The sequence below is a fragment of the Selaginella moellendorffii genome, unplaced genomic scaffold, assembly GCF_000143415.4.
Source record: "Selaginella moellendorffii unplaced genomic scaffold, v1.0 SELMOscaffold_1, whole genome shotgun sequence".
NCBI lineage: Eukaryota > Viridiplantae > Streptophyta > Lycopodiopsida > Selaginellales > Selaginellaceae > Selaginella > Selaginella moellendorffii.
In genome coordinates this window covers 5,376,601-5,504,312 of record NW_003314262.1, presented here as the reverse complement: position 1 = coordinate 5,504,312, position 127,712 = coordinate 5,376,601, and the positions used below count along the sequence as shown (strand labels likewise).

At 45.3% G+C, this 127,712-nt stretch overlaps 24 protein-coding genes, 3 long non-coding RNA genes and 3 other non-coding genes across 47 annotated transcripts; 18 read left to right on the top strand and 12 right to left on the bottom strand.

Annotated features, from left to right (window-relative positions):
• Positions 1–3: 3 nt before the first annotated feature.
• Positions 4–2,439, bottom strand: LOC9663268 (FK506-binding protein 15). 2 transcript variants are annotated; one of them, XM_024683713.1, is made up of 16 exons: positions 2,376–2,439; positions 2,250–2,307; positions 2,102–2,179; positions 1,993–2,041; positions 1,859–1,947; positions 1,724–1,801; positions 1,587–1,651; positions 1,426–1,507; positions 1,322–1,372; positions 1,176–1,257; positions 1,087–1,128; positions 959–1,032; positions 498–899; positions 228–435; positions 81–173; positions 4–32 (listed from the first exon to the last, which is right to left on the bottom strand). In XM_024683713.1, coding segments are annotated over exons 1-16 (1,473 nt in total). In that variant the 5' UTR covers positions 2,396–2,439; the 3' UTR covers positions 4–30. The 2 variants fall into 2 exon arrangements, with proteins under 2 accessions (XP_024539481.1, XP_024539485.1); XM_024683717.1 differs by having other exon boundaries at positions 1,859–1,926.
• A 3,811-nt stretch (positions 2,440–6,250) lies between these two features.
• Positions 6,251–7,994, bottom strand: LOC112349852. Its single transcript, XR_002993537.1, has 6 exons — positions 6,861–7,994; positions 6,767–6,812; positions 6,592–6,718; positions 6,484–6,541; positions 6,343–6,410; positions 6,251–6,290 (listed from the first exon to the last, which is right to left on the bottom strand). It is a non-coding gene; the product is annotated as an uncharacterized LOC112349852 (long non-coding RNA).
• A 1,665-nt stretch (positions 7,995–9,659) lies between these two features.
• Positions 9,660–10,463, bottom strand: LOC112348593. The gene is made up of 2 exons (XM_024681427.1): positions 10,331–10,463; positions 9,660–10,278 (listed from the first exon to the last, which is right to left on the bottom strand). Exon 2 carries the CDS (start codon positions 10,023–10,025, stop codon positions 9,660–9,662), a length of 366 nt encoding a protein of 121 aa, XP_024537195.1. The 5' UTR covers positions 10,026–10,278; positions 10,331–10,463.
• A 3,451-nt stretch (positions 10,464–13,914) lies between these two features.
• Positions 13,915–15,196, top strand: LOC9663266. Its single transcript, XM_024687813.1, has 2 exons — positions 13,915–14,648; positions 14,710–15,196. The coding sequence occupies exons 1-2, from the start codon at positions 13,938–13,940 to the stop codon at positions 15,121–15,123; spliced, it is 1,125 nt and encodes a 374-aa protein (XP_024543581.1). The 5' UTR covers positions 13,915–13,937; the 3' UTR covers positions 15,124–15,196.
• A 17,250-nt stretch (positions 15,197–32,446) lies between these two features.
• On the top strand, positions 32,447–35,442 carry LOC9663265. 3 transcript variants are annotated; one of them, XM_024686238.1, is made up of 9 exons: positions 32,447–32,630; positions 32,890–32,952; positions 33,013–33,747; positions 33,797–33,919; positions 33,969–34,052; positions 34,114–34,173; positions 34,223–34,309; positions 34,361–34,997; positions 35,062–35,442. In XM_024686238.1, the coding sequence occupies exons 1-9, from the start codon at positions 32,451–32,453 to the stop codon at positions 35,070–35,072; spliced, it is 1,980 nt and encodes a 659-aa protein (XP_024542006.1). In that variant the 5' UTR covers positions 32,447–32,450; the 3' UTR covers positions 35,073–35,442. The 3 variants fall into 3 exon arrangements, with proteins under 3 accessions (XP_024542006.1, XP_024541997.1, XP_024541990.1); XM_024686229.1 differs by having other exon boundaries at positions 35,059–35,442; XM_024686222.1 differs by having other exon boundaries at positions 34,361–35,442.
• A 3,622-nt stretch (positions 35,443–39,064) lies between these two features.
• LOC112348588 (pentatricopeptide repeat-containing protein At5g04780, mitochondrial-like) lies at positions 39,065–41,413 on the top strand. Its single transcript, XM_024681415.1, has 7 exons — positions 39,065–39,508; positions 39,628–39,703; positions 40,027–40,235; positions 40,413–40,539; positions 40,688–40,797; positions 41,041–41,139; positions 41,327–41,413. Exons 1-7 carry the CDS (start codon positions 39,065–39,067, stop codon positions 41,411–41,413), a joined length of 1,152 nt encoding a protein of 383 aa, XP_024537183.1.
• Positions 41,414–59,955: 18,542 nt separating this feature from the next.
• On the bottom strand, positions 59,956–62,539 carry LOC9646916 (pyruvate kinase 1, cytosolic). The gene is made up of 15 exons (XM_002961711.2): positions 62,369–62,539; positions 62,209–62,308; positions 62,056–62,153; positions 61,826–61,984; positions 61,696–61,773; positions 61,512–61,643; positions 61,379–61,459; positions 61,256–61,327; positions 61,111–61,200; positions 60,910–61,054; positions 60,768–60,856; positions 60,536–60,699; positions 60,381–60,480; positions 60,269–60,328; positions 59,956–60,218 (listed from the first exon to the last, which is right to left on the bottom strand). The coding sequence occupies exons 1-15, from the start codon at positions 62,435–62,437 to the stop codon at positions 60,066–60,068; spliced, it is 1,590 nt and encodes a 529-aa protein (XP_002961757.1). The 5' UTR covers positions 62,438–62,539; the 3' UTR covers positions 59,956–60,065.
• A 133-nt stretch (positions 62,540–62,672) lies between these two features.
• Positions 62,673–64,642, top strand: LOC9646915. 3 transcript variants are annotated; one of them, XM_024682414.1, is made up of 3 exons: positions 62,968–63,100; positions 63,186–64,129; positions 64,191–64,642. In XM_024682414.1, the coding sequence occupies exons 1-3, from the start codon at positions 63,049–63,051 to the stop codon at positions 64,599–64,601; spliced, it is 1,407 nt and encodes a 468-aa protein (XP_024538182.1). In that variant the 5' UTR covers positions 62,968–63,048; the 3' UTR covers positions 64,602–64,642. The 3 variants fall into 3 exon arrangements, with proteins under 3 accessions (XP_002962260.2, XP_024538182.1, XP_024538176.1); XM_024682408.1 differs by having other exon boundaries at positions 63,159–64,129; XM_002962214.2 differs by having other exon boundaries at positions 62,673–64,129.
• LOC9646914 (pentatricopeptide repeat-containing protein At4g02750) lies at positions 64,591–66,860 on the top strand. Its single transcript, XM_024682396.1, has 2 exons — positions 64,591–64,648; positions 64,703–66,860. The coding sequence occupies exon 2, from the start codon at positions 64,722–64,724 to the stop codon at positions 66,516–66,518; it is 1,797 nt and encodes a 598-aa protein (XP_024538164.1). The 5' UTR covers positions 64,591–64,648; positions 64,703–64,721; the 3' UTR covers positions 66,519–66,860.
• A 143-nt stretch (positions 66,861–67,003) lies between these two features.
• LOC112348945 (BTB/POZ domain-containing protein At1g30440-like) lies at positions 67,004–70,477 on the top strand. 3 transcript variants are annotated; one of them, XR_002993227.1, is made up of 6 exons: positions 67,004–67,391; positions 67,580–67,649; positions 67,710–68,939; positions 69,036–69,637; positions 69,851–69,917; positions 70,344–70,477. XR_002993227.1 is itself a non-coding variant. In XM_024682380.1 (5 exons), the coding sequence occupies exons 1-4, from the start codon at positions 67,333–67,335 to the stop codon at positions 69,612–69,614; spliced, it is 1,938 nt and encodes a 645-aa protein (XP_024538148.1). In that variant the 5' UTR covers positions 67,004–67,332; the 3' UTR covers positions 69,615–69,637; positions 69,851–69,990. The 3 variants fall into 3 exon arrangements, 1 of the variants encoding a protein (XP_024538148.1); XR_002993226.1 differs by having other exon boundaries at positions 70,022–70,477; XM_024682380.1 differs by lacking the exon at positions 70,344–70,477 and having other exon boundaries at positions 69,851–69,990.
• Positions 70,427–70,497, bottom strand: TRNAG-GCC. The gene has a single exon. It is a non-coding gene; the product is annotated as a tRNA-Gly (tRNA).
• A 138-nt stretch (positions 70,498–70,635) lies between these two features.
• LOC9663263 (alkylated DNA repair protein ALKBH8 homolog) lies at positions 70,636–72,077 on the top strand. Of its 2 annotated transcripts, none has more exons than XR_002993424.1 (7): positions 70,636–70,862; positions 70,950–71,040; positions 71,109–71,245; positions 71,295–71,413; positions 71,494–71,659; positions 71,741–71,850; positions 71,907–71,918. XR_002993424.1 is itself a non-coding variant. In XM_024684144.1 (7 exons), exons 1-7 carry the CDS (start codon positions 70,746–70,748, stop codon positions 72,009–72,011), a joined length of 852 nt encoding a protein of 283 aa, XP_024539912.1. In that variant the 5' UTR covers positions 70,636–70,745; the 3' UTR covers positions 72,012–72,077. The 2 variants fall into 2 exon arrangements, 1 of the variants encoding a protein (XP_024539912.1); XM_024684144.1 differs by having other exon boundaries at positions 71,734–71,850; positions 71,907–72,077.
• A 649-nt stretch (positions 72,078–72,726) lies between these two features.
• LOC9663262 (GDP-mannose 3,5-epimerase 2) lies at positions 72,727–74,063 on the bottom strand. The gene is made up of 4 exons (XM_002961710.2): positions 73,663–74,063; positions 73,511–73,604; positions 73,315–73,444; positions 72,727–73,229 (listed from the first exon to the last, which is right to left on the bottom strand). The coding sequence occupies exons 1-4, from the start codon at positions 74,058–74,060 to the stop codon at positions 72,727–72,729; spliced, it is 1,125 nt and encodes a 374-aa protein (XP_002961756.1). The 5' UTR covers positions 74,061–74,063.
• A 113-nt stretch (positions 74,064–74,176) lies between these two features.
• Positions 74,177–75,134, bottom strand: LOC9646913 (vacuolar protein sorting-associated protein 25). Its single transcript, XM_002961709.2, has 6 exons — positions 75,064–75,134; positions 74,832–74,971; positions 74,709–74,762; positions 74,563–74,651; positions 74,437–74,512; positions 74,177–74,374 (listed from the first exon to the last, which is right to left on the bottom strand). The coding sequence occupies exons 1-6, from the start codon at positions 75,111–75,113 to the stop codon at positions 74,250–74,252; spliced, it is 534 nt and encodes a 177-aa protein (XP_002961755.1). The 5' UTR covers positions 75,114–75,134; the 3' UTR covers positions 74,177–74,249.
• A 138-nt stretch (positions 75,135–75,272) lies between these two features.
• On the top strand, positions 75,273–76,629 carry LOC9646912. Its single transcript, XM_002962211.2, has 6 exons — positions 75,273–75,560; positions 75,625–75,856; positions 75,937–75,999; positions 76,067–76,191; positions 76,278–76,414; positions 76,472–76,629. Exons 1-6 carry the CDS (start codon positions 75,351–75,353, stop codon positions 76,557–76,559), a joined length of 855 nt encoding a protein of 284 aa, XP_002962257.1. The 5' UTR covers positions 75,273–75,350; the 3' UTR covers positions 76,560–76,629.
• Positions 76,630–76,647: 18 nt separating this feature from the next.
• Positions 76,648–78,825, bottom strand: LOC112348587 (pentatricopeptide repeat-containing protein At4g02750-like). The gene has a single exon (XM_024681408.1). It carries the CDS (start codon positions 78,823–78,825, stop codon positions 76,648–76,650), a length of 2,178 nt encoding a protein of 725 aa, XP_024537176.1.
• Positions 78,826–78,886: 61 nt separating this feature from the next.
• LOC112348577 (pentatricopeptide repeat-containing protein At4g02750-like) lies at positions 78,887–80,593 on the bottom strand. Its single transcript, XM_024681402.1, has one exon. It carries the CDS (start codon positions 80,591–80,593, stop codon positions 78,887–78,889), a length of 1,707 nt encoding a protein of 568 aa, XP_024537170.1.
• A 53-nt stretch (positions 80,594–80,646) lies between these two features.
• LOC9646911 (SAC3 family protein C) lies at positions 80,647–84,358 on the top strand. 3 transcript variants are annotated; one of them, XM_024683302.1, is made up of 11 exons: positions 80,647–81,782; positions 81,839–81,939; positions 82,009–82,230; positions 82,286–82,489; positions 82,549–82,634; positions 82,687–82,780; positions 82,840–82,932; positions 82,991–83,230; positions 83,303–83,445; positions 83,501–83,867; positions 83,929–84,358. In XM_024683302.1, exons 1-8 carry the CDS (start codon positions 80,816–80,818, stop codon positions 83,189–83,191), a joined length of 1,968 nt encoding a protein of 655 aa, XP_024539070.1. In that variant the 5' UTR covers positions 80,647–80,815; the 3' UTR covers positions 83,192–83,230; positions 83,303–83,445; positions 83,501–83,867; positions 83,929–84,358. The 3 variants fall into 3 exon arrangements, with proteins under 3 accessions (XP_024539070.1, XP_024539067.1, XP_024539077.1); XM_024683299.1 differs by having other exon boundaries at positions 83,497–83,867; XM_024683309.1 differs by having other exon boundaries at positions 80,648–81,782; positions 83,000–83,230; positions 83,497–83,867.
• Positions 84,359–84,542: 184 nt separating this feature from the next.
• LOC112350568 lies at positions 84,543–86,952 on the top strand. Its single transcript, XR_002993811.1, has 2 exons — positions 84,543–86,739; positions 86,825–86,952. It is a non-coding gene; the product is annotated as an uncharacterized LOC112350568 (long non-coding RNA).
• A 128-nt stretch (positions 86,953–87,080) lies between these two features.
• LOC9646910 lies at positions 87,081–89,353 on the top strand. The gene is made up of 12 exons (XM_024683512.1): positions 87,081–87,194; positions 87,250–87,378; positions 87,446–87,616; positions 87,672–87,754; positions 87,823–88,021; positions 88,127–88,248; positions 88,298–88,364; positions 88,452–88,502; positions 88,550–88,602; positions 88,657–88,867; positions 88,923–89,093; positions 89,155–89,353. The coding sequence occupies exons 1-12, from the start codon at positions 87,108–87,110 to the stop codon at positions 89,245–89,247; spliced, it is 1,437 nt and encodes a 478-aa protein (XP_024539280.1). The 5' UTR covers positions 87,081–87,107; the 3' UTR covers positions 89,248–89,353.
• A 24-nt stretch (positions 89,354–89,377) lies between these two features.
• LOC9646909 (ATP-dependent DNA helicase At3g02060, chloroplastic) lies at positions 89,378–93,471 on the top strand. 5 transcript variants are annotated; one of them, XR_002993349.1, is made up of 17 exons: positions 89,378–90,038; positions 90,112–90,343; positions 90,397–90,642; positions 90,699–90,833; positions 90,891–91,015; positions 91,077–91,216; positions 91,278–91,348; positions 91,403–91,651; positions 91,702–91,875; positions 91,926–91,970; positions 92,020–92,181; positions 92,230–92,415; positions 92,472–92,864; positions 92,922–92,999; positions 93,054–93,104; positions 93,173–93,258; positions 93,328–93,471. XR_002993349.1 is itself a non-coding variant. In XM_024683507.1 (13 exons), exons 1-13 carry the CDS (start codon positions 89,398–89,400, stop codon positions 92,574–92,576), a joined length of 2,511 nt encoding a protein of 836 aa, XP_024539275.1. In that variant the 5' UTR covers positions 89,378–89,397; the 3' UTR covers positions 92,577–92,886. The 5 variants fall into 5 exon arrangements, 1 of the variants encoding a protein (XP_024539275.1); XR_002993354.1 differs by having other exon boundaries at positions 93,054–93,112; XR_002993346.1 differs by having other exon boundaries at positions 93,054–93,258.
• A 536-nt stretch (positions 93,472–94,007) lies between these two features.
• On the top strand, positions 94,008–96,054 carry LOC9663261 (transcriptional regulator STERILE APETALA). The gene is made up of 3 exons (XM_024683803.1): positions 94,008–94,440; positions 94,671–95,874; positions 95,932–96,054. The coding sequence occupies exons 1-2, from the start codon at positions 94,063–94,065 to the stop codon at positions 95,835–95,837; spliced, it is 1,545 nt and encodes a 514-aa protein (XP_024539571.1). The 5' UTR covers positions 94,008–94,062; the 3' UTR covers positions 95,838–95,874; positions 95,932–96,054.
• Positions 96,055–99,196: 3,142 nt separating this feature from the next.
• On the bottom strand, positions 99,197–99,270 carry TRNAV-AAC. The gene has a single exon. It is a non-coding gene; the product is annotated as a tRNA-Val (tRNA).
• Positions 99,271–99,696: 426 nt separating this feature from the next.
• Positions 99,697–99,770, bottom strand: TRNAV-AAC. Its single transcript has one exon. It is a non-coding gene; the product is annotated as a tRNA-Val (tRNA).
• Positions 99,771–100,470: 700 nt separating this feature from the next.
• LOC112348574 lies at positions 100,471–101,019 on the top strand. The gene has a single exon (XM_024681397.1). The coding sequence runs from the start codon at positions 100,471–100,473 to the stop codon at positions 101,017–101,019; it is 549 nt and encodes a 182-aa protein (XP_024537165.1).
• Positions 101,020–101,146: 127 nt separating this feature from the next.
• On the bottom strand, positions 101,147–102,293 carry LOC9646908 (UPF0678 fatty acid-binding protein-like protein At1g79260). Its single transcript, XM_002961708.2, has 4 exons — positions 102,114–102,293; positions 101,599–101,739; positions 101,451–101,519; positions 101,147–101,390 (listed from the first exon to the last, which is right to left on the bottom strand). Exons 1-4 carry the CDS (start codon positions 102,270–102,272, stop codon positions 101,259–101,261), a joined length of 501 nt encoding a protein of 166 aa, XP_002961754.1. The 5' UTR covers positions 102,273–102,293; the 3' UTR covers positions 101,147–101,258.
• A 602-nt stretch (positions 102,294–102,895) lies between these two features.
• Positions 102,896–103,282, top strand: LOC112350355. Its single transcript, XR_002993732.1, has 4 exons — positions 102,896–102,939; positions 102,982–103,046; positions 103,093–103,174; positions 103,225–103,282. It is a non-coding gene; the product is annotated as an uncharacterized LOC112350355 (long non-coding RNA).
• Positions 103,283–103,370: 88 nt separating this feature from the next.
• LOC9646907 (DNA (cytosine-5)-methyltransferase DRM2) lies at positions 103,371–104,719 on the top strand (the record flags this gene model as incomplete). Its single annotated transcript, XM_002962206.2, has 4 exons — positions 103,371–103,447; positions 103,506–103,631; positions 103,698–104,560; positions 104,622–104,719. Coding segments are annotated over 3 exons (1,044 nt in total), but the record flags the coding sequence as incomplete, so codon positions are not given.
• A 10-nt stretch (positions 104,720–104,729) lies between these two features.
• Positions 104,730–107,775, top strand: LOC9646906 (elongator complex protein 2). 4 transcript variants are annotated; one of them, XM_024686319.1, is made up of 10 exons: positions 104,730–104,886; positions 104,964–105,042; positions 105,115–105,194; positions 105,266–105,410; positions 105,472–105,635; positions 105,684–106,316; positions 106,374–106,680; positions 106,738–106,946; positions 106,997–107,171; positions 107,223–107,775. In XM_024686319.1, the coding sequence occupies exons 1-10, from the start codon at positions 104,755–104,757 to the stop codon at positions 107,660–107,662; spliced, it is 2,364 nt and encodes a 787-aa protein (XP_024542087.1). In that variant the 5' UTR covers positions 104,730–104,754; the 3' UTR covers positions 107,663–107,775. The 4 variants fall into 4 exon arrangements, with proteins under 4 accessions (XP_024542087.1, XP_024542082.1, XP_024542079.1 ...); XM_024686314.1 differs by having other exon boundaries at positions 107,202–107,775; XM_024686311.1 differs by having other exon boundaries at positions 106,374–106,946.
• Positions 107,776–107,811: 36 nt separating this feature from the next.
• Positions 107,812–109,145, top strand: LOC9663260 (GDP-mannose 3,5-epimerase 2). The gene is made up of 4 exons (XM_002962204.2): positions 107,812–108,209; positions 108,268–108,361; positions 108,426–108,555; positions 108,641–109,145. Exons 1-4 carry the CDS (start codon positions 107,812–107,814, stop codon positions 109,141–109,143), a joined length of 1,125 nt encoding a protein of 374 aa, XP_002962250.1. The 3' UTR covers positions 109,144–109,145.
• The last annotated feature ends 18,567 nt before the right edge of the window (positions 109,146–127,712 follow it).

The window sequence follows — 127,712 nt, the reverse complement described above, 5'->3', positions numbered from 1 at the left end:
GATGGCTGTTGGTCATTTCGATTTCCATGTCTCTGGAAGAAAAAAGAGTTTTTGGATGTGGAGTAGAAGAGATTTCTTACAGGGAAATCCGGTGTAGGATCTGCTCAACTTGGTCTTCCAGTCCCTGGAGTCTCCGTTGGATTCACGACTTGGCTGTTTGATCTTTCGTGGTCCTACATCGACACTGTTCAAGAACAAGAGAGAAGCAAGGTGAAAGACTAGACTACCTTTGGACGACTCCAAGCGTCTTTTGAGCTCTCTGTTTTCGGCGATCATTCTCGCAATCGACTCCACCAGATTGTCTTCTTCTGAGTTGCTTTCCTCGTCCACGAGCTCCGTCTCCGGAATCACTCGCCGCTCAAAGTCGCGTGATTTCGAGTTTACAAGCTGGTCGAGTCTCGAAGAAAATGACGCGAATGACTCGGACATGTTTGCCTACGTACAATACAAGAAGAAGAAAATGGTAAGCTCGCTCAAGTTTGATTCCAATTACGTACCTGTGAATGCTTGATTTCCCGTAAGAGCTCGAGGTGCTCGCAAGTCAGTATTGGACCGGACTGAACAAAAACTCGTGATTCATCGCCAGTGTCCCCAGTACGATTTGGAGCCAACTTGTCGGAATCAAGTTTCGGAGTTTCGTTCCCTTGTTTTGGAGCTGGAGCCGAAAAAAGATGGAGATTTACTGCTGCTCCAGCGCGAGTCATGCGAGCCAGACGGTCAGTCACAGTTTCCACTTTCCTTTCGCTCCCCTCATCTCCAAAGCTCTGTTGTATGTCATTGGCAGGAAGTTCTGGAATTATTTCCATTTCTTTCGAGCTTTCCATTTCACTCGGCTGCTTCAAGGTTTTCCTCTTGCGGACACGAGCTACCGTTATATCGTACAAAGCCGCCAGCGAGTCCTGAATGAAACGAGATAAGAAAAACCAATCGAAGTTCGATGAGCTCAATCAAAGTGAACCTCGTCGTCATGATCCTTGAACATCAGAAGCCTTCTCCCTCCTTTTAGCATTCCTCGGATTCCATCTTCCAGTCCTGGACAAAGAAACTTTCCATGGAAAAATTGACGAAGAAACAATCAATTCTTACCTGTGAAGTTTTTCGAACCGATCTCAAGTTTGATAGTTTTCTCTGGCACAAAAATCCCAGATTACACACGAGATTTTTTCAAAGCAAACCTGGAGTGTCTCCATAAAAAACTAGCCCAGTGGAACACTCATTCCACGGTTTTGCAAGGAACACTTTACAAAGCACTTGCACCTAGATCACAAGAATTCAAGCAGCTGGAGCAAAGTATAAAAGAGGAAAAAATAATGATACTCACCACATCGCCATCTTCGATCTCCCTGAAATTGTCTTTTGGACATACCACATCCTGAAACAAAATCCATCAATCATACAGACTTCGATTGAAAGTGAAAGCGATACCTGGAAGACTTGTGCCACAGAGTGTTGTACGTGATAGCGAGCGTAAACAAAAACCTTAGCAAACTCCATCCATGTATCTGTGCTGGAGTACAAAAGCTAAGTTACAGATTATCATGTTGTCGCATGGCTTCTACTGAGAAGAAATAGAGAAAGAGGCCGACCTGCGAAATGTCGCTTCCACAATATGTTGGCTGGTCTCAATGGCAATCCGGCAATTTGCGTCGGGCTGCAGTGGAAGAAACGAATGGAAAATCTCATGGAAAAAGAACGAACACGAGGAAAGGGGCTGTCTACAAACCACTATGTTTATAATTCCCGTGAAAGACACCTCCGCAACGACAACCTTAGCAGCGTTGGATACGACAATGCGTGAGTCCTGCAAAGGTAAAATGAAAAAGAGATGGCCAGAGGATTTAGAGTGTGGTTCTAAAACCTGTTGGTCGTGCGTCTCTGTTTTTATGATTTGAATGGTAGCATCGCCAACATTTTCTTGTCGACGACCTATTTGGACGCAATCAGTCACTGCATGGAACAAGAAGAGCTAGAAAAATTCGACATGATTCTCACCTGATGGAAGCATGAAAACAACGTTGGAAAGTTCTGTGGAGAAGAGGACCTGGAAAAGAAACACAAGCACAAATCAGTAGCTCAAAGTTCCCAGAAAAGAATCAAAGACCTGGCTAGAAAACGATGGTGCAAACGACAGACGGGGCTGCAGCTTTGGAGGCTGATATTGAAAACTTGGATTGCCAACCTGACACGAAGAACAAAAACAGAAAAAACCTGTTTTTCGTAACTTAAGAGCAAAAAAAAATATTCTTTACCTGAAGCTTCTGCTGCTCGGTCTCAAACAGCGCTTTGAGCTTCGATGCGCTGCAGCTCCTGCATTTTTCAAGTGCTTGGTTAGACTAAAACATAAAAATGACACTGGTGCTGCGAATCGCTTATACCCATCAGCTTCGTCCTCCATCACTTGCAAAAAACCCTAGCCTTGTTCATCCTGGTGTTTTCTATTGCCAAAAACTCTCAAATGCATGGATTTTTGTAAATCATTGTTTTCGTGTAAGTAAAGCCATCTCCTTTCTCAATGTTTATACTCTTGGTTAACCAGGTTTTGTTGGTTTGAAATTCAGAATATGTATATAATGTTTTTATATAAAATGAATTATAACTAAAAAGTGTTATATAAGATTATATTTTATTTATCAAGGAACTTTTAAACAAAAATATAAACTATGACTGCATGGAATATGGAAAGGGAATACAGAAAATGTGAATATCAATTAACCTAAACTAAACTTATATATAAGAGTGAATGGTCCAGATTTAAATCAATCTGATGTCAAATCCCACTACACTAATATTAGTATATGGCATTGTAACTGTACACTTAGCCCTCACATCATTCCCTCCTCTCAAAATAATGAAAAACCATTAGAGTTCTTTTGTAAATGGGCCGAGATCTGGAAGAATATCAAAAGGAGGCATTGATAAATCTGTAGGTGGTATTAACTGCTCTTGATCCCTTTGTATAATCATTTTAACTGTTGCATATGCACAATCTCTAGAGGATTAATTTGTTTGACATCATGTTGAACCTTATAAACTTGTGTCCAACTTGCCGCAACGCTCGATATAGTCCTTTCTATTGAACAAGGAACCCCTTAGACAAACCACATACCGTAAAATGGGGAAAACAGACTAACACAAAGTCATCCACTTTGTACTCCACAAGTGAACGATGATGGAAGTTGTAGTGTCATTGTTGTCCTACTTGTACACGACCTAAGTGTTCGGCAGACTCTACTCGGACAAGTGGAAGAATGCTTGTCAAATACAAATCCCACGACCTAGCATCGGCAATTTGTGGCAATCGCAAAGGTAAACCTAACTCCTTTAGTAATATTGGATCATAACCATATAAGAGTTTATATGATGAAACACTAACAGAACTCTACACTTTTGTGACATATGCATACCGAAGAGATGGCAAATAACCATCCCAATCAGAATGCTGAAAGTTCACATACTTCATGATCATCCTTTTGAACGTGAGAACGAGCCGTTCCACCAAACTTTCTGATTGTGGATGATAAACACTTGTGAAAATGTGGCGTATCCCCAACCGAGACATCAAAACATGAAATGCCTCAGCTATAAATATAGGACCATTATCCAAAAGAATCTATTCTGGACAAGAATGCTGAAACACCACTCGATTGAGGAGGAAGTATTCAATAGTAGTTGCAAAGGCGTTAGCAAGAGTAGCAACTTCCACTTAACGAGTCAAATAGTCAGAAGCAATAATAACATACTCATTCCCAACAGTTGATTGTGAAAAAGGTCTTATATGCCCACATAGAATAGGAGAATTATGATAGGTATGGAAAAACCGCGGAATAAAGACAGAAGGCACCACTAACTGTAAATAACTATTAGGATCCGTCCTCACAAAATAAAAAAGGTTGTCTTTAAGGCAATATTGAGAATGTAAATGCCGGAAAGGCAAGTCATTAGCAAGTGATATAGGATTCTCAAACCCATCTCGAAGCCTTCGAATCCACAGCTCAAATTTTTTAAAGAGAAGGTAAATCTTGCTCTGTGCCTTATGAACATTGAATGTCAAGTACAGCAACCACTAGCGGCACAGAATCCTCATCTAGAAAATCCATAGATGCTAAAATAACAAACTCGTCAGAAACATGAGAAGAGAGTGGAAAAGGAAAAGGAGCTCGAGAAAAGGCATCAGCATTAGCCATAGAACTCCCTAGGCGATAAACAACATCAAAATCATAGTTTACTGAGTGTAATGTGCTGTTGAGATGGTTGTTACAAGGCCAAAGACATTGTTCCCTAACAACCAACGGATAGAAATGTAGAAGACGAACAAGTAAACAATTTGAGAGATAGTAAGAACTCAAACGATTTCAACAAATGAACTACATGCAAACAAGCATCGATTGCTTTTATTAAAAAAATAAAAACAGGTTTCAAGGCTTTAAGTTTTTGAAACAATTATGCACCCTGACGTGCTTTTGTTTTTAAGTGACGTAGCCACTGTAGAGCTGACTTTGCGTGTTTGTTTTTTAAGTGTTGTATATATAATTTTTTATTTTAAATAGTAATTATTTTATTTTCTCATAAAATTATTACAGATTTACTAAACACAACTATATAATAAAGTTCTGTGAATAAATATAGACAAATGTAAGCCAGAAAAGATTTGATACTGAGAATCATGAGCTTTAACATTAATTGAGCAAAAAAATTAATTATAAAAAATATAATTCATCAAAATGAAAGACAAGGTAACACTAAGAAGAAAAATATTAAATACATTTTTAAGGTAATAGAAAAATAATATATTTCTTTTAAAGTTCTGAATCCTAGACTACAATTACAAACCTTATAAACAACTATTTCCCATAAAAACACCATTAAATAGTTTATTTCCTGTTGGAAGAAATAGAATATTCAAATTCAATTACTCAAATCCTACTATAAATTACCATGTAAAAGTTAGTAATTTAAATAGCTTTCCCTTATTATATCTGAGTACCAAGTTCTTCTTTAACTTCAAGAACCTATTCTTATTTACAAATATAATATGAAATATTCTAACAATAATAATAGGTGATTTCAATAAGTGAAGAGTGAAGAGTTAAGAAAACTTATGTAAAGAATTTGATATATCCAATAAATAAAATATGAAATATGAAATAACAATCATATATGGATAATAATTATTAATTGCACAAAAACAAAAACATAGACTATGAAGCAGTTTATATATATAGAGAGAAAATATAAAACATTAAAGAAACCAAATTATTCTTTATTCCATCTCGTTCTTAATTAGTGAAGTAAGAAAATTAGCATTAAATTTGATTACAAATGAATTAGAGAAGAGATTAACAAGAGGAAGCCACAACATGCTTGGATATTTTAAGTATATTCTTTACACCTTGTTTTCTAAAGCAAACAGAAGTTTTTCTACTGTTTTATTACATTTTTTAGCTATAATTTATTTGTTGTTCTTTTTCCATTTTATGAAACACAGTACTATAATAAAATAAATAAATATGTCAAAAAGAAGAATTATCATGTGATTATAGCTATAAATTTCCTTTTTATGCCTCTCCGGACCTCGCCATGCAGCCTTAGACGAGTAGAACGATCGAGCAGAGGCATGATGAGGTTTTTTCATTGCTAAGAGAAAACTTTGCTCTCAGACGAATGAGATGCTGTCTTTTAATTTCAAATCATCAATCAAACACCCCGTCTGGAGATCCGTTCTTCGAGCGTCGTTGCACACAGCTTGTGTAGCAGCCTGGCATCGTCCAAGAACCTGCGTGTTCTCCGGAGAAGTTTTGCGACTGTGCCTGGAGAGGCCTGGGCTAGTTGATGAGAGCGTTGAAGACCATAACTTGCGAGACGAGGCCGCTCTCGACTGCCAAACAGTGGATCATTCAGTGCCGGCGCGACTTTCGAGCAGTATGACCCTGTCCGGTAAGCCTGGAGCAGCATGACGCTCAGCGTAATTATGCTTCTCCTCAGACCCACAGCCTACAAGCAAAGCCACTGACTAAAGGAAAAATAAAAGAGAGATCTTACCACCAGCTTGGTTGAATCTGCCTCGTCACTATGGCTTTGGATGCCCCAGATTAGAGGCGCTCCCGCTGAGTTATGTTGCTCGATCGGCCTTGAAGGTAAGGGAGCTTCTTGAATTTTTCGTGTGAACAATCAGCTGGTGGAGATCCACAGAAGTAGACAATGAATGTACCAGAGACCACACCATTGCCGCAGACGTGATGGTGATCCAACCCGAGACTCTGGCTGCCATGACCCCAGAGGTGGAATCTTTTCTGCGAGCACAAGTAAGCCTCGAAAGGAAAAAGAAACAAGGATTATGATAACCTCTCGGCATCAGAAGTCAGAAGCAAAATGTCTCGGTTCAAAGCTTTTGCTTGCAACGGTGAAAGCTTCTGCGCAATTGAATCCCGTAATGAACAGGAAAGTTAGTTCCTACACATTCACTGCTAGCAATAACAGTCTCACCGTGGTTAAATCCTCCGTGATAAGACCGTGGAAATGTGATCACAAAGTTTCCAGACTCCTAAAAACAAACATGAATATAAAGATAAAGCACTGCCAACACAAACTTACCTGCAAAGTTGTGCAGACAGGCACACCTTTAGCCCGCAACACAGCTGGATTAAGCATCGTAACCAGTTGAAAGGGCAAGTCCGGCTGTGCATGAAATAAATCTGGGAATGTAGATCGCATAGCCTGTCTGAAAGAAAGAAGTTTTACACTGCCAGCTAAAAGAGAAACATTCTACCTCTTCAAATGCGTCGTAAGCACTGCCAGGCACACTATACCAGCATCTGCAGGAAAGAAATCAGTATTGAAAGCACACGAAACAAGTAGCATACCAGTGAAGATAATTCACAGAGTAGAAGCAATGATCTTCGTAATGCCAGCAAAACGAGGAGAAGAGCATATCCTGCTTAGCCCACTTTGGAACTGCATCCGACGGACGGGGAAATTCACTTCCATACACAGAGACGTATCGAGATCGCTTCCATATAGCACTTCAATAGGTCCTGTAGACGTCGGAAAGAGTCCAGCATGTGCCAGTTGCCTTGAGAAAACGTCGAGGCAGTACCACCTCCCAGAGAGCATTTTCGACAGAGGAGGGGACAGGCAATACATATGCCACGCCCGGTCACAGGTGATCATAAGCTGCTCATGTGCTCCGCTGCGGCATTGCTCACAGGACTGGTCCCCAAGCCTTTGCTGCATGGAGCTTCATCGTCCGATTTAGTTCGTTTCGCGGCTCCACCGACACACTGACTTCATCTTCACCAGAGATCTCTTCCTCCGAATCTTCACGTCCAGTACTTCACCATTCCTGACGTTGTTAGTTGCCTGCTTCCCGAAGCCTTCTGCATGATGGCGCTCATATTCCAGCAGATGTTTCTCGTATAGGTGGCACAGGTTCGCAGGAGCGGCAGTAGGAAAGGAGGCACTTACGTCCGGCTTCTTTCCCCCACTTCCGCTGCACGATAACCTTCTCATAGCCTCCATACCTCTTGACGCAGTTGTAAGCCGTAAGCCTTGCAAAGGTCGAGCAAAACTGACGCCAGCTCTCAAGAACCCGCCCCTGTTACTCGAGGAACCTGTCGTACTCGAAGCGAAAGGTGTAAGGCCGGCAACCTCTCCTGGAGCCTGAAGCTTGGTCGGGAAGGAGAAAGGCTGGAGATATAGAGCGAACGGAAAACTTTGAAGGAACTATCCGCCCGTACGAGAAAGCTTTGCAGCCACTGACGATGGCGGGGACCATCACCGCTACCAGTTTGGATCGAGCTCTCATGCATGCTGGCGATGGCGGGGACCATCACCGCTACCAGTTTGGATCGCAAGCATGCTGGCGATGGCAGCACTGGGAACAAGCCGCGATGGACACGATTCGACACGCTTGCTCGATCTCCCCTTGCTTGCAGCAGTGGCGGACGAGAAGAGCGTAAGTCACAGCGTCGGGCCAGCACTCGCGCCTCTCTCGCATCTCCCCCTAAAACTTTGCCACCCCCTCCTCCGATCGCCCGTCGCAGCACAAGCATCCCAGCAGCGCGTTGAACGAGAGTGTCTGGAGCACCCGCTGTGGAGGAGCTCACCGAAAACTCGATAGCCGTCGGCCGATCGTGCTCGCCCAAGTAGCCGTCGAGCAGCGTGTTGTAAGTCACCCGCATTCAATCCCTTCCACCTTCATGCTCCGATAAACATCTCCCGCGGCTTCCATGTCTCCAGACTTGGCCAAGGCATTGAGGACCATGTTGAAAGGCAGCGTCGACCCCTTGCTTTCGATCATCTGCTTGACGAGGCCGAGAGCTTCGTGTGACCACTGTTGCTTCGGAGATGAGGATCGTAAAGGTGACCGCGTCGGGGTGGCAACCATGCCGGCTCGTCTCTTGGAAGAGCTGCTTGCTCGCTTCCAACCTTCCGAGCTTGGCTACCACCTCTCCAGCTTTGCAGACCACTCACCACCGACAGGGACAAGGGTCTCTTGCTGTCCCCGCTCGGTGCGCCACCCGCCGGATACTCGATTGTATCGGCCGGCCCTCCCCGGACCGGGCCATCGATGATCGTGTTGAAAGTGAACTCGTCCGGAGCAACGCCACATTCGTCCTCGATACGCCTCACCACCGCGTCCGCCTCACCAACTTTGTTTCCTTGCACAAGCCGTGGATCATGATGTTGAAAGTTTTCAAGTTTGGCTTCCGCTCATCATCTTCTCGAACAGCCTCGATGCATCCCCTCCTTCAAGTGGCCGCTTATCAGTGCAGCACAACGTCCGGGACACACCCGACCTTGTCCATGACCGCGAGCACGTTCTCGGCGTCGACAGTCCGCTTGGCTTTGCACAAACCGTCCACGATAAGCCCGAAAGTTAGCTCGTTTGGAGACACACCATCTCGTCGACAAGGTCCAGAGCTTCCTTGAACATCCCAGCTTTAGACAGGGACTGGATCACGGTGTTGAAAGTGAAGATGTTCGGGACGCGGCCCTTGGCTTTCATCTCTCGAAACAGCTCCATTGCTCCTTCGTTTTGTCATCGCTGCTTGGAGCAGCGATGACAATGTTGTAGGACATGGAGCTGGGCACTTTCATCTCTCGAAACACGGCCATAGCGTGGTCGTACTTTCCAGCCTTGCACAGGCCACCTATGAGAAGCTCGTGCCGCACAGGGGCTTCTCGGTCTCGCAGTGCCACCGAGAGCTTCTGGCAAGCCTCTTGGATCCTGCCGGCCTTGCAAAGCCCGTGGAGAAGAACGTTCTACGTGAAAGCGTCAGCCTTGAAGAAGCTCCGGCTCATCTTCTCGTAGAGCTTCATGGCGTGCTCCACCTTGATCACGTTGAACAGGCCGTGTTGCACGTCACAGTGTCGGGGTAAGGGCCCTTGTCCATCATGCCATGGACGAGCTCCGCCGCGTCGTCCACGAGACCGGCCTTAGCGAGTCCACCACGTCTTGACATCCAGAGTTGCGATGCTCTGCATCGCCTTGAAGAGCTCCAGAGCTCGCTCCATGCGTCCCTCTCAACAATGAGCCAGCACGAGAATCCGGTAGCTGATGTCGTCGGGATTGCATCTGTTGGCTCTCGCGGTCTGGAAGAACTCGTAAGCCTCATCGCATTTGCCGGCCACGCGAAAGGGACCGAGGATGGAGTTGCAAGTCACCAGGTCCGAGCAGAAGCTACCGCCGGTGATGATATGCGCTCGTCGGCGGTGGCAGCCCGACACACGAACTCGAGCAGCGGGCGATTGAGGCCAAAGGAAGGAACTCTCCCAATCTCTATAGCGCTCTGGAAGAGCTCAAAGGCCTTGGTGGGAGCTGCAGCAGCCATGAGGGGCCGGAAGGTGCCATCTTCTGGGTAGCAGCCGTGGAGCGTCATGAAGTGTAGAACTTGGCTTGCGAGCTCATACTCGTCGGCCTCGAGCAGCAATCCAAGGAAAGAGTTGCAAAGCGTGACGTTGGGCTTGAAAACTCTGGCCAGCCTCGTGAAAGCCTCCACAGCCCGCCCTGCGTTTCCAGCCCCCATGTAGGAACGAAGCAAAGAATCGACAAGGCTGGAGCCAGTGTTCCGGCACTTGAGGAGCACTAGCAGCCAGTTCAGCAGCTGCCCACCATCTCGATCCAGAGCCAAGACCTTAGACGCCGGGCTCGTGCTGGAATTTCTCTTGCCGCTGTGCCTGCCCACTGGAAGAAGCAAGACAATATTTCCACATCGGTCGATCGCTGGAGAACCGACGCCACGAGCTGAGGCCGCAAGTCGAGATTAAGGAACTTGAGCTCTAATCGCCATTCCGGGAATAAACCACCGCAACGGAAGAGAATGGAGCATACCTTGTCAATCTCCGATTCATCCGTATCCTCCCTGTGCTCGTGCTCGGCAGCGGCAGAAGAGCAAGAGCATCGCAGGCCGCATTGCCGCGGCTGGATCAGAATCGGCGTCGTCCTCCTCCACCGCCAAAGCAGACGACGCATCCATACTAGGCTACTGGCGACCTACATTGTTAGCGAGCATTGGGCGCGCTTTCCAGTATGCCTTGAACGGATCGTGGAGCGCTTGCCTTTCACTTACAACGCTTATTTCTTTTTACAATACAGGAGCCCAAGGCCAAGAGGCCATAGCCGAGAGCCTTCGAAGGATCAATTGCTAGCCATCAAAGGAGGATCTGTGTTCTTCCAGGTGGTTAGAAATTTGACTAGACAATGGAATTATGGTATGCCCAAGAGCTTCCCTCCAAGAAAGCTCCGCGGTATCCAGATTTATGTTGCTCGATCGGCCGTGAAGGTAAGAGAGCTTCTTGAATTTTTCGTGTGAACAATCAGCTCGCCTATAAAGAAAATCAATAAAATTTCTTTCTTCCCTTCGTGTGGAACTCTTTCCTCGCCGAAAATTTCGAAACAGCCTCAGAAAAGTCACGACGGATTCGCAAGGTAATGAGCTTCTTCCCCATGGCGGTCACCAAAGATCATGGGAGCTCTTCCTCCAGTTCGCCTTGCACACCCAAATTCCCGGTCAAGACTTATAGCAGCGCAGCTCCATTCGAGAAATTTCCGTTCAAGCCCTAGAACAAATTGAGAATATTCCAAATTCAAATTTTGTCTTGCTTTGTGATGTATAACAGAATGGCCTTGGCCTTGGGAATCCAGGGGTTCTAGAGCTGAGGAGACTTCGCTACCACGGCTACCAATGTCTTGTATCTTTGTTGGAGGACTGCCAATGCTGAGGACGAAGGAGGAGGTTGAGCCCAAGGTGCGAGAAGCATTCGAGCGATTTGGGCACATCTTGGATCTGCAGGTATGAGCTCGAAACTCTTTTCTTTGCCATCAGGGCGCGCGCTGCCGTGTTTTCTTACTTTGAATCTATTTATTCTTTTGTTTTCCAGATCCTGATCTTCGAATGCCCACACCACGCTCGGCTTCGGATACATTATCTATCGAGATCGGCGAGAGGCTCAGACAGCTATCAGCGAGATGGACGGGTGTGCTTTGTTCGATCGAGAGATCGTGGTCGACCAGACGGATCGTGGATATAGCCGTGGTAGTACGTTTGCCCCCGGCCATCCCTAGTAGGGAGTTTTTACTTGGACATGGAGACCAGAAGTGTATTCTTGTTGTTTCACTTCTTGTTCATCTATAACAGCACTGTCTTCCTAAACATTCTTCTATGCAGCATTGTCCTCTAAACATTCTTTTATGTAGGGCCATCACACAAGGGCTGGCTTGATTGTGCTGGCTTGATTGACAGCAGGGAAACTTTTTAGAAGTCTGATAACAGATTTGTCTTGCCTAGGAGAGCAAAATATGCGTGAGATAGTGTTGCCTTTGATCCAGTCTTTCCGGCCTTCTGATAGTTGAGGTTGCCGTTAAGGTCCCATTGCACAATACAGCACATCCGGAGTAAGGTTTTACCTGTATTGCCAAGTTGAAACACAAAAAAGAACAAGAATATTTAGAATTTACCAGCTGCTGTTGTGAGGCTCACGGCCACTGAGCCAGGTATTCCACTTGCGACACTAGGATTTGTCGATGACTACACTACAAGAAAAAGATAGATAAGCAAAAACATAATCAGCTGGCAAAATTTTCTCCTACTGAACCTTTTAGCTGGTACTCTTGTGAAGATCCTGGGCTCCAAGGAAGAAATACAGTGCCCGCACTTATTTTGCATCTTCCAAGTCGCGAAAAAAAGTGAGTTCAACCAGAAGTCCATGAAAACAAAAAACATACATACCTGATAAAACGTTCGAGTGAGGTTTCGCCTCGGCAACAGTCGAGACCAAAGTATCCTCGAGCCCTTCCATTCTCGGTTCCACTATATTCCAGCTTTCTTGTCCACCACTCACTCATCAAACAACGTATAAATCAGATTCAATCCTGAAAAACACAAAAACACGAGAAAATATTACAAGAATTGTACAGCCCAAGTCTGTACCTTGTCCTCCAACTGTATTTGCATATCAATGTCTGCAGGGACTGTCTTTGAGAGGAACATATGTTTGTCGCAGCCACCATCGGTTGAAAGATGCTTCCTCAAAAATTGCTACATTGCCTGGAACAAATAAATCGATCGCAAACTAAAGAATATCTACATAAAACATTTTAAGCTACGATGAAAAGAAAAAAGAAAAAACTAGATCAAGTACGGAATGGAGTTACCTGAAGGTGTGTCGATGACAGAAAAGCCTCCAGCAAGGTGACAAATGGAAACGTTCGACAGTGTATGCTGCCAGCCGCTTAAGCTCACTGCAAAGGAAAAATACTCCCAGATGATAGAAAGACGAGAGTAAACATCTTGTGTGCCAGGTCATGCATAATTTGACACGATCTCCAATATGCATAACTGGATTACGTGTCGAGACACATGCCCCCACAAAAACCTGGAGAAATTCTGTTAAAAGCAGAAAAGCTATATCACTCACTGTACCAGGACGTAATCCGCAATGCCGATGTTCTGCTTTCTGATATACAGGCTATGAGAATGATCGTTAGCATTCGAGAGTAAAGAGAAGCATTAGCTGCACAACAATTGTTAGAGTCGTTAGAAGCCTTCCCAAAGGGAGGAATATTTTAGTACCTATATTGTCGCGCGCATTAACAGTAAAACCCCAACAGAGAGTTTGGTCTTTTGCGCCACCTGCGTAAACAACGACTAAGCGCAAAAGAAATAAAAAAATCAGATATGTACCTCTGCAACCCTCACACACACAGCAATCTCCGAACGGGCAGCTTCTCTGTCTTTTGCATGGATACAGCCAGCGTCCATACTGTCAGCTGTTTTAAGAAGTCCATCATCTATACTAAATATGTCGCTACCGTCGTCAGACAGATCCGAAATAACAGGCAGGCTTGGGAAGTCGCCGAAATAGAGATCTATGACCAGGAGGTAGTACAGAATGTTAATGACAGAGAAAGAAAGAGCAGAGTTAGAATTTACCAGCCCGACTTCAACCAACAGACATGCGAATTACTGGTTGCTCAAAAGGTTTCGAGGCGCGTTCACACTTGCGACCATACACAGTCGCCGGATATATCTCCGCAGCCTACAAGAAAAAAAAAAGCAAAAACATGATAAGTTAGTAAAACTTTCTAATACAGAACCTCCTCTGGCTTTTAACTTTCTGTGAGAGTGACTGGGTTCCAGTCCAAGAATGAAATACGGGGCCGGCACTTATCCAGTGTTATCAGAGCAGGGGACAACAACTGCTTGCTGAAGCTTCGGCACCTGCAATTAATGCAACAGGACAAGTCACCTTCGCATCATAGACAAGTTTAGCTACAAAGGTTGCCTTCAGCAGCGCCGCATTTTGCCAACATCTTCGGGAAGTTCCAAAGCTTACGTGAGTCAAATCGGTACTCTGTTGCATACAAATCGGTACTCTGTCGCTTGAGGAAAAGGGGATTTAGTGGGACTTGAAATACCCTAGGCCTAATCTCGGAGGGAATGGGGCATGGTTTGCGTCGCAGCAGCAGGGTCGATCCGGACTTTGACGACTGGCGCTCAGGCAAGCACTCTTATTCGCAGTCAGACCATCCTAGCACACGCAGGAGGGCCAGCCGCAGGCGCCGTAGGGACGACGACAGGCATAGCAGCAGTCCCAGGCGCAGGACTAACAGCAGGAGTGACGATGGAATGGATCCCAGGCCCAGGACCAAGGAGCCTAGCAGCAGGGACAACGATGGAATGGATCGCAGGGAGCCTAGCAGCAGGATGGATGCCTCTAGCCGGAGCAAGAGGTCACGCTCCCCTAGCGGCAGCAAGCGTCCTTGCATGGAGGAGAAAGCCACTCGTCCATGCACAGAGGAGGTGGAGGACGAAGCCATTGCCGGCTGGGCCCCCATTCCAGGCAAGATCCACCCGGCGATCGGACTCAATGAGGTGGAAGCCAAGAAATATGGCTTCTTTCCAGCTCGTGAGCAGGACACTCTTCTAGACGAGGATGGAATGAAGAGTGACCTCTTCTACTGTGACAAGGCTGCCTACCAGGTGTTCAACGACGCCCGTCTCCGAGGAACTGAGCTGGGCGCATGGGTGGAAAAGCGTCTCGGCCTGGGTGTTTTGTTCGTACACCACAATTACGACAACTTACCGGGCTGGAGGGTGATCACATTGTTTGGGCGACACAAGGCAGCGTTGCCAACCCGAGGAAAGAAGGTGATGTTTACAAGTGTTTACTCGGAAGGTTTGTACCGGCTGATTATTCTTTTACTTGCAGATTATTCCTGAATGGCTCAAGGTCCATGGCGAGCAGGATGATGCTGAGTGTGTAGCGTCGGCTATGCTGTTTGCAGAAGCAGCCACTGGTTTAGACGTGAAGGGCTGCTCCTTGAACAAAGTTTTCGTGTCTGGCAACACCAAGTTTGTGGAGCTGCTCAGGAAAGACTACGCTGGTTTGCAGGAGCTTTTTGTGCAGCGCTTGGCAGTGGACAGGCCTCATGACGTTCCATTCCGGGTGTGGCACGTAACGAGCCAGAGCTGCTCTCAAGCCGAGGAAGAATGCTTCAACGAATTGAGGCGAAACTACTCGTATCAGGGGGAAGGCTGGGCGTGTCTAAGGGGGATTGGAGTGCCATCTACAGTGCCTGCGTGGAAAGCTGCCGTTAGAAGTTTTCTGGAGCGCCGCAAATAAATTTTAGCTGCACTTGCAATATCGACAATAAAGTTGAATAAAGGTTTGTCTAAAGAAAAAGACTCTTCTGCAATCCTTTTGATCTTTTAGCTCGTCAACGCTTGAAAAATTCGTGTCCACTTACAAATGCCAAAACAAAAAACAAAGCAGACTGTAAGGACTACCGCGTTGCACCTCTCGGTTGTTAATAGCGAAAAAAAAAGAGCTTTTTCTTGCAGACCTGTGCGATGTTTATCACATGACGAATCTCTAACTCATTGTATTCATGAAAAGCTCGGATGAGAGGCAAAAGCTGCCGACGAAAGGAATCAATCTGCTCAGCGTGCTACGCATGGGAACTCTTTGATCCATCTCTCGATGTTTTCCATTACCTGCACCAGTCGAATAAGAAAAAAAAGAAAATCAAACCGAAAATATCGTCGCTTCTCTCTGGAGGGAGAATATGCGTAGTAAATTCGATGAGCTCATGCTCCTTGAATCGACCTTTGCGCCGCAAAACGTAGTGACGCTGGTAGCATCTTGTGCTCAGACGATCTGACCTCCGCCTTGCCTTGTTCTTCAACCCCATTCAGAGCGATCTCTTCTTCTGCGACAGGGCTGCGCAGATACCAGGTGTTCAACGATGCTCGTCTTCGAGGAACTGAGCTGGGCGCTTGGGTGGAAAACCGTCTCCGCCTCGGTGTCTTGTTTGCACACTACAACTACGACAAGGTGCCGGGCTGGAGGGTAATTACACTGTTTGGGCAACACAAGGCAGCCTTGCCAACCCAAGGAAAGCATGTAATTTTAAAAGTGTTTAGTTTCTACTTCCTGATTATTAGTTTCCTCACAGGTATTCCCGAATGGCTCAAGGTGCATGGCGAGCAGGATGATGCTGAGTGTGTAGCGTCGGCTATGCTGTTTGCAGAAGCAGCCACTGGTTTAGACGTGAAGGGTTTCTCCTCGACCAAAGTTTTCCTGTCTGGCAACACCTAGTTTATGGAGCTGCTCAGGAAAGACTACTCAGCTTCCAGAGAGCCGTAGCAGCAGGAATCCCAAGCACAGGCGTAGCGGCAGGGCCAGGTAGCAGCAAGGAGCCTTATAGCAGCAGGATGGATGCCTATAGCTCGCGCAGGTCCCCTGAGCGCAGGCCTAGAAGGCGTCCTTGCATGGAGGAGGAAGCCACTCCTCCATGTCCTCCTCCATGCACGGAGGAGGAGGACAAAGCCATTGCCGGGCAGGGGAGCACGTCACAGGGCGGCGCGACTAGAAGAACCTGGAGAACTTATATTGAAGTGTAGAAAAAGATACAGTTTCCTCCGCTAACCAGAAGCAATCATGGATCAGATGCGCACCACCATTCCGCTGTGTGTAACCGTAAGTCACGTAGAGTCTTGGCTGTTATCACTTCTTTTCAAATTCCAACACTCCTCTCAGCCGAGACGTCACACCTTTTCTTTTCTTTTCTTTATTTTTTTATATTATTTTGCTTCGTCCTGCACCATACCAAGCATCCCATGTAACCTCACAAAGTTTCACTTCTCCAAAGGTTTTGTGAACATATCAGCAATCATGTTGTCACTGCAAATATGAACAGGTTTGATCTGCAACCTACTGGATTATGAGCCACATGAATTGCAGAACTATTATCACAAAATATTACTGTAGCTTCAGGTTGTGTAGTTCCAATATCAAACAAGAGTTTCCTAAGCCAAAGAGCTTCTTTTGTAGCGGATGCCAAGGCCATATATTCTGCTTCACAAGTAGATTGAGCTACCATTTTTTGTTTCTTGCTGCTCCATGTTACTACTCCCCTGGCAATCCTAAAACACCAGCCTGTTGATCTACGATCATTCAATATCCCCAATATAATCAGCATCTGTGTAGCCGACTAAACCAACAAGTTTCTTTTCATGGCCAGAATATTTAATTCCCAGCTCTGTTGTATCTACCAAGTATTTCACTATACGAAGAGCTGCATACCAGTGCCTTAAACCAGGATCTTGAATATACTGGCTCACTATATCTGGCCTGCTTACCTTTTAAAGCCTTAAGAAGAGATGAGTGCGCAGCTAGCACCAGGTCATCAACATATACTGCTACAATAGCAAGCAGATTATTAGCCTCTGTTAACATATACGTTCCAGTCTGCTGTTGATCTTACAAAGTCTAGTGAGGTAAAAAACTCATGGAGTGTGTTGTACCAGGTTCTTGGTGATTGTTTCAGTCCATACATAGCTTTACTAAGGAAACATACAAGGTCCTCAGGCCCATTCTCCTCAAAACCCGGCGGTTGCTCAACATAAATCTCTTCCTCTAGTTTCCCATGGAGAAATGCATTTTCACATCCATTGCATGAAGTTCTAAGTTCCATGCACAAGCCAGTGCAATGACAATTCTCAACTGGAGAGAAGATCTCAAAATAATCAACACCATGTGTTTGATGAAAGCCTTGAGTTACTAAACGTGCTTTAAAACGAGAGATGGATCCATCAGCGTTATATTTTAATTTATAAACCCAGCGGACCGGAATCACCTTTTGATGCTTGGGTTGAGGCACAAGAACAAACGTCTGTGTTGCCAGCAAGGATCTAAACTCATCAACCATACCAGCTATCCATCTGTCAGCATGTGAAGACTGGAGTGTTTCGTCTAATGAGTTTGGTTCTCCAGTTACTGTCATTGTATTGGCTTCATATTGTTTTAGATATCTATCATTCGGTTTCCATCGCCGAGCTGAACGACGTAGTTGAAACTCTTGTCTTGGTAGTTCATTTTCATTTCCTAGCACTACTTGATCATTCTGGTTTGGCTCTGGAAACACAGGCACAGCAGCGTTTTGATTTCCTAGTGGAATTTCTATTCCCGGAGGTAGTACTGAATTTTCACTGTTCTCATCATCAGAATCATCATCCTCATCTGAGGAAAAGACAAGCTGGATATTCTCAATAGAATGCTCTTTTCCCTCTTCAAAAGGCTCTTGGTATGTTCCTATCTTTGGGAGAGCTTTCTCGTCCAGCTTAACAGTTCTTCGAATAAAGACATTTTGTCTTGTAGGGATCCAGACCCTGTAACCGTCTTTGGTCTCATCCTCATATCCAAGGAACACACATTGCTCTGCATGACTTGCAAACTTAGAGTCTTGCTCATCTTTATGTATGAAGGAATATCCAGGGTTTCAAACACTCGTAAGTGTTGGACTTGAGGTTTGGATCCTGTCCATAGCTGGAATGGCGTACAACCATTTAATGCTTTTGTTGGAAGCTGTTTTGAAGGAGGAGATTGTGTCCTACCTTGACGAGGTTTAAGCAGCTGTTTTAATAGCTTCGCCCCAGAACTTTGGTGGCATTGCTTGCATCATGCAGTGAGCAGAATCTTTTAAAGTTCTCATTTTTCTTTCAGCGGTTATGTTCATATGGTACAGACCTTTGGTGGGATATTCCTTTATCACTAATATAATCATTAAACTTTTCATTGATTCCCCTAATCATTTTAAGCTGGACACTAAGCTCAGCTTCAACTTTCTCATGAAAAGCTGCAACCTCATCTTTGCTTTTGGCCCATACTTTTCTAGAGTAATCATCCACAATATGGAGAAAGCACTGAGCACCACCAAGTGTTTTTGTTTTCATTCCAAAAGATACATCCAGGTGTACCAATTCCAGAGGTCTACTCGTCTTATGCACTGAGCACTTACTCTTAGTCATTTTTCCATTGCACAGCCATGGCAGAGACCACTCTCTTCTGAGTTTATATGAATACCACCAGCGAGTGACAACATTAGTTTCACCTAAGAGAGCATGCATGTCCTAATCTTTGATGCCAAATATCAAAATTTTGAGATACATTTGCCTCAGATGCTAGCGACTGCACCTCTTGAGTGTCCTGATGAGGTATGAAGTAGAGGTCCCCTTGTCTTCTAGCGAGTGTAACTAGCGATCCTCCTTGAGTGATCCTGGCGTTTAAACTGTCAATGTGAGTGTGAAAACCAGAGTCAGCGAGTTTGCTCACAGAAAGTAGGCTTCTAGCTAAGTTAGGAACATATAAAACTCCCTGAATATGTGTTTTTAGCCGTGGTATGAATGTTGTGCCGACACCTTTGATCTGTAGAGTGGATCTAGAAGCCGTCCCAACTGTTGCTTTGTAGTCTCTCAGTTACAGCGCGTTGAACCGTTCCCTTTGTTGAGTCATGTGATGTGTGGCTCCTGAGTCCAGCCACCAGTGATCATCAAGGAGAGGCCCATGACTTGTGAGACTTGCTGACACGTTGAAATAGTGAGGATAGGCCTCCTCTTGAAGAAATCCAAGAGGATATTTTCTTGAAGAGGAGGCCTATCGTCACTATTTCTTGGATCCTATATATCTAGCCTTTTCAGCTACATTAATCTCAAGATTGGATACATTAACAGTAGAGAGATTTGCTGTTGGAGCTGGTATTGCTGCAGGTTCTTCAAGATAGTCTCGAACTGCTCCATGGTATTGACCTCGTCCACGTCCTCCACGGCCTCGTCCACGTCCACCACGGCCTCATCCTCGGTTGTATGGAGCAGGAGCTTGGCGTTGCTGGCGACGATCAGGTGTTGAAAAGTCTTGAGCAAGATGTCCAACTCCTCCACAATTGTAGCAGCGGCGCTCCAGTATTACCTCAGTTCCAGTATTAAATTGTTTGTTGGCAAAGAAGGCACTTGGCTCTCCTGACTCCTTCTTCCTCTTCATCGTGTTGGCCTTGCGGCTGGCCAAGACACTCTCCTGCTCCCGAATAGCTTTTTCAGCTTCTGGGAATGTTGGCAGGTCTCTTGTGAACTTCCAGCTTTGGACCACGTCAAACTCCTCACCCAGTCCAAGAAGAGCTACCTCGGCAAGAGTTTCGGTGGGTATTGGGTGGCCCATACCTGCAAGCTGATAAGAATAAAGCTTGAGGCGTTCAAGGAACTGAGACACACTCTCATGTGGCTCACGCTCGGCCTGGTTCAACTTCCCCTGAAGTCCAACCTTGCTGACGAAGGACTTCTCAAGGTAGAGTTTCTTGAGCTGGTCCCAAGCCTCCGCCACAGAATCAGTGCGAGCAATTGTTGCCTTATCACCTTTGTCCAGCCAGCGCATGATCAATGATTTTGCCCGTGCCTTGTGAACTTTGAAAACCTTCAGTTCCTTCTTGTGAGAGTCGATCTCACCCTCTGCTGCTTCAGCCGGTGGTGGGGAGGGCTTGTTCAAATCTGCATTGACGATATCCCAGAGCAACCCACCATCCTTGCTGCAAAGCTTGAATTCCACTTCTCGAAACCAGATGAAGGCGTTGTCCATTGATAGCTTGGAGATGGATTGCTTGAGCTTGAGATCTTCAGCGGCCATCTTGAAATGTTGAGAGAGAAAGAGATCGATAGAGAAAGGAGAAAGGATTAGAAAAAAAAGAATGCAAAGAAAAAAAAAGAACTCGTCCACAATCGCTGTCACGCGAGTCAATAAAAAAATAGAATCAGAAGATAGCAATCGTCACAGTATGTGAGTACAAACAGGATCACACACATCTGCTTTGGATCACTAGCTCCGATACCATAGAAGAACTTGGAGAATTTATATTGAAGTGTAGAAAAAGATACAGTTTCCTCTGCTAACCAGAAGCATATATACCTGTAAGATCTTACCATCATGGATCAGATGCGCACCACCACTCTGTTGTGTGTAACCGTAAGTCACGTAGAGTCTTGGCTGTTATCACTTCTTTTCAATATTCCAACAGCGACACAAGGGGGCAGCGCAACGCAGGGCCATACAACGAGGAGGGTGGCTGCCTCCGCCTCACGGATGATCATTTACCAGACGACTTGAGCACACCTATCAGTTTGAATGTAACCCAAATATCTTTACAATATATATTATAAGATCATACAGCTTTCATATATTTATTATATATTACAAGATTTCCATATTTTTTCATTTTAAGGAAGCATTGAACATCTTTTTAACTAGTTTTTGTTTCCAAAACTAATTTTTTTAAATAATAAAGTACTAAATTACAATCTAATTGCATATATAAAATATATAGTTGATTAGGAGATATTAGAAAATATCCACTGTAAAGAATTGAAAAAAAAATTGTTCACTTTTAATACAAGTTTTATAAATTTTTCTTAATATAAATATATTGAAGCAGACAAAATCATTTAATAAATAATTTCTTAAAAGCTTTATAAATTGTTTTTCTAGAAATTTACCATTATTATACATATAAAGAGTAGGGAGTATAATATAAAATATAACATAATATTTGAATGTTTTTTACATCAAAAGCACTAATTATGACTATCAAAACTTTATCTTTAGCATGTACAACTGAAAATCCTATAAAAGTTTATTTCTTTTACCTGCTTGTGTAATAAGTTGTAATATAATAGGTATTTTAATTTTTTTTGTCTGAATTGAATTGATATTAGACCTTTAGGATTTTGATAAAATATAGATAGACAATGTGAATTTGAAACTAAAAGAAAATAAAAAAATTATTTATTTTATTCATTATTTAGTTTGAAATAATTTAGTAAATTTATAAATTTATAGAAATAGTTTTGGTTTAGGGTTATTCTTTTGATTGATTGCTAGTTCTTCTGGGTCTGGTGGAGATCCTACAGTCTCTGGCTATTGTAGGTACTCTTTTAGTTAGATAAAAATATGATTGAAATTCAATGTTTACTACAGGTATATGCTTGGTATGCTTGCATGGAGGATCCAGGATAGGCTTGTTCTGTACACTTTAATTAACCAAGCGGAATTGGTTCAATGTTTTTGCCCATCGTTGGTGCAGGGGTTCCCAATTGCGACATATTTTTCTCCTCTCATGATCTAGCTTCTAGAAGATGTTGTTGCAATGATACCAAATCTACAGGATGTGTGCAAGGATCTTCTCTGCTACGTAGTCGTGTGCAATCAAAAGCATGGGTCCGCTAGGGAGGCAATTTTAAGTACTCTTTTATTCTTTTTTTATTCTTCTTAAATTGTTTTTCTAGAAATTTACCATTATTATGCATATAAAGAGTAGGGAGTATAATATAAAATATAACATAATATTTGAATGTTTTTTACATCAAAAGCACTAATTATGACCATCAAAACTTTATCTTTAGCATGTACAACTGAAAATCCTATAAAAGTTTATTTCTTTTACCTGCTTGTGTAATAAGTTGTAATATAATAGGTATTTTAATTTTTTTTGTCTGAATTGAATTGATATTAGACCTTTAGGATTTTGATAAAATATAGATAGACAATGTGAATTTGAAACTAAAAGAAAATAAAAAAATTATTTATTTTATTCATTATTTAGTTTGAAATAATTTAGTAAATTTATAAATTTATAGAAATAGTTTTGGTTTAGGGTTATTCTTTTGATTGATTGCTAGTTCTTCTGGGTCTGGTGGAGATCCTACAGTCTCTGGCTATTGTAGGTACTCTTTTAGTTAGATGAAAATATGATTGAAATTCAATGTTTACTGCAGGTATATGCTTGGTATGCTTGCATGGAGGATCCAGGATAGGCTTGTTCTGTACACTTTAATTAACCAAGCGGAATTGGTTCAATGTTTTTGCCCATCGTTGGTGCAGGGGTTCCCAATTGCGACATATTTTTCTCCTCTCATGATCTAGCTTCTAGAAGATGTTGTTGCAATGATACCGGATCTACAGGACGTGTGCAAGGATCTTCTCTGCTACGTAGTTGTGTGCAATCAAAAGCATAGGTCCGCTAGGGAGGCAATTTTAAGTACTCTTTTATTCTTTTTTTATTCTTCTTCTCTTATTTATGTTCTTGTCTCTGTTTATTTGTCATTATTTTGCAAGTAAGGGCAAGAATGCAAGTATAGGTAAAAAAGAGCCTTATTCACACTCTGATAAACAAGGGATTTAACAAGGTATTTGATTCGATGAAACTGAGAGAAACTCCACTACCAGAAAATATGAAGGCTTGGAGAGGAGTTTGTATTTAGATTATGGCTTGAACTTCACCATAAATCTCAATTTGGGAATTCCTATGCAACACAACTTCACCATAGCTCTAAACTCTAATTTTTAGTGGGTTGCATGCTCTCAATGCGTCGATTGCAATGCTTCCACAAACACTCCCCTCTTTTCACTTGCATCATCCACATCTTACACCCGAATCCCTGAGAGCATTTGTGGAAGCATTGCAATCGACACATTGAGAGCATGCAGCCTAGTAAAAGTCAGAGTTTTATGGTGAAGTTGTGCTGCATAGGAGGAGTTCCTAAATTGAGATTTATGGTGAAGTTCAGGCCATCATCTAAACCCTAAACCAGTTGTCTCTAGAGACATAGATGAGTCACGACTTTGTTTTTTATCTGGGATGGCATTTTACTGTTGTACTTGTTGTATCTAACTTTCCCAAGGCATACTTAGCCACTAAATTTCTATAGAATGAACCCTGGAGGTCTCACAACTTGGATTTCTGAATCTAGATGCTAAGCCATATGTTAAGTGCTAGAGATGTGCTTATTACATAGCCAAAAATAACTACTTTGAGAATTAAAGACAAAGAGGAAGCCACCAAAGCAGCTGAGAAGAAAGAAAATTAAGAAGGATAAAAGCATGCACAAACTAGACTATATTTTTTTTGACAACTTCGCAATAGTCTTTAGAGATTGACATACATCATATTTTCCATCACACTTTTATTAATTTCTTAGGATCATATAAACAAAAAATTTTATACCAATTAATTTAGCTTTTTATAACCATCTTTCTTGAGTGCTAGTAGCTACCAAAAACAAAATTGCTAAAAAACAAATTTATCAACTCCTTGATGAATGAAGAAATCTTCACACTCAAGAAAACACAAGACTACTACACCAACTACTACAAGGACAAATGAGCAACACACTTGCAACACCAACACTCACTCATATCTACAACCACATACAACACCAAATAGTGATGCATGTCAACAAACCTAGACACTATTTACTTTGTGTCAAGCATTGTAAAGATCTACTCACTAAACAAGGTAAGTGCATTTGGTATGTATAGGGATTAAATAAAATCTACTAGCAAATAGTTGCTCTAGCAAGCACAAAAGAAGATCCAAATGTCAAGACCACCATTGATAACATTTCTGAGAAAATCAAGACTCAAGATATACTTGAAGAAGTGCACTACCAATAAGCAGGAGGACATTTCATTGAAGAAATCATAGCTTAAAATATTTTAAAAGTGGGACTTTGGTGGCCAACACTTTGGCACAATTGAACCAAGTTTTGTCAAGAATGTGATATTTGCTAACGATATATACCAAAGAAGCAAACTCAAGAACTTCATCGAATAGCACCACTTGAACCTTTTCAATAATGGGAACTTTGACTTTGTTGGTCCACTCACAACAAGTTCCAAGTGAAACAAATACATTATGATAGCAACAAACTATATGAAAAAATAGGACGAAGCTCAACCAATGAACATTGCAACAACAAAGAACACAACCACCCTAAACCCTAAACCCTAAATGTTCATCAGTCCAAAGTAATAACCGAGCTACAATGAAATCAAGGCAGGGACAAGTCCAAACCTTGAGAACAAGCAAGGCTGGCTGTGGTATCACCCACACCATCCTTGCTAAACCCATAAGACTTCAATTCTTCCAATGTAACATTGAGACAAACTGAACCATATGTGCAAAAGAGCATAAGGTCACCTTCATACCAATCACATATAGCAACAGGTTTGTGATGTCCTAAATGTCAGCAATCTTACCATGCTCAACACACTTAAGATGATCCAAGAATTGAAGTTCCTAGATCGGCATCACACAAGTTAGTGGATGCCATCACCCATACTTGCTACTCACCACCAAGAAGGTCTAGGAGCACCCCCAAGGAACAATGGGATAGAGACAGTGTGCACCCAAAGGGCATGTAGGCACATACATGCTCCACATCGGTCACCTCAGAACCCAGCGCCCACACTAAGCCCCCATGCAACTAAGCTCACCCAAGTTCAAGACAAGGAAATTGCCTACCCGGATCCAGACTTAGTGGTTACACTAGGAACATTAGTTCATTCAGCATCACAAGTAAGTGGCACCATCACCCATCAATCACACACAAGGAGAAAACTTTGCCATGCTATTCAGCGACTAATCCTTTTGCTAGGTGGAAACGTATCCCTTGCCTGAGATTCCAAAAGGCCGCTAAATAGCACGCTGAACATGCATTTTTAACAAAAGGGTAGATGTCTAGAGTGTCACTTCCCTGGCTGTGAAGCACCAGCTCACCCATGTTCAAACACGAAGGAACTTTACCTGCCCGGGTCTGGACTCAATGGTTACAACATAGCAAGGGGTGTGTGCTTGGGAGGGGGTGCGAACACCCCACTGCCCCAAAACACACACAAAAGCAACAGGCTAGCCCAAGCTATGGCACACCACACATGTTAGTTGTCTGAGTCTCCTAGTTCTACTGAAGCATTGGCCAGGACCCGTCACAAGCACATGTGTTGCACCACATCAATGGGTGTGCAATCCTCTACCAAAGACACACACCACCATATCAAGACCAGCCAACTGCACACAAAGATCCCGACCTAGGTCTAACTGAGTCTTCCGGCTTTCACCAGGACCAGTCCCAATGCACATTGTGGTGGCAAGCAGGGAGTGTGATGTTACAGGTAGCAAAAGCAGAGCCACAAGCCAAAGCCAAAGCCAAAGCCCACTTTGAGCTTGCCCCGCACGCAATATACCACATGAAGGTTTAGGGTTTAGGGTTTAGGTGCATTTAGGTGTTTAGGGTCAAAGACAATCTGGCGAGATCGCTAAACATGTATAACATTACCCCAGTCCCAAAGGGATTAAAACAACATTGAGAGTGCACTCTTAGAGATACTAACGAAGCTACGAGCACGAACACGCGGTGCTACTCTTGGGCCGTCCTCCTCCCAGGTGACTCCACTGCAAAACTTGAAGCCACCTGCTATGCTCCATGACTGGCACAACTTGCCACGGAGCGCTCCACCACTGACGTGCCTCCAGTGCCAAAAGAAGGACGAGCAACTGAGCCTTTCCCGGAACCAGGACAAAGTGGTTTCGTACCTGAGCAGACCATTTGGTTGAGACCACCACTGCTATGCCACCTCCTAATCTGGCCACTACTTGTGTGGCCGGGTTCCACTAGAGCCGTCCCCTCATGCCAAAGGTGTAGTCTAGGGCCTTGGTCATTTTGTGTTCTTGCATACACAAGATGTTGATACCTCCTTCTAAGCTGATCTCACGGATGTGGGACTTGATCTGTGCCCTTTTGTTCAGTCAATTTCTGGTTCAGCTGAGTCCCCGACAGTTCCAAGTGATGATCGTGAGTGTTGTCATGGAGCCACGTACTTCCAAGAAAGTGAGGTGTTGCAGGGTCTCACCCTCCATTTTGTGGAGATGGTCCACACCACAGTCATCTTCCCCCTATGCTTTGTCCAGGAGAAACCTCAGACAATGTATTTTGCAAAGCCCATCCACTCAGTGATGGCATTCTCTATGTGTGTCTGGTAGTCACCAATGGTGATGACCTCTAGGAAGGCTGTGTTCCTACGGCATAGCAGCTAGTCTCCCGCCTCTATAGGACTTAATTCTCGCTTAGGCAGAATCCACTTGACCGCCATTCCTACTGTTCGAGGGAGGATTGGCTGGAAGCCATCCCCTTCGACGTCTGTAATAGGTCCCTTGAATAGTTTGGGCTGCAAGGATGAGCCCGAGATTGGTGGCACAACCGGGAAGTGAATGTGGGGAGCTTTGGCCAGAGGGTGCACCTTCAAGATCTTCTCTTGCTCTGCTGGTAGCTCAAATGGCTTCTGGGAGGCCAGCCTATTCCACTTGACTGAGCAGGCCTCCTCTCGGTATCCAGCATGCTGAAAAAAGTTGCATCTAGGTTCTGAGTTCACCAAAGGATCCTGATATACTGGCCCAGTACTGCAATCTCTGTTGGGATTTCAGCTGGGGCTGACACAAAAACTTTGAGGCAGATGGGACCAAGAACACCCTCTGCTTCTACAGTTTCAAGGCCGGCCATTATTTGGCTGATACTTCCTTCAGAATCACCATTGTGATCCGCATTTCCATGGGAATGTCCCACAATGTGATGTTCACTGGAAAGCTCCCGCCCTTGAGATGTGCCTAGTTCTTTGCCATGAACATCGGGATCCATGGGTGGAATGACACCACCCAATTCTCGTCAATGAGGCCATGCACGGCCTCCGCCTGAGACCGTGCCTCCTCTGTCTCAAAGACGACTGTGTAGCAGCCCTTCCCATGTGGCAGCAGCTTCTTCATGAGGATTCCCTATCCAAATGTTGCATTGATCCAGTCGTTGGCCATGTGGCCTGTTGCGAACTTCCCCTTGAAAACAACAATCAATGCCTTCTTACAGAGTTCCTCTTCCTTCTTTGCTACTGCTCTTTGCATAGTCTTGGCCAGCTTAACCAGGACAGCCTTTCCTCTCGTGTTGTCGTGGACCAAGTTGCTTCCACCTTCTCCTGCTGCTGCCACCTTGTGCACTTCTGCATGACCAGGTGTTTCCCCGTTCACGTTATGAGAGGGTTGCATGTACTGGATCAGGGGTGAGCCCAGCCTTGTCTACAAGAGTCTCTCGGTGGTACGAGGGGTTCCCACCAACTAGGCATGAGCTTGACGCATTCTCGCAAGCAGGTAGTGTGCCTGCTGCCCAGCCCTTCTGAGTCTTGAGGTTCTTCGTTAGAATTCCAAGAGCTGCTCAACATACATCCCACAGTGAGATGTTCTCCATGTCTTCCACGTCATCCAGTAGGTGAGTTAGCTGCAAGACTTCCTGTTGGATTCACTGTGTCGACTCATGATGCACCTATTCTATGAACCTCTCACTCTTCCAAAAGACTATACCACCACTTGCAAGGTTCGGCAAGAACAAGTGTAGACAATCTATGCTGTCACCAACCTGTCTTGAGTCAGTGTAGAGCCTTGCCACTAAAGGCAGTGAGCTAGATCGGGGCCTCACACTAGAGGAACAAGCTATTGAAGATGGAAGTGAAGCTCTAGGCTTGTTTGTCAGGTCCGACAAGCATCTATGGGCAAACTTTAGTGTCCGGAGTGGCTGTTCCTTGTTCAGCCTTGGGGCCACAGTTGAACGGTCAATCTCCCTGGAGAGCTCTTGGCTTGGTTGTGTCTCTGAGTGAGGGATTGTGAACTCACCTTCTAGTGAGGTCTCCATGTTGATCCTACAGGACAGAAGTGCATCCACACTAGGGCCCTGTTCCTCTCTATTTTTGGTCGTTCTGGGTGGGGCAGACTTGAGTTCTCCTGTCCCACGCTCTGGCTCTGCTGCTGCTGCACATGCCACCGCTCTAGTGGTGACTCCTGACCTGATCTTGGTGCACTGCTCCTGCGCTTCTGTGAAACATCCATCCTTGTGAATCCCTTTAGCTGCAAAAGTGCTTGGGATGATTCCCCGCAAGCCTTCCTGAGTTGTGACTAGCCTGAGACTCTCATGAAGCTCCTGCACTCCAGCTAGTGACCATGCAAGTGGGTGGGGGGAGGTAGCTTCGTCCTCATCTCCACTCTCAATGGACACTTCACCTCTAGTATGGCTTACACTTCCAGCTTTTTCCAGGACCTGGCCATCTCCCAAACTAGAAATGTCCACCACTTCTATCTCACAGTTCTCATCCTATTAGGCTGCTGCTTTGTGTGGCTCACTTGCTGCCTTATGCAGCAGTGTTATGGCTATTAATACAAAGGGCCGTTTCCTGTCTTGGCTTGCTACCATGCATGCTCCAAGACCCCAACCTTGCAACAGTCCTCCTCGTGGGAGCCGAATGCTGAGGTCCCTACCTTGCACTCCACAACCTTGGGAGCCCAAATTGATGCTATGACTCCCTTGCGGCTGCTCTCTATGCTGCTAACAAGAGAGTGAGTACACAACAAAAGCAAAAAAAGGGGAATGATGCTTCCCTGAATCTCACAGCACATGCCCTTGCTGATGGTAGCAAGTGTAGGGAGATTGCATGCTCTCCCCTAAGTGCTCTTCTACCTTTGGCTGCACCTCCGATCACAGCAGCCATGGTACTGGGTACCTTCCACCACTGCCTGAGATCACTGAACATGTATATACATTACCTCAGTCCCAAAGGGATCAAAACAACATTGAGAGCGCACTCTTAGAGCAACTAGTGAAACTATGAGCACGAACACCTGACATTGCTCATGGGCTGTCTGCCTCCCTGGTGACTCCACCACGAAGCTTGAAGCCATGGAGCACTCCACCACCAACGTGCCTTTAGTGCCAAAATAGTGTCCAAATGTGATAATACTCCAACTCGTAGCTCTATGCGAGGTGTGAACATCCTCCAACTCAAGGCAGGAGTGTGCTACTTTGGCTCCCACACGAGACAAGTGCACTAGCTCATCTTCGAATGAGTCCTAGACCTGCAATAGGGACTAGGAAAGGCTAGTCCTCTTGGTCACTGCCTCCTTCTAGTAGAGACTTGAGGACATCCTCCGATGGCTTCCAAACATGCATTGTCCTTCCATTTTCAATGATCAAGCTCCCATTATTTAAGAAGCAAGAAGTACTTGCCATTTACAATGATCAAACTCCCTTGTCCCTTGTCACAAGATGACAAGAAGTGGAAAAGCATGTGTTGCATGCGCTTTTGATGACATCCCAACTGTTAGACTCTCATTCTATATTGAAGCTCTGCACAGCTCTTGGCTCTGGATATTTCTATCCATGTGTTGCTCACTTTGCAGTAAATCACGAGGCTCTAGAGGAGCATGTTGTGCTTGATGAGATCCAGCTGGACACATCTGCATGAAAAGATTCAGTTAAAGATACCATTGGAGCTAGTTACAACAGTGTTGTAAGTGATGAGATTCTGCTCCACTTGCTCCTTCATCCTGGTGAGGAGATGTTCTCAACCTGGAGAGAAGTTTCCTTGGCTAGTGCATGAAAGAAAAAGATTAAACCTCTTTTGTTTACCTTGAGAGCCATGACTATGGTTTGCAGATAGCCAGCTTGTGAACTTCACATAAACATAGTTGGAATTTTCTCCAGCACCTCAGACTCCCTCAATCAACCTCGATCAATCCCAGCATTAAGTGATCAAGAACAAGAGTTAGAGTGAACTAGTTTGAACAGCAAAAGACACTTATGTGAGGAAGAAAGTAATAACATGCATTCTGGCATCCCTCTTTAAGACTCACTATGAGTCTTTAACAAAGCACTGGATTTAGATTCTGTGCTTCTTACTGCAAAGTTTGATGGTGAAAAAAAGTGTTGGATAAATGTAATGACAATGCACCAACTTGCTGGAGAAGCAGCTCTAAGATTGCTTCTAATCTGCTAGAATTCCCCTTGCAGCTCACAGTAGGGAAGAACTAGCAGTGCCATACCTATGAGTACACTTTGTGTTGAGAATGCTTGTCCCTTGAGCTGCCATTGCATTGTAAAGGTGAGATGCTCTAACTCATTATTGTATGTACTCTTTTAATAGAATATATTGTATTATGATTTAAGTGATTAAAGAACTATACTTATAAACTATATATTGCACAATTAAACCATAATATTTTAATTTAACAATATAGTCTTACTTTATAGTTATTTTTTGTGAAATGCTAGATTTATAGTAGTCATTTAAAACATTAGTTTTTATTCATATTAATTAAGAATTAAATTTGTTAATGCTTAAGATAGAAGAAAAACCAGATGATTTTCACACCAAAATAAATAGTAACAAAATGTTTGATATATTTGCATTTTATTTTAAAAGGAAATAAAATATTTAAGTGCTATAAGAAGTTAATAATAACTTTAATTTAAGGATTTCAATAACTTTATAAATTATAGAGTGTGATTTTACACATAAAATTTTAATGTATGTTATATAAGGAATAATGTTGGTACTTTTAATATTATCAAGTATTAATGTATTAAAAGATCTCGGTCTTGCAATATTATATTATACATATTTTAATATTAAATTATAAGTATAGAGAGAAAAAATAATAAACATATAAAAAACTTTTTTAATTCAATTAAATATAAAAAATCAATTGTTAAGGAAGCTAATGTTACAGTTAGCCTCTTTTTTTTGCATTTTGTGCTATTTCCTAATTCTTTTGATTTCTGACAAAAACAAGTTCAAAAATGAATCTTATTTATATAAATTCTTTGAACTTAAGAAAGGTGCATCAAAGTTAATTTTCTAGGTAACTTAATTATTAAATGATAAAATATAATTTCTACCCATTAACATTTATAATAAATTTCTCCCATCCTTTACATATAAATTATAGATTAACACACAACAAACTAATTTAGAAGTCTATATCTCCTTCTGCTATTTAGAGCTTTCTCTTTGTGAAGTTATAAAGATAAAGATAATGTCATTATTAAATGGCACACACACACACACACAACACAATATACACAACAAACTTGAACTTGGAATACACATCTAACACATGATAAGCTGTGTTACAGATTATCATGTTGTTGCAAGCTTCTCGTCAGAAAATTACAGAAAAAGACCAACTTCGAACTCTCACTTCCACAATATGCTGGCTGTTCTGGCAATCCGGCCATTTGAGTCAGGCTAAAGAAAACGAATGAAAATTTCATGTAAAAAAGAACGAACACGAGGAAGGGGCTGGTAAGTTTATAAATCAACAACTAGAAAATTTGACATGATTCTCACCTGATGGAAGCGTGCAAGTAACGTTGGAAAGTTTTGTGGAGAAGAGGGCCTGGAGAAGAAACGTTAGCATGACAGAAAGAAAAACTTGTCTAGATCGATGGAGCAAACGGTGCATTTTTGGCGGCTGGAAAAGCCAACCTGACACGATGCACTGCAGCTCCTGCATTTTTGGGAGTTCACGGGCTTACTGTCTGTATCTTGAGAGCTTCATGAGCTCCCACTGGAGCTCGTGTGGAGATCTGATCAGATCTGCACACGAGCATGATGATCAGAGCTCTCGCCATGGAACCTGCTGAATCGTTGCAAATGTAGCCTCTTGGAACTCGATAATGGCGACCTACAACCAAGACAACGAATTTGAATCGTCCAGGCCCTGGGATCCCAAACGTGATCTCGATGTCTCAGCTGGATTCCCTCGAGGTCCATGATCCTCGTTCAAGCGATCATGATCAGTGACGCTCGTGAGCGTGATCGATACTTGCCCATCGTCACAGCCGTGGTCACAGCGCTCCGAGCTAAAGCTAGAGGATCAAGAAGAAGTAGCCGAGAACTAAGATTTGAAAAATGCGACAAAGATGGACCCTATTTTAGGCTCGTGGCATCCACGTTGGCATTTAGGGTTTGTGGGGGGAGCGATGGTGAAGAGGAAGGCAGCCAAGGTGAGCGAAGAGGTGGAGAACAGCAGCGAAGAGGCCCCGGAGGAACAGAGCATGGACGTGAAGCCAATTGGCGAGGTGATCAGGAAGACTGGCCGCGGGAGGTCCGAGCGTAAGTTCTACAAGGAATTTGAGCTCGATGGTGCTCGCTACTGCCTGGTAAGTGTTTTCTAGTTCTAGAGTGATGCTCCATTTCCTCTAAAACTCTTCTCAACTTCTAGTTTTCTTCTAGTGTGCCTTTAGATTCCTCCGACTCTTGGTTTCCCAGCTTATCTCGTTTTTGTTCTTTTCGTTATCGCATTTCTTCCGTTTTCTTTTCCAGTGCTTTTGGAAATTCGCTTTTTTTTTCGAACCTTGTGAAAGTCTCTTCTGTATTTTATCTACTTTGCTTTTCCTTATAGAAGACGCTTATGTGCAGGAGGATTCCGTGCTAGTAACACCAGAGGAAAAAAGTCAGAAGCCATATGTAGCGATTATCAAGGTGCGTTTTTTTCAAACTTTTTGGCGGCTTTGTTTTCCTTATCGCATTCACATCTTCCAGGAAATCAAAGAATACAAGGATGGTTCTATTGCTGTGACTGGACAATGGTTCTATCGGCCTGAGGAAGCTGAAAGGAAAGGTGGAGGTAGCTGGGTGGCCGACGATACTCGAGAACTGTTTTACAGCTTCCACAGGGACGAAGTTCCGGCGGAATCGGTGATGCACAAGTGCGTCGTGCATTTCATACCGTCGCACAAGAAGTCGCCACCTCGGTCCCTGCATCCAGGGTTTATAGTTCGCAAGGTTTATGACACCGTGGAGAAGAAGCTCTGGAACTTGACGGACAAAGACTACGAGGATGCAAAGCAGAAGGAAATCGACCTGCTTGTGCAGAAGACACATAAGGCACTGGGAGGTCTTCAGGATGCCGAAGTCGAGGAAGTGATTGCGGTGACTGAGAAATCCGACAAACCGGACAAGCCTGTGAGGAGGACGCTGCGAAGAAAAACGATCCCTCATCCTCCAGCACTAACTGTTTTGAAGGAAGAGATCGCTGCCATGGAGGAGGGAGGCGACACTCCAGGTGGGAAAGCCGAGGAGGTTGAAACACCTAGTGTTGCTAAAGTCGAGGCTGTAACTCCTGGTGCGGACGGAGACGTGAATGCGATGCTTCGGCAGATGAATGTGCTAACTGGGAATATCAAAAGGGACCGCTGGTTGGAGAAGATCATGTCAAGCATCAAATCCTTCTATATGACCACACAGCAAGAAGGCTCGGAAGCTGCAGGAGAAAAGGTGGTTTTCTGTATTATTTCATGTTTGGATTAACTTGTTCTGCATTCAGGACCCGCAATTTACTCCCGAGCAAGCGGTCTCGGCGGTTTCTTCTCTAGAAACCGCAGCTTATGAGGCGTTAGACGAGCGCAAGTTCAACCTGAAAATGCGATCTTTAGAGTACAACCTTAGGGTAAGTTTCGTGAAGTTCGCTTTTTCGCCAACGCGATTTTCTGTTGCAGAACGGTCCTGTTTTGGCTCGTAGGCTACTTGCAAAGGAGTTACAAGCATTGACTGTTGTTAATATGACGCCTTCGGAGCTAAAGGTCGGAATTTGTTCTTCTTCTTTGTTTTCTGTTGAGATACGAATGCCTGTTCTCGTTCCAGGATGGAATGACTGCAGCTGAAAAGAGTGCGCAAGAACCCGAACAACCTCAAACTGTACAGGTAACTGGCCATAAGTTTGAAGGTTTTCCTCATCGAGGTTTTCAAACAGATGGCAGACGTTCGCTGTGCTCTATGCGGAGAACCTCAAGTAGGAGTTAAGGACATCATCAACGCTCCCCACGGGGATAGATACCAGGTCTGGTTTCCTGTTTGTATTTTGTATGCATTGACACGGTTTTTGTTTCAGCTGGAGTGCCTGAAGTGCGGCCATAGCTGGTATTCGGCTCGGGATTCTATATCTTCTCTCACCATAGGGACTGTCAATCCTAGTCCGACTGTTGGCATTGCGCCATGGGCAACATCCAAGTTCGAGGAAGTTCAAAAGAAGATAGGTGTCAATGAGAAAGGAAAGGAGAAGGAGAAGGAAAAGGAAAAAGAGAGCGAGGCGGAAGAAGGTCATGGCGACAACAAAAACGATGAGGCAGGGAACGACGACCATAATGACGCAAGGGGGGCAGAAGAACTGAAGCCGAACGAGCCTGTGACTCTGGAAACGAATAAAGAAGCTGCGGGCGATAGTGAAAAGCGAGAGGGGGCGGAAGAAACTCCACCTTCAACAAGTGGTAACGAGGAGAAACGAGATTCCGTAGATGCTGTTGAAGGTGACGGAAATCCAGCTGCTGAAAGTGGAAAAGTCTCAAGCTCTGCCATGGACACTGAAAGTGGAAAAGTTTCAAGCTCTGCTGTGGACACTGACGCTGGAAAAGTTTCAAGCTCTATCGACGCTGCTGAAGTTGGAAAAGTTTCAAGCTCTATGGACACCGCCAAGGACACTGAAGTTGGAAAAGTTTCGGACACTGCCATGGACACCGTAAACGCTACAGGTAATCGAGGACTTCCTTCCTAAGGTCTGTTGTCAGCTGTACGTATATAAACTCCATTTAGCAGGACCAACTTAACTTGGTGCTCACATCTCTGGCTGCGAGATGAGCCTCTCTCCAGAGCCATGGAAGAGGTCCCAGATCTGCACAAGACGCAAGAGATCTCGGTCACATTCGACGAGCGTGGTGGTGCTCCCTGGAGGAGCACCCGCAGGTTTAGTCGCGAAATGCTCGGGTCGGGGATGGAAAAGAAGATTTGGAGAGGGAAAAAGCTTCTCAAGGAAAAATGCCAGGCGATGGAAAAGCCTCTTTGACCTTCGCCGTTGGAGCCCCAAATCGGACGGTGGACAGGGCAGTTTTAGCTGTAATGAGAGTAAGATGTCAACGATGTAAACTATGGTTAGCATTATTATTAGTAGTATCTTTGATGACATAAGTTAGTTGAGCATATGTCTGGAAGCTTACGAATAGATATCAAGCTTGATGAACATGTCCTGCCAAAATATGTGGTTGAACGATTTCATAATACTACCTAAAATTACAAACTTAATATTTTTTCTAATCAATATATTTGGTTATGAAGAAAAACCTAAATGATTTTTTTCAACAAAATTATAGCTAAATGCTATATATTATTTTTAAACACTTCTTTAAATATTTACATTTCAGATGTTAAATTAAATATTTCCCAATGAACACAAAAAAATTTATTGTATGTTGCATGCAGCAACACTTAGTTTGCTTAATACTAGTATTATTTATTAATACAATTGATCAGTAATTATAAACATATTTATAAATTCTAAATACAAGATTAATCTAAATGAATAACAATGGTTAGATAGTAGCATATCCCAGAAGATCCAAACATATTCTAGGTATACCCACTACCACATTAAGCAAACCAAAAATTATTTGATAAAATATAAAAATAATAATAATAATAATATATTAAGTACTAATTAAATTATAATAATTCTGTAATACATGTCATCCAAATTCTTGCCTCCTGCTCATAGGGCCTGGCTGATATCATAGGCTTTTCATCTATTATAAGCCTCTACATCAAACACTTACATTAAAGCTTCTGGAACTACTTCAATGGTGTACTCATCAATACTCTCTTGCATGAATGAAAACAATTTTATATAGAGTTATTAGCTGGTTTTTCCATTCTAAATTACTTAAGGGACTTATCTATCATCATAACTAGAAATTGTTGCTCATTTGGAAGAAAAAATGATGCCCTATTTGCTACTTTTCCCTTCAAGAATTAAAGGAAAGCCACAACATCTTCAGTGATCTAGTTGTACCTCAAGTAAATTTAAAATTGGTTAATATATTCCTAAGCTGAGACACTAAAACGTCCATTGCTCTATGGAGGAAGTGGATAATAGCTACTATTAGTGTAATGTTCTAGTCACTCTTCTCTTTGGAATCCACTATAAATGACAAAGACTTGTTTACCAACACCACTAGCTAGTAGTCAACATTGCCTAGAGAACTTTCCCTTGAACCAAGTGAGTGTATTGAGAACTTCTATGTGACTAGCACCTAAACAACAAATATAAACAAGTATCAACCTTCTGAGATATGCCAAATATCATATTTAGGTATATGTTGAAGTGATAGTCCAAAGTTGAAAATACTCAAGTCACTGAGTTTTGTGATATAGTATCATTCATTATAACACATTATAGTCTTTTGTCTGCTCATTGTATGCAAGATCTTACTCTTGTCTCAATCAAGAGTCTCTTAACAAAAGGAGATGATCAAACGTGAGGGATGATGCAGCTAAATACACTTTAGGGCACTATGATTCAATATCAAATTACACAATAGACCCTCAAACTTTTTGTAAACAACTCCAAAAATCATGAAACAGTAGAAAGTTAGAAACAAGCATTACAATCTCACAAAAAAGACAAACTTAAAAATCCCACTAGAACAAACTTAAAAACTTGAGCACATACTTGAATGAAAAAGCATTAAGATCTTATGGCTGTTGTGTTCTCAACCTTATTAGAAAGATCTTGCCAAGAGCTATTCAAAATCCTCTTCAGTTGCTTAGATTTGTATAAAAGCTCCCTATACTTCCTTTATACTTAAATTAAAGAGCCTAAAAAGAAAGCTCAATCTTAGGGCAAAATCTGTATGCAAGGAGCCCATGAGTAGATCTATTTGATGGGACCAAGAATTATTGAAATGGTTGAGTATATTGTGTTCACCAAGCTCTAGAATGACTGACATGCACACCATGAAGAAACAATGGCTGCATGAAAAAATCTTTGTATGGATTTGCAAATTTTTTTATTCTAGATACATGTTTAGCCTGGATCTGCAAACCCAACACCTCCATTTTCCAAAAAGATCAATGAACACAACACAAGATGAAAAACTTTATCATCATGAGCAAGAAAGCGAAAAATATAAGAAGACTTCAAAAGATTTGGCCCTGGAACATCCTAAGACATAGAGGAGCTCTTGGGCAAGCTCCTCTACATCCTAGGAAGACTCCTTACATCACTAGAAAGAAGAAAATCCAAAGGAAAACCAAAAACTATAAAGGAGGATCAGTAATCCTCCCAATAGATTTAGCAAATGTTGGGTTAGGAGTGGGAGCTTTCAATGGTGGAAACATGCTTAAACTCCATTCATCCTCCAACAAACCTTAAGAAGTATGGGAGAAAGGGAATGTACCCCTCTTTTGGAATAACCCTCACACCCTAGAATATTCTTATATTGTAATATACAAAAAAGGCTAATAGTTCAATGGAACAAACCAAAGGACTGATGGCCCAAGAACAAATAGAAGAAGCCAAGCAACACTATCTAGAAGACCAGACTGTGAAGAAGCTTGGGATGTTGCAAACATGATTGTAGAAGATGTTAGCAAAACTTTAAAGATGACAATGTAGTCAAAAAGAGGATCATATTAACATTTCCCAATATGTGAACAAGGCTTTAGAAAAACTAATCATCCAAGCTAATGATATTGTATGACAGGAAGTGTATATGCATATGTTGCATATGGCAAATCCTGTTGTATATGATCAAAGACAATTAACAGCTCCTTATGACCAAAACAACAACCAACACAAACACTTAAATTAGGATACAGTGACTTTTATAAACAGCTAGATCAATCAGTGAAAATTGTTTATATATCAAACAATATTTATATATTAAGTTATCAAATTGGGAAGAAATAGCAATATGATAAAAACTAAAAGACCTTAGAATCTAAAACTATTATAACAATATTTTATTATCATTACATCAAAACACTTCTACATAAAAAATATAGAGCCTAAGAAATTGCAAATTTAGTAACTATCAAATTATGAGTTCAAGATTTAACTAAAGGTAAAATTTGAGATAATATTATTTACAATGTAAAACCAAGTGGCAATGTGTTTTATAACATTGATAAAAGGTTTCTAGTTGCAAATACAAAATATCTTGATATTCATAGTATTAAATATAGATAATGAGCAGCTTAGAACGTTAAATTTATTTAAAATATTTTTATTTCTATTCAAAGGGGAATTGTGTGTTTACAATAATAATTAGTTTAAAATTTAGTTTAGAATTTTTTTGATACATATAATTAATATCACAAATATTAAATAGTTTTTTATATTTTCTAAATGTTTTCGTAATAGGATTTTATCAGGATAAATGTTTTTAGTTATTATGTTCCATATGAATTAACAAAATGTATTTGAAACCCAAATAAAATATGCCAATAGATGGGTACTAAACTATTTTTGATAATTTGAATATAAAACTAAATTATAATCATCTTGCACAATCATATGTGTATTTAGAAAACAATGAAGATATTTGCAATTAGTACTAGATGACCAAATTGCATATCTTTTACCAGAATATAAAACTAAGTTTCCATCCTCTTGTAATCTTAAAACACAATAAAAATCCTTAATTAAAAGTTTTATTAACCATAAAATTTTATTTTTAGTATATAGTATTAACTCAAAAAATATATCTAGATATGAATGTGATTTTTGACTAAGAAATGTGTTTCTAATAAATATTGATGTGGCTTGATGCAAACTGGTTTCGACACTGACTTGACTTTGCAGAACACTCTCCTGAGCATGTATGGGAAGTGTGGAATGCTCGACAAGCTGCACGACATGTTCTACATTATAGAAGCTCCAGACGCTGTCTCCTACAACTCGATCATCTCGGCTCTTGGTCACAACTCCCAGCCAAGGCAAGCTCTCTTTTTCTTTCGGTGCATGTTGCTTGATGGCAATCTACTGAGTCTAATCACATTCATCTCTGTCGCTCACGCTTGCGGGTGTATAGGCGACCCTAGGCCAGCTGTGGCTCTCTGTTCGCTGATTCGAGAGTGTAGCGGAGTCACGACCAGCGATTCGGTTTTGAGATCGGCTATAGTTGCAATGCATGGAAGATGTGGAGATGTGGAAGCAGCAAGGGAGGCTTATGAATCTTATGCAAAGGACGAGCTAAACTGCACGTCAATGGTTGCTGCGTACATTCAAAACCAGAAACTTTAGACATCTTTTGTTGATAGCCAAAACCCTTGCCAATAACCTTATTCTAGCGGTGAGAGTTCGGTTTAGGGTGAGGGTATTGTTGGAAGGCGAGGGCGGCGGTGCTGGGGAAGCTAGAGATTGATCGATCCCAAGATCTAGCCTACATTCCAGGTGTCCAGATGGGTAAGATTCTCTGTCACATAGATTTTGTTTCGGTGAAAACGGATGCCTAATGAGGGTTTTAGTCTTTGGTCTGTCTCTTGGCTTTTGTTCATCAATGGGCTGCTTATCTGTGGCATCTACTTGAGCCGCCGATCAAGATCCTCAGTAGGAAGCTCAAGTGTGGCGTTTCCTCTTTCTTTCATTTCTCACAAAAGGATTCTTTCTTTTCATTTCAGGCTGCTTATGGCTGTTTTTTTTCATAGATGCACACCCGTGAAGGGGTTTTTGGTTTTAGTTTTTACTTTTGTTTAAAATCTGGTTGCTCATCTTCGGCAATTTTTTAGTGATGCGCAGAGCCGCCTCGGCCAAGGAAGACATCGACGCATTTAGCGATGCAAATGAATGGGAGTGTTTTGAGGATGGAGACGACAAGCCATATGTATGCAAGCTTGAGAATGTCCTTGCTCACCCCCTGGATGGAGTTTGCGATCAGCAATTTTTCAATAAGGCAGCTCTGAATCAATGTAGGATCAGAATTCACAACCGTGAAATCGTACGTTTTTTGTATGTTTTTCTTTTCTAATATTGTTTTTTCCAGTTGACAATGCTAAAGTCAGGAAATGGAAACGGGAGGAAGACTAAGCAGGAGTCCTCCTCGAGGAAGTACCAAGTGCAGAATTTTTTTTCCTCAAATCTCATTCGAATTTTTATGCAAATTTTTGTTATGCAGGATTTAGAAAATCAGGTGCAGAATGAAGTGCTGCCACGCAGACTAGAGAACCAGAAGCTCAAGCTTCTAAACATGAAGTATAGCCACATCAAGGACGAAGAGAGCCAAAAAATAAAAATCCTGCAAGGTATTAAAACATGGAAAAAACACTACACGGAATTGATGCTGGTGAATGACAACAAGAAGCAGGATAGACGATTACGTGCTACTCAACATGAGCAGGAGCTGGTAATTTTATTTTTTTTTGAAACAGTTTTACTCTGTTTTTTCTGCAGAGAAAGAGGAAATGCGAACTAAGGAGCGAGAACAGAAGAAGAAAAAGACTGAGCCTTTAGCCCTCGTTATTGCGCAGCAAGAGCATGAAGAAAGAGAACTAGAAACTCTGGTGGAGGGAGAAAGCCAAGAATAGCAAGAACGAACTCGTGTGGATGAAAATGCAAATAAAGAAAAGGTAAAGTTTTATGTTTATTTAGTTACTCGTCTTCAAACAAGCTAAAGACTAACCACTATTTTCATAGAGATGATGGAATAAGGAACAATGAGGAGGAGCGACAATGATGTGAGCAGGAAGTGGTAATTTGCTTATTGCATAAACTAGTTCTTGTTCTTATCTCCCTATATTGTGCAGCACGAGCATGAAGAAAGAGAAAGAGAAACTCTGGTGGAGGGAGAAAGCCAAGAACAGCAAGAAAGAACTCGCATGGATGGAAATGCGGACAAAGAAAAAGTAAATTTTTATGTTTATTTAGTTACTCATCTTTATAGCTAAATACCAACCACTATTTGCAGAGAGATGCCAAGGAAAATGATGGAATTAGGAAGGAAACTTTGCCAAAAAAATTCTTCCAAAGGCGTAAAAAAAAACTGTCAAGGGGAATGACGACGAGCAAGAAGTTGCTACTGCATGTGAGCAGGAGAAGGATAAGGATGAAGCTATGGGTGACAAAGCGGACGACCAGGTAGACCTTAAGCCAAATGAAAAGCTAAAGACTAATTGCTAAATGCAGGAAAAAGCAAAATGCAAAAGAGCAAATGTAACTCAAATGAGTCAGGACATTTTGAGGCTCTGTCTTAGCTTGGATTTTTCCACTCGGAAGGCACTTCTACAAAGCATGAAAGCTTACAACAAAATTCATGGTAAGTTCTTTAAAGAAAAGTTTAGAAAAACTGACACGTACATGAGCATTTTAAGCTATGTTCGAAAAGTAGTCTGTGAGGCTTATCTGTTATAAAGAGATAACCGTCAGGAACCTAAAGCTGGCTATCAACAAAAGACGTCTAAAGTTTAAGAACTTACACAACAACCATTGATGTGCAGCTTAGCTCCTCCTTTGCATAAGATTCTTAAGCCTCCCTTTCTACTTCCACATCTCCACATCTCCACATCTTCCATGCATCACAATAGCCGATCTCAAAACCGAATCGCTAGTCGTGACTCCGCTACACTCTCGAATCAGCAAACAGAGAGCCATAGCTAGCCTAGGGTCGCCTATACACCCGCAAGCGTGAGCGACAGAGATGAATGTGATTAGACTCGATAGATTGCCGTCAAGCAGCATGCACCGAAAGCAAAAGAGAGCTTGCCTTGGCTGGGAGTTGTGACCAAGAGCCGAGATGATCGAGTTGTAGGAGACAGCGTCTGGAGATTGTTCTGCAGTGACTTTTAGAATTTCATATCATATCTGGTTTCTAAGCATGATTTTCTTGGAGGAAAGCTAAAAAGAACCCAAATTTAGAGACCAATACAAAAAAAAAAAATTATCAACATACCATTTTATCTACAATCTCCATCACAAGATTATCAGGAGATTTCTTTATGAATGTCTCCATGAAGTGCATTATGTAGACTCCACAATCCATAGCATTGCTTTGATGCGGAACCTGGAAAATTGAACAAGGTCAACTGATAAAGTAAAGACCAATGTAAAACATACCTTCAACTCTAAACCCTCAATTATGTCTTGTTTTTTTTCTTTATTTATTGATTTTCTCATAAAAACTCATCATGTCACTTCATCTATTACTATAATTACTCTTAAGTCATTTTAAATAACATTTTTCCCACCCATATAACACTCACTATAGTTGCATAATTCAAGCTTCTCATTATATATTTATTTATTAAGGGATATCATTTTATCATAAACCTTATGTGAATGGTCTTTGAGCAATCATTAGGAATCCTAGGATTTAGGGTTTAGGCTTTAAAATGACCACATAAAACTTTAGGGTTTAAATTTAGTAAATGCACAATATATTGAGAAATATTGTGAGATAATTGGTTACAATAACAAAATATTTTAGTTAATACTTTGGTTATTTGATAGACTAATGGCTCTAATGAATTGTTACCACTTGAAAACTATAAAGGAAAGCCAAACTTATTATAGGGTTTAAGGTGAAAACCCTAGGGTTTACCCTTGGGTTTAAAGTAGTTTCAAAGGCATAAACCCTAAACCCTAAATTCTAGGGTTCTTAATTTATCTCTAGGAATAAACTAATATATCAATAGCGAAGAACCTAGCTAAAAGGTAGTAGCCCAGAAAAAGAATTCACTGTAGGACTATAGTATAAGTAAATAATTAGTTACCTTATATAAAATAATTGCTTTAGTGGCCAAGAATTTAATTTAAACTAGTGTTGCAAAGAAAAACATTGCCATAGTAATCTTGAGCACTAACACAATCACCTAATAAACCTTAAAAAATGAAGATTCAATCAAGGTATAACTATAGTTATAACTATAGTGTAATTAAATTATGTATGGATAAATATGATTGAATGATGAAAATAACTAAGACTTGTCCATTAGCTTTAGGGTTTTATTTTAAACCCTAAACCCTAAACCCTAAACCAATCCTAAATAAATAAATATATAATGAGAAACCAGGTTTTAGGGTTCTTAATATCAACTATATTATAGCTGTATTGGGTTCAAACCCTAAACCCTGGTCTTTGCCATGGTTTAGGGTTTAAACCCTAAACCCTAAATGCTAAATTTGATTGTTCAAGACTATTCACGTCAGGCTTATGACAAAAAGATCCCTAAATCAAATATATAATGAGAAACGTGATTTATGCTATTATAGTGAGTGTTATATATTAGTATAGTGAGTGGATAGGTGGGCAAAACATTATTTAAAATGTTTTAAACTAATTATAATGATAGATGAAGTGATGTAATGAGTTCTTATGAGAAAAGAAATAACTGAGACTTATCCACTAGCTTTAGGGTTTAACAAACCCTAGTGTTTTATATGGTTTTATGTGGTTTAGGGTCATTTCAACCTTAAACCTAAACCCTAAAAGGTTAGTTTGCCCTGGTTTAGGGTTTGGGGTTTAGGGTTTAGGGATAATCGAACTAAAAACCTTAAACCTGAATATAACACTAAACCCTAATTCCAATTACTCAAGACCATTCATATAAGGATTGTGATAAAATGACATCCCTAAATGAAATATATAATGAGAAACTTGAATAATGCAACTATAATGAGTGTTATATATTGGTATAGTGAGTGGATGGGTGGGCAAAACATTATTTAAAATGATTTAGACTAATTATAATAATAGATGAAGTGGTGTATGAGGAAAAAATAAAATAAAGAAAACAAAGAAAAAAGTGAATATTCTAGTTACTAGATTGATGGCTTTAATAACTTGATGATACTAGATACTTTCAAGTCCCCTCGCTTTAGTAGGAGAGCAATCTGTCCCTCTAAGATTTCCTTTGGGAACTTCCCATCCTAGGTTTAGGGTTTAGGGTCCATGGTTTAGGGTTTAGGGTTTCCTAAATGCTAAACCCTAAAACCATAACCAAGAAGCTACATGAGCCTAGAAAAAAAAATTCACCGTAGGACTATAGTATAAGTGCATAATTAGTTGCCTCATATAAAATAATTGATTTATATAGTAATGAGTATTACCACTCTTTAATGGCCAAGAACTTAACTTAAAGCTAGTGTCCTAAAGAAAAAACATTGCCATAGCAATGTTTAGCACAAGCACTTAAGAACCTTAAGAAATGAAGATTAAATCAAGGCATAAGTATGGACATATAAATGTCAGAATTATGGGCCATAGCTAAACCTTAGAAACCCTAGTAGGAAATGGTGGCTTGTAAACTACTGCTCAAGGTTTTTTTCAGCCTTCTGTAAGTCAGATTTTTGAGGTCAGAAGATGGAGAGGGGTCAGATGTACAAGCCTATTCACTCAATTTACCAAAAATACAAACATGCATATACATTCCATATATCCTTAGGGACTAATTACAAAAAAATTGGGCAAGCTGATCAGTACTTGCTCAGTAGGAGGGGAGCTGGACATTGCCGACAGAGTGTGTCCCCTCCCCAGGCTGCTCAAAGGATTGTATCTGGTGTTTATGGTTAGAGTAAATGATTTTCTTGTTGTAAGTCCAAAAACTCTCCTAAACTTGGAATTTCCAACCAAGTAAATTGTGTGCAATCATAGCATTGTTTAGGCTTGGAAGTGTCATTTCTTACATTTTTTTTTACATGGACAATGATCTAATGCTGTCTGCAAAGCTTGATAAGCTTTCAAAGCTGCTTCTACTGCTTCTTTCATAGCTTGGCAAGAAGGACAAGTGCCGTGCTCACCTCCATGCTCTTGTGCTATAGCCACAACAGCCACTTCAGAACCAAGCCTTCTAGATAATTCCTTGATTGTTTTTGCACCCCATTCGTTCCATTTCACTTTTTTCTCACTACCAAACCTTTGTGCCATCCATTGGAGGTATCCATCGTCTACATCCTCTAGTTTTTGCCCTGCATGCTTCCCAAAGTCAAGGATGGGTGATGAAATTTCACAAAACTGGAATGCCTCCTCTAATTTTCTTGTTGGCGATTGATCTATGCAGGAATTGATTAGAACAACAGTATCATCCAAGAGAAAGAATAATTCTAGTGCCAGGACGCAAACAAAAGAGGAAGAAGAAGCAGATAGAAGATAGAAGCAGGAGAAAGAAAGAAAAATGGGAGAAAATAAGTGGCATTACAGATGCCAGGCTTGGCTGCAAAGAAGCTTTGAAACCATGAAAAAAAATGAAGAAAAAAGAATGTGGTGGTCACCTTGATCAAGAGTGGATCTTCGCTGCTCCAGCGCTTCCATGATGCAAAGCGAGCCGTCAGTGGCAAGCTGCAGCCGGCCGCTACTAGCGCTGGTAGTCATTGGTAACTGGGAAAGAATGTGAACGAGTTGCTCCTCCAGCGGCGTGGCATCCAGCACACCCACGAATCAAATCACATTTCAAGCTGCCAGCGAAATGGACCTAAAATCTAGGAGAAAAGAGGAGAGATTTTCACAAACCGAATCGCATTCTGTTCTAGCTCCCTTCTAGTGCTGCCGCCCTCGCCTTCCAACAAGCTCTACAAAATGCCCTCACCCTAAACCGGAATTATCTCCCGCCGCTAGACGACTGGAATAAGTTAATGGTAAATAGTTAATGGTATTTGCTATGAGTTTTGGCTATCAACAAGCTTCAGGTTCCTGACGGATATCTCTTTATAACGGATGAGCCTCACAGACTACTTTTTGAATATAGCTCAAAATGCTCATGTACGTGTCAGTCTTTCTAAACTTTTCTTTGAAGAACTTACCATGAATCTTGTTGTAAGCTTTCATGCTTTGTAGAAATGCCTTCCGGGTGGAAAAATCCAAGCTAGGACAGAGCCTCAAAATGTCTTGACTCATCTGAGTTACATTTGCTCTTTTGCATTTTGCATTTTCCTGCATCTAGCAATTAGTCTTTAGCTTTTCATTTGGCTTAAGGTCTACTTGGTCGTCTGCTTTGTCACCCAAAAAATGTCAAGGGGAATGACAAGGAGCAAGAAGTTGTTACTGCACGTAAGCAGGAGAAAGATAAGGATGAAGCTATTTGTTGACACCTTCGGAAGAATGTTTTTGGTGAAGTTTCCTTCCTTATTCCATTGTTTTTCTGGGCATCTCTCTGCAAATAGTGGTTAGTCTTTAGCTATGAAGATGAGTAACTAAATAAACATAAAAAATTACCTTTTCGTTGTCTGCATTTCCATCCACACGAATTCTTTCTTGCTGTTCTTGGCTTTCTCCCTCCACTAGAGTATCTCTTTCTCTTTCTTCATGCTTGTGCTGCACAATACAGAGAGATAAGAACAAGAACTAGTTTATGCAATAAGAAAATTACCACTTCCTGCTCACATCGTTGTCGCTCCTCCTCATCGTTCTTTATTCCGTTGTTTCTCTGAAAATATTGGCTAGTCTTTACCTTGTCTGAAGACGAGTAACTAAATAAACATAAAACTTTACCTTTTCTTTGTCTGCATTTTCATCCACGCGAGCTCTTTCTTGTTGTTCTTGGCTCTCTCCCTCCACCAGAGTTTCTCTTTCTCTTTCTTCATGCTCGTGATGCACAATACAGAGAGTTAAAAACAAGAAATAGTTTACACCATAAGAAAACTACCACTTCCTGGTCACATCGTTGTTGCTTCTCCTCCTCATCATTCCTTATTGTGTCATCTCTCTGCAAATAGTGGTTAGTCTTTAGCTTGTCCGAAGACGAGTAACTATAATATAAATCTATACCTTTTCTTTGTCCTTCGCATTTTCATCCTGCTGCATGCGAGCTTTTGCTTGCTGTTCCTAGTCTTCTCCCTCATCATTTCTTATTCCGTCGTCTTGCACATCTCCTTGCAAATATTTTAGTTGTTAGCATGTTCAAAGATGAGTAACAAACTTAAAATAAAACTAAATGATTTGTCAATTTAGTTTTTCTGAGTTTTTGTTAGCATCATAGATACCAAGAACTAGTGTTTGTATCTTCTATACACTTTAAGCACCTTCTTGGGCTTATTGGCAGAACTTGCAACAGCTTTTAGAATTTCATATCGTATCCGGCGTCTAAGGATGATTTTGTTGGAGAAAAGCTACAAAACACCCAAATTCAGAGACTAATACAAATATTTTCTTATCAACATACCATTTTATCTACAAACTCCATCATAAGATTGTCAGGAGATTTCTGTATGAATGTCTCCATGAAGTGCATCATGTAGACTCCACAGTCCACAACATTGCTCTAGTGCGGAACTTAGAAATTCGAACAAGGTCAAATAATAAACTAAGACCAACGTAAAACAAACCTTCAGTTTCTTTATGCCGATTTTGATCATGGGCTTTCCACCATTATAGTATCTCCACTCACTTTCCAGGTACTCCCTGATAGTCTTGAAGATTTCGCTACTGTCGTGTCCAATGGGATGCATGGAATCTAGGTGAAAGATTGATGTTTGGTCGGCCCTAAGAGAAATGATGACCAAACTCCAGTGGGCTCTAATAAATGGTTTATAGTAAGTTAGAAGGCCAAAGAATAAAAACAAAAGAAAGAAACTTACGCTTTGAAAACGGGCAATAATAGACACTTTTTCTCAAAAATATTCAGATGGTTCTTCCATTTCCTTATTTTTTCGTACTCCTGAAAATTAAAGAAAAAATACATAAAACTTCAAATTTCAAATTTCAAACTCTTACTTTTTGACACAAATATGAATAGAAGAAGCTATTGAAGATATGTTGACCTTGTTTTAGATTCAGGTTTCTTGAAAAATGTGTTAAAATAAAAAAGAAATAATTAAATATCTTACAGGATGAAGAAGTTTATAACCATGTCATTTATCATTCCATCGGCATTCAGGGACTGCAAATCAGTATTTATGATGAGCAGCCCTTTATCGCTGCAAAAAATCTCATATATAAAATAAAATTGGCAAATTCTCTTCTGGTTAAGATTACCTGTTTGAAGCTCCGCGTCTTGCACATCTTCATCCTCTTCAACGTCATCCCCATCATCTCGTTTGTCGTCCTTCTCTTTTTCATTGTCTTGTTTGTCCTCCTCATCCTTCCCTTCCTGCACCTCTCTCTGAAATATTAGTTAGTCTTTTTCTTGTTCAAAGACTAATAACTAATAAGCATAAACCCTTACTTTTTCTTTGTCCGCATTTTCATCCACGCGAGTTCGTTCTTGCTGTTCTTGGCTTTCTTCCTCCACCAGAGTTTCTCTTTCTCTTTCTTCATGCTCGTGCTGCACAATAACGAGAGCTAAATCCTCAGTATTTTTCTTCTTTTGTTCTTGCTCCTTCCTTATTCCCTCCTGTTCGTCTTCCCCATCCTTCCCTTCCTGCACCTCTCTCTGAAAATAGTAATTAGTCTTTAGCTTCTCCAAAGACGAGTAACTAAATAAACATAAAACTGTACCTTTTCTTTGTCCACATTTTCATCCACGCGAGTTTGTTCTTGGCTTTCTTCCTTCACCAGAGTTTCTCTTTCTCTTTCTTCATGCTCGTGTGTAAGACACAAAATCCCTAGGCCCCAAAGTGGAGCCGGAAGGGCGCCACATGGTAGTGGCCGAAGCGAGAGCCAAACGAGCGTAACACGTTTGGACCAAAAGCTCCGACTTGAAAAGTCAAGAGCGGGAGTGGAACTCCCAACGAAGTGCTCAAGGAACGAGCACGAAGCGAGCAAAAGGCGAGGCTCCAAAAAGGGACCCAAAAGGACCAACACATGACACGTGGGAGTGTCCGAGATGGACTCGAGTTGGAGTCCGAAGTGGAGTCCGAGATGGACCCGAGTTGGAGTCCGAAATGGAGTCCGAGATGGACCCGAGATGGAGTCCGAGATGGAGTCCGAAGTGGAGTCCGAGGTGGACCCGAGATGGACCCGAGTTGGAGTCCGAAGTGGAGTCCGAGATGGACCCGAGATGGAGTCCGAGATGGACCCGAGTTGGAGTCCGAAGTGGAGTCCGAGATGGACCCGAGATGGAGTCCGAGATGGAGTCCGAGATGGAGTCCGAGGTGGACCCGAGATGGACCCGAAATGGAGTCCGAGATGGAGTCCGAGATGGACCCGAGATGGAGTCCGAGATGGAGTCCGAGATGGACCCGAGATGGACCCGAGATGGAGTCCGAGATGGAGTCCGAAATGGAGTCCGAGATGGAGTCCGAAGTCGAGACCGAGACCGGGACCGAGACCGAGACCGAGACCGAGATCGGGAACGAGACCGAGACCGAGGCCGAGGCCGAGGCCGAGCCCGAGCCCGAGTCCGAGTCCGAATCCGAGTCCGAGTCCGAGTCCGAGTCCGAGTCCGAGTCCGGAGCCTGAGAGGGTGAAAGCCCAAAGCGTTCGTCTCCCAGACCCTGGGGGGTTTGGTGAGCTCCAAAAGTATAGTAGGGGGAGGACTGCAGTGGAGCCAGTTTGGCCAGGAAAGGCCAGTTTGGCCCAGGAAGGCCAGACCCAGTGTTGGGTGATGAACTGACCACTGGGAAGTCCAAGACTAGAGTGAATACGGACCGACAAGCGGGGTAGCTTGGTGAAGTGTTCAAGAGCCGGCTCTAGTTCCCCCGGGAGATCGACTGGCCGATGCTCCCAGTCCAAGTGTGGGTGGCACTACCTACTTGGATACCAGGCGTGGCTCAACGGAACCTCGCTCTAAGCCCATGGCTAGAGCACCTAAAGGCGATAGGTGGGGAGAGTACCCAGGTGGCTCGCGTAAGGCCACGGTGTTCCGAAATGTCGTCCCAAAGGCCCAGACTGTGGAAAGGAAGAGGAGCAGTCCTCTGGGGTAGTGACCAAGGACACAGTCGTGTGGTGAGGAAGTCCCAGAGGACCGTGGGACTTAGTGGTCGGGCCTGTGGGCCTCGATCCAGTGGCAGTGTTGGCAAATACGGCCAGGGGCAGAAAGGGACTTGGTAGGAACTGACAAAGGGACTTTGGGGAAGGCGATTCCCCAGGTCTGTGGGCATCCTAAGGATGCTAAGGAGTGGATCCAGGGTGACCCCTCGTAGACAGATGGCCCAGTCTTGGAGAGACGGGATGGTGATGCAAGTGGTATTGGACCATTTGCGCAGCAAAGGTGAATGGGCATGGCCTTAGCGTAACGGGCCGAGATGTCAGTGATACCTTGGGTTGTCGATCATGGGATCGGACACGTGGAGCACTTGGACCGAGTGCTAAGGGTGAGTGGCATGGATGCCATTCTCGGGGCTAGCAAGCCCCTAAGTCCTGAGTTGGACTTATGGAGGTTGTCAATGAGACTCCTCCAAGTGGTCAGAGGTGTGGTTAAGTGACTAAAGTAAAATGGAAAATTTAGTCCCTTACAATTTGGTATCGGAGCTGTTCCTTAGTCCGACTTTTATTGGTGCTCAAGTATATCACCACTAGTGTTGGCATCGGAAGGTCCGAGGAGTGGGCCTATCCTTGAGGAGTAGCAAGTCGGGAAGACATGGCTCTCCATTACAGTTCATGTGTGAACTTGTAGACGAGGTGGTGGATAGAAAAGGGCCAATAATGGAACGACTTTGGGATCTTGGGAACAGTGCAAGGTTTTCCTCATTGAGTTGAGGATGTGATCCGGATGAGCATTTGTCTTAGCAAATCGACTAAAGTTGGGATCACGGGAAAGATAGAGACTCCAAAACAATGAAGGAGTCACAAGATTATCCTCACATAGTTGAGGTTGGTGCTCATGAAAGCGAGACCAGAAGTAATGACCGTGGGAGGTCAAATACGGAAGAGGACTCAAGTCTTTGAAAAGGTAGCCGGGGCTACCTCTAATAAATGCTGGAACAACCCAAGGAGTTGGGGGTGTATTAAGTGGATGAGTTGGTGTTCTCATCACATGGACTAGTAGTCCTAAGGGGCAAAGGTTGCCCCCAAAGAACAAAATCAAGTGTCGGAGTAACACTTGTGAAAATAGTCCTTTTGAGTAGGACAGGAATGCAAGAAGTGTATTCCAGTGAGCTAGTGCCTCACAAGTAGGACCTTACGGGTCTGTGGATTAACCAAGTCCAAAACTGCTGGATGACTCAAGCAGAGTCAACGGATGGTCCTAAAAGGACCGATGGAAGCATTTGGACTGAGGTGTGTTGTACCCCACAAAGGATGGGGGGGGATCATAGGATCCAAGGATGAGAACAGAGGGTATCTCATCGATGGCAAAATATGCAATGCTAAAGTTATGGGAAAGGTGTTCCTAGAAGAAAACAACTTTGACACAAAGTTGTGTGTGACCTCTATGGTGCAATGCTAACAGATGGTTGGCATGAGAAAGGGCGGTGTTGGTCTTGGCAAAGACTTAGATACGAAGGGAAAGTGTCATAGAGGTAGGCTCGTGGAGCCGATGGTGTGGAGACACCAAATGTGTCAAGGTGTGATACCTTGAGGCTATGTTGGTGGGTTCATGAGAACCCCTTGCCAAAGGAATCCCAATGGAAATGGGAATGGCATAGCCTAAGCTGCAGAGCATGCAGTTGGAGTGTGGTGACCCAGATAGTGATGGAGGTGTGAAAGCACCAAGCAATGAGTTGTAGGACTTGACAACTATGAGGCAACTAAACAAGAGGTGCAAAATAACTGGTTAAACGGGTAGAAGGTAGCTACCCAAGACTTCTAGTATAGGGAAGTCGGATATACCCTTACGGGGGATAAGTTGCTTATGTTGCGATATAGTAAGTCAATGTCATAAAAGGAAATACTCATTGTTAAGAAAGCCATCATTGGGACACCCGAACACTCTAGAACACCAGAAGGTGGTGTTTGATGTCGCGAGGGCAATAGATAAAGCCCAAGGGACTAAGTCCCTAGCGAATGATGGATAGAAGGTGCTATCCAAATGTCCAAGGTTGCGGAGACAGGAGAGGACTGTCTACCCAAGTTGGACAAAGCCAAAAATGGAATTTTGGCAAGGCTAGTGATGGGCATGTAAAGGCCCATAAGCAACAATGTAATCCTAGTGTGTGGGATTATAAGGTGAGCATACCCGGATTGAGGAACCACTCCCTAGGCTATTGGGTAGGTTCATCCCTAAGAATACTTGCTAAAGCGTGATAGAAAGTGCAAAGCTATCCTCCTGGTCTGGAGGAGAATGACCAAAGGAAAGGTGTGAAGCCAAAAAGCAAGAAGTAAGGGGATAGAACCGAACCATAAGAATCAGGGCATAACCAAGGTTGGTTATGCCAGCTGGGAGTGGAGAATCAAGTGGGGGCTCAAGGGTGTTGCCGCTAGCAACCGTGATGCCATGGAGAGTCTAAAATATGGAATTGTCCATGTTAGACTATGTGGCATTTGGAAGGCTTGCAAAAAGGGAGGCCTTAACAAGCTGAGGGACAGAGTTCCTTCAAGGTTCCCAAAGACGATTCTAGGTTGCTTAGTACCTAGAAAGGCCAAGTGTAAATGGTTCATGGAACGCGTGAAATCAGAGTGGCGCAGCAGAAGCGTGGTCTTGAAGCTTGCCATGAGGCAAGGCTATCAAGGTTAGGGAAGTAGTTCCCGAGTGTTCAAAGAGAGGGCTTTGAACGAAAGTCAATGGTCAAGGACTTTCACGCTTATGCAGGAACCATGTTACAGTGGACGGAGGACTTGCCAAGCGAGATTGGCACGTCGGGGGAACAAATACCCTAGTTGAAGGTGATAACTTCAAAAAGGGTGGGCCATGGGGCCGAGCATGGAGGAGTCCATGCATGATCACAGACATGTCAAGTGAGAGGACTTGGCAGTGTGGAGGAACTAGGTTCCTAAGCTGTGATCTGTAGCGCGCTTTAAAAATAGGTTGGTGCACCGGCGTGGGGAGTCACGCCAGGCATCCTGGGTGATGCCGTCCGTAGATGCATATACGGAGGTTGGGTTCGAGTCCCGACCCTCTAGTGCTTGGGTTCGAGTCCCAAATCACTAGGGCGTGGTGATGGTTTGGAATATGAGGACACTCATATTTCGGTGGTCATGGACTCTCAGTGGGGAGACTGGTTTGGGCACACCGCCAAGCGAGGGATGCCTCGGAGTCGTGATGCACGGTTAGATTGCTTAGTGTGAAAGCTCAGCATATCTAACTTGAACACTTTGGTGCAAGTGGCACCAAGGTCGTGGTGAGTGAGATGGGGACACCTAATCTTAGTTGCTATGGACCCTTGGCCGTAAGGGCTAGCTTGGGTGCACCGCCAAGTGTGGGGGATGCCCCCGGGGTTATAGTCAACAACTTGGAGGTCTAGAAGACCAAGTACCTCTTGGCAACTCTGTTAAGGTGCCAAGGTGAGATCACTAGGTGATCTTATGGCCAGAAAAGGACAAGGTCCTTGGTTGGCTAAGGAATGAAGTTCCTGGTTCAAAATGTTGAAATTGAACTGTTTAAGGTGGTGTGGCTTGGTCGTGATAACCAAGTGGGAAGAGCACCTAAGGGAAATAAACTATGTCCGTGCGATGGCATAGTGAGTCCGAGGAAAGTAGTCTCTATAAAAGACCCATGGGAGGGTCACGAAGTTGGGCCATGGATAGAGCCCATAGCAGAAGATGCTAAAGAGACATACTAGGGGTGAACATCCTCCGGACTTGGCAAAGAAGAGTCTTTGCTATGGAACCGAAAGGAAACCTCAAAAATGGAGGTAGCGATCCTATGTTGCTTGGTGCAACAATCCAAGGATAGGAGCAAAAGATGAGTGCCCAAGATAGGGCCGTGGAATCCATTGGAAAGAATCCAAGTGGCAAAGTTAGCCAAGGAACACTAAGGCGGTTGATGCTAACGGATTGCGGAAAAAGAAGTGGACTTCCAAGGATGGATTCCCAAGTGCTCCAATTTGGTGAAGGAAAGGCTCCAAGTGAGGGAGCAACTAAGTAGCCAAAAGATAGGGCCGTGGACAGCCCTAGCACAAATAATGATAAATGGAACGTAATGCCAATGGTGGCACAAAAATAGAAAAAAGGATGAGGGTGCCCTCGAGTAGAGAACTTCCTAGGAGGGGAAGTGGAGTTGCACAAAATGTGCAAGGCAAGGTGTCGGAGACACCTAGAAAATTGACTTCGAGAAGTCAAAAGTAAACGTTCCAAAGTGCAAAGGTAGATCAATGGAATCTGTGACTACTCAAGAATGAGTAGTGGAATTGAGTTAGAGAGGGTGCCTCTAACGGGTTTAGCGAGAACTAAACCAATAAACGGAAAGAACCACCCCAAGTGGTCCAACCAGTTTCTAAGTTGGAGAGACTATCTTCCTTAGAGGATGGACAAGGCATGGTGAGCCTTCGGGGTAAAACCATAGACAAATATTGGCCGGGTGCCAAGGATGGGAATGGTAATACCTGCGAGTGTTACTTTATAAAAGGGTTTACCGTTCGATGAGGACATCGAACTTCGTCTATGGGTGGTGGAGTTGTGAGACACAAAATCCCTAGGCCCCAAAGTGGAGCCGGAAGGGCGCCACATGGTAGTGGCCGAAGCGAGAGCCAAACGAGCGTAACACATTTGGACCAAAAGCTCCGACTTGAAAAGTCAAGAGCGGGAGTGGAACTCCCAACGAAGTGCTCAAGGAACGAGCACGAAGCGAGCAAAAGGCGAGGCTCCAAAAAGGGACCCAAAAGGACCAACACATGACACGTGGGAGTGTCCGAGATGGACTCGAGTTGGAGTCCGAAGTGGAGTCCGAGATGGACCCGAGTTGGAGTCCGAAATGGAGTCCGAGATGGACCCGAGATGGAGTCCGAGATGGAGTCCGAAGTGGAGTCCGAGGTGGACCCGAGATGGACCCGAGTTGGAGTCCGAAGTGGAGTCCGAGATGGACCCGAGATGGAGTCCGAGATGGAGTCCGAGATGGAGTCCGAGGTGGACCCGAGATGGACCCGAGTTGGAGTCCGAAGTGGAGTCCGAGATGGACCCGAGATGGAGTCCGAGATGGAGTCCGAGATGGAGTCCGAGGTGGACCCGAGATGGACCCGAAATGGAGTCCGAGATGGAGTCCGAGATGGACCCGAGATGGAGTCCGAGATGGAGTCCGAGATGGACCCGAGATGGACCCGAGATGGAGTCCGAGATGGAGTCCGAAATGGAGTCCGAGATGGAGTCCGAAGTCGAGACCGAGACCGGGACCGAGACCGAGACCGAGACCGAGATCGGGAACGAGACCGAGACCGAGGCCGAGGCCGAGGCCGAGCCCGAGCCCGAGTCCGAGTCCGAATCCGAGTCCGAGTCCGAGTCCGAGTCCGAGTCCGAGTCCGGAGCCTGAGAGGGTGAAAGCCCAAAGCGTTCGTCTCCCAGACCCTGGGGGGTTTGGTGAGCTCCAAAAGTATAGTAGGGGGAGGACTGCAGTGGAGCCAGTTTGGCCAGGAAAGGCCAGTTTGGCCCAGGAAGGCCAGACCCAGTGTTGGGTGATGAACTGACCACTGGGAAGTCCAAGACTAGAGTGAATACGGACCGACAAGCGGGGTAGCTTGGTGAAGTGTTCAAGAGCCGGCTCTAGTTCCCCCGGGAGATCAACTGGCCGATGCTCCCAGTCCAAGTGTGGGTGGCACTACCTACTTGGATACCAGGCGTGGCTCAACGGAACCTCGCTCTAAGCCCATGGCTAGAGCACCTAAAGGCGATAGGTGGGGAGAGTACCCAGGTGGCTCGCATAAGGCCACGGTGTTCCGAAATGTCGTCCCAAAGGCCCAGACTGTGGAAAGGAAGAGGAGCAGTCCTCTGGGGTAGTGACCAAGGACACAGTCGTGTGGTGAGGAAGTCCCAGAGGACCGTGGGACTTAGTGGTCGGGCCTGTGGGCCTCGATCCAGTGGCAGTGTTGGCAAACACGGCCAGGGGCAGAAAGGGACTTGGTAGGAACTGACAAAGGGACTTTGGGGAAGGCGATTCCCCAGGTCTGTGGGCATCCTAAGGATGCTAAGGAGTGGATCCAGGGTGACCCCTCGTAGACAGATGGCCCAGTCTTGGAGAGACGGGATGGTGATGCAAGTGGTATTGGACCATTTGCGCAGCAAAGGTGAATGGGCATGGCCTTAGCGTAACGGGCCGAGATGTCAGTGATACCTTGGGTTGTCGATCATGGGATCGGACACGTGGAGCACTTGGACCGAGTGCTAAGGGTGAGTGGCATGGATGCCATTCTCGGGGCTAGCAAGCCCCCAAGTCCTGAGTTGGACTTATGGAGGTTGTCAATGAGACTCCTCCAAGTGGTCAGAGGTGTGGTTAAGTGACTAAAGTAAAATGGAAAATTTAGTCCCTTACATCGTGCTACACAATAACGAGAGCTAAATGCTCAGTCTTTTTCTTCTTCTGTTCTCGCTCTTTCCTTACTCCCCGTTTCCTCTTTCTCTGCAAAAGAAACAGAGTAAAAAAGATACAGAAAATAAGAAACTTACCACTTCCTGCTCGCATTGAGGAGCATGCTTCTCCTCCTTATCCTGACAGTGGCTGTGCTCATGCTTAGTCTTTTTCTTCTTCTGTTCTCTCATCTTCCTTATTTCCTGTTTCCTCTTTCTCTGCAGAAAAAAACAGAGTAAAAACGTTTCAGACAACAAAAAAATTACCAGTTCCTGCTCACGTTGAGCAGCACGTAATCGTCTATCTTGCTTCTTTTTGTCATTCACCAGCAGCAAGTCGGCATAGTGTTTTTTCCACGTTTTAATATCTTGTAGGATTTTTATTTTCCGACTCTCTTCGTCCTTGATGTGGCTATACTTCATGTTCAGAAGCTTGAGCTTCTGTTTCTCCAGTCTGCGCAGCAGCATTTCATTCTGCACCTGATCTTCTAAATCTTGCATAACAAAAATTTGCATAAAAATTCAAATGATTTTTGAGGAAAAACAATTCTACACCTGGTACTTCTTGGAGGAGGACTCTTGCTTAGTCTTCCTCCCATTTCCATTTCCTGATTTTAGCATTGTCAACTGGAAAAAACAATATTAGAAAAGAAAACCATACCAAAAATGTACGATTTCACGGTTGTGAATTCTGATCCTATGCTGATTCAGAGCTGCCTTATCGAAAAACTGCTCATCGCAAACTCCATCCAAGGGGTGAGCAAGGACATTCTCGAGCTTGCATACATATGGCTTGTCGTCTCCATCCTCGAGATACTCCCATTCATCTGTATCACTAAATGCGTCACTAAATGCGTCGATGTCTTCCTTGGCCGAGGCGGCTCTGCACATCACTGAAAAATTGCCGAAGATGAGCAACCGAAGATAGAAACCCCTTCAGGGCTGTGCATGTTTGAAAAAAAAGCAGCGATAAGGGGCACCTGAGCTTCCTACTGACGATCTTGATCAGCGGCTCTGTGCATCTTCAAGTAGATGCCACAGATAAGCAGCCAATTGATCAACAAAATTTGAGAAAAAGACCAAAGACGAAACACCTCAGCAAGCATGCCTTTTCACCGAAACAAAAGCAGCCTTCCTATCATTAATATAGTTGAATATATATTACATCTTCTATTTTTCAAGTGTAATTTGTTTTCTGTACATTGTACATGAGAACAATAATTTCTAATCATAAATTGAAAAGCATAGTTTTCAACAACCATAATGATATATGAAGCACAAAAATCTATCATATCTTCATAGGTTTCTTCTAAAAGCTTACCTAATTCACTTCTTACAACTGATCCTTCCTTTGTACCACCTACTTCATTCACAACACATTTTGCAAAAGAATTTTCAACTATATTACAAACCTAAATACTAATTGTAATAATTCTTATTCTTCCTTCCTGATTTGTTACTATTGTGCTGGTATCTTGCTTTTAACCCCTTGGAAACAGACCATTAGGAATGAAAGCAACCATAGTACTAATAACATTAAAAAATGAAATGAACTGATTCTAAAGATAACACATCAAAATCACCTGCATCAATTTGAGAAGGATATACTTCTGAAAAAAAAATATAACACTTCATTGGAATATTTTATTTTATTTTATAGTCTTCTTAATTATTTTATAAGTAAAAAAATAAAAAATTTCTTAATACATTTAAAATAAATTGAAAATAGATTAATAATTAAAGAAAAGAGAAATTTAATAAAATTATAAGGAGGTGCTTAGCAAAAGTCATTAATAAAATTTACCTTTGTTTTAATATATTTATATATTTAATAATTTGCTATGTGTTGCATGTAGTAATGCTTGGTTTGCTTAATAGTAGTGTTATTTCTACTTATGAATCTAATTGATCATATAAAACTTTATAATTATAAACTTGTTTATAATTTATAAATACTAGATTAATCTTATTGCATATCAACCATTAGATGGTAGAATAAAAAATAATATACTAGAAAGTGTTTAAGCAAATTTATAAATTATAAACACAAGATTAATCTAAATGAATAACAGCTATTAGATGGTAGAATATCCTAGAATATTCTAGCATGTTCTAAGTCCCTTTACAGGTTTTTTCAAAAGTTCAAATTTAAAGTAATAACTATCAATGTGTAAAAGTGGCTGTTATGCGGATTTTAGCACAATTATACACTTTACTTTTTTAGAATCTCATATTTTTAAAACTGATTAAGGATCCTATTAAGCAAAACAAGCACTACTTTCTCTTGCTGATAAAAAAGAGCTATGGATAAATTTGAAAACATTTTTTAATCTGTTAGAAATAAACAACTTCACACAGATCATCAGATATACCTAGAACGAAGTTAACCCTCAAGATTTGTTCACTAGATCAATTTATTTTATCATAACTTTGACTTACAAGCAGTTTCTTGCAAACTTTGCTCGCTCAAGAGTGATCAACGAAAGGTATATTAGTGAATCAAGATTTCTGTGCAAAGATAAAAGCATTTCCCATATGAAACTCACTCCAACACTTAACAATCAGGATGGTAAGCAATGAAATGCTAATTTTGTGATGGGATTTGTAACAATATGTTCAAAATATTTATAAATTGGGTTCATGAGACTCAAGTGTGTTTCTATTTGCATTCATGCAAGATTCCATACACAAAGGACTTGCAAATTAAAGCCAAGACCTCTTGCATCTGAAGAAAGAATCATAACACTAGACCAAATGCCCATTAAATCTCTCATAAAGATTGAAATCCACACTAATTCAACCATCTTTCCTAACAAACTTAAGTTATGCAACTTGTATATCATTGCAAAAAATATTCTCTGGTCTGATAAGATTAAAGGGTGTTAATAATTTGTATTATAGAAACATTTGGCTTGCTTATTCCTTTTCTAATCTCTTATTTTGTATATCTTTAATTTTTTTATCACTTTTAAAATAAAAAATTTGATAAGAATCCTACTAAAAAAAATAAATTTAAAATAATATGGTTTATTAATAATTATACTATTTATTAATTTTTGTAAATACAAGTTATTATTTTCAACTAAAATGCTAGGCAGAAAAGGAGCTGGCTGAAGTTTGATGTCATTTCTTTGAGCTAGCAATCTTCACTGGCTATAACACAAATACTGAAAGCTCGATTGGATATGGGTTGTATGAGCAAATTCCCAGCTAGGTTCTGGTTTTTAGTAAAGTTTCATTTTTCCTTTAGTCACTAGATTATGAAGTTCAAGTGATTCTTCTAGTTTTGTTGCCATATTGTTTCCCATTATTTGCAGCATATGGCTTGAGCAGTCCAAGAGCATTTACAAATCCTCGAGAGAGCTTGAGCATATCTTTTTACTTTGATATTTTCCAAATATTGGCAGGATTCACAATTTCTTCCATCAACACGCATGGGCATAGCAATCCGAGCATAAACCAAAGATACGACTTTTTAAAATGAAATGCAGTCATAACCAGCAAATCTTTTATTCACTATAGCGCAAATGTTGGTATCATGCAGAATGATCTGCGTTATTATGCTACAAAAATTCATGAGCGAGCATTTTCTCAGTCGTCGAGTTCAATAATCTTAACGACCGACGAGTCTCCAAGCTTCTGGCACACGACGATTCTGTCGTGAGGTTTGATGATTCCTGCCACTTTGCCGTGATCCAGGGCCACTCTAAGAATCGACTCATTTGTAGTGCTATTGGACTCGGCCTGCAAGAACAACAGTCCAGTAAAACGTATCGACGCTGTATCAAACGTACCGGATGGCGAGGATCCGCAAGCATTGGAAATAGCCCTCTCACAGCCAAGCATTGCCTTGCCTAAACAAGTCCTTAAAATAAACAAAGAAGGAAAGAGGTCCAACGTGAGTACCTGGAAAGCTCCTATGAACGTCCAGCGCAAATGGTTCGTAGTGAGCCTTGGAATAACAAGCACGAGCACAGGCATTGGTGGCCTGTACTTTGCTATAAGCCTGCTCGGAAGCAAAGACACACTGTTGGCAATCCAGCTCAATGAAGAGACTGTACCTGGCAGCGCGTCCAGAGGAGCTAAACACAACAATAACGGACGCCTTGACCTTAACAGCAGCTCTCACCGCCGAGGACGCAATGGATTCGAGGTGAGACATTGGTTCTCCAACTTTCTTGACGGTTTTCTTAAAGTAATTAGCATGGTTGTAGACCTTCTCAGCCTGCAATAGTGGTTTTTAGCATTCCAGAAACAACGAAAAAATAACGAAGAAAGAACTCGGATACATACCTCAGCGCATATCTTGCGCACTGTAGAGATTGTCTCTATCGGGTAGAGTCCGCGTAGTGTCTCTGCCCCGAGTAAAATAGCGTCGGTACCTGCAAAGACAATTTGAAACATGCAAATGAGCAGAAGTGACAAAAACACGCACCATCAAGAACAGCATTAGCCACGTCAGTTGCTTCAGCACGCGTTGGTCTTGGGGTGTCAGTCATGGTGTCCACGACACGAGTTACAACTGCTGGCTTCCCAGCCATATTACATTTGTACAAGGCTGCCTTTTGAAAAAGAAAGACCTGGGAAAGCACGGAGACGTTAGCCACACATCAAGTTAAAGAGACGATGCTCTTACTTTTTCGGGCTGGAGATCAATCCCCAGATTTCCACGTGACAATATGATGCCGTCGGCTTCCTTCAATATTTCATCGAAGTGTCTCAACCCCTGTAATACGAAAACATTTAACCAACAACATTGATTGATAGATTTCGAAACGTACTTCGATGTTTTCAATTTTTGCAAAAACATGCGTCTGCTGAAGATCTCCGAGTTGTGCAAGAAACTCTCGGGCCTGTAAAGCGCTCCAGTTAAAAAAATTTCAAGATTTCAGCGGGAGACTCACCTTTCTCACATCTTCAGCATGTCGAGTGTAAGAAAGCGATAGAAAGTCAATGTTGTTACGCACTCCCCATGTGGAGATTATCTGTATTCACCAAAGCATCAAGCAGTGAATCTCAACCTCATCAAGCGCTTACCTTCTTGTCCGATTCACTCAGTGTCGGCATTCCAATATGCACTTGAGCGGCATGAGCGGTGAACAAGCTGCCAGTTAGAGTAGCACTGTTCTTAACTGTGCAGATCACATCATCCCCTTTCGTTTCCGCAACCTACGTAAATTCATGTCAAAACACGAAAACGCACAACAGAAATGTCGCAAACCTCTAGCCACACGGAAGTTGTCTCACTTCCAGTGAACAGGTATTGACCCAAAAAGATTGTGTCCCCCGGTTTCACAGCCTGAGTTAAGGCCTGTTAGCAATGCATACATTCGAGCCGAGCTGACACTTACCGATGCAAGGTCAGCAAAATTTAAGGGTAGGATTCCAGAAGAAGCCTCAATGACCATGTCGTCAGGGGTCAATGTTACCAACGAATCAGCCTCCAAGGCGATGCTTTTCTCGCCTCTGTTCACTACTTGTAACTCTGGACCAGTTGTATCGAGCATCACCTATAAAAGAAAGAGATACAAGAGCTATTAGGCAACCAAGAAAGAAAAAGAAGAAACCATCCAATACATACTCCACAAAGCTTCTTCGTGTTCTTGATAGCCTTCTTAAGATTCTCCAGTGTTTCCTGGTGGTAGGCATCGTCCCCCCACGAAAAGTCGATTCTCGCCACTGCTCAGAGCAAGATTACAATCACGCACTCACAACATAGAAGAAATTCCACTACCTGACATTCCAGCCTTGAGCAGTCCCTCCAAAACCTCAGGGCTTCGCGATTTCGGCCCCAGAGTCCCGATAATCTTCGTCATCGCAGAGAATGAAGGCACCTGGGAGCACAATGGATGCTTTAGCGAGAGCTAGGTCTATCGAATCGAGCAACACATTACCGATGGGGACGATTCCAGGATTGAGGCCAGGCGGATCGGCTCCTCGAGGAGGAGATGTGGCGCCTGCATCGTGATCTAGATGTGTTCTTCGCGGCGCTGTCGATGATCCTGAGCAGCGGCTGCTGCCTCTTTTAAAAGGCACTTGACCTCCCCTAGTGGGTTTTAATCGAGCATATACGTTTAGTATCGCCTTTTAGGTCAAACTACGTGGATAACACGTGTCTTAAACCATGCCGTGTCATCGAGGGCATTCTATGTACCTTTAGGCTGTGAATTTTTTATCTCTTTCTTCGATGGGCAAGAATGTCGCCGCTAGAGCTAGCGCGAGAGATATTTGTGGATCTTCGCGGTGCAATGCTCCACTTTTTTAATCGCATTGCTGCACGATCACGCCAGTCGCATCAAGAAATCGTGGTGTCACAGGTTTTTCGCTAGATCTGCCGCCAGGGTTTTGAGCTCCAGGGATTGATTTGAAGAGCTGTGGTAATGGACGAGCGTGCTCCTCTGGGAAAGATCAAAGTCGCGACGAAAGCGAACAGGTTTCTCGTCTGCGTGCTTCTCATATTGCTGGCTTTCATTCTTCTCCAGCTTGTGACGATCGAGACGAGAGGAATTTGTGCTGCATTGGAAGCCGCTGAAGATCCAGATGAGCGCTCGTCCACAAGAGGGGCGGCCATGGCATGCATTCGAAATTCCAGCGACAAAGCCGCCATGGCGAAGTGTTTGCAAAAGGTACTTTCGGTCTCTCTAGGCAGCGACGATGTTCCTTCCGTGCTAAACTCTGGTCTAGGCGATGATGGATCTTCCACTTCTAAAGTCGAGAAAGAAACCGCGAAAGAGATCCAGGAAGAGTGTGCTAGAGCCAAGAAAATGCTCGAGGACGAGAAAGAGAAGAAATACTCCACAGCCAAGAAAGAGCTCGAAGAACTCCGGCACGAATTCCAAATGGTGGGCGAACACCTCAGGCACAGTTTCACGATGATGGAGCTCAAGGATTTGTCACAGCCGGGTCTCTCCAATGGCGACACCATCTGGTTCATGAGCTCTCTCCACGGAAATTCTGTGGATGATCAGGGCAAGCCGGAAGAGTTTCGTTTCCCGTCAACTATTTCTCAAGGGAGGCTACTGTGCTTGCAAGGCAACCACACTCACAATGGAACCATGAACAAGTATGGCTTCGCGTGGAAAGGCTTCTTACCGGATGGCGCAACTTATCTCCCAGGATTGACACTCGTAGCTGACAACTACTGGGACTACGTGAATCCCTGGCACAGCATGTCCGCGCTCATCAACTTTGCGGCTTGGCGAGTCGACAATGGCTGCAAAGTCCCGGCCAGGATCGTAGCTTACCACTGGGGAGAGATGGTGACCAAGATGGGCGACTGGATCACCAACGTTCTTCATGCTTCGCTGGGCGTGAAGCTGAGGCCAGACACTTTGAGCTCGTATGGAAGCGGTCCGGTGTGCTTTGAGGACGCCATTGTCCAGCGCAGGGGCCTCGGTGGGATGTCCAAGGAGAGGATGAACAGGCTCTTCGATATGGTGCGTTGCAAGGTCTACCAGTTTTGCAAAGTTCCTCCGAGGTCCTTCGTTCTCGGCGGCAAAGATGGAAGGATTGATATCACTCTCGTCGCGCGGTCGGGGCCGAGAGAATTCAGCAACTTATCTGGTGTTGTTAGTGCTGTCTCGGAGCAGTGTGCAATGGTCAAGGGATGCAAACTCGACATCGTTTCGATCGGCAACTTGAGCTTTTGCGAACAGGTATCTTGGCTCTGGTTTTTTCACTCTCTGGAAGTTGATGTCTATGGTTCTGTGAACTCAGGTGGAAGTGATGAGCAAGAGCGACGTTCTTCTGACTGCTCACGGCGCACAGCTCACAAACATGATGTTCATGCCGAGGGGTGGAAGTGTCATGGAACTCTTTCCAAAAGGCTGGCTAGAGTTTGCGGGAGTCGGGCAGTACATTTATACGTGGCTAGCGGACTGGACTGGGCTCAAGCATGAAGGAGTCTGGAGAGACCCCGATGGTCCGGACTGCCCTTACGATACCAAGACCCAGGCACTCGAGTGCTTTCTCTTCTACAAAGACAGGTCGGTCGGCTTGAATTCGTCTCACCTCTCGTCCTGGACTGCCGATGTTCTTGAGAGAATCCAAGCTCGGAGAGCAAGCAGCGTTGCTGACCACATCTTGGAGACGAGCTGTAGCTGTGACAGTGTTGATCGATTCACATGAAAAGTTAGAGGAACAGCTTCGTCACAAGTTCGCTCAGTTCATATCAGGTAAACTTCTCGGTTTTGTGGCAATTCTCAGTAACTCTTTCAAGTGGCTTACAGATCATTTGGATCATGAGGTATGCTCTCTCAAGTTCCTGCTTCTCAGGTAACTTACCTGGTGAACTCATGCCTGAGATCCAAGGACCTCTCCCAGGCCAAGCGCTTACATGCAAAGCTCATCAGCGACCAATGCCACGACGAGGCACTGCTAAGTCTCTTCATCAAACTCTATGGAAGCTGCGGGAGCATCGAAGACGCTCGCGGTCTCTTCGACCGTTTAGACGATCCGGGTGTTTCTTCGAGGAACGCACTCATGCTAGCTTACGTCCAGAATGGGTCTCTTGCGGAGGCTGAGGAGATTTTCCACCGGATGCCCAAGAGAAGTCTAGCGTCCTGGACAACGCTCTTCGTGGCTTATGCCCAGCTCGGGGATCTCTCCAAGGCTCAAGGTATATTCGACTCCATGCCCGAAAAGGACATAGCGGCATGGAACGCTATGATCCAGGCCTGCATTTACAACGAGGACTTACACTCCGCCAAGAGAATCTTCGACCAAGCTCCAAATCCCAACGTGGTTTCATGGACGAGCATCTTACAAGCATATGCCCAAGCTGGGCATATTGAGTCAGCGAGGAGTGTGTTTGGCCGTATGCCGTACAGGAATGTCGTGACGTGGACTGCCATGCTGGCAGCGTTTGCCCAGCACGGCCAGCTGGAGGACGCCAGGTGGATTTTCGACACAATGCCCGAGAAGAATATAATCTCCTGGAACGCCATGATCCAAGCATATGCCCAAAACGGGCATCTTTTGGCGGCCAAGAAGGCATTTGAGGAGGCGCCGGCGAAAGACGACGTTACTTGGAACACCATGATAACGGTGTTTGCGGAGAATGGACAGACTGAGGCCGCTAAGAGAATCTTTGATAAGATGCCCACACACAATGTGGTTTCTTGGAACGCTATGATAACGTCTTATGCCGAGTCCGGGCATATTCTAGAAGTAAAGAGGATGTTTGACACGATGCCGGTGAGAGATTTTGTCTCGTGGAATGCTATGATGCAGGTTTATGTGGTGAAAGGCGACGTGGAGCAGGCGAAAAGATTATTCGAGGATGCTCCAGAGAGGGATCTAACATGCTGGAATGCGATGATACAGGTATACTCCCAGACTGGCCATACCGATCAGGCAAAGATGCTGTTTGATTCCATACCAAAGTTGTCTACCATCTCTTGTAATACCATGATCACGGGATATGCGGTGGGTGGATACCCGGACGAAGCAAAAGACATATTCGATTCCATGCCACAGCGAGATGTGATCTCGTCCACGGCCTTGATCGCGGCATATTCCCGTAATGGCCGGCAAATCCGCGCCAGGGGAATCTTTGACGCCACCATTGAAAAGAATGTGGTGACGTGGACGACTCTGATTGCCGGGTACGCCCACACAGGCCACGCCCACGAATCGCTGGATGCATTCCACGACATGAAGATCAACGGCCAAGATCCAAATCCCATATCGTTTATGAGCGTTTTGGTGGCGTGTAGCCACATTGGAATGGTGTCACTGGCATTGCATTATTTTATCCAAATGGTGGCGGACTATGGCTTGGAGCCATGGAGGGAACATTATTGTACGCTAATCGATATCCTTGCAAGGTCGGGCCAGGCCTCCAGAGCAGACGATCTTGTGAAGAATATGCCATTTGAGCCAGATAGAGTCTCTTGGGGTGCTTTGCTTGGAGGATGTTCTAGAGCGACGAACACAAACTATATTGCTGCTTTGGCAGCTCAAAATATGCTAGTGCTGGCACCCGGAGATGGCGCGCCTTACGTCCTGTTAGCTAATTATTCCGAAGAATCATCAAAGCTTTAGCATTTCCTTTCCGGATCATGAGGAGGGAATCTCTTACTACTTTTCTACCAGTAAGAAAAAGTAGAGCCTCCTTTTGAAACTTCCATTGTTGCGAAGTCCAGATCCAACCAACCGAAAGCTCATGCTGTGTGATCGAAGCATCCATTTCCAATTTTCTGGACAAGAGACCCTAAACAAGTGGAACCAAATCATAGCATGATACTGTAAGGATCGGCGACCGATCAGGCATGTTTGTTGAGTGTCTTTTGACTTGTAGAAGGTGGCGTCCTACCCAATGCCTAGAAATCTTTTTAAAAACCTAAAGCCCGCCAAAACATCGCGGCTCTAAAAAATTTGCCCCAATGGAATCTTGTTTCCTTGTGCTTGGCGAATATGCATGACGCCCACAGACAATGGGTGACGGGTCACCATATCCAATCCCGGGAAATTCCCACCCGCGAAAATTTACTTTATTCGATTTCCACATTCCTTCATTTCATCTGCGGGCGTTTTGATTTTTACCCTCCCCCGACATGATTAAACCAGGTGGCACGCGCGATACGCCAGGACACGTACCGACCGTACGAGCATCACGGGGGGCCAGTAAAACATTTCCGTGAAAGAAGAAAGTTAATGGACGCCAAAGCGTTTCTCCAATCCAGTCGAGCTCTGCAAAAACCCCGGTTTTCTTTAGGGTTTCTAGTCTCGTTCGGTTTGTTAATTCATTTCTTGCTTAAGCGAATCCTTTCTTCGTCGATCGGCCGGCGATGGAGGAGCGAGCCTGAATCTCGAATGCCGATCGCTGGGTGAGAAGGCCGCCAGATTTCCATCCGGAATGGCGTGTATGAAGCTCGGATCCAAGGCGGACGGCTTCCAGAGAAGGGGGCAGGCATGGTAAGGCGCTCTAGCTCTTCGATTCTTCATGCATTGCACGAAATACCTCCTCTCCGATCGATCGCAATCTAGATCGTCTTCCATTCTTTCTCCGGATTTCCCTCGCTCCATTGGCTGCGCGATGCCGCTGGAAATTTTTCTTGCTGAGGGAAGTGAGCGGTCTCATCCAAACGTTTGTTGGACGGCAGGTTTTGCACGACGGGACTTCCGAGCGACATCGTCATCGAGGTGGAGGAGATGACGTTCCACCTCCACAAGGTTCGCGCAATTTCATTCTAGTTCTAGTGCTAGTCTCACGAATCTTTCCTCTCTTCCCAGTTCCCGCTCATGTCCAGGAGCGGCAGATTGACGCGGCTAGTCGCCGAGCTCCTAGATGACGACGCGGGCGATGGAAATCGAATCGTTCTTCCTGGCGTCCCCGGCGGCGCCGAGACCTTCGAGCTCGCCGCCAAGTTTTGCTACGCCGTCAAGGTGGAGCTCACTTCGGCCAATGCGGTGGCGCTGAGGTGCGCCGCCGAGTACCTGGAGATGACCGAGGAGTATGTGGAAGGGAACCTTATCGCCAAGATCGATAGTTTCCTCAACCAGGTGGTTCTCAAGAGCTGGAAGGACTCGGTCCGGGCGCTCCAGAGCTGCGAGGACGTGTTCCAGCAGGCCGAGGAACTCGGGATCGTCAAACGATGCATCGACTCCATCGCCAGCAAAGCTTGCACCGATCCAGCGCTGTTTGGGTGGCCGGTGATGGAGCAGAGCGGCTCAATGCAGAGTCCCGGGGGGAGTGTTCTCTGGAACGGGATAAGCACAGGGGCAAAGCCGAAGAACCCGAGGTCGGATTGGTGGTATGAGGATGTTTCGCTGCTCAGTCTTCCGCTCTACGAGAGGGTGATCTCTGCAATGGAGGCCAAGGGGATCCGGGGGGACGCGATCGCGGGAGCGCTCATGTACTATGCAAAGAAACAGCTCCCGGGACTAAGTCGGAGACAGGACGGGCGAGAAAGTGGGAACTTGTCCATCGTTCCGGTGACGAATGCTCCATCGGAGAACGAGCAAAAGGTGCTCTTGGAGACGATTGAGAGCTTGCTGCCCCTCCAGAAAGGCGTCGTCTCGACCAGGTTCCTGTTCGGCCTGCTCCGGATTGCGATGATTCTTTCGGCTAATGCGGACTGCAAGAGCAGCCTCGAGAGGAGGATCGGCCAGCAGATGGAACAGGCAAGTCTCGACGATCTCCTCATGCCCAATTACTCGTACACAGTGGAGACGCTGTATGACATCGATACGGTACAGCGGATACTTGACCATTTTCTTATGATGGACCAAGCTCGTGCAACCTCTTCGTCGATTCAGTCCTTCGAAGATGGCCCGTTGATCGGGTCGCCGCAGCTGAGTCCGATGATGATGGTGGCCAAGCAGATGGATAACTATCTCGCCGAGGTTGCCCCGGATGTCAACTTGAAGCCGGCCAAGTTCCAATCGCTCGCAGAATGTCTACCAGAGTACGCCAGACTTATGGACGATGGGCTGTACAGGGCGATCGATATTTATTTGAAGGTACGTTGCTTGCTGGATTCGCAATTCGTGAACTTCATGATGATAAAAGTCCAATAGTGGAGAGCGATATACTTACTAGCTGGGAATACTTTTCAGGCACATCCATGGCTTTTGGAGCACGAGCGAGAGCGCATCTGCCGAATTATGGACTGCCAAAAGCTCTCCCTGGAGGCGTGCACTCATGCGGCACAGAACGAGCGGCTGCCACTCCGGGTGGTGGTGCAAGTCCTCTTTTTCGAGCAGCTCCAGTTGCGGACCGCCATCGCCGGCTGCTTCCTTGTTGCCGACAACGTCGATCAGTCGAGGCCCCTGCGCTCCTCGCACCTGGTGGAAAACGCTGGCGGCGTTGGTCACTCGAGCTTGCAAAACGGCTGGGCCAGCGTCATCCGCGAGAACCAGGTCCTCAAGGTGGACATGGACAGAATGAGGAGCCGGGTGGTGGAGCTTGAGAAGGAATGCACGACGATGCGGCAGGAGATTGAGAAGCTGGGAAAGGGGGGAAAGGGGCCGTTTGGGCTGGTTTCTCGACGCTTCGGTTGCAAGACAGCCAAGAGCCAGGTCTCCAACTCACACGAGAAGGTGGAGCCGGGGGTGCCATTCTCGGCAGAGATTTCAGCGAAGCAGACGATGAAGCAGCAAGGCCAACATAACCGCAGCGCCTCCAGCGCTCACTGACTCTAAACGACGCAACTTCTAAGGTACTTATATCGACTGATTGCTTTCTTTCCATCTTTCATGCTTCCTGTTGTGCGTTCCTGTTGTGCTTCCGTGTGGATCCCGATCATATATTCCCTCCACTCGTCGCATCTCCCGCTTGTACTCCACGCAAGTGCCTGTGCCTGTGACTGCGATGTTACGCATTAATTACGACGTTGTCAAACCTCTTTCTGATTGTGCCTTTCTCTTTACAGATATTATTTTTTTCTCCTCTCCTGTACTGCGTGAAGAAGACTGGGATGATGTAACATATAACAATAGGTAGTGTATGTCTCTATTTCTTATTACTCTCTCGCTGATTGTTTTTATATTCTGTCCTCTTTTTTTTGTTTCCTATGCTGCGCTGTGTTGCAACTTGCTCATAGTCAGTCCGCCTGTGAGGGCTTGTCGCTGGTTTGCTTGGAAATTTGCAGCCTTTCTCTTGTTCGAATGCTTGCATTTGCCGTGCTTTTCTGGCGTGGAGTGCATGTGGAAGGAGTGCCTCTCCTGTTTGCTCTCATGCATTTTTCTATGCTGCTTGCATTGAAAGCGAGAAAGTATATCGATTAAGCCGACGTGCGGTTATGTGTGCCATTGTTTTCTTCCTTGTCGCATTGCGTACGTGATGCAGCTGCAGAGCAGCATACAAGACTGCGCGGGGATTGACCGACTGAGCTTTTGTTCTCCTTTTTCTTCTCATGGATGCAGCTGTAGGCCACATTTTCACATTTGTTAATGTTTCGCAACAACCACTGGAAAACTGCCCGAAAACAAGACTATGCAATGTGACCTGCACTGCCCGGGAATCGAACCCGGGTCTGTTCCGTGGCAGGGAACTATTCTACCACTAGACCAGCAGTGCTTATTTATTTTATTTGATCTGTCACAAAGATAATTCAAAACAATGCAAATACTCTCCAAAACTATATTTTTTATTCAACATAGATTGTTGTTCAATATCCATGGGCTCGTTGTCCTTCTACAACTGCCTGTGCTGGCTTGGACTTGAGCAAAGAATTTGTTTCCTTAAGTGCCTCCACGGCTTGGATGGATGTTTTCTTCCATGCCTCACATTTGTTTCAAATGCACAAGAATTTAGGGCTCTAGGCGATGCGGCCGACTAGCAAGGTAGCTCCCAAGAAGAGGGCGCTCAAGAAATCGTCATCGCAGCAACAGAGGCTTGTCAACACCGGGGCATCGTCCTTTGTTGAGTGCCCAGCTTGCCAGGTTCTTAGTTTATTTCTCTTTTGGTAGTATCCAGGTTGATGAATTCTAAGTAAATTGTCCAAATACTCATCACATTTTGTTTATCAGCTCAAGGTGGCTACCACACTGATAAATGTGCATCTGGATCTGGATTGCAAGCCCGCTAGAAATGCGTCTCAAAAGCAAATACCTCTCACTGGCAAGTCTCTTGTTTTCTTTTTCTTTTTTTTTCTTCTCAACTTGGGCTCAAGTTTTTACTATCGGCAGGAAGAGACGAAACCATTTGTCTCGACGAGCAAGCTTCTTGTTCGTCGGTGTTCGTGGCACTTTCTTCTTCGCGTGTCCAGCCCAAACCCTCCGTTATGAATGGATACCAGCTCGTTGAAAACTTTATATCTTGCGAGGTGAGCCTTGAATTTGGACGATTTTCTCTTGACGCACCTGATCTCCCAGGAAGAAGAGAAGCTCATCTTTGCAATGGATTCGGATGCTAGGAATCTCTGGAAGCCTTACAGTTTCACTGGCTTAAACAATGGCAAGTCTTACGGCCTTGTGATGGCTCTAGGCAAAAGGTTTGTTCTTTTCCTTTTCTTGTGTTTTCCGAGTTTTTCTTTGGTCTTAGATTTGTGGAGATCAATGCTTTTGTTCACAGGAAAATCTTAGCTCCAAAGTTTGAGATGCCACACGTCCTGGAGCCGATCATGGAGCGAATGCGAAGCATCCCACTTCTAGCCGAGTTCTTCCCCAACGAGATGAACTCGCTGGAGTATATCAGGGAATCCGGACACTTCCTGCGGCCTCACGTCGATGATCGCCAGGTTCTCTCAATCCTTTCCAGCTGTCTTTCATTTGTTCTTGCTTGTTGCCTATTCAAGATCACAAGTGTTTTTAGCTCTCAGGCACCTTGATCGTCAACTTAAGCATGTGTGGAGAATGCTACATGACGTTCAAGCGAGAAAGGGGTGCGTATGAGTGCCACAAAATCCGATTAAAGCAACGATCTCTACAGGTAAGTCAAAGCTTTTGCCTTCTATTTTATCGGATTTTTTACTTCTCTTGTTCTAGATACTTACCGGAGATAGTAGATATAACTTCACACATGAGATTGAGAACCGGGACTTGCTATCACCGAGGAGAGTTAGTATCACGTTTAGAGAGGTGATTTCTTAAGCAAGAAATGCAAGTCACACAATTGTATATGGTATTTATTCTATGAGTTCCCACAACCTTGGAGGAGCTGTTATGTACATATTTATTTGTATCGTTGCAAAAGTTCTTCAAATTTAAGAGAGAAATTGAATATAGTAACTTTTAACTAAAAAGAATGCAGGCAATGATACATTGTTCTTGGATGCTTCAGAGTTACAAAGATGAGGACGTATGGGACCTTTTTCGCAACACAAACAATGGTCGAATATCAATGCAGGACCTTAGGTCCAAAGTTCGAGAAGCCGATCATGGAGCGAATGCAAAGCATCCCACTTCTAGCTCCCCAACAAGATGAACTCGTGGGAGTTTCCATTTGTTCTTGCTTGTTTCTATCCCTATCCAAGATCGCAGCTCTCAGGCACCATGATATTCAACGTAAGCATGTGTGGAGAATGCTACATGACGTTCAAGTGACGAGTGTCATAAAATCCTATTGAAACAACAATCTCTTCAGGTAAAGCGCATCTATTCTCTCCTTTTTACCAGATAAAAAATGGATTTCTTCGTAGATTCTTAGTGGAGAAGCAGATATGACTTCACTGATGAGATATACTATCCCCAAGGCGAGTTAGAATTACATTTAGAAGTGGTTTCTTAGAACAGTCAAATTTTAGTCAACTTTCTGTATTTCTTTGTAAGAAAACTATGCAAGTCACACTATTGTATATGGGATTCATCACTCCTTTCCATCGGCCTTCCTGAGTGAGCCGAGCTGGACTGGAGCTTGAGTTCCCACAACCTTGGAGGAGCTGTAAGCTGCCGCCAAGTCGTGTGATCCCTCCGCCATCTCCTTTTCAAGTTGCTCCTTGATCCACATGTAGGTGATTCGCAGCCCATCTCTCAGTCGCATCGAGGGAGCCCAGCCCAGCTTCTCCTTGATCAGACTGTTGTCCGAGTTCCTTCCGCGGACTCCCTCCGGCCCGGGGATGTGCTGGATTGGAATTTGCTTGTTTTCAAAGCCCAGGATCATCTCCGCCATCTCGTTCATGCTCACCATCTCGTCGCTGCCGATGTTGAGCGGCTCCCGGAAGTCGGACTTGGTGAGTCGCAAGACGCCTTCCACGCACTCGTCGATGAACGTGAAGGATCGCGTCTGCATACCATCGCCCCACATCTCGAATTTGTCGGTGGAAGTCAAGGCCTTGCGACAAAACGCGGCTGGAGCCTTCTCTCGTCCGCCTGTGAGATCGATTTGTCAGTCACCCATCACACTCTAAGCTTCGAGCAAGAGAAGAAAAAGGAAGTTCCAAGAATCTAAGCTCACCTTTCCAGGTACCAAAAGGCCCGTAGATGTTGTGGAAGCGCCCAATCCGGCACTCGATTCCAAAATCCTTGGTGTAGTGCTTGCACAGCTCTTCCGTGCACAGCTTCTCCAGCCCATAGGCATCTTGGGGCTGCAAGGAAAACAAGAGTTTTAGAACTTCCAGATCAGAAAGAAAGGATTTCTTTCTTTCACATACCTCTGCCGGCCATGCATCGCCTTCCTTGAGACTCACGTTCGTTTCTAGCTGTTTGAACTCTGGATAAATGCATGCGCTGGACGCGTAAAAGAATCTGCAAGCCAAAAGGAAAAGTGAGCTCCAAATTCTCGGAACAAAAGAAGAATCCACACCTTTTGACTCCATTGATTCGGGAGGCCTCGAGCATGTTGAAGCTGATCATGGTATTGTTGAAAAGGATGACCGAGTGATTCGACTGGATGAAACCCATCCCGCCCATGTCGGCCGCGAGATTGAAGACGTGATCCGCGCCCCTCGTCACAACCATGCAGTTGTCCATGACGCGCAGATCCACGAGATGGAACTCATGGCAGAACATATCCTCGCTCATGTGTTCGTTCTTCTTCCAATCGGAGGCAATTATATAGTGGCCCTCGGCTTTGAGCCGCCGTGCGATGTGCGATGCTATGAATCCTCCAGCACCGGTGATGCAAATCCGGAGCTTGGCTTCTGGCCAGTAGGCCTCACGCTCCAGCTCTGCCCCAACTGTGTAAGCTCCAAAGGATTCCATGCTCTCTTTTCTCTCTTTTCTTTAGGATACGGCTAATGTTTCTCCCCTATTTATACTAGGCTAACCAAAAGGGAAATAATGAATGAACCCTTACCACCTTTTTATGGAAAGGGTCCTTTTTTCTAAACGATTTTTTTGTGTCTTTAATTAATAATTCCTTTTTTTAATTTGTTTTTTTCCTGGCAAACGCTATGAAGCACTGAATTTGACGCCCTCGTCGTCTCCAGCCTTGCCTTTAAACATGGCCGCTTTGCCGCGTTGCTCGAGGAGCTTCAGTGCTCGCACCAGCACGAAACGATCGATCCCAGCTAGCTCTGCGTGGATGAAGCAAAAAAGAAACCGAGGAGATCGCAAAACTAATGGCAAAACTCCTTACCAGTTCCACGGCTTTCATCTCCAGACTGGATCTCGTCGAGTGTTAGCACTCCATCCTCCATTGCATTGTCTCTAACCTGTGAAGAAACGATCTTAGCAAAGCGAACACCAAAGAAGGTTGGCTTACAAGCTGCAAGATCATCTCACTCCACTCCTGAATCGACCGCCAGAGAACGAGGCACTTCTTATGTGCTTTGTCGAGCCACTCGGCTTTCCCTGTGTTTGTAAAAGTGAAATGAGAGAACTCAAGAAGAAAAATAAAGAGGAACATACCTTCGGCAACCAGAGCTGCTAGAAACACCTCTCGAGCTTCAAAACTAAGTTTTCCTGTGATCAATCACGAGAAACCACAAGAACATCTTGAGGAAAAAGCAAAAGAAGAGCGAAGAGACATACTCTGGATGCTCAAATTCTGGAATAGAGGGAACTCCTGTTCTAGATTGATGATGAAACACTTGTGGTGTTGGCAATACCTGAGAATGAGCTCCTTCCATAGCTGCATTTGCTTTTCTCTTGTGTCTTGGACCGGCTGCAATCTTTCATCAAGAAAAAAAGTAGAAAAAAATCCAGAAAAAAAAAACAAATCTTGGTAAGGCGCACACGAGCAACAGAGAAATCACACGATTACGTGAAGTAAGGCGGATAATCAAAGAAATATGGGAACTTGAAGTCGCCCATCGCCCCTTCACAAACCCTAAAACTTCATGAGAACACTTGAGAATATACCATTTGATTCCGTTTCTTTTACCGGCACATCCGGTCACCATCACCGCCAGTAGCCGGTTTCCCTCACAGCAGCATTTGAAATGAGTTCCCTCTAGTGGCGGCTAGATTTTGATACGCGCTCCCCAGGCTAGGGTTTAGCGTTCTGGCGCGCATTCCCTTTGCTAGGGTTGGTCTTCCAGGCGCGAGGCTATGGTGGCTGCTGCTGGCATTGCTGGGGGCCGCTCGAATCGCCTCCATTCGGTGGCCAGGCGAGAGAGATCTCGGCCTCGAGCGAGCAGCCGCATCGCCGTGGAGAGCGACGAGGAAGACGATGGCGTGCACGGCGAGCGGATGAAGCCACTGGCGAGCTGCTGCGTCAATACTGTCAACACTGCGGCAAGAAAGCCTCTCGCGCCACTGGTAAGCTCTTGGATTTAGATTGGGATCGATTCGATTCCATACAACCCTGGCTCTCGTGACGCAGTCTGAAGGCGGTAGCAGTATGGATTTGCTGTTCCTGGCGCTGGAGTCTTGCTCCAGCGGCGAGAAGTCGAATGTAGCAAGGGATCAAAGTAGAGAAGGAGAAGAAGATGACAACAAGGGCCATGACAAGGAGAATTCTTTCCCTTTGGCGCAAATTAGTTCTAGGAAGAGGAAACCGGAGGATAACAACTATGTTTCTGCGGCCGCTGTGACACCATTGTTCGCAAGCGCAGGTATGTTTGGCGATGGTGTTCTTGTTGCTTCGTAAAGGTGCTAAACTTCTCTTCCTTTTTTCTTCTCGCATTTTGTGCAGCCGTGAGTGTAGCATCTCGCTGGCTGGAGCTTCTCCACCTCGACTTGAAGGGACGACTAGCTGGTCAGCTACTTTATTTCTGTAACGTGGGATGGATCGTGATTTTCTGTGCTTTCGTTTTTCTTCCCAGCCTTGAAAAGAAGCAGGAGAAATGTTCGCGGCGTCATTGTTTCCGGTCACATCGGACGGGACGGTCAATGGATGCAAATGTTTCTGAACATGGACGCTACTCTTGCGGCAGAGGGCTCCAAGCTGGTGAGTCCAATCGATTCTCATTCCGTGAACTATCTATCTATCTATGAGTTCTATCTCACCACGAGCTTGTTTTGCTTTCCCTGCAGGAAAACACCATTAGGAAAGTCCAAGAGATGCAAAGACACTGCGTCGCTCCACCCGACGAGAATTTTGACATAGAGAAGTTTGCCGGTCGCGTTCATCACTTATCGCAACAGCTGAGCGCTCCTCCGCCTGTTCTAAGGTGAGACATCTCACACTCGCATTAGAGATCTTTTCTAACACCATTTGAGTGAAGCAGTGAGTCTCAGATCAACCAGACAGTCACTCTGGCTGCCAGTGCCGGCGCAATTTGCTCCACCGCAAGCTTCGCGCTGAAAGAGAGCTGAAATTCTCTGGGACAACGCTTCCTTGGATTTGTACCATCAATCTCATAAATGTGTTATAGTAAGTTATCGATTCGATTGTTCTATGTGCTTACAAGCTTGAGATAGCCGCGTTCTCCATGTTGATCGCAAGGAAGACATACCCGGCTGGGTTTTGTGGATCCAGCTCGAGAACCCTCTTTGATGCAAACGCCTGGTCGAGTCGCGAGTTCTTGCTCGTCTTTTGCCTCGATCTCGCAGCGAGGACGCACTTCCAATCCACCTCGTCGGGAACAAAGGGCATGCTCTGGATCAGATCCTCGGCCTCCTTGAGGTAACCCGATCGACAGAGCGCGTCAACCATGAGCGAGTAGTGCTGCTTGGCCGGGATCCTCCCGAAATCAAACGCCATCGACACGAACAGGCTCAAGCAGGATGCAGCGTCTCCGGCGTGGCTGCAAGCCAGCAAGCCGCAAACAAAGCAGCTCTCGTCCGGCATCGCCACCGCGCTCATCTCGCGGAAGGATTGCGATGCGAGATCGAATTCGCCAGCTTGAGCGTAGCCGACAAGGAGGGCGTTCCAAGCGATCAAGTCATGCTCCGGCATTCCATCGAACAGTTCCTTCGCCTTCAGTATATGCCCGTTTCGGGCATATGCGGATAGCATTGCGTTCCACGTAAATAGATTCCTCTCGTGCATGCTCTTGAACAGCGCCGCCGCCTCCCGTACGTGCCCGTTGACCGAGTACGCCGAGATCATCGAGGTCAACGCGACGAGGTCGTGGTCGTGCATCGAGTCAAACACCCGCCGCGCCTCGTCCAGGCTGCCGTACAGGGCGTGGCCGTTTAGCAGCGCGGTGTACGACACCAGGTTCCACTCCCGCATTGTGTCAAACAGTGCCTTGGCCTCCTCCAAATGCCCGTTCTGGGCAAATGCGGAGAGCAATGAGTTGTGCGATGCAAGGTCCTGTTGGGGCATAGAAGCAAAGATACCTTTCGATTCTTCGAGATTCCCAGTCTCTCCGTACGCGGTGATCAGGGTCGTACACGGGATCAGTCCGTGCACTTTCATTGCATCGTACACTTCTTTCGCTTTGTACAGATCCCCTCGCTGGGCAAAAGCGGCAAGGATTGCGTTCCACGAAACGATGTCTCTCGCGGGCATTGAGTCAAAGAGAATCTTCGCATCATCTATGCCTCCGGACTGTACGTACGCAGTGAGCAGCGTGTTCCACGACACGAGATCCCATTCGTTCATTCTGTGAAAGAGATCTACGGCCAGAGACAAATGCCCATTTAGGGAATATCCCGAGAGCATGGCATTCCACGATACCAAATCTCGTTCTTTCATACTGTCGAAAACAAGCTTGGCTTCTTCTAGGCAGCCGTTTAGACAATACCCCGTCAACATTGTAGTCCAGGAAATTAAATTCCACTCAAGCATGGACTCAAAAACTAGCTTGGCTTGCTTGACATGGCCTTTGAGGGCATATGCCGAGAGCAAGGCGTTCCAAGATATGATATTCCTCTCTCTCATGCCATCAAAGATTTTCCTTGCAACGTCTAGATGGCCATGCCGAGAATATGCTGATAAAATTGCGTTCCAAGACACGAGATTCCACTCTTGCATCCTGTAGAAAATGCTCTCCGCATCTTCCAGATGCCCTGCCAGAGAATATGCAGAGAGCATGGCTGTTGACACTACCAAGTCCCAGTACGGCATTCTTTCGTACAGAGCTTTGGCTTGGCCAATGTCTGAGGTACGGACATAGCCAGTCAGCATAGACGTAAACGATACTTGATCCCACTCGGGCATTTTGTCAAAGAGAAGCTTAGCCTCTTTAAGATACCTGTTTTGGGTATATGCCGTTAAGAGAAGATTCCACGACATGAGGGTTCTTTCTTGGATGGAATCAAAGAGAAGCTTTGCCGATTCCACACGCGAATGCTGCTTGTAAGCCGTGAGGAGTGTGTTCCAGCACACAAGATTCCATTCAGGCATTGCAGCATATACCTCCTCAGCCAAGTCAAGATGCTCATTGCGGGCATATGCCGAGAGCATCAAAGACCATGAGTATATGTTCTTACTGGCAAGATTGCCAAAAATCTTTCTAGCAGACACAGCGTCACCAAATCTCCCGTATGCATCTATGAGAAGATTCCAGAGAAAGACGTCATTAGCATGGCCTGCTGGTTGAATTTGAGCATGGACTGCATTGACAGACGAGAGAGTTTTGCATGACCTCACAGTATTGAAGATTTCCTCGCGACTTAGAATTCTCTCATTCATTCTTTTCTCAAAATCAAACAAGAATTTTTTCCCGAAAACTATTTACTTGAACTTTTGGCAGTCACATACTAAATGCATCCTTATTGCTCAATTGAAAATTCCGCCTCGATGAGTAGATGCTTGCAAGAGCAATGTAAGCTCCTCCATTGTGGGAATACTGCCTGAGAATAAGCCCAGCTGCATTGACGCCGCGCTTGAAATCCTTGTGCGCAATCGATGATCCCAGAAAGCTTGTCCAGTCCAGCGAATCTGGAACGAATGGCATGCTGTGGAGAAGATCCGCTGCATCTTCCATATATCCCATTCTTCCAAGAAGATCGACCATGCAGCTATAGATTTGCTTGCTCGGCTGGATACCAAAGTCGATGTTGAGCGATACGTAAAAACACCACCCAAGATTGACACTGCCTACGTGGCTGCATGCCAGCAGTCCGCAAATCCACGAGATTTCATCGGGATCGTTGATAACTTTCATGGAGTGAAACGTTTCAAGAACTCTAAGGTGGTGCCCTCTTTGGGCATATGCCGCTAACAAAGCATTCCAAGAGCTAATGTTTGGTTCTTCCATAGTGTAAAATATTTGTTCGGCTTTGGCAAGCAAACCATGCCAAGCGTACATCGATAACATTGCGTTCCAGGAAATCGCATCTCGGCCATCCATTGAGTGGAATATACTTGCCGCGGCCTCTTGATGCCCGTTTTGGGCATAAGCGTAGAGTATTGCATTCCATGCAACGAGATCTCTTTCAGGCATCGCATCAAATATTCTTTTTGCATCGCTAAGACGCCCGTCTTCAGCATATGCGCACAGCATGATGGTTTGGGCCATAAGATTTTCTTTTACACTAATTAAAAGTGCCTGAGATTCTTCTAGATACCCGTTTTGGGCAAATGCAGAGAGCATCGTAGATTTAGAGACATGGTCATGCTCAGGCATATTGTCGTAAAAGCACTTCGTATCTTCCAAGGTTTTATACTGGGAATATCCGCACAAGAGCGCATTGTTGGTGACCAGATCCCTTTCCTTCATGGCCTTATAGATTCTTTTCGCATCTTCCATATGCCCGGCTTGGGCATATACAGTCAGCACAGTGGTACACGAGACTAGCTCTCGTTCCGGGAAGGAATCAAAAAGGGAAAGTACTTTTTCTATATGCTTGCTTTGGACATAACCAGAAAGCATTGCGTTCCACGTCACCAAATCCCGGAAGGGCATCCCGTCAAACAGCTGCTTGGCGAAAAGAATATACCCAGATTGGGCATATGCCGCGAGCATCGCCGTCCACGATACCGTGTCCCACTCGGGCATCTTGTCGAAGATACCTTTTGCATCTTCAAGGCTGCCGTGTTGTATATTCGCAGCCAGCATCGCATTCCACGAGACGTGATTCTTTTCTTTCATTGTGTCAAAAAATGCCCGTGTCTCTTCCAGATACCCAAGCTTGGAATATGCGCTCAGCAGCGCATTCCACGAGACGAGGTCCCTCTCTGGCATGGCGTCGAATATCCTCCTCGCTTCTCCCAGATTCCCTCCGTGAGCGTACGAGGAAAGCATCGTTGCCCAAGTGAAGACGTTCTTTGTGAGCAAATTTTCGAAGATTTGCCTCGCGCGATCTAAGCTCCCACAGCGAGAATACATCTTAATCAAAAGATTGGCAACGTATGTGTCTGATATGATCGATTTGGGGATCTTGGAGTGGACCTCTAGAGCCTTGTAAATGGTTGTGCACGATTTAATAAGCTCTACACAATGAGCCCTCTCATCCATAGTAAGATTTGTATTGACCTTTATACTAGTGGATGACGCAATCATGGAAGAACAATTGCTAGGGTTTTGCTGTGGCGATGGAGCGGCAAAGGGGACGATTTCGTGTTCTTTAAGGTATGGTCGATGGCGATTGCGGACGCAATGCCGGTGGCGGCTGGGTAATCGCGCAGCGGTGGGGCATCCGTGATGATTTCCCGATAATTGTCATCGAATTCGACCAAAATGATGACCCAGAGTCGAGGATTTCGTGGAGGGAGAGGTGATTTTGGAGCTGATGATGATGGGAGTGAGAGGATCCAGAGGCCGAGCACTGCAGATAGTTACTACAGGCGTCCGCGAAGCGATCTCTCTGACGGCCAGTTTGGGAACTTGGATTTCAAGCCGAAAGGAACCTTTGGAAGTGATGGTTTTCAAAATGCGAGCGGTGGTGGAAGGTTTTGGGGTGATCACAGGGGTGGCTTTGGAAATGCAAGGGGCGGTGGAAGGTTTTGGAGTGATCAACGGGATGGCTTTGGAAATGCGAGGGGTGGTGGAAGGTTTTGGGGTGATCAAAGGTGTGGCTTCGAGAATCCTGGCTTTCAAGATGGTGGCCAACGCTTCACAAGGTTTGAGAACTTTCGTGGCGGAAGAGGAGGAAATGCTAATCCTCGTCAAGGTGGTAGCAGCCACAACAACAGTTATGGAAACTTCCGACGTGAAAACTACGCAGCTCAGATATACGGGAGTGGCAATATCCAAAGCTCTCGCGGTTCCGAGGACTACTACAAAAGAAATGGCGCAGGCTCCTTTGAGAGGAATCCTTATCGAGGCAATGGAAGAGGGAACAGCTCTTCCATTCGTAACGTAAATAACCATCAGCAGCAGCAGCGAAGTTTTAACGAGCAAACAAATTCCCAAAGGTGGACGAAACGTTCAGATCACGTGAAGAACTCCAAAGATCACGGACTTTCCCCTCGAAAGAGCGCCGAAACAAGATCACACGGGGTTTCACACGAATTTCCTAAAGAGAACATCAACTCTGAAAGCTTTGGTGAATTCGGAGAGCCCTCTTCTACCAGGGACAGAAAACACTCGCCCGTCAAACTTAGCAGCGACTACCTGCTTATGCTCTACAGGCAGGCGGTTCTAACACGGGAAAATGATGACGACTGGCCTCACATCGTTGGGAACTGTCCGGATATGTGTCCTGGTGAGTTACTTCATATAATTCGGGTTCTTTATAGTGACGACTATTGCAATTTTCAGCCGAAGAACGGGAAAAGAGATCACGGCTGAGAGATCTTGCAGTGTTCGAAAGGCTGGACAGCAATCAGAGCAAAACAACGAAAGAGCTAGCTGTGAAAAAGGTATGTCAATCGTGTGTCTAGTGCTGAACTTGAAGCACTAGTGGTCCTAACGTTTGTATTCTTTTGTAGTTCTGTAGGACTTTCTCCGGAAAGTCTCTAAAGGAGTCTGACGTACGTCCACTGCCTGTTTTGTGTCGTACAATGATGCATTTGCTTCACATTCTGGACGTGGACGACTATCCTTTTGAAGTGGTGCATGATTTTCTCTTTGATCGAACACGGGCTATTCGTCAAGAGCTAAGTATGCAGCGGATAACCGACAAGCTGGCTGTCTCCGTTTACGAAAACATAGTAAGCGTTCTCTTTACGTTTGTTGCTAACCTCACTAGATGTAATGCTCATGCAGGTGCGTTTCCACATTGTGTCCGAACGTGAATTGCGGCAACTGAGGACATCTGGAAAAGTTTTTGATTCCCATCTAAACCAACAACAACTCTCGAAAGCTCTTCTAAGCCTTCTTAATCTGTATTTAATTCTTGGAGATAGCAGCAAAAGCCTCGAGAACGAGGCTGAATTTTACAGCTACTATGTGCTTCTTAACTTGGGTCAGGTAACACTCCTTTTGCTAAACTTCACTATCTAATGCGTCTCTGGGAACTGGTGTTTCAGCCCCAACAACTTACACTATGGTTTCAGAGTGTCAGGCCTGCGCTGCTGAAATCATCTGATGTGGAGTTTGCACGGAGCGTTTTAAGGTACTATATTTGCAGCGTCTGTCGAGATTATATTCTAACCATGTAATCGTAGGTGTTACCGTCAAGATAACTTTCGGGGTTTCTTCCGGTTGGTAACCAAGGCTACGTATTTGCAAGCATGCTTGATGGAACTCTATTTTAATGAGGTGTGTGGTTGTGTCGTGGTTTCGTCCACTAGAACAACGAGGAATGCTTGTTTTTTCAGGTCCGTGCGTCTGCAATAAAAATGATAAACTACGGTGCCTACAAACTTCATCCCTTTCCTCTTTCTGACATCGCGGAATTGCTGCTAATGACAGTAAGCGAAAACAAGTTTTCATTTCTCTATCTGCTTTTGAATTGCTCAAATAGAAAAGGTGTTTCAGGTAGATGATATGCAAGAGTTTTGCGCGCTGCACGGTGTTGCTGTCTCGAACGATGCACACCTACTTGCGAAGCAAAGCGAGTTTACGCCTCCCCAACAGCTCGTGAGGCAGTATCTCTGCCAAGTCATCGAAGAGAAGCGGCCAGCGAAGTTTCAAGAACTATGCAGCGACTTAACTACGATATTCCAGTAACGACGCTTACGATCTAACTTGGACTTCCGTATCGATCAGGTTGACCATGCACTTGTTTGTTGTTTTTTCTCGCCTCGTTTTCTAAAGTTTTTGAAAGCTTTGCTGTGGCAGTGAGTACAGGCTGCATCGTTTTTGTCCTGGCTGAAAGGACGACGATTCACGAATATATTCTAGTTAAAAGAGCAGGCGGATCCAGTGCGAAAGTATATACAAGACGAGTGGAGCTATCATGGATTATCATACGCATAGAAAAGGTATAGATGGTGAATTTACAACGTTGTATTGAGCCGCGTGTCTTGTGGCAGAAAGGTGGACGAGCAAAAGAATGGCATATATTCTGCGTCACGTAGCCGAGAATATAGACAGGCCTCTGGCAAAAGTTACAGGGATTGAGGCCCCTGATATCTCATTTGGAAGACATATCTGCGGGGAAATCCTTCGGTTTCAGAGAGGAAACGTATTCTGTCCAACTAATCGCGCTATACGCGTTGGATAGCGGACAAGCTGGAGCTCCTATGGAGGTATGCAGCAGCAGCGCGATAGCGTATTTTTTTTTCGGTTTGGGTTTTTGGACCACCGCTCCACGCGCCTGCTAGCAACAACAACCATCTTGAATGAACTGTTGCTTTACAACCTTGCAAGGCAATTATTCGAGAGCGGTGGAGGCCTTCTTGAGGTTGGTTTTTCTTTTGCAAAGTTTGCTGCTAAGTTCACTCTAACCCCACTTATCCTTCCAGATCGCTCTTATGTGTGTATATACTCATTCTCAGCAACAGCTTGCTTCTAGAAAATGGGAAATGCCAGAGAAGAAGAAAGAGGGAGATTTATTGTCAAAGGCAAAAGAGGTTTTAAGATTCTCCTCCTCAGCTTTTGGGCATTATGGACGAGCACAAAAGGACAGTGGAAGTTGAACCTGGGCCTTCCAAAGAAAATCGTTTTCACCTCTCATTCCAATGGAAAGGAGTTAAAAATCTGGAGGAAAAAATCCCAGGGTAAAGTATTTAAGGTGGAGGAAACAGAAGAATAGTACTTGGAAGATCTTGACAAGAACAAGAATAAGCAGCCAGGCAGTCCAGCCAGCCCCTAAAAGAAAATAATTCTTCTTGGTTGTGCACAAACAACAACACAGAGTTAAACAAATACAAAGACCAATCAACTTGAGTAATAGTCAAACATAAATTTAGGAAATCTCTAGTCAAGAAAATAATTTTCTACTTTTTACTCTCTCTCCATTTTCTACAAACCAATCAACTTGGGTCAAAAAGTAATAGTCAAACTTAAAATTTAGAAAGCCTCTAGTCAATTTTCTCCCCTCTCTCTTTCTCTCTTGGGGTTTTGGTGAAGCCATGGATCTATTCCTTCTCTCTTCTACTCCATGGATATCTTCCTTCATGGGCGCTCTATCTCCCATTTCTTTCTTGGTGGAGGGTCGCGCTCGAGTTGGGTGAGGAGGAAAATGCCTGAAATGCAGAAATGCAGTGGGATGGATCGGTGGTTTGATTGATTTTACCGCAGTGTCAGATTTTCTTTTGACGATGTCGATCCAGCTTCTGGATCAATTGGGCATGTTGTCCCCGTTGTTGCATTCTTGCTAGGCTCGGTTCTTACACCATTGTTCTTCCCTTTCCCTTTCTTTTTTTCTTTCCTCTTCTTTTCTGTTCGGGCCTCTTCAACTTGCTCTCGATTGGGATGGATGGTTTTTTCGGTGTTTTTTTCTTCTTCTTCTGCTCAGTCGTCGCTCTTGCTTCTGTGTGGAATTGTTGCGGCCACTGTTCTCTCATTTTCTTCTGTTCCACTGCTGCTGTCATGGTTGATGGTTTTCAGATTCTTTTCCTTGTACTCCATGAAGTCCAAAGGTTTTCCAGCTAAAGTTCTGTGTTTTCTCGTGACCCGGCACAATAATCCATCGCTGGCTGCAGAGTTGGCATGTGAGGTGGGCCGATTTGGCCATTGTTTTTTTGTGACGAGATTCCATCTCTTTGTGGCTTTCTTCTTCTTCTTCGTCTTCGTCTTCCTCTTCTCTTCCTTTTTTGCTGCTGTTTGATGGAATGGGAGAGCTTATTTCTAAGTTAAGCTCTGCGACTTCTCCAGGCAGCTAGCAAAGTGTTGGTTGAAACACGGGTCCAGGCTGCTCGTTGTTGGCTTTGGAAGCTTTAAAGTTGGTAGCTGGAAGGAGAAAATGACTCGCCATGACCGTGAAAGAGGCTCTACTATGCAGCAGTGCTCTGTGAGCGTTTTTTTCTCCTCGGGCCTCTTCCAAATATAAAAGGAAAGCTCTCGTACGAGCGAGCGCGGTGGAACAATCTTCTCTATGGTGTTTTTGCCCGAGTTTTCTTGGCTTGCATTGTTTGATCTCATTCGAGAAGGAGCGCTCGATCATTTCTTTTCTTTTTCCGTGCGTTATTTGTTTCCAACAACTTAGTGGTTTCTCTTTTCCTTCCTTACGCTTTGTAGTACGTATGGTGGGTTTGTTTTTCATACTTTTCTTTGCTTCCCGGTGCTGCCTTTGCGAGTCTTTGCTGTATATATACATATATATACGAGTGTGGTTTTAGTCTGGCTCTTGTGTTTCGTTTTCTCTCGCTTTGTTTTGAGTGCTTGAGGTGAGATACTTCTCGTTTTTCTTACTGATAAGGTTTTTGGAGCGTACAAGTTTGATTTGAATGCGGAATGGGAATGTTTTCGTCGCAGTTTGTTGGTGTATATATAGATACTCTGTCAGTAGACTCCTCGCTCTTGGATTACTCTTGTTACATTCTCTCTCTTTTTTTTCTCCTGGGACTAAAGTTTTGTGTTGGTGTTCTTGATCTGGTTCTTGGAAAAGTTTGTGCATTGATTGAGTTTCTAGAGCTGTGCAGTTTGAGTGAATCTCCAGATCTTTGCAGCAGCAGTGCGGCAGTCAGTGAGTTTGATGATAAATGGATTGATATCTAGCAAGCTTTCATTTTCGTTGTTCTTGTTTTTACAGTGTTTTTCCTTTTCCAATAATTTTTTTTTCTTTCTTTCCATTCGTTGCTTTCCTGCCAGATGTCCGTGCCGCTTCTCCAGTTTTGCTCAGCAGCGTGTTGTGCAGCTGTTTGGATGTTGAAGGCCTTTAATGGCTTTTGGTACTGTAAGTGACCGAGTTCTTCCTTGCATTTGTTTTTCTTAACTCTGCTTCTTCTTTTCTTTCTTTGTTTTTTCCCCTCGGTGTTCTATGAATGCGAGTGTGTTGTGCGCTGCAGTGGCTTCTAATGTCCAGGTTTTTTTTTTTTTGTTCTTCCAGCAGGAGCTAGTTCATCTTGTCTTTCTTGAGCAGTCATAAGGTAGCCTTTGTGGAAAGCCCCATTCGATTCGTTCGTCTCAATCAGCATCAGCAGTATGACGATCTCTCGATTCAGAGCAACAAAGTTCCTTGCAGGAAAACGAGAGAAATAGAAGAAGTTGAAGTTGAAGAAGAAGCTTCAAAGTTCTTGTGGCATTCTACATGGACTGCCTTATGACTGCTCAGCAGCAAGATTCGCTCGCGTGCTGCTGACAACAAATCTTTCGATTGGAGCAAACAGCAGGTCTGGATATGGAACAAGTTTCTCGTCATTGTTTTCTCCTTTATCTTGTTTTCGATTCGTTTCCTCTCAAGCAATTCTCTACCAGGTGAAAGAACTCGTGGCGCTGTAACATTTTCAAGCTGAGAATGGAGGTGAGAGATTGTTCTCGTTTTCTTTCGTTTTTCTCCTCCTTGATTTGTAAACAAGCGATGAATCGAAATCTTCCTTCCCGCATTTTTCCTTTGCAAGCTTCTAGAAAAAAAACGAGAAAAAAATATACACTGTGCCTCGGGGGTGGTAGAAGGAACTACCCGCATCAAACGAGCGGCTGGATTTGCTCGGGTATCTCTTTTCGTTGTTTAGGGTTTTAGCCAGGGAAGGTAGCGAGGATGGAGGCGGCGCGCGGCTTGGGCGCTGGAGTGGCCGCCGGGACCATCAGAGCTCCACATTTGCTGCCAAGATCATGGGCGCCCGAGGTATCTATGCTTGCTAGCGACGATTCTATCCAAAACGATGGATGCTATTTGGCAGGAATCCTGTAAATCTAGAGGACATGGTGTCGTCCGCGCATTGTTTTGGGGAAAACCGCGCTTAAAGTCTCTGGAAAGAGAGTTTTCTTTGTCATCACAACTACAGTCCGATGGAGTTGTCGCGGCGCAGGTTTTTCATGTTTTTTTTCAAAAAAATTTTTGCTCTTCTTGTGCGTGAATTTTGCTCATTCTTGCAGGGCTCGTCCGATCAGCTTACGACGATTACAGTGAGCCTGGTGTCTACGATTTCTACGATTCCCGCGGATGATTGGGATGCTTGCGCACTTGATGCTGCCGGAGGTGTCTTGAATCCATTTGTTACCCACGCATTTCTTTCGTGTTTAGAGGATAGCAAAAGTGCTGTTGCGGTGAGTGATGTACTATCTTTTCTCACTCTTTTTCTTACTGTTTCGCGGTTTGTAGGACGAGGGATGGCTTCCACAGCATTTAGTTGCCAGAGACGACAATGGAGCGGTTCTTGGAGTGGTCCCGTTGTACTTGAAAAGGTGATAGCTTGATACAAGCGAAGGTTACTATACGTTTAGCTGCTTTTCTTTTCTTTGTTCTGTTGCAGTCATTCATACGGGGAATACGTCTTCGATCATTCATGGGCCAGCGCTTATCGGAGCTACGGCCATATGTATTACCCAAAGCTCCAGTCGTGCGTTCCTTTTACTCCAGCCACAGGGCCGCGGATACTTGTGCGTCACGGTCCATTGAAGCAGCAGGTTTTCGCTGGCATTTGCAAGGCGCTGCGGGAGCTCGCACATCAAGTATGAGAATCCGAGTACCACATTTCTGGCTGTGTTGTCGAAGTAAACTGTTACTCTCGGTGTGTTTTTGCTGCGTTGCTAACCAGGGGATTGTTTGAGTTGCAGTCTCAAGCGTCATCTGTTCACGTTACTTTTGCAACTGAAGATGAGTGGAAAGAGATGGGCAAGCACAACTTCTTGCAGAGGATGGGTGTACAGTATCACTGGTCCAATGCCGGCTATAAAAGGTATTTTATTTCGCGTGCTTGGTGATTGATGTGTATCTATCTTTTGCAGCTTTGATGACTTTTTAGCGACTTTGAGGCATACCAAACGAAAGCGTATTCGTCAAGAGCGCAAGAAGGTAAGAGCTTTCCAAGCGTGCATAGTTTTTTTTCTTTTCTTTTTTTTTTTTTTTCTTGAACAACTTTGGATGCTTGCGTTCATTCAGATCCAAGACCAAAAATTGAAGCTTAAACGCCTCCGAGGAGATGACATCAAGGTATCTTCATCCCTGACTTACGACGTTGAGTTCACGTGTATTTCCAGGCACACCATTGGGATGCGTTTTTTAATTTCTATCGCAACACGACAGATAATAAGTATTAGAAGTCCGCTTCGGTTCCAGTTTGCTGACATTCTCGATTGCATCGCAGATGGGGTCAGGCATACTTGACGAGGGAGTTCTTTCATTTACTGGGCTCTCGACTTGGTGACAAGGTGCTGCTCGTAACTGCTGAGGATGGCGAAACGCTTGTGGCGGGAGCTCTCAATCTCATTGGCGACGACACACTCTACGGTCGTAACTGGGGCAGCCTTCCCAACGTTTTCTATCCGATGCTTCATTTCGAAGCCTGCTACTACCAGGTACTTGATCCAGTTCTCTTTCTCATGAGCAGGATTTGGAAACTCTCCTTCACAGGCGATAGAGGCCGCAATAGAATGGAAGCTGAAAAAAGTTGAAGCTGGAGCTCAAGGAGAGCATAAACTCCAGCGCGGCTACGTTCCAACCGCGACTTACAGCGCTCACTACATTCCCGATCCAGACTTTCGAGCAGCCATCGCAGATTTTCTCATTCGTGAAACAGCTCAGGTACGAACTTCGAAGAGATCGATAAAAAAAAATTTTCACGCCTCTAAACTGGATGTTCCAGGTAAAACTCGTGATCCAAGTTCTCGACGAATCCAGCCCATACAAAGCAGTGGAGGAGATACCATTAGAAGTGAAGAAGAAAAGAAGTGATTAATTAGCATGTAAGAAGTGATTTATTAGAGGGAAGAAGGTTAATTAGCTTGTCCCCTCGTGTATTAACTGTTGTGGCTAGTTAAAAATATCTGGATGGAATGGCTTTAGTTTGCTGATTTGGCCGTGGGGTTTTAAGCCCTGGAGCGCGGCCATGGCCGTCTCGATCGTCTCGGTCCAATGCTGGAGCGTTCCAATCGAGGCGAGCGGCGGCATTGCGGCATCGGCGCCATGGAATTCCAAGGTAAGCGCCGGATGCCAGCAGGCATTCTTCCCGGTTCTTGCCAGAGTCCACACGAAGGAAGCAATCCAGCTCGACTACCTGGCCGATCAGAACGCGGCGAGGAAATACACGCCGGCGTGGAGCGATCATGGCAGCAGGAAGAGCTTTGTGGAGCTGAGCGGGGATTTCTCGTCCGAGGGAGGCGATTGCATCGATTCGCTAACGCATCTTCACAAGCATCTGGAGCAGGAGCCGGCGATGCACAGCCCGCTGGAGAAGAGCGATATGAAGAGGCTGAATGAGATTCTCAACGAGAAGCCTAAAAAGGGAATGCTGGCTCTCCGGGAGAAGTTTGCGAAGCTGGGAATGAGCTATAACGTTGATCCAGAGAAGCTCATATCCGGGGAGTATATAGTTCACAAGAAGGTTGGAATTGGCCAGTTTGTGAGCCTCAAGGAGGAAGTTCCAGAGGGTGGAAAATCGCCACAAAAGTACGTCTATCTTCGATATGCCGATGGTATGGCTAAACTTCCCGCGAAGCAAGCTCGGCGACTTCTCTACAGATACTTCAGGCATAGTTCTTTTTTCTTTGTTTTCTTTTCTTCGTTTTCTGGATTTAAGATAGTTTTTCCTCGTGTTTTGTAGGCCTGGTGAATCGGTGAAAAGATATCCAGCTCTCAGCAAGCTAAATGATCGAAGCCAGTGGGAGAAACGAAGGACTGAAGGAAGCTTGGACGCTCAGAGGCGGGTCGTGAAGATGATCGATGTTTATATCCGTCGTTTGAAGCAGAAGAGACCCGTGTATTCGAAGGACGTTCCTGCGATGAGCAAGTTCGCTGGAAAATTCCCGTACACGCCAACACCGGATCAGATCAAGGTAAGAGTATTTTTTGCGAGCTTGAAAAAATGCTGAGTGGTTTTTCTTCTCAGGCATTTTTAGATGTTGAGCGAGACTTGACCGACGCGGAAACGCCAATGGACAGGCTTATTTGTGGGGATGTTGGTTTTGGAAAGACTGAAGTTGCTATGCGTGCAATATTCTACGCAGTCTCCGCAAAGAAGCAAGTCATGGTTTTGGCTCCGACGACCGTACTTGCTAAGCAGCACCATGAGAGCATCAAGGAGCGTTTTGCAAATTTTCCAGACATTAAAGTGGCTCTTCTCAGCCGGTTTCAGGTATGGCACAACTATGTTATAAGGTTCCATGCTTATTTGAATTTTTTTAATGGCAGAACAACGTAGATAGGAGAGCGGTTATTGCGGGAATCAACGATGGGGTTGTAAACATTGCCGTTGGAACTCACTCTCTTCTTGGCAACAATATACAGTACGAAAAAGTTGGACTTTTGGTTGTCGATGAGGAACAGGTACATTCATTCCTGCCTTTGCATTTTTACGCATACCTTTTCGTTTTTTCTTTCCAGAGATTTGGTGTTGCTCAAAAAGAGAAGATTTCAACGCTGAAGACGACAGTAGACATATTGACTCTGTCCGCGACGCCGATTCCTAGGACACTACACATGGCATTAAGTGGCTTTCGAGATGCAAGGTAGTTTTCCTTTTGCACGTAAGAGTGTTATACTTATGTGCTTGAAGTTATCCCTATTCAGCTTGATGACAACACCACCACCGGAAAGGCGGCCCATAAAGACACATGTATGCGTCTACTCTCAGGACATGGTGAAAGATGCCATCAAGGCTGAACTGGATCGACAAGGCCAAGTCTTCTATGTTGTACCCAGGATTCAAGGTAGTAGTGATGATTCTCTATTAGCTGGTCACTGATGATGACACTAAGACCCTTTCTACAGATATGGAGTCCACCGAAAAGAAACTCAAATTGCTGGTTCCTGGAGTACAAGTATCCATTGCGCATGGCAAGGTACCGTGATTAAGTTTTGAGCATCTCAACGTAAGTATATGATTTCGACTTCAGAAATGTGCAACTGAGCTGGAGGCAACAATGACCAAGTTTACTGAAAAGGGGACGAGCATACTCTTATGCACCAACATTATTGAAAGTGGGCTGGACATTCCAACTGTAAATACAATTATCGTGGAGAATGTACAGATGTTCGGACTTGCACAGATATATCAGCTTCGCGGACGGGTTGGGAGAGCAGACAAGGTAGCGCATGCCTATATGCTGCATCCACCCAAGGATTTTCTTAGTTCCGATGCACTGGTACGAAAGTCTCTTAATTCTTCTTTCTATATAGAAACTTTTCGTTCCAGGAAAGATTGAGTGCACTCGAGGACTGTTGTGCACTAGGCCAAGGTTTCCAGCTTGCTGAAAGAGACATGGCCATTAGAGGTATTGGAAGCATTTTTGGCGAGAAACAGAGCGGGGAATTCAGCAAAGTTGGAGTCGACTTGTACGCAGAAATGCTTTTTGAAGCAATATCGAAGGTAAATTCTGTTAATTCTCACAGCTTTTCCTGACTATCTTTGCGGTTTAGGCGCAATACCATAGTCTTCCTCAACTAGAGTACGAAGATGTGCAGGTAAAACGACACATGTGGATTTCTATGTGACCTGACCAATGGCATGCAGCTTGCAATGGAGTCGAACTGTCAAGTCTGTAGCTTGAGTAGCATGCAGTGGGAAGCAGTCACTGATTCAGCTGAGGAAGCGGCGAAAAAAGGTATCAAAGATCTTGTTCGTTTTACGGAGAATCTGCGCAGTGAAAGAGGAAAGGAACCACCACCTCTAGAGGTACGTAATTATGTTGTAAAGCTTACAAATAATGTGTTTTGTGACCAGGCTCTTCTAAAGACCATTTATGCGAAGAGAATGGCTGCAGATTTGGGAATTCATCACATTCAAACGAGAGGGAAACAAATAACAATGCTCACGAACATGAACGCCGACGCATTTCAAGTCCTACATTGTTCCATGGCCTCCCCACCTTTAAAGTCCTCGCTTAGCTTTTCCAATGGGAGATTGGAGGTTTGTTCTGAAATCGCCGCGTTACAGTTTCTCATTAAGACATTTTTTTCTTGCAGCTACACAGTCTAGTAGAGCTTCCCTCGGAGTTTCAGCTGGAAAGGTTGTTTCAATGTCTAGCTGAACTCCGGCGTGGGTTAGCGTCCTTCCTTACATACAGATGAGAACTTAACAATAGTAGAGGCAATTGTATAGCGAGAGCACCCGAGACCCGTTCTCATGGTTACGAAATCCTCGCAACAATTATAGCAGTGCCAGGAACCACCAGTGAATGCGCCTGAATAGACTACTACCAGAGGATTTACAACTTCAAAGCCAAGAAATATCAGATCAGTCAGTAATGTGCGTGAGAGGAGCTGCGAGAAGGGAATGTTCGGTTAACTTGGACTGCTTTCATACACAGGTCCCAACTAGAAGAATCCGATGTTAATTCCGTTCTAATATCTATCGAGGTATGCTATGCAAGCTTTGTTAGCTCTTGCATCTTCTGATAACAACAGCTTAACCAGGACATCGTTTCTCGAGGAGATAAAGCTACTGCTACGTAGAAACAGGGTGCATACATGGAAAGGACGGAACGGTAAAAGGTGAGCTCCCAACTTTGTTAAGGCGATAGCTTTGTTTTAAGATCTATGCTACAGAAAGGAAGGAAACAAGCAAAGCAAAGCTCTTCCAGGAGTCAGAAAGAACAGGTTTCCAAGTACTACTCTACTGCTGCTAACACCCATAAAAGCCGTCTTCTTTCTTTGTCCACGAACAGGGAAACAACCTGTTCGAGGAGCAACCTTCGCAGTGCACGGTCGACAGTACGTCGGGCGATGCGAGTACCAAAAGTCTATTTTTTTGGTGGGTGCTAGGAAGGAATGTTCGCTTCACTTGGCCTCACCTTTTGCTGCTCTTGACGTTTTCTCGCAGAATGCGGGCGAGAATTATGTGTGCAGTGCCACCCAAGCTCCTCTCGCCTCCATGATAGACCTTTGGCTCTCTCTGGCAGCTACACTACATACCCCAGGTTCTGGATTCTAACACTTCGATTTGATAAACCACTTAACTTCATCACGGGTTTTGCATTGAAACTCTCTCACTCGTCGCAACTCATGTAACAGCGCAAATTCCCGTCGCTCGACCAGCGACGACAGCAGCAGCAGCATTAGAAAAAAGTGATCGCTAAGCCCAAGGATTTTGGAAGCCGAGATGAAAGGAAGAGCCATGAGAGTTAGTGTACCGTGGCAGGAGCTTGGCAGCGTTCCCATGCGTCCAGTCGAGGGAGCTTTTCTTTTTTCTTTGAATGGGGTCAACCTGACACTCACAGACCGTGACTCGAAACAAAAATTCGCGTTTCCCGAGAGCTCGGGCTCCACCTCGGACTCCACATCGGACACCCGAGATGGGAATATTCGAAGGCGGCATGTGAAAGATACCAAGGCATGGAATATACTCTCGCCTTTTAGGGCGCTTGGCGAGTTCGTTAGGCCGCCGGCGGCCGTACGTGACAGCGACGGGCCGAAATTCGCGACGGGTCGGTACGTACGGCGGGGGAATTGGCAAGCTGTCTCACACGTGCCGTTGGCCATGGCCTTTTTAACCGGCCCACAAATAGGGCAGACGTACGGCCGCCACACTTACCATAGAGACACACCTTCAGTAAAAATGCGGCAGCCTGATAGGCCTGCTTCTTCGTTGCCTAACACCGCTGCTACTACTACGTCTTCCACTAGCCGGCGCGGCGACAATGGCCAGGAGCTCCCCGAGGAAGGCCAAGGCGCTAGGGATTACCGCCATTCATCCGCGGCGGAGCCTTCTTCCTCCTCTCCAGCGCCGCAAGATTCATCCATATCGCGATGGTCTCGCGGTGAATCCTCTAGCGCGCCCCGACGGCTGAGCGCAGCGGCGATGGTGGAATCCGGCGGCGCGGCGGCGTTCCTTCCGGAATCTGTCGTCGAGGCCGTCGCCGTGGAGGCCGCGGCAGCGGCCGCGAGAGCGCATGGAGCGATGGCGGCGTCGCGGACCCTAGCGTGCATATTTCAGGTTTGTGGCTTTCCATTGCATGGATCCACATCCGTGATGCATCGATCGACGTCTTTGTGTGCTTGGCTGCCCGAAAGATTTCCTGCGCTGCTCGAAACATCGATCTTCTTGCACGGATTGCTTGTTCTTGGTGTCGATATTTCGATCGGGAAGATCTTTGCTCGCTTTTCTTCTCCTCGCGATTTTCTTCTATAAAGATCTCTTCGCTGATACAAGTTTCTTTCCGCCAGGTTTGCTCGGTCTGGAGATCTGTCTCACAGTCGGAACTGCTATGGGAGAACGCTTTCAACGTCGTCTGGCCAACGCAAGCCCGCCAGCCGGAGCGCTCCTGGCGGCGGGAATTCCAGCGAGCCCACACGACCGCATCGAATTTCCGCCGAGGCCGTGCCCGTCACACGATCCTCGTCGAGGAGGAGACCGGCGGGAGACACTACGAGCCACCACGCTCGCTGGCCATCTCCAATGACTACTTGGTCGGGGGCCACTTTGATGGAGCACTTCGCGTCTTCGACCTCAAGACCAAAGCGTGCGTGTGGACGTTACGAGCCAACCAGGAGGAGGGTTTCGGTCCCTTGTCCCGAGCCATAGCGGGGATCTCACTGCAAGGGGACGACATCGTTTTTGGGTCAGTGGACGGGAACGTGTTTACTGCAAGTGCCAGCCGAGGGAACCGGGTGAGAGTTCATGTGGGGAGAGTGATCCAGGACGGGGCACTCATCAGTTTCGCCGCGAGCCAGCGATGGTGGATTGCTCTCTACGCTGGGAGCGTCGGGCACTGCTTCCGGCTGTGGGACGCTGCCACAAAGCAGGTGGTGTACAGGGGTGGCAACATGACTGACGATGATGCAATGCGGGGCTGGCATATGCTCGTGGAGCGAGCCGGGCGAGTTGGCCGCGTGAGGATAGTGAATGAAGAGCTGCTCGTCGCTGCCAACCGGCGGAGGATCAGGGTTCACGACTTGGGGACTCATGGGATGCCACTGATCGTGGAGAGGGATCAAGAGGCGGAAAACAATGCCGTGGAGGCCATGGACGTGAGAGGGAACAAGTTGCTGAGCGCGTCGTATGAGGGGCTTGCGCGGATACGGGAATTGCCGACGATGGTGGAAGTGTTGACGGTGCGGCATGCGGGGGTGCATGCGAATCCGAGGCTCCGGCCAGATGATCGGGAACAGATGCAGCAGCTATTTGGCACATTGAATTCTCGACAGCTGTTCCTATGCTTCTCCGGGGCTGTCAATGCGTGGGATTGTTCGTCGGGCGAGCATCTGTATTCATTGCGGGAGGAGACGGGGTACATGTACAACGACATGGTTGCTAGCGATTCGTGCCTTGCCGTGAGCTCGCGGGATACGGGACTTCACCTGTGGGACTTTTCTCCTGATCAGGGCGATTGAAACTCTCGCTTGATGCCCGTCCACTCTCCGGCGTGAGGTTGGTTGGTGTTTCTCGGTTGATTCTTTAAGAGTGATCTTGCTGCTGTTGTAACAGTTAGGTGCTGTGCGGAGTGAGAGGCCTCTCTTTGATTCTGAGGTCGGTGCCTGGCGGATTGACAGGCAGCAAACTGTTAGGAAGTGCGAATCAATGCAAGTTCCTTCGCTGAGATTTACAGTATATGTGATCCTCTTCGGTTCATAAAGCTGGCTTCCGCGCCTAGACACTGGCCAGTTGATATCTTGCTCCTTTTTCCTCACAGGATCATTTACAGAAGGCACGCATTGCGCACATCAACATCTGGTTCGTAATAGGAGGTACGTGGATCGAATGTGATATATTTGTCTTCGTATTTGTTTGTGTGAGAGAGACAGGGGAAAGAGGGTGGACAACTAAAGAAGAAATACGGTTATGCATTGCTGTGATTGAGAAAGGCCGGGAGGTAATGTGAGAATTATGCCTTTGTAGTAACGAATTTACTCGCTTGTTTGTATATGCAGGTGTTTCTTTCTCGTGGTGTCAACCTCCTCCTGGTTTAATGAACGCTGCGCAAGAGAGGAAGTGCTGCACTGAACCGTCGTGGTACACCATACAGCATATACAGCTTGTGCAGCGGCGGGCGAGGCTTGTTGTCAAGCTATTATACAGCAAGTCATGATAAGCTCTGAAGGTACCTCACCTACCGTTGCCTCATTGCATATCATAAGCTTGCCAAGGCATCCCTCCTCTTGAAGCTTTAACTTTTCTTTTCTCTTCTTTCTATGTATCAGCCTGACACGCTGGTTTCCTCTAACTCAACAAGTCCTGCCTTGACTCCGTTCGTCTTCTGGGGTCGACTAGTCCGTAAGTTCAATTAAGCTCCTTTCTCGGTCTCGAAACGAGCTCAGTCATTCAGGATTTCAAGAGGTTTTTTTGTTTTGTTTGCTCTCTCTCCTTTTTTTTCTGGTGCCCTGGGAACGCTCACATGCGGTAATAATGCATGGTATGCTTCTGGCTATGCGTCTCTTCGCTTCTCTGTCTGTTTTTCTCTCACTTTATCGTCTTTCTTGTTTGTCTTTTTCGCTGAGGACGCGACGCTGCTTGGTTCTGTGCAGTTTTCTCAAACAGGAGATTTCGAAGCAGCAGATACGTATGTGCCGCTAACACAAATGGAAATGTGGTGATGAGAATCAGAGCCAGCCAGCTGCATGTGAACGCGAAAAAGTGCTCTCTGAAAAGAGTTTCTGTTTTTTAACTTGGAGGAGACATATGCTACAGCTTGCAGCACTAGTAACAGGTCTGTAGCTGCTTTTTTCTTCCACTAAGCATCTCTTGTTAACGGAAGTAACGCTGGGAAAGCCAACAGGATGTGTTCTATGCCGTCTTGTCTCGCTGACCACATGTTGGGATTTAGCCATTCCTGCCCGACAGGCTGGGAATTGTTTCAATTCCCACAGAGCGTATCCATAGTGTCTGCTGCTCATAGAGAAGGGTTGTTTTTCTTGGGCGTATACAGGTACATTTGTTATTACAGCTCTCTATCCAGGCAAAACAGAAGCGATTTGACAGGGCGAACGAAGGTGAGTGGTCCCATTCATATTTTCTAATTTTCTAATTTCATACGTAGTCATGAGTTCTTCATGTTCGAGTTAAGCTAAGTTGCTGCAGGATTAGAAAAATCTCGTGAGACAGAAAGACAGATCTGTCACCGATGTTCGTTCCAGCATGATGAGAGGCGCTTAGTTTATTCACTCGACACATGGAGATAATATGATAAGGAAGAAGCGTGCAGAGTTTTTCAATTTTTTTCCTCTGAAATCTAATTTGGAATCTAACACCGACTCTTCGATTACTGTAGGAGATTTCAGCAACAACAACCTGCATGAATGATTTCTCGTCAGCAGAGTGGTCAACACTGTGGAGTAGTAAAAGCGCAACTGCATCCATTCAAGCTAACACTAAAGTCAAGTAAGTACCTTACGAAACAGTAGAAGCAACTGCACTACTAACAGTAGGAAGGAGGAGCCAAGCAGCCATCTCCTTTTTAGTCCTTTCTTTGCATTGTCGCTGGAATGCCGCTGCTGCGTCATTGCCAATGATGAGGCTACGGCTATAAAAATTCCTGGGACGATTTTGCAGATCCTTCCAACTACTCTGTGATGCATTGGCTGTGCTTCCTTCCAGCTTGAACGCTTTTATCCGATGTACGCTGCATCGCCACCACGTTATTTTATAATGCAAGCTTGTTGAGAGTAAGCAATCTTAGAGATTTTGTTTTAAGAGTTTTATCATCGGATTGCTTTCTTTAAGACAGCTCGGAGATGGCTGTTGCTTGGTACCCGTGGTGGCCATCTCGACCGTGTAGCTGAATCCATCGTCGCCATTGACTCTGAATTTACCTCGAAATCGCTGGCACCAGGAACGAAGGAAATAGAGGTAAACAGCGTGAAAAGATACGATGTTTTAACTTCGAGAGTTTGGCTACAGAACCTTGCTGCCGTGTGCCAGTAGCGAGGAGTGAAGCGCTACGGTCTTGTTCTCGGTACCTATCTGGTCAGGTGACTCATGGACGAGGAACGTCCGGAGACTTAAACCGAGAAGCTTTTCTTTGTACAGTACCTGAGCTTCCGCGAGTCCGGTGCTTTGTGCGATGACAACCTCGATTGAACCATCGGGCTGGGCCTCCAGTAGCCACCCTCGGCGTGCTTAGGCCCCCCGGACGGTGCCTGCTGGGCATGTCTTTTGCGTGTAGGCCATAACTTGCTGCGGAACAGGGCCATGGTACGTTGAAATTCCTAGATTCCCCCGCCAAGCTGACCAAGGAATTGATGACAGAAATATTTGCGGGGCCGAGCAAACAACAGAAAGAGAGAGACATTACTGTAGAACCGAGCCACCCGGAGCCAGTCAAGTACTTCTTGACGAGGTGACGATTGAATCGAGTCGGACATCCCCGAAGGTCTGCTGTTTGCTTTCTTATATAAATCGATAACGTCAAACATGCTGTTTGCGATTCTGATGTGGATCGGATCTTCTCGCTGGTGCAGCAGTATGGGGTAAACTTGTTTCTCATTTTTTTCGTGGAAAAAATGTACGTAGCGACGTTTTGTTTGATGTAGATGGAGCACAGGTGGCAGAAAAGATTCTAGCGGTGGGTTTGTAGCTCTGGCTAGAGGATACCCTTGATTCTGTGACGGCATTGCTGAGAAACCTGGGAGTTCGTTTAGCTGGAAGATTGTCTGGCGAGTCTTTGGAATGTCCATTTATATATGATTTGAGTATTCTGAAGAGTTAACCTGTACAAAACAGATATGATTTGTGGCTTGCAACATATAATTGTGACTGGCTTCATCCAGGTTTGAACTGGAGACCTTCAGTGTGTTAGACTGACGTGATGACCAACTACACCATGAAACCATTAACAAAACTTCATCTTAAGCCAGGACCACAATATATTCTTCGATAAATAAGTTATCCAAGCACTGGAGGCTTCTCATGGAGAATGTTGGTGCTTATCAAGGTATGCAAACTTTTCTTTTGAACAGATCGGAGTGATTTGTTTTATTCTCCTTGCTTATCATGGATCGAGCCCCAGATGTCCTGGAATACTGGTATGGACAGAACCAGGTTCTCCATTCTATAAGAGCTTTGGTACTGAAATCGGTTTCAAGATGTGCTTGTTGCCCCAGGAAGAACAACTATCAACTGCAAAGAACAACCATCATCCTAACATCCATATGGTCTTTCGTTTAGCTGGAATTATCTTTATCTTTTGTTATTTGTCCATTTAATTATGAAGAATATCAAGAGTTGACTAAAGGTTACTTGTGACAAAAATATATTTGGCTTCATCCAGGTTTGAACTGGAGACCTTCAGTGTGTTAGACTGACGTGATGACCAACTACACCATGAAACCATTAACAGAAACTTTGTCTTAAGTCAAGATTACACCTTGATAAGCACCACATTCTCCACAAGGAAGCTCCAGTCCTCAGGGAAGTTATTTAGCTTATGCAAACTTTGCTTCTGAACAGATTGCAGTGATTTGTTTTTCTCTCCCTGCTTATTATGAATCAAGCAAAGGCAGATGTAGTGGAATACTAGTATGGACAGAGCCAATATGGATTTTTATAAGAGCTTTGGTACCAGGGAGAACAACTATCGACCTGCTAAGAACAACCATCATCTTGTCAAGAGCTCAGTGCGCACTGTCTTAAATCAAGATTAGAAGATCTTTTAATTTCGATTATGATTCATACAATCCCATGGTATGGAAACTTGTTTGAAACTGCTTCTCAAAGGAGCTGCCAGTCGTAGCTCCAGATATCCTGGAATGCTGCTATGGACAGAACCAAAATGGATTGGTTCTCCATTCTATAGGTCTAAGATCACAAATTTTATACAAGCTCCGTCTCACGTCCATCAACCAACTCATATTACTGCTGTTCAGGAATTTAATTTACAATGAAAATCGTGCACTTTCGTGTTGACAAAGTCAGGTACCTTGTGCTCCAAGCAAGCTCAACGTAAAACTCCATCCTTCCTCATCTCTCGCAGCTCCAGCACTCAATTCGATGGCGGCAACAAATCGATCCGCATCCTCGAGCTCGCGATCCATGTTCGCAGATGGATTCCAGGAGCGCCACGATCTGGAGCAGTACTTCTGGACCGAGGCCACGGTCAAGCGGTTGACGCAGGCGCTCGAGGGGATCAAAGAGGGCGAGATCTGCTGCCTCACGACTCCTTCGCTCGCGCACGCCTTCTACTTCCAGCACCAGCGGACCGAGCTGCTGCTCGACGTGGACACTCGCTTCCGCTACCTCCCAGGATTCCGCTACTTCGACTTGCGGATGCCGGCCTCGTTGGGGTCCGAGCGAGATCATCCGATGAGCGTAATCGTGTTTGACCCTCCATTCTTCTACATTCCTTTGGAGGTGCTGTTTGAGGCGGTGACGAGCATCACCAAGAACAGAGCGAATTGCAAGCTGGTGCTGGGATTCCTCAGGCGGGAAGAAGCGGCTTTGCTGCGTGTGTTTAAGTCGTTTGGGCTCAAGCCCACTAAGTTTGTGCTCGAGTATGCCACGGTCAAACCCAACAAGTGGAGAAACTACACGCTCTACTCTAACGTTGACCTTCCATGCATCAAGAGAATCACAAAACCTTGATCTTGTTGGAACCGTAGAAAGTGTCCATTTTTTCGTTGCTTGTGTATACTTCTCACTCCAAAGGCACAAAGAGAATGCGAGAAACTGTAAAAAACTTGACAGCAAAAGATTCCTAAATGCAAGTTCATAGCGAGCAAGAATAGTTTTTGATGTTAGGACAGTGAAGACTGAAACAAGACTCACCGCCATAGCTGGAATCTCGAGCTTTAGATGCATTGCTGTGCTTCAAAGATTTATCATCAGCTTACTTTCTTCAGGACCGCTCGAAGATGAGGCATAAGCTGTTGATTAGTACCCGAGGTGGCCATCTCCACCGTGTAGCTGAGCTCATCGTCTCCAGTGACTTGGAAGCGCCTCGAAATCGCTGTGACCTGAAACCAAGCACAGCGTGAGAAAGGAAAAACACGATTGCTAACTTGAAGAGTGAGAACCTTGCTGGCGTTTCCCACTAGCGAGGAGTGAAGCGTCACGGTCTTGTTCTCGGCATCGTACGTACCTATCTGTTCAGGAGAAATGGTTTTGCTTCATTAGCACGAACGTCCGGAGACTTGAAAACGAGAAATTCGCTCTGTACAGTACCTGGACTTCCGCAAGACCGGTGCTTTGTGCGATGACAACCTCGAGCGAGCCATCGGGCCTGGGCCTCCAGTAGCCACTCTCGGCGTGCATAGGCTCCCCGGACGATGCCTTCCATGTCTTTTGCGTGTAGGCCATCACTGGCTGGAAAACAAGTCCATCGTAGTACCGGATGAGCAAACAAATCATGGCAAAAAAAATAAAAAAATGCAAAGAACAAACAAGAAGAAAACGCAAGCACTGACTCAAGGTTTGCAAAGAACGAGAAGAAAACTCGAGCAATGTCAAAGTTTGCAAAGAACTAACGAGAAGAAAACTCGAGCAATGACTCAAGGTTTGCAAACAACTAACGAGAAGAAAACTCAAGCAATGTCAAAGTTTGCAAAGAACGAACGGGAAGGAATCGCAAGTTTGGACACTTTCCACGCAGCGAAAGGAATTGATCGAGAGATGGACACACAAAAGAGAAGCTTTCTCCTCTAGAAGCAAGCCATTCCAAGGAAAAATCCCAAAAGTACCTTTCCAGTGTGCCAGAGGCGAATTTCCTCGCCATAGCCGAACGATTTGATGGTGGGAAAGCCGCCCTCCCCAGCTCCCCGCCAAGATCCCAGTAGAAAACCCAGCGGCGCCAGCGCTGGATGGATCGGCGGGAGAGTATCGGTCCTCGCCCCCTCCATCCCGAGCTAGCTATTCGCGCTTTAAACCCTTGGGCTGGGCGGACCCCCCATTGTTTTATATGCATTTTATTCAAATCAAACCATTGTTTTAGGGTTTAAGCGAGCGAGGGAATGGCGCGGCCGGAGGTTTGGATTCCTCCACCGTCTCTGCCGCTTCCTTACCCGCATTCTTGCGCCATGCTTGCAGGCGATCGTCGACTACAGCTCCGATGATGACAGCGGCGATGGCGATCCTGCCCCGGCCGCTCGCGATGATGCCCCGCCCAGTGATCGGGCCTTGGCCTTCGCCACGATGGGCTTCACGGCGGAGCAAGCCTGTGCTGCAATGCGCGTCCACGGCGACGACGCTCCGGACGATGTGATCATCGACTACATTCTTGCGATGCAACACGATGTAAGTTTTTTCTTTCTTTTCTTCTTTTCGTTTCGTTTCTTCTTGGTTTCTCTGACACACGAACGTTTGTTAGGTTGCTCCTCCGGCAGTGGCATCCACATCTAGTGCCATCTCTGTAACTGGAGATTCAGAGGCACAGTTTTTTCTTTTCTTTCTTTGGTTTCTCATTGCTAACTTCTCTGAAGCAGGAACTAGACGATAGTACTGGAAATGATCTCCTCCGCAGCATGGGTTTTTCCACTCAAGACATCGCTGAAGCTATGAGCAGCTGCGGTGAGAACGATCTTTTCTTTTCTGGTTTCTGATCTGGCGCAGGAAGTGGAGCGGCGATTCAAACGATCATTGCGTATATAATTGAGCATGGATCTGGCGCTCAGCCGGTAGAAATGTCAGCTTTTTCTGGTGTTGAGAATTCTTTATCTGCAGGACGAGGATATGACTGCGTTAGATACATTGACGACACTCGGCTACAGCTACGAGCAGGCGTCACAAGCAATTGCATCGTGTGGTGAGCTTTTTCCGTTCGAAAAGGATGTCTATCAAGATTTGCATTTTCAGGGGCGGAGGACATCGATGTTCTTGTCGATTTCCTCGCAGCTCGCGACTTCGACGCGTTCGAGGACGATCTGGAGGTAGCAGTTCCCCGGAAGAGAAAACGAGCGCGGGTGGAACATCACTCTCGTCCACTAAACGGTTTTGGCTCGCCGGACGAGACTCTGGAACGTCACTCTCGTCGACTGAAAGGTTTCGGCTTGCCGGCCGAGACTCCCATTCCCAGGAAGTAAGTATATGTGCGTTCTTTTGAGCTTTACATCTGATATTTGTTGTCGATTTCTTAGTCTCACCTCTACTCAAGCAAGGAAACCGTACTTCTACTTCGAGAATGTGCGCACGATGCCGAATGGATCCTGGGATATCATTTCCAACTCACTTTATGGTATCCAACCAGAGTTTGTGTGCGCGAGGTAGCTCCGTGTGTTTCATTTTTCCGAAAGCCACCATGCTTTGTTGCTTTCTTTTTTCCTTTGCAGCCATTTTTCAGTTTCTCGTAGAGCAAGAGGATACATCCACAACCTCCCGCTCGAGAACAGGCAGCTGATTCTCCCGATTCCACCAAAGACCATTCGAGAGTTCCTGCCAGCGACGGTGCAGTACACACCCGCCTGGGACACCCGGCAGCAGCTGAACTGCATCAACACCTGCGGGAACACAGCGTCCTTCTGCCGCAACGTCCAAAGGTTGATGGCCGCGGGCGAGCCGTCGGAGGAAGCAAAGAAGACCATCATGTCGCTCGTCAGGAGGTGGAACTTGGTGTGGACGGGGCCGGGGACGTGCTCGCCGCTGGAAGCACACGAGATCGAGCAAGCGCTTGGCTACGAGCGCGGACACACGCGAGGAGCGATCACGATCAACGAGCGCTTCAAGTCGCTCGGCAACACATTCCAGGTGGACGTAGTCGGCTTCCACCTCTCGGCGCTCCGTCCGCTCTTCCCCGATGGCATCCGGATGCTCTCGCTCTTCTCGGGCATCGGCGGCGCGGAGGTGGCGCTGCATCGAGCCGGGATCAAGCTAAAGTTCGTGGTGTCCGTGGAGTCCAACGTCGATAACAGGAGGATCTTGGAGAGGTGGTGGTCGACGTCGGGGCAGACTGGACAGCACCGGATCCTCGACGACGTCCAGGACTTGACGATGGCGGTGGTGGCTCGGCTCATGGAGGAGAGTGGTGGATTCGATCTCGTCATTGGCGGCTCTCCGTGCAACAATCTCACCGGGAACAACAGGTCGTCGAGGACGGGATTGGGAGGCGAGCACTCGGTGCTGTTCTTCGAGTTCTCGAGGATTTTGAACCTGGTTAGATCGCTCACGCGGTGAAGGTCTCTTATTTTTCTTGTTGGTAAGGTGGTTTCTCTCTCGTTTTCTCTCTTGACGATGTTTTTTTCTTTCGTGTTTAGCAGGATAGGAACACTCACTGATCGGCTTCAAAGGCCAGTTTTGTAGCATACCAACTCGAGTTTATACAGCGAATTTTTTCGCGGGAAGCTTTTAAGTCGAATTTCTTGTTTGGTGATTTTCTAGGGTATAGGGCTTATGGCGATGGCGCGGGTGGAGGCCGTGTTCGTGAGCGCCGGCTGCAACAAAACGGTGAAAGCCGCGGCGTGGGGGCGCTGCGATCTCGTCGCATTTGCGACGCATTCCTCTGTCGGCATCTTCTCGCCAAAGGTCTGGTTTTTTTTTTTTCTGTTCTTTGTTTTACGATCACAGTGGTCGATTGAGAAAATATTTGCTTCCGTTTCCAGGCATCGCAGATACTTGTATCGCTTTCCGGTCACAAGAGCAGTGTCAACTGCGTGGAATGGCTCGACTATACAGGAACAGGCATGGCATAAATTTCTTTCCTGGCTTTTTAATTCTCTTCTCTTCTCTTTCGTTGATGAATGTTCTTCTCAGATGCTGGTGAGTGCTTTATTTTATCCGGAAGCGCGGATGGGGTTGTGATCTTGTGGTCGTTTGTTCCATCACAGAAAAAGGTCTGCGACTGAATTTCTTTTTTGTTTTTTAGTTTCTCGTTCTCGGCTGAGTTTGCATTGCGATGTTCTAGTGGAGGATTGGTTCGCAAGCAACAGTTTCAAAAGGAGGCTCAGTGACCTGCATTGCGAGTATGATGATTTCATCCACCGAGGCATTGTTTGCGACAAGCACATCTGATGGCGGAGTATGTGTATGGAGTGCCTCTTTACTTCCTGGTAGGCTCTTGTTTGCAATTTTCGTTTTTATTGCTGGCTAAAAGCTTTCTTTGTTTAACAGGAGACTGCAGCCTTTTGCTTGTTGACACTGTTGAAATGGTAGTATCTCGGCCAGTGGTGGCTGTGGCAATGGCTCGTTTACCAGGAATTTCCGATATCACTATACTAGCAGTCGGAAGTTTAGACAACACCATCAACATTTACGCCGGGAGTAAACTGGAAAAGGTTTGATGCTTTGCTTTGTCACCCTCTAATTTTCTTTTTTCTCTCCAGTTTACTCACGCTTGCAAACTTAAAGGACATCAAGACTGGATCCGTGGTCTGGACTTCTCCGGCATCGTACATCAAGAGGATGGGGTGGAATCTCTCTTTCTGGCAAGCTCTTCGCAGGACAGGAACATCAGAATCTGGAAAATACGTTCGAGATCTCCTGGCGCTGCCTCGAGAGGTCCCAGTTTGAGAACTTACATCGAAGGTCCTGTTTTCCGGGCTGGTAAAGAAACCTGGCAAATCTCTCTCGAGTCGCTGCTCGTTGGCCATGAAGACTGGGTGTACTCCGTACGTTGGCAGCCTCTTCTGAAGAACAAAGTCCAGCCAATGTCGGTTCTGTCGTCGTCCATGGACAAGACGATGATGGTTTGGCGACCAGAAGCCAAGTCGGGGATTTGGATGAACGAAGTCACGGTTGGCGAGCTCGGACAAACGGCATTCGGCTTCTACGGTGGTGTCTGGAGTCCCGGTGGTGATGCCATCTTGGCTCACGGATTTAATGGCTCGTTCCATCTCTGGAAGGAAGTGTCGACTGGATGGATGCCGCAGCTCGTCCCGTCCGGGCATTTTGGTCCTGTTGTCGACGTTGCCTGGGCTTCGAACGGGCAGTTTCTGCTTACAGCGAGTCACGACCAGGTACGGCTTGTTCTTGCTAGAATTTATTCGCAGTGTGTGTGGTTTCGTGCTTTGCAGACTACCCGGGTGTTTACTTCCTGGAACAAAGACGCAGAGAACTCGACTTGGCACGAGGTTGCGAGGCCGCAAGTCCATGGCCATGACATGAACTGTCTGGCGATTATCCGAGGGAAAGGAAACTATAGATACGTAAGTGGAGCCGACGAGAAGGTTGCGAGGGTGTTTGAGGCTCCCACCGCGTTTCTAGACACGCTCGATCTTCTCACAAGCTCGAGTGGCAACGAGGAGGCGAGGCAAGGCGTCCAAATCCTGGGAGCAAATATGTCCGCACTGGGCTTGTCTCAGAAACCAATATATACTCAAGGTTTGAGACAAAAAAATGTTTTTTCTTTTGCACTACTAACTTCGTTCTCTCTTGCAGCCGACGCAAACCAGGATTCCCGTAGTAATGCGTTTGACAGTGAGTACGTGCCAAAGGCGGTTCCTAGTGTCCTCACAAAACCACCACTGGAGGAACAGCTCGTCCAAAACACGCTGTGGCCGGAGTCCCACAAGTTATATGGACACGGCAACGAGCTCTACTCGATGTGCTCGAACCATGGTGGCGAAATTCTTGCCACTGCATGCAAGGTATGCGAGTTTTGTATCTCTTGTCAACTTACTCACACAAAGTTTCACAGGCGCAAACTCCAAGCGTAGCCGAGATATGGCTCTGGGAGACAAAGTCTTGGCGGCCGATCACGCAACTTCGCTCGCACTCGCTCACGGTAACGCAGATGGAGTTTTCGCACGACGACCGCTTCCTTCTCTCGGTGTCCAGGGACAGGCACTTGTCTTTGTTCCGGATTACAACAGGTACGTTAGCTTCGAGCCATTTTCAGCTAGGTACCATTTTCATTGTGCCAGCTTTCCAACGCTTGCTGGTAAAACTCGAGGCCCACAAACGGATTGTGTGGACGTGCTCCTGGAGCCCGCACGACAACAGGTTTGCAACAGGCTCGCGGGACAAAAGCGTGAAAATCTGGTCGATAGTCGAACAAGAAGGAGACCAAGAACAAGAACAAGCCAAGGTGGAGCTGCTTTCGACACTGCCGAGTTTCGCAAGCAGCGTCACGGCTCTCGCGTGGGGGTCCAAGGATTTACTCGCGGTTGGGATGGAATCCGGGATGATAGAGCTGTGGAGCGTCGCAGCGAAACAAGCTCCCAGCCTCGTCACCAGATTCGACTCGCAGCTTTGTCATGCGGCGGCTGTCAATCGGCTGTGCTGGAGTGAAGATCAAGAGCGCTCGAGACTCGCGTCCTGCGGTGCCGATCATGCAGTCAAGCTGTTCCAAGTTAATACTTAACAAGTTTTTCTGAAAAAGGTGGCAAAAGGTTCCTTGGAAAAAGGTTTCCTTGGAAAAAGGTGGAAAGACCTTTTGGTTAGCCTAGTATAAATAGGGGAGAAACATTAGCCGTATCCTAAAGAAAAGAGAGAGAGAGAGAGAGAGCAGCGATGGAATCCTTTGGAGCTTACACAGTTGGGGCGGAGCTGGAGCGTGAGGCCTACTGGCCAGCAGCCAAGCTCCGGATTTGCATCACCGGCGCTGGAGGATTTATTGCATCACACATTGCACGGCGACTCAAGGCGGAGGGACACTACATAATCGCATCGGACTGGAAGAAGAACGAACACATGAGTGAGGACATGTTCTGCCACGAGTTCCATCTCGTGGATCTGCGCGTCATGGACAATTGCATGGTGGTGACAAAGGGCGTGGATCATGTCTTCAATCTCGCGGCTGATATGGGCGGGATGGGTTTCATCCAGTCGAATCACTCGGTCATCCTTTTCAACAATACCATGATCAGCTTCAACATGCTCGAGGCCTCCCGAATCAATGGAGTCAAAAGGTGTGGATTCTTCTTTTGGTTCCGAGAATTTGGAGCTCATTTTCCTTTTGGCTTGCAGATTCTTTTACGCGTCCAGCGCATGCATCTATCCGGAGTTCAAACAGCTAGAAACGAACGTGAGCCTCAAAGAAGGCGATGCATGGCCGGCAGAGGTATGTGAACGAAGAACCCTTTCTTTCTGATCTGGAAGTTGTAAAACTCTTGTTTTCCTTGCAGCCCCAAGATGCCTATGGGCTGGAGAAGCTGTGCACCGAAGAGCTGTGCAAGCACTACACCAAGGATTTTGGAATCGAGTGCCGGATTGGGCGCTTCCACAACATCTACGGGCCTTTTGGTACCTGGAAAGGTGAGCTTAGATTCTTGGAACTTCCTTTTTCTTCTCTTGCTCGAAGCTTAGAGTGTGATGGGTGACTGACAAATCGATCTCACAGGCGGACGAGAGAAGGCTCCAGCCGCGTTTTGTCGCAAGGCCTTGACTTCCACCGACAAATTCGAGATGTGGGGCGATGGTATGCAGACGCGATCCTTCACGTTCATCGACGAGTGCGTGGAGGGAGTCTTGCGACTCACCAAATCCGACTTCCGGGAGCCGCTCAACATCGGCAGCGACGAGATGGTGAGCATGAACGAGATGGCGGAGATGATCCTGGGCTTTGAAAACAAGCAAATTCCAATCCAGCACATCCCCGGGCCGGAGGGAGTCCGCGGAAGGAACTCGGACAACAGTCTGATCAAGGAGAAGCTGGGCTGGGCTCCCTCGATGCGACTGAGAGATGGGCTGCGAATCACCTACATGTGGATCAAGGAGCAGCTTGAGAAGGAGATGGCGGAGGGATCACACGACTTGGCGGCAGCTTACAGCTCCTCCAAGGTTGTGGGAACTCAAGCTCCAGTCCAGCTCGGCTCACTCAGGAAGGCCGACGGAAAGGAGTGATGCATTCCACATACAATAGTGTGACTTCAGTTTTTCTGGATTAGAAACACAGAAAGTTGACTAAAATTTGACTGTTTCCCCTAAGAAACCACTTCTAAATATAATGCTAACTCGCTTTGGGTAGTATGACCCGGTTCTCAATCTCATCTGTGAAGTTATATCTTCTTCTCCACAGAATCTAGAACAAGAGACAAAAATATCCATTTTTTATCTGGAGAGAATAGATGCACTTTACCTGAAGAGATCGTTGTTTCAATAGGATTTTATGACACTCGTAAGCACCCTTTCCTCTCTATGTAGCATTCTCCACACATGCTTAAGTTGACGATCAAGGTGCCTGAGAGCTAAAAAACACTTGCGATCTTAAATAGGCATAGAAACAAGCAACAACAAATGGGAGACAGTCCGGAAGGATGGAGAGAACCTGGAGATCGTCGAGGTGAGGCCGCAGGAAATGCCCCGATTCCTTGATATACTCCAGTAAGCTCATCTCGTTCGGGAAGAACTCGGCTAGAAGTGGGATGCTTCGCATTCGCTCCATGATCGGCTTATTCTCTCGTTAAGCTTTCCAGCCGGTATGGCTGCTTAGCTTCCCACCTTGTAGCCTGCCAAGAAAGAAACGGGTATGATCGAAGTGAGTAAACTAAAAACGTACCAGCGCAGCCGCTCCAGGACGTTTGGCATCTCAAACTCTGGAGCTAAGATCATTTTCCTGTCCACAAATCTAAGACCATGGAAAAGAGCAAAAGAACAAACCTTTTTCCTAGAGCCATGACAAGGCCGTAAGACTTGCCAGCATCCGAATCCAAGCTTAGTGCGTGAAGAAAAAAATCGTCAAAAATCGTGGCTTACCTCGCAAGATATGGAAGTCTTCAACGAGCTGGTATCCATCCATAACGGAGGTTTACGCGAAGAAGAAAGTGCCACGAACACCGACGAACAAGAAGCTTGCTCGTCGAGAGAAATGGTTTCTTCTCTTCCTAGTAAAAACTTCAAGGAAAAAAAAAGAGAAAAGGACCACTTAAACAAGAGACTTGCCTGTGATAGGTGTTTGCATTTGAGACGCATTTCTAGCGAGCTTGCAATCCAGATTCAGATGCAAATTTTTAAGTGTGGTAGCCACCTTGAGCTTATAACCTTGAAATTTTAAAATTCAGTCTACTCCGAACAGACCTAATAATTTCTTCACAGCACAAGGAGCTGTGAAGAGATTGGTTGTGGCAAGAACGAATAGAACAACCATTTCTGGTCAGAGAGGGAACGGGGTAGACTAACAAACTAGCAAAAAAATTTGTTCCACATTACATGTAGCAATGCACTTGGTAGTGTTTATTATTTATTAATTGCATTGATCAATTGAAAGTAGATTAACATTATTATAAATATCCTAGAAAATGTTTGAAACTTTATAAATTATAAATACAAGATTAATCTAAATAGATGGTAAAATACCTTAGAATATCCAAGATTATTCTAGGTATATTCATTCCCCTACAGGTTTACTTAAGCAAACTAATATAATGTTGTATGAATATAAATCTAACAAAGAAATTATTTACTTGATTTGTACTTCTTTTAAATTTTTTTTAAATATGTTTATTTGATCTTTTCTAGCAAGTTAATCTATATAAAAAGGATTATAATGATATATTATACTTTAGCATCTATTATAGAATTGTTATATTGCATGCAAATGAGTTTTTTGTAAGGAAAATTTCTAAACAGACATAAAACTACAAAGCAAAACTTAAAAATTTATTCTTTAATAATTTACTACACTATGTAGCACCATTTGGTTTGCTTCAGAAAACTATATTATATTATTTTAGTTGTTAAGGTTATTTTAAATAATATTAATACAATAGCATTGGCTATTTTTATGACTAATAAATATTATAAATTGAACATGTGAGTGCATGGAATATGGAAAGGGAATACAGAAATGTGCATATCAATTAACCCAAAAACCCTAGCTTATATACAGGAGCGAGTGGTCCGGATTGAAACCAATCCGACGGATACCAAAATCCACTACGCTAATATTAGTATACGGCATCGTAGCTGTACACTTGGCCCTCACATCATCCCCTCCTCTCGGAATAATGGAAGGCCGTCAGGGTTCTCTTGTAGATGGGCCGGGATCTGGAGGAACGTCAGGAGGAGGCATCGGTGGATCTGTAGACGATATTAACTGTTCCTGATCCCTTTGTATGAAGCGTTTTAACCGCTGCACATGCACAATCTCCGGAGGATCGGCCTGCTGAACGTCATGCCGAACCTCATAAACTTGTGGTCCAACTTGCCGCAACACCCGATACGGTCCTTTCCACTGCGCAAGGAGCCCCTTAGATAAACCACATACCGTAAGATGGGGAAAACGGACTAACACCAAATCATCCACTTTGTACTCCGTTGGTGGACGATGATGGGAATTGTAGCGCCGTTGTTGTCCCACTTGTACGCGGCCTAAGTGTTCAGTAGACTCTGCTCGGACAAGTGGAAGAATGCTTGTCAAATATTGATCCCATGACCTAGCATCAGGAGCTCGTGGCAATCGTGAAGGTAAACCCAGCTCTGTTGGTAATATTGGATCATGACCATATAGAAGTTTATATGGTGAAGCACCAACAGAACTCTGCACCCCGGTGACATAAGCATATCAAAGAGACGGCAAATAACCATCCCAATCCGAATGTTGAAAGTTCACATACTTCGCAATCATCCCTTTGAATGTCCGAACGAGCCGTTCCACCATACCGTCTGATTGTGGATGATAAGCACTCGTAAAAGTGTGGCGTATCCCCAACTGAGATGTCAAAACATGAAATACCTCAGCCATAAATGCAGGACCATTATCCGAAAGAATCCGTTCTGGACAAGAATGCTGGAACACCACTCGATTGAGGAGGAAGTATCCAACAGCAGTTGCAGAGGCACTAGCAAGAGCACCAACTTCCACCCAACGAGTCAAGTAGTCAGAAGCAATAATAACATACTCATTGCCAGCAGTCGATCGCGGAAAAGGTCCCATAAGATCAAACGCCACCAACTCAAACGGACGAGAAACTGCAATTGACTCCAACCGTCCTTCCGCAGCACAAGGGGGAGTATTACGAGCTTGGCACCAAATGCAGCTACGCACATACCGGATAATATCACGTCGCATCTCTGGCCAATAGAAAGATCTGCGCAACTTCTCGGTGACACGATGGTGTCCCATATGCCCACCTAGAATAGGAGAATCATGGTAGGCATGGAGAAACCGCGGAATAAACACCGAAGGCACCACCAGCCGTAAATGAGCATCAGGATCCGTCCCCACAAAATAAAGAAGGCCATCTTCAAGGTGATATTGAGAATGTAAATGCCGAAAAGGCAAGTCATCAGCAAGTGATGCAGGATTCTCAAACCCATCTCGAAGCCTTCGATACCACGGCTCAATCTTTTGAGCCTCGCGAACCTCATCCAGAGAAGGTAGATCTTGCTCTACGCCCTGTGGACACTGAACGTCAAGGACAGCAACCGCCGACGGCACAGAATCCTCATCTAGAAAATCCACAGATGCTGGAACAACAGGTTCGTCAGAAACATGAGAAGTGAGTGGAGAAGGAAGAGGAGCTCGAGAAAGGGCATCAGCATCAGCCATAGAACTCCCTGGGCGATGAACAACATCGAAATCATATATCTGAAGCTTCAAAGCCCATCGAGCCGTACGACCAACCAGGTTCTTCCGCTTCAATAATGAAGTAACAGCAGCATGGTCACCTTCAAGTAACGTCCGAGAACCATGTAGATAGGCATGAAGTTTCTCGAAACCCCAGACTGCTGCTAAACACTCCTTCTCCGTCGTGGAGTAGTTCATCTCCGCTGGTTGTAATGTACGGCTTATGTATGCAATGGGATGGCACTGACCAGGCACACTCGAGCTCTCTTGCATCAACACACCTCCAAGACCAATGTCAGAAGCATCTACGCGCAAAATAAAAGGTCGAGTGTAGTCAGGATATGCCAAAACCGGAGGAGTCGTCAATAGCTCTTTGAGATTCACGAACGCCCGCTCACAATTGGGAGACCAGATGAAAGATGACGTTGATGACTTTAGCAACGCTCGCAATGGTAAAGTGCGATCGGAAAGATGATCCACAAAACGACCGAGATACTGCACCTTACCCAAAAAACACTGCACATCATTCACACACTTCGGAGTAGGAAACTTTAGAACAGCCACAAGTTTGTCAGGATCAACTTGCAAACCCTCACGAGAAATACGGTACCCAAGATAAGTTGTGTCCTTGGACCCAAACACGCACTTCGACCGCTTTAGCTTTAAACCAACGTTGCGTAGCCGATCCAACACTTTACAAACATCACAAACATGCTCCTCCCACGTCCCCTCCGAGTGGATCAAGACATCATCAATGAAGTCAGCCGTCACCTCCGGCATATCGCAAAGAACCTCGTCCATCATCCGCTGAAAAGTTGCTGGAGCATTGTTCAAACCAAACGGCATCACCAAAAACTCGTACAAACCAAATGGTGTACGAAAAGCAGTCTTAGGAATATCGTCTTCAGCCATCGGTACTTGCCAATACCCAGAAGCAAGATCTAGCTTGGTGAACCAACGACTTCGCCCCAGACGATCCAAGAGATCAGCAGTGTGAGGAAGAGGGTATACGTCCGGGATCGTCACTTCATTTAACGGACGATAGTCGATGCAGAAACGAATACTCCCATCAGGCTTTGTCACAAGATGAGGTTCACATGCCCAAGGACTCCGCGACTTCCGAATAACACCCTTCTCCAACATCTCCTTGACGTTTGCACGTAAAATCTTGATCTCCTTGGGTGACCGACGACGAACAGGAACCTTGATTGGACGAGCATCCCCGGTTGGAATGGGATGACGTGTGGCAATCTTGGCCCCAGACGATAGGTCAAATTCAAAGAGATCAGAATACTCCTTCATGAGCTGGTCAACAGCTACAACACAAAGATCATCGGAGGGATCGGAAAAGGGAAGAGCAGAACAAGATGGAAACACAAGAGGAAATAATGGGGGAACAAAAGTAATGGAAGCAGAGGTAGAAGTAGAGGGATGAAGAGGTACGAAAGTGAGAGGAATGGATGAAACATAAGGAAGTATGAGACAAGGGGGAAAAGCCTCAAAGTCACACTTGGCATGATTGTGCTGCAACCAATCCATACCAAGAATGAGGTCAAAAGCTTGACTCGGCACCACCCGCAACGACTGCAACTCAAGCTCGAGATCGCCCACATGCACAACCAGGTCCGCCTCATCTCGTGCACATGCATGTGTACGGCCGTTGCCATAAAGAATGAAAACTGGATCCGCTGCACGACGCAAGTGTAGACGACAACGTGTGGCAATAGGTCGAGCAATAGAAGATAAACTCGAACCTGTATCAACCAACACGGAGAGAAGAATAGGAGACCTCTTGTTATAAAAACGAGCTTGGAAAGTAAACACTAGATGAACCGGTGCTGAGTGAACCCCTTGATGATACTCCCGAAAGAAAGATGGAGGGGTCACTAACTTATTCGCGTAAGGTCCCTCCATTACTCGCGCGACTCTTTGTTTCCCGAATGCACCTCGGTATCCAAACCTTCCACCACAGCAGCACTAACGGGACGTTGCTGACGCCAAGGTCTCCACCCAGGAAATGGAGGTCGCCAATCCGGAAAGCGCCGACAACGCCGATAAGTATGACCAACTTCATCACACGCCCAGCAACGAATGTCACGGCCACAACCACGTCCTCGCCCTTGTCCTTGGACTCGAGTAGCAGCAGCATCAACCTCCATGGGAACAGGACCATCACTCATAGGAAGTGGAGCTGAAGGACGTGTAGCAAGAAGTGGAAGAGGCGACGTCTCATAACGTTGTGCCAAGCGAAGAGCATCGTCAAGAGTGGTAGGAGCAAGTGCATGCACAAGTCCGACAAGATCCTGACGAAGTGCTGGCCACAGCATTCCTAGCTTGATCTGCTCCGACATATTTGGCTCCGCACGAAGCAAAAGACTTCGGAAACGAACGCCAAATTGCATCACCGACTCAGATGGCCCTTGGTGAAGACGATGCAATTGTTGGAAGGCATCATCACAATCGTCGGCGTGTCCGAAGGCGCGTTTGAAGACGTCCGGAAGAACACTCCAATCGCCACGAGTAGCTGCGCTCAATCCATTGTACCACTGCAATGCCGTCCCTTGAAGACATGTGGGGAACTCACGCAAACGTCGAGCATCATCCCAAGAATGATATGTGGCAACCACCGTGAAGTGATCGAACCAATGGTACACATCATCCCCAGGATTCCCACGAAAGAACTCCGGCCGAACACGAGGATTGGCACCAAAAGCAGGAGGAGTTGTACCATGTGCCGTGAACGCCACCATCAACTGAGTTTGGTTGTTCAATTGCAAGCGCATAGCATCAAGCAATTGAACCAACTGCTGCTCTAGAGTCAAAGGAGGAGATTGCAGATCGGTCATGAAAATGAATGAGAAAGAAAGAGCAAAAGAAGAGAAATGACAAAAAGCTGGAAAGAAATGGTAGATCTAGACAATGCAAAAAGCTAGATCTAAACCAAAATCCTGAAAGGAAAGAACAAAAGAAAGGAAATGGAAAAAGCTAGATCTAGACAATGCAAAAGCTAGATTGTGAGACACAAAATCCCTAGGCCCCAAAGTGGAGCTGGAAGGGCGCCACATGGTAGTGGCCGAAGCGAGAGCCAAACGAGCGTAACACGTTTGGACCAAAAGCTCCGACTTGAAAAGTCAAGAGCGGGAGTAGAACTCCCAACGAAGTGCTCGAGGAATGAGCACGAAGCGAGCAAAAGGCGAGGCTCCAAAAAGGGACCCAAAAGGACCAACACATGACACGTGGGAGTGTCCGAGATGGACTCGAGATGGAGTCCGAAGTGGAGTCCGAAGTGGACCCGAGATGGACCCGAGTTGGAGTCCGAAGTGGAGTCCGAGATGGAGTCCGAGATGGAGTCCGAGATGGAGTCCGAGTTGGAGTCCGAGGTGGACCCGAGATGGACCCGAGTTGGAGTCCGAAGTGGAGTCCGAGATGGACCCGAGATGGAGTCCGAGATGGAGTCCGAGATGGAGTCTGAGGTGGACCCGAGATGGACCCGAAATGGAGTCCGAGATGGAGTCCGAGATGGACCCGAGATGGAGTCCGAGATGGAGTCCAAGATGGAGTCCGAGATGGACCCGAGATGGAGTCCGAGATGGAGTCCGAGGTGGACCCGAGATAGACCCGAAATGGAGTCCGAGATGGACCCGAGAGGGAGTCCGAGATGGACCCGAGATGGACCCGAGATGGAGTCCGAGATGGAGTCCGAGATGGAGTCCGAGATGGAGTCCGAGATGGAGTCCGAAGTCGAGACCGAGACCGGAACCGAGACCGGGACCGAGACCGAGACCGAGACCGAGATCAGGACCGAGACCGAGACCGAGGCCGAGGCCAAGACCGAGCCCGAGCCCGAGTCCGAGTCCGAATCCGAGTCCGAGTCCGAGTCCGAGTCCGAGTCCGAGTCCGAGTCCGGAGCCTGAGAGGGTGAAAGCCCAAAGCATTCGTCTCCCAGACCCTGGGGGGTTTGGTGAGCTCCAAAAGTATAGTAGGGGGAGGACTGCAGTGGAGCCAGTTTGGCCAGGAAAGGCCAGTTTGGCCCAGGAAGGCCGGACCCAGTGTTGGGTGATGAGCTGCCCACTGGGAAGTCGAAGACTAGAGTGAACACGGACCGACAAGCGGGGTAGCTTGGTGAAGTGTTCAAGAGCCGGCTCTAGTTCCCCCGGGAGATCGACTGGCCGATGCTCCCAGTCCAAGTGTGGGTGGCACTACCTACTTGGATACCTGGTGTGGCTCAACGGAACCCGCTCTAAGCCCATGGCTAGAGCACCTAAAGGCGATAGGTGGGGAGAGTACCCAGGTGGCTCGCGTAAGGCCACGGTGTTCCGAAATGTTGTCCCAAAGGCCCAGACTGTGGAAAGGAAGAGGAGCAGCCCTCTGGGGTAGTGACCAAGGACACAGTCATGTGGTGAGGAAGTCCCAGAGGACCGTGGGACTTAGTGGTCGGGCCTGTGAGCCTCGATCCAGTGGCAGTGTTGGCAAACACGGCTAGGGGCAGAAAGGGACTTGGTAGGAACTGACAATGGGACTTTGGGGAAGGCAATTCCCCAGGTCTGTGGGCATCCTAAGGATGCTAAGGAGTGGATCTAGGATGACCACTCGTGGACACATGGCCCAGTCTTGGAGAGACGAGGTGGTGATGCAAGTGGTGTTGAACCACTAGTGCAGCAAAGGTGAATGGGCATGGCCTTAGCGTAACGGGCCGAGATGTCAGTGGTACCTTTGGGTGTCGGTCTCAGGACCGGACACGTGGAGCACTTGGACCAGGTGCAAGTGTGGAGTGGCATGGATGCCATTCTTGGGGCTAGCAAGTCCCAAGTCCTGAATTGGACTGATGGAGGTTGTGAATGAGACTCCTCCAAGTGGTTGGAGGTGTGGTTAAGTGACTAAAGTAGAATGGAAAATTTAGTCGCTTACAATTTGGTATCGGAGCTGTTCCTTAGTCCGACTTTTATTGGTGCTCAAGTATATCACCACTAGTGTTGGCATCGGAAGGTCCGAGGAGTGGGCCTATCCTTGAGGAGTAGCAAGTCGGGAAGACATGGCTCTCCATTACAGTTCATGTGCGAACTTGTAGACGAGGTGGTGGATAGAAAAGGGCCAATAATGGAACGACTTTGGGATCTTGGGAACAGTAGATGGCTTTTCTCAAAGAGTTGAGGATGTGATCCAGATGAGCGTTTGACTTAGCAAACTGGCTAATGTAGTTGTGGTAAATAACTATAGTTGGGATCACGGGAAAGATAGAGACTCCAAAACAATAAAGGAGTCACAAGATTTTTCTCATATAGTTGAGGTTGGTGCTCATGAATGTGAGACCAGAAGTAATGACCGTGGGAGGTCAAATACGGAAGAGGACTCAAGTCCTTGAAAAGGTAGCCGGGGCTACCTCTAATAAATGCTGGAACAACCCCAGGAGTTGGGGGTGTATTAAGTGGATGAGTTGGTGTTCTCATCACATGGACAATTAGTCCTAAGGGGCAAAGGTTGCCCCCAGAGAACAAAATCAAGTGTCGGAGTAACACTTGTGAAAATAGTCCTTTTGAGTAGGACAGGAATGCAAGAAGTGTATTCCAGTGAGCTAGTGCCTCACAAGTAGGACCTTAGGGGTCGGTGGATTAACCAAGTCCAAAGTTGCTAGACGACTCAAGTAGAGTCAAGGGATGGTCCTAAAAGGATTGATGGAAGCATTTGGACTGAGGTTTGTTTTACCCCACGAAGGATGGGGGGGGATCATAGGATCCAAGGATGAGAACAGAGGGTATCTCATCGATGGCAAAATGTGCCGTGCTAAAAGTCGTGGGAAAGGTGTTCCCAAATAGAAAACAACTTTGACACAAAGTCGTGTGTGACCTCTATGGTGCCGTGCTAACAAATGGTTGGCATGAGAAAGAGCGGTATTGGTCTTGGCAAAGACTTAGACACAAAGAAAAAGTGTCATAGAGGTAGGCTCGTGGAGCCGATGGTGTGGAGACACCAAATGTGCCAAGGTGTGATACCTTGAGGCTATGTTGTTGGGTTCATGAGAACCCCTTGCCAAAGGAGTCCCAATGGAAATGGGAATGGCAAGGCCTAAGCTGGAAGGCATGCGGTTAGAGTGTGGTGACCCAGATAATGATGGAGGTGTGGAAGCACCAAGCAATGAGTTGTAAGACTTGACAGCTATGGGGCAACTAAGCAAGAGGTGCAAGATAATTGGTTAAACGGGTAGAAGGTAACTACCCAAGACTTCTTAATGGTATAAAGAAGTTAGATATACCCTTACGGGGGATAAATTGCTTATGTTGCGATATAGTAAGTCAATGTCATGAAAGGAAATACTCATTGTCAAGGAAGCCGTCATTGGGACACCCGAACACTCTAGAACACCAAGAGGTGGTGTTTGATGTCGCGAGGGCAATGGATAAAGCCCAAGGGACTAAGTCCCTAGCGAATGATGGATAGAAGGTGCTATCCAAATGTTCAAGGTTGCGGAGACAGGAGAGGACTGTCTACCCAAGTTGGACAAAGCCAAAAATGGAATTTTGGCAAGGCTAGTGATGGGCATGTAAAGGCCCATAAGCAACAATGTAACCCCAGTGTGTGGGATTATAAGCTGAGCATACCCGGATTGAGGAACCACTCCCTGGGCTATTGGGTAGGTTCATCCCTAAGAATACTTGCTAAGGCATGATAGAAAGTGCAAAGCTATCCTCCTGGTCTGGAGGAGAATGACCGAAGGAAAGGTGTGAAGCCAAAGGCAAGTAGTGTTGGGATGGAACTGAACCATAGAAATCAAAGGGCATAACCAAGGTTGGTTATGCCAGCTGGGAGTGGAAAATCAAGTGGGGGCTCAAGGGTGTTGCCGCTAGCAACCGTGATGCCATGGAAAGTCTAAAATATGGAATTGTCCATGTTAGACTATATGGTATTTGGAAGGCTTGCAAAAAGGGAGGCCTTAGCAAGCTGAGGGATAGAGTTCCTTCAAGGTTCCCAAAGACGATTCTAGGTAGCGTAGTACCTAGAAAGGCCAAGTGTAAATGGTTCATGGAACGCGCGAAATCAAAGTGGCGCAGCAGAAGCGTGGTCTTGAAGCTTGCCATGAGGCAAGGTTATCAAGGTTAGGGAAGTAGTTCCCGAGTGTTCAAAGAGAGGGCTTTGAACGAAAGTCGATGGTCAAGGACTTTCACGCTTATGCAGGAACCATGTTACAATGGTCGGAGAACTTGCCAAGTGAGATTGGCACGTCGGGGGAACAAAGACCCTAGTTGAAGGTGATAACTTCAAAAAGGGTGGGCTATGGGGCCGAGCATGGAGGAGTCCATGCATGATCATAGACATGTCAAGTGAGAGGACTTGGCAGTGTGGAGGAACTAGGTTCCTAAGCTATGATCTGTAGCGCGCTTTAAAAATAGGTTGGTGCACCGGCGTGGGGAGTCACGCCAGGCATCTAGTGTGATGCCGTCTGTAGATGCATATACGGAGGTTGGGTTCGAGTCCCGACCCTCTAGTGCTTGGGTTCGAGTCCCAAATCACTAGGGCGTGGTGATGGTTTGGAATATGAGGACACTCATATTTCGGTGGTCATGGACTCTCAGTGGGGAGACTGGTTTGGGCACACCGCCAAGCGAGGGATGCCTCGGAGTCATGATGCACGGTTAGATTGCTTAGTGTGAAAGCTCAGCATATCTAACTTGAACACTTTGGTGCAAGTGGCACCAAGGTCGTGGTGAGTGAGATGGGGACACCTAATCTCAGTTGCTATGAACCCTTGGCCGTAAGGGCTAGCTTGGGTGCACCGCCAAGTGTGGGGGATGCCCCCGGGGTTATAGTCAACAACTTGGAGGTCTGGAAGACCAAGTACCTCTTGGCAACTCTGTTAAGGTGCCAAGGTGAGATCACTAGGTGATCTTATGGCCAGATAAGGACGAGGTCCTTGGTTGGCTAAGGAATGAAGTTCCTGGTTCAAAATGTTGAAATTGAACTGTTTAAGGTGGTGTGGCTTGGTCGTGATAACCAAGTGGGAAGAGCACCTAAGGGAAATAAACTATGTCCGTGCGATGGCATAGTGAGTCCGAGGAAAGTAGTCTCTATAAAAGACCCATGGGAGGGTCACGAAGTTGGGCCGTGGATAGAGCCCATAGCAGAAGATGCTAAAGAGACGTACTAGGGGTGAACATCCTCCGGACTTGGCAAAGAAGAGTCTTTGCTATGGAACAGAAACAATACCTCAAGGAGGGAGGTAGAGATTCGATGTTGCTTGGTGCAACAATCAACGGATAGGAGCAAAAGATGAGTGGCCAAGATAGAGCCGTGGAATCCATTGGAAGGAATCCAAGTGACAAAGTTAGGCGAGGAACACTAATGTGTTGGACGCTAACGAGTTGCAGGAAAGGAAGTGTGTTTCCAAGGAGGGATTCCGAAATGCTCCGATTTGGCAAAAGTGGAAGCTCCAAGGGAGGGAGCGGTAAGGTAGCCAAATGATAGGGCCATGAACAGCCCTAGCACAAAGCATGATAACTGGAACTTTGGCACGAAATAGAAGAGAGGATGATGGTGCCCTCGAGTAGAGAACTTCCTAGGATGGGAAGTGGAGTTGCACAAAAGGTGCAAGGCAAGGTGTCGGAGACACCTAGGAAATCGACTCCAAGAAGTCAAAATTCAAAGTTCCAAAGTGCAAAGGTTATATCGATGGAAATTGAGACTACTCGAGAAGGAGTAGTGGGATTGACTTAGAGAAGGGTCTCTAAGAGGTTTAGCGAGAACTAAACCAATAAAACGAGAGAACCACTATATGTGGTCCAATCAGTCTCTAAGTTGGAAAGACTACCCTCCTTAGAGGATATGCAAAAGGCATGGTGAGCCTTCAATGTCCAACCATTGATGAATATGGAGAAGGCATGGTGAGCCTTCAATGTCACACCATTGACAAATATTGGCTACGCGCCAAGGATGGAAATGGTAACACATGCGGGTGTTACTTTATAAAATGGTTCACCGTTCGATGAGGACATCGAACTTCGTCTATGGGTGGTGGAGTTGTGAGACACAAAATCCCTAGGCCCCAAAGTGGAGCTGGAAGGGCGCCACATGGTAGTGGCCGAAGCGAGAGCAAAACGAGCGTAACACGTTTGGACCAAAAGCTCCGACTTGAAAAGTCAAGAGCGGGAGTGGAACTCCCAACGAAGTGCTCGAGGAATGAGCACGAAGCGAGCAAAAGGCGAGGCTCCAAAAAGGGACCCAAAAGGACCAACACATGACACGTGGGAGTGTCCGAGATGGACTCGAGATGGAGTCCGAAGTGGAGTCCGAGGTGGACCCGAGATGGACCCGAGTTGGAGTCCGAAGTGGAGTCCGAGATGGAGTCCGAGATGGAGTCCGAGATGGAGTCCGAGATGGAGTCCAAGTTGGAGTCCGAGGTGGACCCGAGATGGACCCGAGTTGGAGTCCGAAGTGGAGTCCGAGATGGACCCGAGATGGAGTCCGAGATGGAGTCCGAGATGGAGTCCGAGGTGGACCCGAGATGGACCCGAAATGGAGTCCGAGATGGAGTCCGAGATGGACCCGAGATGGAGTCCGAGATGGAGTCCAAGATGGAGTCCGAGATGGACCCGAGATGGAGTCCGAGATGGAGTCCGAGGTGGACCCGAGATAGACCCGAAATGGAGTCCGAGATGGACCCGAGAGGGAGTCCGAGATGGACCCGAGATGGACCCGAGATGGAGTCCGAGATGGAGTCCGAGATGGAGTCCGAAGTCGAGACCGAGACCGGAACCGAGACCGGGACCGAGACCGAGACCGAGACCGAGATCAGGACCGAGACCGAGACCGAGGCCGAGGCCAAGACCGAGCCCGAGCCCGAGTCCGAGTCCGAATCCGAGTCCGAGTCCGAGTCCGAGTCCGAGTCCGAGTCCGAGTCCGAGTCCGAGTCCGGAGCCTGAGAGGGTGAAAGCCCAAAGCGTTCGTCTCCCAGACCCTGGGGGGTTTGGTGAGCTCCAAAAGTATAGTAGGGGGAGGACTGCAGTGGAGCCAGTTTGGCCAGGAAAGGCCAGTTTGGCCCAGGAAGGCCGGACCCAGTGTTGGGTGATGAGCTGCCCACTGGGAAGTCCAAGACTAGAGTGAACACGGACCGACAAGCGGGGTAGCTTGGTGAAGTGTTCAAGAGCCGGCTCTAGTTCCCCCGGGAGATCGACTGGCCGATGCTCCCAGTCCAAGTGTGGGTGGCACTACCTACTTGGATACCTGGTGTGGCTCAACGGAACCCGCTCTAAGCCCATGGCTAGAGCACCTAAAGGCGATAGGTGGGGAGAGTACCCAGGTGGCTCGCGTAAGGCCACGGTGTTCCGAAATGTTGTCCCAAAGGCCCAGACTGTGGAAAGGAAGAGGAGCAGCCCTCTGGGGTAGTGACCAAGGACACAGTCATGTGGTGAGGAAGTCCCAGAGGACCATGGGACTTAGTGGTCGGGCCTGTGAGCCTCGATCCAGTGGCAGTGTTGGCAAACACGGCTAGGTGCAGAAAGGGACTTGGTAGGAACTGACAATGGGACTTTGGGGAAGGCAATTCCCCAGGTCTGTGGGCATCCTAAGGATGCTAAGGAGTGGATCTAGGATGACCACTCGTGGACACATGGCCCAGTCTTGGAGAGACGAGGTGGTGATGCAAGTAGTGTTGAACCACTAGTGCAGCAAAGGTGAATGGGCATGGCCTTAGCGTAACGGGCCGAGATGTCAGTGGTACCTTTGGGTGTCGGTCTCAGGACTGGACACGTGGAGCACTTGGACCAGGTGCAAGTGTGGAGTGGCATGGATGCCATTCTTGGGGCTAGCAAGTCCCAAGTCCTGAATTGGACTGATGGAGGTTGTGAATGAGACTCCTCCAAGTGGTCGGAGGTGTGGTTAAGTGACTAAAGTAGAATGGAAAATTTAATCGCTTACATAGATCTAAACCGAAATCCCAAATCCAAGCACTCCCCAGGGACAATCAAAGGTGCCCCTCACCTCCACCAATGTGAGTGCATGGAATATGGAAAGGGAATACAGAAATGTGCATATCAATTAACCCAAAAACCCTAGCTTATATACAGGAGCGAGTCGTCCGGATTGAAACCAATCCGACGGATACCAAAATCCACTACGCTAATATTAGTATACGGCATCGTAGCTGTACACTTGGCCCTCACAAACATTTTTAATAATTATATTTATTTTTTTTAAAAAATAAAATTTTAATTTAAAAAAAATAGATAAAATTTCAATTTAAAGAATTATATTATAATATAATTAGTTAAAATAATTATTTAAAATAATATTTAATCAATTAATTTAGTAAAATCTTAGCTGTCATGAATGTGATTATGGGTATCGAAAGTTACTTATTGACAAGTACTTTCAGATATTCTTCTATTATTATCACGACATCTTGAGATTAGTATTGCTAATTCTGTTTGTTAATCTCCACACAACATATTTGAGAAACTAGTTATTATGTATCCACTCAATTATAAGAGCATAAAGATGAAACTCTTAAATGTTCTTGACCTAAATGTTGGCTTACATTTATTAGCGTTGAAAACCCTTAGCTCATTATGTGATTTCTTAATATATCTGCTAACACTCTTGGTATTAGGTTTTATATATTTCGGTCTCATTAGCTATTTATAGAAAGTGTTTATATTTGTTAGAATGTAGAAATTGTCTTGAACACAATAGTGTTGTACTCACATCAACATTCACAATTTAGCACAATTCCATATTTAATAATTTTTTAAGTTTGCCCAAAGACCAACTTTTAAGGCTAAGGTGAAGCCCAAAATATATTTTTATATTGGGGGTTATGAGGTGTTCTAAATGTAAGAAGAAGACTAATTTGAGATATTATTTAGCTCCCCACTATATGTGTTTATTTTTGTTTTGCATTTGGCTTAGGTCTAAGCTCAAACTCTATACTATATTTGCCGATGGAGTACCTATATCCTTACAGTAGGCTATAAGTATGTTGAAATAATGATAAACATTATATAGCTTTGTTTATGTAGTAGTTTTAGTGTTAAAATGCTATATTCTATAAGACTATTTTAATATTACTCCATGGTCCTTTTTTTTTCTTCTCTCTTTAGCTTTATACTTGAGAGTTCAACTTTGTCCTTATATTCAATAGCCTAAAGTCCTAAAACTCATATCTCACTCCATTGTTCTTAGCATATATGTCCAAATGTTATATGATCTACTTCAAAACAACTAAAATTTCTATTCTATTTTAGTTATTTATATATACCTTTGACCATTTGGAAGAATTTCACTCATAACCTCTATGATCCTCATCCCAACTTGAAGTACTTACTAAGACCTCAAAAGTAGCCTTAAAGCCATATTAACTTTGCATTTAGTTTAAATTCTTCACATACACTTCAAACACCTAAAGATGCCTTTGATATATTAACTTTTTATACTAAGGCCATATATAAAACCTTTACTATAGTTTAGTCTCTTTAAAACTAGATTGTCCATCATGAACATCTTTAAGATGCCCTAAAACATAAAGGAACATCCTCTCCTAATATTCCTTTTTTAATCCCCACAAAATTCCCCTTTACTTGTTAATACCACCATTGGGTCAAGGCCTAAAAGCCTTTTTTATAAGTCCCATTAACTTATAAGACTTCCTCAGCATATAACTATATTTTTAGTTATTAAGTAAAAAGACCACTATTCCTTTCCATAGTCTAGGATTTTAGAATGATATTTTAAAACACCACAGCACAACACAAACTTCATACTACTTTCCCTACCTTTTTTCATCAGAGTGTCCCAATTACATAGCTAAAGCAAGGTTCTAATGAGCTATATAAGGTATTAAAATAGGTAGTGCTATCCACACTTGGATTGAGCATTAATCATTTTATCTCTTAGAGGCTTTTGAACACTTCACACCTCCATATTCACTCAGCCTTGGACTCCTTGGTGTTTATATTATCACCCACCAAGTGAATATAACCTTTATTAGTCATATTAATTTCTTAAGAGTCCTTCCCCCTAATATATCTCATACCAAACCTTCTAGGGTTTAAAAGATAAACACTTTGGGATTTCATCCCATGACTTGTATTAGTATTCAGACTTAGACTTAACTCAGTCTCAAACTTAATCTTAACACTTATCCACTCACTTATTGATCATTTTGTGCTTATTCTTTAATAGCTTCTTTGAGAGTTCCACTCCCTCTCTTAACTTTTTAAGTCATAGCTTTTGGTTTAAATGTATTATATTTATTGGACTTCTACTTTAGCCACTATTATATGGCAAATCGTTAGCTTTATTTTGGGATTTAGAGATTTGTGTCTTACACTACTATGGTAATTTACCATAAGGTAAAGAGTGAAAACCACATGTGCTACTACAATTCTTAATGGTATAGACTATGTTAGTTTGTATAAAAGGTGTTAAAGCACTCTTAATAAGAAAAAAACTTTTAATAAACTAGAACATAATAGCATTGTCTTATGAAGTATAATGAGCTTGCATGCTAATCTCTTACATTATGATGATAAAGTTTAAGATACCTATGACCATTATATAGCAAAGTATATAATGCTTATAGATCTAAGTGCCTTGATAGCAAAAACTCTAGACTAGTCAGAAATATTGTGTGATTCCTATTAAGATTATTCTAACTCTTTGCCTAAAACTTTGGCCATTTTAGAGGGAGAAAGACTTATAAGTTGATCAAGTGTAGATTCTTTTGAAATAAAATGAAAAATGACATTCTTGAGTATTGTAAAATATACAAGAATTATTAGTAAGTAAAAGTGCCAAAGGAAATGTTGGTAGGATTTTGGTGCTATTGCCTATCTTGGAGGATATAGATTGAGCATATCCATAGATTTTATCACATATTTTCCAAAGATATAAAGGCAAAATGAATAAGCTTGGATCATTGTGGTACTTTATAAGGAATGTAAAAAAAGGATAGTGGGTAGAATGGTATAATTGACTAACTTGAGACATTGTTTAACTCCCCATTAGGTGTGTTTATCTTTGTTTTACATCTAACTTGGGTTTAAACTCAAACTTCATAATATATTAGCTAATGGAGTACCTATATTCTTGAGTTAAGCCACCATTGGCTCTATTTTGCATACCAATTTAGTGTTATGTAGTGTATTTACAAAACTCTAAACTTAATGAAACAAAGGTCCAATATACACTTAGTATTCCTTACAAGCATTAATTCCTTATATCCAGCTTCTACATGTAAATGATGTTTGACATAATTTTGATATACCAGTGGAATACCATATCAACTAAAGCAATATAAAGTTTGGGTTTAGACCCAAGCCAAATTCAACAAAAGAACAAGGAACAACATAGCTCAACAAGAGTTAAATTAATATCTCAAGTGGTCAACTATATTTTTAATCAATATAACCCTTCCTCCTGGCCCCCATTCCCATTTTCGTGGTTTGTCTTTCTAATGCCAACAACTAAACCATAATGCTCAAATCTTGGAGCTAGTCCAATCATCCAGTACTCACCTCACACACACAGGGAGATGAGTTAAGATCTTTCTCTCTACACACTTTCTTAGTGTTGAAACTTTCAAGTAACTTATCCAGGTCTCTGTGAAAGCGTATTTCCCATCTCCCCATGGCACACCAGACAGACACTTTCCAGAATCAAGTCCCAGCTGGCGAAATTCTACGCTGCATGGAGATGGCAGGCCTTCTCCTTTGAAAACGAGCTCCTGGAAGTTTGGAAGCGTCCAAGAGATCAGAGCACAAGCATCAAGTTCCAAGAGTGAGAAAGACTGTTTCTTGGCTGATCTATCACACCGACAACACAGCCAGTGTGTCTATCCGCTCCTACTCAAATCCAGTTCTCGCTTGCAGAGGTTTTTCAAGAACGGAGGAAGAAGACAATGGAGTAGCTAATCATCCCT

Bases quoted from the DNA above. Each gene is read 5' to 3' on its own strand.
- LOC9646911 (XM_024683302.1), top strand. From the start codon at position 80,816: ATGATGACCCAGAGTCGAGGATTTCGTGGAGGGAGAGGTGATTTTGGA. The intron at 81,783-81,838 runs GTGAGTTACTTC...TGCAATTTTCAG, and splicing joins CTGTCCGGATATGTGTCCTG to CCGAAGAACGGGAAAAGAGA. The intron at 82,231-82,285 runs GTAAGCGTTCTC...ATGCTCATGCAG, and splicing joins TCTCCGTTTACGAAAACATA to GTGCGTTTCCACATTGTGTC.
- LOC9646914 (XM_024682396.1), top strand. From the start codon at position 64,722: ATGCTCTCTCAAGTTCCTGCTTCTCAGGTAACTTACCTGGTGAACTCA.
- LOC9663260 (XM_002962204.2), top strand. From the start codon at position 107,812: ATGGAATCCTTTGGAGCTTACACAGTTGGGGCGGAGCTGGAGCGTGAG. The intron at 108,362-108,425 runs GTATGTGAACGA...TTTTCCTTGCAG, and splicing joins GCGATGCATGGCCGGCAGAG to CCCCAAGATGCCTATGGGCT. The intron at 108,556-108,640 runs GTGAGCTTAGAT...TCGATCTCACAG, and splicing joins GCCTTTTGGTACCTGGAAAG to GCGGACGAGAGAAGGCTCCA.
- LOC112348577 (XM_024681402.1), bottom strand. From the start codon at position 80,593: ATGGATGAGAGGGCTCATTGTGTAGAGCTTATTAAATCGTGCACAACC.
- LOC9646910 (XM_024683512.1), top strand. From the start codon at position 87,108: ATGGAGGCGGCGCGCGGCTTGGGCGCTGGAGTGGCCGCCGGGACCATC. The intron at 88,503-88,549 runs GTATCTTCATCC...GTGTATTTCCAG, and splicing joins TCCGAGGAGATGACATCAAG to GCACACCATTGGGATGCGTT. The intron at 89,094-89,154 runs GTACGAACTTCG...TGGATGTTCCAG, and splicing joins TCATTCGTGAAACAGCTCAG to GTAAAACTCGTGATCCAAGT.
- LOC112348945 (XM_024682380.1), top strand. From the start codon at position 67,333: ATGGCGTGTATGAAGCTCGGATCCAAGGCGGACGGCTTCCAGAGAAGG. The intron at 67,392-67,579 runs GTAAGGCGCTCT...GTTGGACGGCAG, and splicing joins CAGAGAAGGGGGCAGGCATG to GTTTTGCACGACGGGACTTC. The intron at 68,940-69,035 runs GTACGTTGCTTG...AATACTTTTCAG, and splicing joins CGATCGATATTTATTTGAAG to GCACATCCATGGCTTTTGGA.
- LOC112348574 (XM_024681397.1), top strand. From the start codon at position 100,471: ATGTTCGCAGATGGATTCCAGGAGCGCCACGATCTGGAGCAGTACTTC.
- LOC112348593 (XM_024681427.1), bottom strand. From the start codon at position 10,025: ATGGGGGCTGGAAACGCAGGGCGGGCTGTGGAGGCTTTCACGAGGCTG.
- LOC9646913 (XM_002961709.2), bottom strand. From the start codon at position 75,113: ATGGGCGACTTCAAGTTCCCATATTTCTTTGATTATCCGCCTTACTTC. The intron at 74,652-74,708 runs GTATGTTCCTCT...TTACAAACACAG, and splicing joins AGCAGCTCTGGTTGCCGAAG to GGAAAGCCGAGTGGCTCGAC. The intron at 74,513-74,562 runs GTAAGCCAACCT...GTTTCTTCACAG, and splicing joins GTGAGATGATCTTGCAGCTT to GTTAGAGACAATGCAATGGA.
- LOC9646908 (XM_002961708.2), bottom strand. From the start codon at position 102,272: ATGGAGGGGGCGAGGACCGATACTCTCCCGCCGATCCATCCAGCGCTG. The intron at 101,740-102,113 runs GTACTTTTGGGA...CTTGTTTTCCAG, and splicing joins GCCTCTGGCACACTGGAAAG to CCAGTGATGGCCTACACGCA. The intron at 101,391-101,450 runs GTTCTCACTCTT...GCTTGGTTTCAG, and splicing joins TAGTGGGAAACGCCAGCAAG to GTCACAGCGATTTCGAGGCG.
- LOC9663265 (XM_024686222.1), top strand. From the start codon at position 32,451: ATGGTGAAGAGGAAGGCAGCCAAGGTGAGCGAAGAGGTGGAGAACAGC. The intron at 32,631-32,889 runs GTAAGTGTTTTC...GCTTATGTGCAG, and splicing joins ATGGTGCTCGCTACTGCCTG to GAGGATTCCGTGCTAGTAAC. The intron at 33,748-33,796 runs GTGGTTTTCTGT...TTCTGCATTCAG, and splicing joins CGGAAGCTGCAGGAGAAAAG to GACCCGCAATTTACTCCCGA.
- LOC9646906 (XM_024686304.1), top strand. From the start codon at position 104,755: ATGGCGATGGCGCGGGTGGAGGCCGTGTTCGTGAGCGCCGGCTGCAAC. The intron at 105,195-105,265 runs GTCTGCGACTGA...GCGATGTTCTAG, and splicing joins TTGTTCCATCACAGAAAAAG to TGGAGGATTGGTTCGCAAGC. The intron at 105,411-105,471 runs GTAGGCTCTTGT...TTTGTTTAACAG, and splicing joins GAGTGCCTCTTTACTTCCTG to GAGACTGCAGCCTTTTGCTT.
- LOC9663266 (XM_024687813.1), top strand. From the start codon at position 13,938: ATGGGGCATGGTTTGCGTCGCAGCAGCAGGGTCGATCCGGACTTTGAC. The intron at 14,649-14,709 runs GTGATGTTTACA...TTTTACTTGCAG, and splicing joins TGCCAACCCGAGGAAAGAAG to ATTATTCCTGAATGGCTCAA.
- LOC9646909 (XM_024683507.1), top strand. From the start codon at position 89,398: ATGGCCGTCTCGATCGTCTCGGTCCAATGCTGGAGCGTTCCAATCGAG. The intron at 91,016-91,076 runs GTAGTTTTCCTT...ATCCCTATTCAG, and splicing joins AGTGGCTTTCGAGATGCAAG to CTTGATGACAACACCACCAC. The intron at 92,182-92,229 runs GTACGTAATTAT...TTTTGTGACCAG, and splicing joins AGGAACCACCACCTCTAGAG to GCTCTTCTAAAGACCATTTA.
- LOC9663263 (XM_024684144.1), top strand. From the start codon at position 70,746: ATGCGGCCGACTAGCAAGGTAGCTCCCAAGAAGAGGGCGCTCAAGAAA. The intron at 71,041-71,108 runs GCAAGTCTCTTG...TACTATCGGCAG, and splicing joins AAAGCAAATACCTCTCACTG to GAAGAGACGAAACCATTTGT. The intron at 71,246-71,294 runs GTGAGCCTTGAA...CTGATCTCCCAG, and splicing joins AAAACTTTATATCTTGCGAG to GAAGAAGAGAAGCTCATCTT.
- LOC9663268 (XM_024683713.1), bottom strand. From the start codon at position 2,395: ATGGAGGACGAAGCTGATGG. The intron at 1,652-1,723 runs GTTTGTAGACAG...CTTCCACTGCAG, and splicing joins CGGGAATTATAAACATAGTG to CCCGACGCAAATTGCCGGAT. The intron at 900-958 runs GTTCACTTTGAT...CGTTTCATTCAG, and splicing joins TCAAGGATCATGACGACGAG to GACTCGCTGGCGGCTTTGTA.
- LOC9646916 (XM_002961711.2), bottom strand. From the start codon at position 62,437: ATGCAGGCGCCACATCTCCTCCTCGAGGAGCCGATCCGCCTGGCCTCA. The intron at 62,309-62,368 runs GTAATGTGTTGC...TTGTGCTCCCAG, and splicing joins TCCTGGAATCGTCCCCATCG to GTGCCTTCATTCTCTGCGAT. The intron at 61,774-61,825 runs GTAAGTGTCAGC...GCCTTAACTCAG, and splicing joins ATTTTGCTGACCTTGCATCG to GCTGTGAAACCGGGGGACAC.
- LOC9646915 (XM_002962214.2), top strand. From the start codon at position 62,855: ATGGACGAGCGTGCTCCTCTGGGAAAGATCAAAGTCGCGACGAAAGCG. The intron at 64,130-64,190 runs GTATCTTGGCTC...CTGTGAACTCAG, and splicing joins ACTTGAGCTTTTGCGAACAG to GTGGAAGTGATGAGCAAGAG.
- LOC9663262 (XM_002961710.2), bottom strand. From the start codon at position 74,060: ATGGAATCCTTTGGAGCTTACACAGTTGGGGCAGAGCTGGAGCGTGAG. The intron at 73,605-73,662 runs GTGTGGATTCTT...TTTGGCTTGCAG, and splicing joins CGAATCAATGGAGTCAAAAG to ATTCTTTTACGCGTCCAGCG. The intron at 73,445-73,510 runs GTATGTGAAAGA...TTTTCCTTGCAG, and splicing joins GCGATGCATGGCCGGCAGAG to CCCCAAGATGCCTATGGGCT.
- LOC9646912 (XM_002962211.2), top strand. From the start codon at position 75,351: ATGGTGGCTGCTGCTGGCATTGCTGGGGGCCGCTCGAATCGCCTCCAT. The intron at 76,000-76,066 runs GTCAGCTACTTT...TTTTCTTCCCAG, and splicing joins CTTGAAGGGACGACTAGCTG to CCTTGAAAAGAAGCAGGAGA. The intron at 76,415-76,471 runs GTGAGACATCTC...TGAGTGAAGCAG, and splicing joins GCTCCTCCGCCTGTTCTAAG to TGAGTCTCAGATCAACCAGA.
- LOC112348587 (XM_024681408.1), bottom strand. From the start codon at position 78,825: ATGAATGAGAGAATTCTAAGTCGCGAGGAAATCTTCAATACTGTGAGG.
- LOC9663261 (XM_024683803.1), top strand. From the start codon at position 94,063: ATGCGGCAGCCTGATAGGCCTGCTTCTTCGTTGCCTAACACCGCTGCT. The intron at 94,441-94,670 runs GTTTGTGGCTTT...TCTTTCCGCCAG, and splicing joins CCCTAGCGTGCATATTTCAG to GTTTGCTCGGTCTGGAGATC.
- LOC112348588 (XM_024681415.1), top strand. From the start codon at position 39,065: ATGCAAACTGGTTTCGACACTGACTTGACTTTGCAGAACACTCTCCTG. The intron at 39,704-40,026 runs GTAAGATTCTCT...GCAATTTTTTAG, and splicing joins CATTCCAGGTGTCCAGATGG to TGATGCGCAGAGCCGCCTCG. The intron at 41,140-41,326 runs GTAAATTTTTAT...GCATGTGAGCAG, and splicing joins GAAATGCGGACAAAGAAAAA to GAGAAGGATAAGGATGAAGC.